Here is a 105,034-nt window from a genome sequence, read left to right on the forward strand (position 1 = left end):
TCATAATATAAGGAGTTTGAGAATGTTATACAAAACAATTAATACAAGGGTTGGATGCCTGACCATTGGTACTCAAAACATTCCTAATTTAAGGGTTGGATGCCTGACCATTGGTACTCCCCTGGTACTCCGGTGTATCCCCACAGTAAGACCATTTGCGCCCTCCTAGCCAGGCCAACAAGTACAATTAATGTGAGTTGCAAAAACTTGCTTGGCAATTGTAAAGCAAATAAAGTTTAATTCAATTTTGCTGTACAAAACCATCATAATACAAGGGATCTTGACTTATTCAAAACAACCATAATACAAAGGGTTCGAGAGTGTACGAAATCAACTCAATAATACATGAGGGAGGGAGTGTTGTACTTTGGGGGAATCCAAACCTGAGTTATATGACAAATGAATCACCTTTAGATTTGTTCTTTTCTTTTTGTTTGTTTTTTTTTACGGAAGAATAAAAAGATTCATGACTTTATAGAGGCCATATATCTCACTTACTTTCGAAAGAGATAACAAAACACATTTGCAAAAGATATACGTGTAGCGTAGGGAAACCCCATCAAATACATCTGTGACATGTGATTTTGAAATATCGAACATTTTATGCAGATACTGGTTTGTACTGTCTACCGGAAGATATTATCTTATGTTCAATCCATTTGATATTGGTGTTCTGCATGGTTCATAACTTAGGGATGCTGTTTCTGTTTACTATAGTACCTCACATACTATATACATCATGATTCTGTATTCATTTGTGATGACGATGCATCTCAGTATGTGAAAGATAAAACACAAAGATTGTTGTAAACGACAAGTGATTGACACATTTTAACTAAGATTTAGAGTTAGATTCACTAAAGCCAAAGTAAGACTTAAACTGTGTCATACAGCACAGCTGTTTTGGCATTCTGGGGCTCGTCAGTGATGCTAAGGCCTAGATGTTGAAGCTCAGGAAACGACTGAGGAAAATCAAGTGATCAAAAGAAAAGTTTAAATCTGGACAGGGAAGTGCACTAGCCCCATCATTTAAACTAAGTGTAAATATAAGTAAATTACATGGTAAGATATGTATTTTTCTTTTAATTTTTGAAATGCCAATGCTATACTGAAACGGTTTGTTAAACTCATAGACAAAACTTTATTCTTGAAAGAATATATTGAAAGCATGTGTAAAAAAAATATCAAAATGAAATATTCTTGGCCATCTATTTCAGTGTTGTAGGCAGAGTGACGTTATATCGCGGTCACCTAGCCGCTTTTCTCAGGTTGGCGTAACGTGTGCAGACAACAAGGTGATTGCCGACGTCACTACGTTACGATTCCCTTAAAGATTTTGAACGCCACAGAAAGATAAATTTCATTCCAACACATACTTGTTTTATACGCCTTGTTCATTAGATCGTGCCTTGGAGGTTATAGTTATGATAGTGTAGGTTCTTTTGTTTGTAGATGTGTTACCAGTGGTATGTCATATGTAATTAAATCTATTTTATTTCTCTACTTCTATCATGTTGGTTGGGAAAAGTTCCCCTATAAATTTAAACAGTCTTCTCGTTAGTTATTGTAGATCAACGGACATGTAGAAGGTCGCTAAGGCCCATATAAATCTTAGGGTCCTGAAAGTTTCTATAGACAAATAAATAATATCTAGTCACATCAGGACGTAACGTACCTTTTCTGATGTACTCGTTAGTGGTCCGTGTCCACTTAGTCTCGGGTGCAAACAACAGAAACGTGTTTATTCACGGCGATCGGCATTGTTTAAAGTCCTGATAACATCCATCCACATATGTGTGTGTGTGTGGTTTATGTATGTAAATTAGAATCAACAATAATTACAACAGTATACTCAAATCATAGGTCTATATTACACTCAATATTATGACGAGAACAATGGCTCAGACAAAGTCTGACACTTCATTATTCCATGAATGACAGAAGGTCAATTCTTACACACATTGGTCACCGCTGAACAATATATATATTTAATCTGTTGGGCGCAATATTTCCAGTACATATCAAAGTTCCAAGTTAACCAGGGTAGAACAGCTTACATGTAGATTGGTAATGACCTAAATTACACACGGAACGTTGCAGCTTGTCAACTCACTGAAGAGTGAAAGAAGGACGAAATAGTTGATTGGTGAAATTTCTTTCATTATTTATGTATGAAACCATGGTTAAATACTAGCCGCAATATACCACTCGGTTAGAGAGAACTTCTCTTTAGCTCGATTGGTTGGACGTCAGACTAGTAAGCCAGGGGTCCCGGGTTCTGTTACATGTATATAGTGTATCAATCTAAATTTCCAATGAAAGGAGATATTCATTTGTATCCATTTTGTACACGAGAGGCTGATACCGGTATGCGTTGTCCAAATCTTAGTCAGATCCAATGTTTATTGGGAGTCTGAGCGAACGTATTTAGATAAAAACCGGTAAGTGGTATGTAGGGGTATCCTAATGGACGCTTAGAGGTCAATTCTGTGTCTCTGGTCCGCCTTTTCCGTACCAATTCCTTGCTCACTGCCATGGTGTGAAGACTTAAACTTAAAACTTATTAGTGTTTTTGGTTATGGTTTACATCTGTTGTTACCAAAAAATCTGTCCCTCGATCAATATGTCGATAGACAGAGCGAGGAACGAGAACGTTCCCTCGCCGTCTCGATTTTGCCTATACGTCGAGGGAGGAATATTGCAAGTGGGCCTTAACCGGGGCTTTTTTTAAATCCCCAAGAGCAATCTAGTCATCATCTGCATTCACAATTGACCAAAACTAGTCACTCGTTGTTGAACATTTATCCCATGCTCGGACGTGGGCGCTCTAAAACTTCTCCAAATGGACCTCAAATCCGAGAATGAAGACAATAACAACCCATAAAGCGCAGTTAGATCGCATGAATATTTACAGGTAAAGGCAAGATTTGATAGATGGCAAAAAATCTATTATTTATTTTGTATGTGTCTTCCTTGTTTCATTGCTTTTGTTTAGTTTGTCTTTCTGGGAAGAGTGTACCAATTTACAGACTACTTATAAAAATCATGAATGAGCAAAATTTCGGCAATTTATTTCATTACTTACACTACCTACTTACTCGTTGTAACATTAAGTAGAAATAGTATCTGTGATTCCGTGAACCGTTTCCTTTATTACTTGTTACTTAGCTTTGGGTATGTTTGGAAAAATACAACTAAACGGGTTGGGGTAGCCCTCTCTAACCCATTTTATAATAAATATCGTCTTTTATTTTATCCGGTTCTGCCACTTAAAAAAAGTTCTGCACAAGTAGGTGACCTTTCCAGTAATTGTCTCTCTCTCTCTCTCTCTCTCTCTCTCTCTCTCTCTCTCTCTCTCTCTCTCTCTCTCTCTCTCATCTCTTATAAACTTTATTTTGTGGAAAAAATATGCCATATAAATTTCATTAGCATATGTGACCTCTATTATTCATATAAAAATATTCATTTATATAGCAAAACAAAAATGTTCATTTTTTATTAACACGTAAGCTATGTATCATATCATCGTTGAAATAGTCCTTATCTATTTCCGGCTGAAAGTGACATCTGTGTACAATTCAGCTCCCGCCATGCTATATATGTCATGTGATGTTGTCATGTGACTATAAGTCAGACAAAATGGTGGATGTTTACTATTTGATTTCGTTCCTACTTTCAGTTTATTCGATACAGATCATAATTGCAGATTACCCATTTCGAAACACGTCTCTGTCTTACAATGAACGAGTCGAAGATTTGGTCAATAGACTTAATGTATCTGAGCTCATACTGCAAATGTCGAAAGGCGGAGGAGGGAAGATTGGTGGACCAGCACCTCCGATCTCCCGTCTGGGTATTGGTCCTTTCCAGTGGGATAGCGAGTGTCTGAGAGGTGATGTGGACGCAGGAAATGCAACGTCTTTCCCACAGTCAATCGGGCTGGCGGCTTCTTTTAAGTAAGTAAGCGTGGACAGATAATACACATATAGAATTGTTATTTTGGAGCGTTTCGTTTATACCATATGATGATAGACTAACGAAGGAAGCATTGCTATTTTTTCATTATTATTATTATTACTGAAGGAAATATCTCAAAATATCATTTCACTCTCACCATTTTTTCCTAGGGATTTGGGTGCTTTACGAGATCAATTTACAATTATTCCTTATAAAGTGTTAAGGATATATCTAGTAAAAGCCAACACAGAATTGAGAAAAGCGAGAAAAACTTATGGACAGGAAGTAAAAGAAAACACCAAGCAGGATTCTAAGCCATTTTGGAGCTTCATTTAGTCCAAAACAAAACTAATGGGAAAAATGCAAGGTAACTGCCTCAGCTAGAGAAATATTAAGCAATTGTCAAGTAAGAATAGAGGAATATAAGAATAGCATCCCAGAATTCCATGGAAAGGGAAGTTAAGGAAGATCTTGACATAATAATCGTTAGTGAGGAAATGGTCAATAGGTCTCTGAAAGATGTTAAACCTGTGAAATCTCAAGGGCCAGATAACATCCAGCCTAGACTTACAAATGAAGCAGCAGAGATTTTGGCTAAATCTTTGGCAAAAATTTGGTTCAAAGATCAATCGATGAAGCTTATGGAAAGAGGCTAATGTAACAGCTATACACAAAAAATCCTAAATGTAATGCTGACAACTGATGCCTGAGTAGTCTTACTTCTGTAATTTCAAAATTCTGGAGAAAATTGTGAAATATTAGCAACCAATATCGAAATGGATCAGAGATATCACATGCATAGTTAAACACCTCTATGACAAGTAACAGGTCATTAGTAACTGTAGAAGTTGAGAGTGCAGGTTGCCTTACTAGCCAGAGACAGAAGGGTCGCTATTTCAAACCTCGCTGGGTGCAAGGTATTTTTCATTTCTCCTTCCTATTATATATCTTTACGTACCCCAATTTTCACTGTTTCCTTAACAGGGGTTAGTACATATATCTTTTGTGTGCCGTATAAAGACAATTTCCTTAAAAGTGATTTGGGATATGTATTCTTGTATACATTGTACCTTATTTAAACCATTCTCTATTAAGACAAGCATAGCCTTTCACATTCAACCCCATAACTGCCACAAAAGACACATACTAAAACTAATATTACCTACGCAAAATGCATTAAAAACTGAATGACCCCCATATCAACTATATGAAAGTACTACCACCCTTCTACCCATCCCTTATGTACTAATTTTACAATTCCTAAATCCCTAAAACATTACCTGGATGACAGGTTTCAGGAAATAAGTCCATTGTTTTGTGCTACACTAAACCTAGCTCTCTAACATATAGTATAAAACTAAGGACCAAACACAAACAGAGGATTCATATGTATAGAAACATCAGACTCTGACAAAAAGGTATGAAGCACATGACAGGTATGCTCTGCATTAGAAAACATCGACCACAGACAAATTATGTTCACAGAACAGGACAATAAAGGTCAGATGATGCCAGAGTATTCAGTACAGACACAACATATATAAACAGACATTGAAATTAATGCTTCTCTTCATAGTTAGCTTTCAATTAAAGCCTTATTCATTTTGATTTAAGATACCATGGCTGGTTTGCTACACTTCAGCCTTAACTTGTGCTGGATCTACAATCAACTGATTAAATTTCAAAACTACCAGAGATGTTCTATAAATGAACACAATTAATAATGAATATATTTATTTTGCTTGTAGTCCAGATCTAGTGTATGAAGTTGCTGAAGCTACTGCCATAGAGGTACGAGCCAAGTACAATAACTTTCGCAAAAACAATGATTACACCGACCATACTGGTCTCAGCTGCTTCAGTCCCGTCATCAATATCATGAGACACCCTTTGTGGGGACGCAATCAAGTAAGTAGTACAGTCTCTATATATACTGAACATGGATAAGATCTGCTCACTCACTGACTTCTGTTTAGAGATTTTGACACTGCAAACATATATATTTTAGTGGTAGTCTTAATCTAGAGTTTTTCATGCTGGAAGTATTGTGCAAAATATAATTGTGTTAACTGCATTTTCTTTATGCTGATTATGTAGTAATTAGTGTGGATGGACAAATAGATTGTCTTTATTTCCCTAAAGTGATAATGCACTAAAACTAGATGGTGCCAAATTACTCATTAAACATACATGTTTTAGCCGTAATCATATTTAAGTGCATTTTGCGCAGAAAATATTTTGCTAAAATATCATTCCACTAACTGGAGTTTCTTTTTTGCCCTTTTTTTTGTCAATATTGCATCATTTCATCATTACACTAATTTGGCAAAAAGTGATAATTCACTAAACTTTGATTGCGGAAAATGGTGTATGTTTCTAGTAAGTATGATAATACTTTTCCAATCAGGCAGCTCTCTTGGATTTCAAAGTAGAATATTGTTATCACTATTTCTCATAAATAATTGGCAGAGCAAATGATAATCAATTTGTCAGTTGTAATACTTTCTGCTTGGTTGGTCTCTTATAGTCCCAGTTGTGCATAATTACTTTGTATATATGTAGAAGGAGTGAATTCAGGTTGCCTTACTATCCTCAGCTACTTAACTAGCCTCAGCTAGTGTGAAATTCCCTTTAGTCAAGTGGTTGTAGAGACTGTAGGGTGGCTAGTTGAAAACCCACGAAGGGCAGGGTGTTTTCCATTAATGTTTCCTTACATCTGGTGCTTTTGTATGGAGGTGAATACTTGACAAGGGGATACAAAACCTGGGTTTTTAGATAATTGTGTCTTTGGGACAAAGACTTTGAAAACAGATTGAGGAAATATGGCAGATTTGGATTGGGTTTATCAATGGCAACCAGGAAGTCCAATCGGTAGAGTGTCCATCTAGATTTCAGACGGTCCTGGTCTGACTGTGCATTTTTCCTGCTCCTGTATATAGTCAGGTGCAAAGTTATAAATCCCTTGTCATGAGTTTTTTCCAAAGGTCATGGCCTGTAGGTCACAGATCAAACTTCATTATAAGATTTGAATTCTTGTTTTATCAAATATTCATATTTTGCCTTTATCATGAAGCAATTATCTAAATTACTATCTCTGACATTTATGAGATGAAATGTCAAGGTCGTTGTTTTTTTGTTTTACCAGTAGATGTTTGTCATTTTATACAGACCGTGTTTATATAAACAGGAAACGTATGGTGAAGACCCCTACCTATCTGGCTTGCTTGCCCAGGCTTTTGTTTATGGTCTTCAGGGCCAACATTCCAAGTACCGTCGTGCTAACGTTGTGTGTAAACACTTTGCAGCCTACAGTGGTCCAGAGAATCGTCCAATCTCACGACTCAGCTTCAATGCTCAGGTATTTTTCATTTTTCAGATTCAGATCAATTTGATTCTTGTTGGGTCAGCATCACTGTCATCAAGCAATTTTAGAAACGGACTTATTTCTTCAGAGGTTGTATAAATGAATACATAAATACATATTTAGCTGTTATATTTGCATTTGAAAAATGTCAAATCGGTCAAAGGTCAGGATTGGTTTATTTCCAAAAAGAAGACTACAACCTACTACTATTTCTGATCACTCTAACAGGATGTGAAAAAACACAATAAATTTTGCTAAAATTTTAATAGTTCACCCAGGCATTGCATCTCTAAATATCTCAAATATGTTCCAGTATGGTCTGCATTACCAGACAAAGGTCAAGGTCATTGATGCAAAAAAGGAAATTCACTAAGGTTCTTTGTCATCACTTTGACAAATAGTCTTACTTACTGAAAGATTTTGATGAAAATTCCAAAAAAGTTTGCCAGAACAGAAAATGCCTTGGTCAAGAATATCATTATGATCAGTCAAATTCAAGGTCACTGTTGATCTATAATTTCATTTTGCAATCTACTTTTACAAAAACATCTCACCGTAAAGCTCTTTCTCTAGCATTTGTAAATTTATGCACTTCTAATTTATTTTTTGCATTTACCTTCGACAAAGTAAAATTGCCCCAACAGGAATTAAATGGGTGTACTTTGCCTGATGATGTTTGATTCTACCAACTGTGTTCCACCAGAAAAGTGAGACTGAAGTTAAAACTATGGATTAGAAAGATTGGCCCATATACAAAAAGTTGAACCGTTACTAAAAATGATTTAAATGATTTTAATTATAAGTCACCATTGTTGCTAGAAGTCCCACCTCAGCTAGATATGGCACTTTTATTTTCCTTGTATTCATCAGTTTAATGGATTGCTAACTCCTGGGTTAATTGTCTTCATTTGATAGGTAAAGGAACGTGACCTTCGGATGACGTTTCTCCCCCAGTTTGAGGCCTGTGTGAGAGCTGGAGCTGGTGGAATCATGTGTAGTTACAACAGGTAATTAGAAATACTGTCATTTTCAAAGGATAATGGACTGTTATCTTGGTTTTTTTCTTTTTCTTTATGCTAATTAATATGCACTCAATAAAAATGTCAAATTTTACGTAAATAAATTGGATTTATAATTTGTACTTTGTTACAAATTATGGAGAATATTCTGCCTGTAATATTATCATGTATTAACTTTTTCTTGTGAACACAATAATTGGAGTAAAAAGGGACAGATTTTTATGAAACCTTGTATGCAGCTATATATCAATAAGATCTCGAATACATTCATGGGATCAATTCAATCATAATTTGCAGAGTTATTGCCCTTCGCAGATTTATAACTATTGGACCTTGTGAACACAATGATTTGAGTAAATTTGAAGAGAATTTGATAAAACTTGGTCTAATATCAATAAGATAACTAATGAACATAATAATGGGACAGATTTGATTGTAATCTACAGAATTATAGCCTTTTCTTTTTTATCATGGACATTGTGAATAGGATAAATTGAATAAATATGAACAAATTTAATTAATTTTGGTATGTAGCTGTATATCAATGAGATCTGAATTGAATATAAGAATGGCACTTTGCAGTTTAAGTTTGAGATTAGCCAGGTGACTGTTTAGGCCCATGAACCTCACATAGTTTTAGAGGTCATCTTACATAGGTCATTTAGTACTGTCTGTTTGTTGCCAGTGTTAATGGTATACCAGCCTGCACCAATAAGAAGCTGTTGACAGACATTTTAAGGAAAGAGTGGGGATTCGATGGGTTTGTAGTTAGTGATGCTGGAGCAATGGAGTTTATTGTGATAGACCACATGTATTATCCTGATGCCCTGACAACTGCTGTAGGATGTGCTAAGGCTGGTCTTAACCTCGAACTATCTCCAGGTACCTGGATCTACAGGACACAGATGTTCAGTTATCTACTCAAGGCTGTGGAGATGGGCTTGGTCTCCAAGCAACTGCTCATTGACAGGGTTAAGCCGTTATTCCTCACCAGGATGAGACTTGGAGAGTTTGATCCACCTGCACTGAACCCTGACAATAAACTTAATCTGTCTGTCATTCAGAGTCCAGATCACAGAAAGCTGGCCATAAAGGCAGCCACCCAGTCTTTTGTTCTGTTGAAAAACTCCAAGGAATTCCTTCCAGTCAGAAGACAATTAACAACAGTGGCTGTAAGTTATCAATTCGAAGAAATTTTGCAAAAGTATCGAAAACTTTACGATCAGAAGACAGGTAACAAATGTAGGTAGAGAATTGGACAACTTTTTCAGAAGATCTTTGCAGGTTTTAATGGTGTTATAAATGTTACCATTCAGAAAATAATAAATAATAGTATTATGGTTTTTTTTTTCAAGTTTGGATATCTTACATTTCTTAAACCATGACATATTTAAATAGAAATTTATATTGTCAAGAAAAGAAAATGTATTCGATGATAAACATTAATTTTTTTTTTCGTGATCTAAACACCAAAAATGGAACATATTCTTGGCATAAACCACAAAATTAATTCCTATCATTTAATCACCGTTTACAACGTTTTTAACATTTTAACTCTTCTCTTTGATGATTTCTTACACCATGGTATCTTTTTATGTCATGGTGATGATAACATTAAAATATTGGTCAATGAAAACCCTTATTGTATAGAGGATTGAATTATTTGAACTTTAATTTCTCATTACCAAAAGCTTTTGTATTCTTACAATTACATTTAATGAAGTAGTTATTCCTGAGAAATCTCTAGGTTGTAGGTTCTATGTATTTATATAGGTAGGTAATTATTCCTGAGAAATCTCTAGGTTGTATGTATTTATATAGGTAGTTAATTATTCCTGAGAAATTTCTAGGTTGTAGGGTCTATGTATTTATATAGGTAGGTAATTATTCCTGAGAAATCTCTAGGTTGTAGGTTCTATGTATATAGGTAGGTAATTATTCCTGAGAAATCTCTAGGTTGTAGGGTCTATGTATTTATATAGGTAGGTAATTATTCCTGAGAAATTTCTAGGTTGTAGGGTCTATGTATTTATATAGGTAGGTAATTATTCCTGAGAAATTTCTAGGTTGTAGGGTCTATGTATTTATATAGGTAGGTAATTATTCCTGAGAAATTTCTAGGTTGTAGGGTCTATGTATTTATATAGGTAGGTAATTATTCCTGAGAAATTTCTAGGTTGTAGGGTCTATGTATTTATATAGGTAGGTAATTATTCCTGAGAAATCTCTAGGTTGTAGGTTCTATGTATTTATATAGGTAGGTAATTATTCCTGAGAAATCTCTAGGTTGTAGGGTCTATGTATTTATATAGGTAGTTAATTATTCCTGAGAAATTTCTAGGTTGTAGGGTCTATGTATTTATATAGGTAGGTAATTATTCCTGAGAAATTTCTAGGTTGTAGGGTCTATGTATTTATATAGGTAGGTAATTATTCCTGAGAAATTTCTAGGTTGTAGGGTCTATGTATTTATATAGGTAGGTAATTATTCCTGAGAAATTTCTAGGTTGTAGGGTCTATGTATTTATATAGGTAGGTAATTATTCCTGAGAAATCTCTAGGTTGTAGGGTCTATGTATTTATATAGGTAGGTAATTATTCCTGAGAAATCTCTAGGTTGTAGGGTCTATGTATTTATATAGGTAGGTAGTTATTCCTGAGAAATTTCTAGGTTGTAGGGTCTATGTATTTATATAGGTAGGTAATTATTCCTGAGAAATTTCTAGGTTGTAGGGTCTATGTATTTATATAGGTAGGTAATTATTCCTGAGAAATCTCTAGGTTGTAGGTTCTATGTATTTATATAGGTAGGTAATTATTCCTGAGAAATCTGTAGGTTGTATGTATTTATATAGGTAGTTAATTATTCCTGAGAAATTTCTAGGTTGTAGGGTCTATGTATTTATATAGGTAGTTAATTATTCCTGAGAAATTTCTAGGTTGTAGGGTCTATGTATTTATATAGGTAGGTAATTATTCCTGAGAAATTTCTAGGTTGTAGGGTCTATGTATTTATATAGGTAGGTAATTATTCCTGAGAAATCTCTAGGTTGTAGGTTCTATGTATTTATATAGGTAGGTAATTATTCCTGAGAAATCTCTAGGTTGTAGGGTCTATGTATTTATATAGGTAGGTAATTATTCCTGAGAAATTTCTAGGTTGTAGGGTCTATGTATTTATATAGGTAGGTAATTATTCCTGAGAAATTTCTAGGTTGTAGGGTCTATGTATTTATATAGGTAGGTAATTATTCCTGAGAAATCTCTAGGTTGTAGGGTCTATGTATTTATATAGGTAGGTAATTATTCCTGAGAAATCTCTAGGTTGTAGGGTCTATGTATTTATATAGGTAGGTAATTATTCCTGAGAAATCTCTAGGTTGTAGGTTCTATGTATTTATATAGGTAGGTAGTTATTCCTGAGAAATTTCTAGGTTGTAGGGTCTATGTATTTATATAGGTAGGTAATTATTCCTGAGAAATTTCTCTAGGTTGTAGGGTCTATGTATTTATATAGGTAGGTAATTATTCCTGAGAAATCTCTAGGTTGTAGGTTCTATGTATTTATATAGGTAGGTAATTATTCCTGAGAAATCTGTAGGTTGTATGTATTTATATAGGTAGTTAATTATTCCTGAGAAATTTCTAGGTTGTAGGGTCTATGTATTTATATAGGTAGGTAATTATTCCTGAGAAATCTCTAGGTTGTAGGGTCTATGTATTTATATAAGTAGTTAATTATTCCTGAGAAATCTCTAGGTTGTAGGTTCTATGTATTTATATAGGTAGGTAATTATTCCTGAGAAATCTCTAGGTTGTAGGGTCTATGTATTTATATAGGTAGTTAATTATTCCTGAGAAATTTCTAGGTTGTAGGGTCTATGTATTTATATAGGTAGGTAATTATTCCTGAGAAATCTCTAGGTTGTAGGTTCTATGTATGTATATAGGTATGTTATTATTCCTGAGAAACCTTTAGGTTGTAGGTGATGTGTATGTATGTAGATAGGTAGTTATTCCTGAGAAACCTCTAGATTGTAGGTCCTTTGTATGTAGATAGGTAGTTATTTCTGAGAAACCTCTAGATTGTAGGGCCTCTTTACGTAGGTAGGTTATCATACATTAGAAACCTCTAGATTCTGGGCCTTTTTATGTAGTCAGGTAATTACTCCTCAAAAACCTCTGAATTGAAGTTGTTATGTATGTTTGTAGATAGATAATTATTCCTAAAAAAAACTCTAGATTGTAGGTCCTATGGCAGACAACCCATCACAGTTAATGGGCGACTATTTCCCTGATGTTGACCCAAGCTTTATGACAACACCAAGGAAAGGCTTATCTCCTCTTGGTGAAAAGGCTTTATATACAGCAGGCTGTAACGACATGGCTTGTGACCAATATGACCAGTCAGGAATTCAGTCTGTGGTTTCTGAAGCAGAGATTACATTTGTATGTCTTGGAACAGGTAATATTGAAATCATTATTTGTCATCTCACACGACACATGAAGCTGTGTATCATATTTTGTTTATGCTTTTGTTTTTATTTGTCATCATTATCGATACAATTTATCTGTTCTCAGCTTTGTTAACCCATCATAATTATTTAATTTGATTTCAAAATTTATATCAACATTTTATTGATTACTTCAGGCAACGCTTTGGAGACAGAGACGATGGATCGCCCTGACATGTCTCTTCCTATTGGCCAGATTCAGCTCCTCAAGGATGCTGTGCGCTTTGGTAGGCATGATGCACAAGAACCTAACAATTTTGAGTCTCCCCTTTTCTAAACCAAGTTGTAATTAGGTGAAAGTGTGTGTTTTCTTTCCTTCTCCTTGTCATGCTCTGACTAGATTATAGTGTATGATTTCTCCATTTCTTTAAGTCAATCTTTGCCAAAGTGACAAAATTTGTTGTCTTCTCTCTAAGTCAAGCTGTAACCAGTTGACTGTGTGTTGTTTCCCTATCTCTTAATCAAAATCTATAAATGTTATTAGATAACACTGGGTTTTCCCCTCCTCTATGTAAAGCTGAGACTAGATAATAGTTTAAATTGTCCCTTCTCACTTCTATAAGGAATTTGGTTGACATTTGGTTACTTTATGAATATCACTCAATGCTATGTCTGTATCATGACTTATATGAAAAGTAAATTTGTTCTGTGTTTTTATATTCACATTACATATCTTCTTCATTATCTGCAGGAAAAGGAAATGTGGTATTACTGATGTTTAGTGCAGGGCCGGTTGACCTTCGATTTGCCCAGACATCTGCAAAAGTAATGGCCATCATACAATGTTTCTTCCCAGCCCAGGCAACAGGAATTGCTCTTTTCAATATCGTTACCTTTGCTACACCAGACAGTAATCCATCGGGAAGGCTTCCATATACTTGGTACTCAGATATGAGTCAGGTAATTTATTAATACCCTATTGACTGACCCGAGATACTGCATCAGTGTCACAAACTGGGACTAAACTCATTGTCACAAAATGGGACACTATATTAATATCACAAACTGGGACACTGTATTAATATCACAAAATAGGACGCTGTATTAATATCACAAAATTGGACTCTGTATTAATATCACAAAATGGGACACTGTATTAATATCACAAAATGGGACACTGTATTAATATCACAAAATGGGACACTGTATTAATGTCTCAAAATGGGACACTGTATTAATATCTCAAAATGGGACACTGTATTAATGTCTCAAAATGGGACACTGTATTAATATCTCAAAATGGGACACTGCATTAATGTTTCAAAATGGGACACTGTATTAATATCTCAAAATGGGACACTGCATTGATGTCTCAAAATGAACACTGTATTAATATCTCAAAATGGGACACTGTATTAATGTCAAGCAGGAACAGTGTATCAATGTCACATATTGAGATGATGTAGTGATGTTACCAAACTATAACACTTCATGGTCATATTTTTATCAGGTGGCAGCAATGACAGACTACAGCATGACCAATATGACCTACAGGTATTTCACTGGGGACCCTCTGTATCCCTTTGGTTATGGCCTGTCCTACACATTCTTCAAATACAGTCACTTGACCATCACACCAAACCAGGTCAAGATTGGAAGAAATGTCACAGTGATATTCCAGGTCAACAACTATGGGAAATATGAAGGTGATGAGGTAAGATCATGTTGCTACTCAATCCAATGTGTCATATTCTAGTGATAAGTGTAATGTTCTGGTGGTAAGTATTATAGTCTAGTGATAGGGTGTAATACTCTAGTGATAGGGTGTAATACTCTAGTGATAAGGTGTAATACTCTAGTGATAGGGTGTAATACTCTAGTGATAGGGTGTAATACTCTAGTGATAGGGTTTAATACTCTAGTGATAAGTGTAATGTTCTGGTGGTAAGTATTATAGTCTAGTGATAGGGTGTAATACTCTAGTGATAGGGTGTAATACTCTAGTGATAGGGTGTAATACTCTAGTGATAAGTGTAATGTTCTGGTGGTAAGTATTATAGTCTAGTGATAGGGTGTAATACTCTAGTGATAGGGTGTAATACTCTAGTGAGAGGTTGTAATACTCTAGTGATAAGTGTAATGTTCTGGTGGTAAGTATTATAGTCTAGTGATAGGGTGTAATACTCTAGTGATAGGGTGTAATACTCTAGTGATAAGTGTAATGTTCTGGTGGTAAGTATTATAGTCTAGTGATAGGGTGTAATACTCTAGTGATAGGGTGTAATACTCTAGTGATAAGTGTAATGTTCTGGATAAGTGTAATGTTCTGGTGGTAAGTATTATAGTCTAGTGATAGGGTGTAATACTCTAGTGATAGGGTGTAATACTCTAGTGATAGGGTGTAATACTCTAGTGATAAGTGTAATGTTCTGGTGGTAAGTATTATAGTCTAGTGATAGGGTGTAATACTCTAGTGATAAGGTGTAATACTCTAGTGATAAGTGTGATACTTTGGTGATAAGTATTATAGTCTAGTGATATATGTAATAGTGCAGTTACTCTCTTGTGATAATAATATAACTTCAATGAAAGGTACAAACCTCCTGTTTACTGGTATATGTGTTTTAGCATTTCATCATCATTTCACATTGAATTGTCATGTTTTTTTATTGTGTCCTCAAATCCTCTCTTACTAGATGTATGATTAGATAGAGAAAATTTGACGCTCTACATATGAGTAGGACAGTGATGAAAATATCTTAATTATGTGTACAGGTATCTCAGGTGTACATATCATGGCAAGGTGTGACTGACATGCCACGGTACCAGCTAGTGGGGGCAAGACGATCTCATCTTATCCCAGGCCAGACTGCTTCCTGTAATGTTACTGTGACTGCACATCAGACAGCAGTGTGGGAGGGGTCTGGTCTACAAAATAAACCAGGTAAACAACACCTAGACATGTGACATCACTGTCAACACAGGTAAACAGCAACACTGAAACATGTCACATTACTGTCAACACAGGTAAACAGCAACACTGAAACATGTCACATCACTGTCAACACAGGTAAACATTAACTATGAAACATGTCACATCACTGTCAACACAGGTAAACAGCAACACTGAAACATGTCACATCACTGTCAACACAGGTAAACAGCAACACTGAAACATGTGACATCAGTATCAACACAGGTAAACAGCAACACTGAAACATGTTATATCAAGGTCAACACAGGTAAACAGCAACACTGAAACATGTTATATCAAGGTCAACACAGGTAAACAGCAACACTGAAACATGTGACATCAGTATCAACACAGGTAAACAGCAACACTGAAACATGTTATATCAAGGTCAACACAGGTAAACAGCAACACTGAAACATGTCACATCACTGTCAACACAGGTAAACAGCAACACTGAAACATGTTATATCAAGGTCAACACAGGTAAACAGCAACACTGAAACATGTTATATCAAGGTCAACACAGGTAAACAGCAACACTGAAACATGTTATATCAAGGTCAACACAGGTAAACAGCAACACTGAAAAACATGTCACATCACTGTCAACACAGGTAAACAGCAACACTGAAACATGTCACATCACTGTCAACACAGGTAAACAGCAACACTGAAACATGTGACATCAGTATCAACACAGGTAAACAGCAACACTGAAACAGGTGACATCAGTGTCAACACAGGTAAACAGCAACACTGAAACATGTTATATCTAGGTCAACACAGGTAAACAGCAACACTGAAACATGTGATATGTGTCAACACAGGTAAACAGCAACACCTGATCTCACCCAATAGGAGTTAAAAATTCTAGTAATTCCATATTGGAATTCCATATGGTATACACATGCAGATTTGGGAGAAAGGTATATCTATATTAAGGGCAAGCAGAGTGAGATGGTGATGTATTGAAAAGAAGGAGGGCAATGATTTTATATTATGAGTGTCAATTACAAATTCTGATTTTTATCAATAAGTATATGACTTCTTTCTATTATACAGGTATAATAACAGTACATGTGGGAGGTCAGTCACCAGGACAGAAGACAACATCTAACTTCTTAACAGGAACATTCACTATATACAGCTGAAGACATGCTGGGTGACATTGACACCGTTTACAACTCAGGATGTCATGTTTGGGTATATTGACACTGTATACAGCTGAGGATGTCATTCTGTGTTATATTGACACTGTATACAGCTGAGGATGTCATGCTGTGTTATACTGACACTGTTTACAACTCAGGATGTCATGCTGTGTTAAATTGAGACTGTATACAGACGAGGATGTCATGGTGGGTTATATTGACACTGTATACAGATGAGGATGTCATGCTGTGTTATATTGACACTGTCTACAGCTGAGGATGTCATGCTGGGTTTTATATTGATACTGTATACAGCTGAGGATGTCATGCTGGGTTATATTAACAGTGTTTACAGCTGAGGATGTCATGCCATGTTAAATTGACACTGTATACAGCTGTGGATGTCATGTTGGGTTATATTGATACTGTATACAGCTGAGGATGTCATGCTGGGTTATATTAACAGTGTTTACAGCTGAGGATGTCATGCCATGTTAAATTGACACTGTATACAGACGAGGATGTCATGGTGGGTTATATTGACACTGTATACAGCTGAGGATGTCATGCTGTGTTACATTGACACTGTATACAGCTGAGGATGTCATGCTGTGTTATATTGACACTGTTTACAACTCAGGATGTCATGCTGTGTTAAATTGACACTGTATACAGCTGAGGATGTCATGGTGTGTTATATTGACACTGTATACAGCTGAGGATGTCATGCTGTGTTATATTGAAACCGTTTACAACTCAGGATGTCATGCTGTGTTAAATTGACACTGTATACAGACGAGGATGTCATGGTGGGTTATATTGACACTGTATACAGATGAGGATGTCATGCTGTGTTATATTGACACTGTCTACAGCTGAGGATGTCATGCTGGGTTTTATATTGATACTGTATACAGCTGAGGATGTCATGCTGGGTTATATTAACAGTGTTTACAGCTGAGGATGTCATGCCATGTTAAATTGACACTGTATACAGCTGTGGATGTCATGTTGGGTTATATTGATACTGTATACAGCTGAGGATGTCATGCTGGGTTATATTAACAGTGTTTACAGCTGAGGATGTCATGCCATGTTAAATTGACACTGTATACAGCTGTGGATGTCATGTTGGGTTATATTGATACTGTATACAGCTGAGGATGTCATGTTATGGTATATTGACATTATAAACAGCTGAAGATGTCATGTTATGGTATATTGACATTATAAACACCTGGGGATGTCATGTTGTTGTATATTGACATTATAAACAGCTGGGGATGTCATGTTGTTGTATATTGACATTATAAACACCTGGGGATGTCATGTTATGGTATATTGACATTATAAACAGCTGGGGATGTCATGTTGTTGTATATTGACATTATAAACACCTGGGGATGTCATGTTGTGTTATATTGACATTATAAACAGCCGAAGATGTCATGTTGTGGTATATTGACATTATAAACAGCTTGGGATGTCATGTTGTTGTATATTGACATTATAAACAGCTGGGGATGTCATGTTGTTGTATATTGACATTATAAACAGCTGGGGATGTCATGTTGTTGTATATTGACATTATAAACAGCTGGGGATGTCATGTTGTTGTATATTGACATTATAAACAGCTGAAGATGTCATGTTGTAGTATATTGACATTATAAACAGCTGGGGATGTCATGTTGTTGTATATTGACATTATAAACACCTGGGGATGTCATGTTGTGTTATATTGACATTATAAACACCTGGGGATGTCATGTTGTGTTATATTGACATTATAAACAGCCGAAGATGTCATGTTGTGGTATATTGACATTATAAACAGCTTGGGATGTCATGTTGTTGTATATTGACATTATAAACAGCTGGGGATGTCATGTTGTTGTATATTGACATTATAAACAGCCGAAGATGTCATGTTGTGATATATTGACATTACAGACATTATGACACTGTAGAATTCAAAGGAACCAAGGATTCAGTTTGCAGTTTTTCATTGAATGTGTGTACTGAGATTCAGTCTTATATTGTCATATACTGAGGTGACTCATCAGTGACTCATGATTATTTTGTTGGGGGTATATTGACACTTTATACAGCTGATGATCCATTAGTAGCTCATAATAACTTTATCTAACCCAGCAGTCCACTAATGACTTTTTGTTAACTCCATCCAAGCTAAAATATCTCTTAACTTAATACTTGTATCATATAACCCAAAGCAATAGTTATTATATATCAGTATTATCAGTTGAGTCTCAAATTTCTTAAGAAATCTCCCATGCTTTTTGATGTACCATTAATTTATTACCATGTAGATGTACATGTTGAGTACCATTGATGTATGACTGTTGTGTGTACATGTTGAGTACAATTAATGTACTACCTTTGTGTGTACATGTTGAGTACAATTAATGTACTACCTTTGTGTGTACATGTTGAGTATTACCTTTGTGTGTACATGTTGAGTACAATTAATGTACTACCTTTGTGTGTGTGTACATGTGACTGTTGTGTGTACATGTTGAGTACAATTAATGTACTACCTTTGTGTGTACATGTACAATTAATGTACTACCTTTGTGAGTACAATTAATGTACTACCTTTGTGTGTACATGTTGAGTACAATTAATGTACTACCTTTGTGTGTACATGTTGAGTACAATTAATGTACTACCTTTGTGTGTACATGTTGAGTACAATTAATGTACTACCTTTGTGTGTACATGTTGAGTACCATTGATGTATGACTGTTGTGTGTACATGTTGAGTACCAGTCTAACATGAAGGTCTAGTGGAATGACATCAGGTTACTGATGGAAGGCATATGTCGACTTCTGGCACTGTCACCGACTTGTGTTCTTGAACAAGATATTTTTCTCTGCTTGTTTCAGTTAATTTAGCTGTAAATGAATCTCTGGTAGGGCACATGCCATCACTGTTTGCTCCACATGGACTCCAAGAAATATTGTGGCTAGCAGCAAATGGTCCAATAACCATGATAACCATGGATATTAATTTGTATATAATTATCTCAAATTATTGATAGTTATATTGTAGTTAATAGATGTATTACCCAAACACAGCTCAAGTCACTTTATTTTATGATAAAGTTTCATTCCAACAGTGTAAGTAACATGTAATAAAATACCAATTGTAAATATAGTCTGTTATTTCTATAACTACAACTTCGATACAGGGTTATACAAGTAGACTATGTTATACAACCCACAGTTAAACAAATGTTAAAATCACTCAAAACTTACAACACATATATCACTAAACAGGTAGATCTCTAATGTTAGTAAAGAAATAGGAACATATCATTAAAAAAATAAATGATCTTCATTGAAATTGAGGCATTAACAAAGAAGTTTTTTTTTGACATTTCAAAAGTTAACAAACTTCTAGGTTGTTCATAATCTGTTAAAAAAATTGTCAGTATTGGTAAAACTTAAGCTCAAAGTTTTAATATTGTAAAAATGTTCATGATGAAATGTTTGCATTGATTTGTTGTTAATCTGATCAGTTTTGAAAATCTGGGCTTTGGTTTTATTTCTTTCTTGGCCTTTTCCAATATATTTGATAACAAAACAAGTAATATACCCAAACAATCCAATTTCTGCATGCCTGCTTCAAAACCCATGGTTAGAGTTAGTCCTCAATATCAATGAACACTGTAAAGGCACTGCAGCTATGGGTGTCACTAGAATGATATGAACACATGATAAATGATGTTAGCTGCCAGCTTTAAACCAACTTGTCCTCTCATTTCAGGTCGCATATATTCAGTTCTAACTTCAGGTCACATGATTCAGTTCCGACTTAGGTCACATGATTTAGTTTTGAATTTAGGTTGCATGATTCAGTTCTGACTTAGGTCACATGATTCGGTTCTGACTTAGGTCACATGATTAAGTTTTGAATTTAGGTTGCATGATTCAGTTCTGACTTAGGTCACATGATTCAGTTCTGACTTAGGTCACATGATTTAGTTTTGAATTCAGGTCACATGATCATGGTATGACAGAAATATTCTCAATCATGAATACAATGAAATACTAATGTTAGCCAAAATATTATTTGCTGTAAAGTTATCTGTGTATTAGCATATAGCACAATAAAAAACATTAAATAGATGACTGACATTCCGTCGTAGGAGAGGACAATGGTAAGTTGTAAAACAATGGGTGCCTCATTCATTGAACAAGAAGGTTGTTGCAATTATTACACTACAAATACAATGTAACAGTTGGCAAAAACAAACAAAACTTGTCTATTACAAATGCTATACACTACTTCTACAAGATTATACGTACAAAAATGTATATTATTTCAGTTAGAAATTGTTATGAATTATTTGGAAAAAAAAAAAATTATCAAACTTTTTCAGTATTCACAGATACCTACAGAATTACAGGACGATTTCACATGAATTGTTCATATTAATAAAATTGTTTTGCTGTAATCCTCAAGATGTTTCTTTCTCAATCAAATGAAATCACTAGATTTAACAACACAGAGAAAACAGTTTAAATTAAAAAAACAGAAACACTTGCTGTAGTTAACAACATGTCTGAGTCACTAAAACAAAAACATAGGTTGGCACCAATAACAAACAACTTATAAATAGTCTGACACAATCTACAAAAATAATATAAAATTTGATCTGTGGCAATATTAAGTATTTAAAAATGAAATGTTTTTGTGGTCGGTAATATTTTGAACTTATTTGCTTTTGCCCTTGAATAAAAAATCGACGAGAGGCATATAAGGCTTGTCATTCACTTGTTTTAGTTTGCTGAAATTGCTTCATTCAAACTAAAGGAGATGCATTTAAAAGACATATATATATTTTCCTCTAGAAGGCCCTGCCCCACTGCCCCAAAGGGGGAGGGGGTAGGATGAACCATTTATACATAACAAAAGTTTTCTTCACCCAAGGTTGCTTCAGATTGAATTCCTGAAAAATTAAACTACTCCAACAGAAGAATGATTTTAAAGAATTTGCTCCATTTCATTTAATGGCCCCTGACCCTCCTTCCCCTGAAAGCAGAGACCTACTGTTTTTACAAAGTTGATCCCCTTCACCCAAGCATGCCTCAGACCAAAATTGGACAGAATCCAGGCATTCCTATTAAGAAAATAGATTTAAAAGAAATTTCTCTATTTCTCTTATTGGGCCATATCCCTACCACCCCAGGGAGGCTGAGAACCATAGTTTATACAAAATTGATTCTCCTTCACCCAAGACTACTTCAGACTAAATTTGGTCAACATCCAATCATTCCTACAGAAGGAGTAGAATTTTGTAGAATATGCTCTATTTTTCCTATGGGGTCCCACCTCTTCCACCCCAGAAGGACTGAGACCCAGACTCAATGGTTATACAAAATTGATATTCTCCTTCACCAAATATTGCTTCAAACCAAATTTCGTCAAAAACTGCTCAGTCATTTCAGACTAATAGTGCTTTTTAGGAAAAGCTGACAACCAACACTGCGGTATGGCTTAGGCCTCGGGTCTTTCGAACCTGTTGAGCCGAAAACTAGTAAAGTACCTGTTTCATCACGCATGTGTTAAATCAAACCAGAAATTACATCTGAAAAAGCGCAGACACGAATAAATAGTTAGATATATCACAGTAAACATAAATATGTAAAGTTGGGAGTGTTCATCATCAAACATCATCCCTTAACAACATCTGCAGAAACAAAAACAAGAGAAAACTACATGTGTATATATCAAGACAAACATAAGTAAATAATTTGATTTTAGAAGAACTGTTTTCTCTTTAATACGATGATTGGTTGTTAATGAGATCATAATATTGATGTGTCTGTCAAATTTCTCTACATATCTACATACATACAAACAATAACATACAACAACAAAAAATAGTTATTCAAACATTGGTCGTTACCATTACTACCCATACAAAGTTGTCAAGTTTTACACCTAAACAGAGGTTTATAACAGGCCATTGTGAATTGTTCTCTACTTAAGATTTTGAAGTTGCAAATTATTCCCTGATTCAGATTTCAAAGTTATAGTTTGATCCCTGGTGAATTAAAAAAAAAATAGATGAGAAATAATTGAACACTGTATCTATAAACTCATACATTTAAAATTTTGTTCAATGGTATAACATTATAAACAGGCACAAGATCTGTATACAATGTGTGAGCAAAATATAAACTTGATGACAAAAGTCCTACATAAATACCGAGTATACTTGTAGAAGTAGATAGCTGTATTTATCACAGAATAACACTGACATTTATTTTGCAGAAATGTATATTTATATTTTAAAATAAAGAATCTAGTAAGTAATATCGACAATATGGTCCAATATTGGTACTGGATCCTAACGAACAAATGTTCGTTGGATGTGTATTACTTCAGTGATCATATCTTTTCATATATATATATATATACATTGTATAACAGAGACACAATTAAAATTCAAAGTCCCACAATCACAGTCAATATTAAGGTAATAATATTTATATCAGGACATGTAAGAAGCTAGATATAAGCAGCAGTTTTTTCCACTTTTAATGGACACCATGTCTTTGGTATGGGTTCAGCTAATTAAGGCCTATGATATAGATATACCGACTCACTAATATTTATAACATTAAAACGGTAACAAAAATGTCCATCAAATACCTCACCTTATCTTACTTTCTTCCCTCAGTATCTGACCAATAGAACATGACTGATCTGAACACATTCCTTTTGCTGATGTTACACAAAAATAAAATCTGACGGTCAAACAACCATTTTTTGTAAATCCAGGTAATTTAACAAGATGTTATTAACCAGTGTCTTTGTCAAAAATACTACAACTAATCTCAAGTGTTATAGCTCCAGCCATTCCACTTTTCCCGGTTGTGTTTTTACAGATACAATAGATAATTGGTACATTCTCTTCCTCACTGTTCACAAACTTAATGTGTTTTTGTTGAATTCATAGAACACCTTCAGATAAGAGACAATTTGGGTGTGGGGTTCAGATCAAATCTACTTTTTGTAATTAAGTCGCGATTTGGACTTGTTATGTCAGTTTTATTAATCATCTAAATATTATACTGTGAACATTAATTCCACTGACAAGTTCTTTAAAATTTCATAATACCTCATGATCATCATATTGAATTTTTAGAGACAGTATTTTTACATCTAACTCTATACAAAGATAAAACTTGGAATATGTATATGTTAAATTTGAAAGATAAAAAGATCAATGTATGTTTTATAAAAATGACATAGTCATGGTCATCTCACCTACTTTACTGTATCTAAATTAAAAGCTAAAGGTAAGCAAGGAGTCACATGACCCACTTTACCCAATCAGAAGTAAATTGTATAATACCATTGTAACTATACATTTTTCATGCTATCATCTGAACAATGGTAGGATCTCTCCTTGCTCCCTCTATAAATTCTTCTTGTGACAGCTGTCCATCTGCATTCTTATCCATCATACTGAAGATCTTGTCTGTCCGTTCTTCTGCTGCAGACTCATCACCATTTCCCGTCATCTTATGTATAGTCTGAACAGAAAAAAAATACATGCAAGACCATAGATTGTGTTAGGCTTTAGTACAACTGAACATCAAGGTTTCATCTCAACAATGCCAAAAATCTATACAGGTTTTGTATACATGGTTGGAAAGATTATAAAAGATTTTGAATTAAGATTGAGACAAGGTGTAGATTTTGTAAACAAAGATTTAGAATGTGGATTTTGTATTAACAATAGAATATATTTGTATTTAGAAATGAAAAATGTAGGTGTTGTATTCAGGAATGAAGAATAGAGATTTTGTACTAAGAAATGTATAACAGAGATTTTGTACTAAGAAATGTATAACAGAGATTTTGTATGTAGAGATGTATAACAGAGATTTTGTATGTAGAGATTTTGTATGTAGAGATGTATAACAGAGATTTTGTATGGAGAGATGTATAACAGAGATTTTGTATGTAGAGATGTATAACAGAGATTTTGTATGGAGAGATGTATAACAGAGATTTTGTAACAGAGATGTAGAGATGTATAACAGAGATTTTGTATGGAGAGAGAGATTTTGTACAGAGATTTTGTATGTAGAGATGTATAACAGAGATTTTGTATGTAGAGATGTATAACAGAGATTTTGTATGGAGAGATGTATAACAGAGATTTTGTATGGAGAGATGTATAACAGAGATTTTGTATGGAGAGATGTATAACAGAGATTTTGTAGATGTATAACAGAGATTTTGTATGTAGAGATGTATAACAGAGATTTTGTATGTAGAGATGTATAACAGAGATTTTGTATGTAGAGATGTATAACAGAGATTTTGTATGGAGAGATGTATAACAGAGATTTTGTATAATAGACAAAGAATGTTGGTTTCTGTCAGGTTTTGTATCCATGTATCTAAAACGCAGATTGTATATGGTAGTATTACAGAGTTTCTCGGTGTGGCCATGGGTGATATTTTTGTTCATTAGATTACCCCATTATAAAGGTTTTAATGAGAATTTAAAAAATAAATCCTGGTTAAAATTGGTCTTGTCATGTTGAAGTGAACAATGTGAGGTTTCTTTTTTTTCAGAATAATATTTTAGCTTTGTGTTGGCAATCACTATTTGGGTAGTCTCAAAACTGTGTCTACGCACCAAAAACTAGCTTTACAGGAAGTGAAATTTTCATAGTGTTTACACCTGGTCATGTTGTAAGGATTTCTGAGTTGGAATTAGCTAAAATGTAAGTAGTTTGTTACCATGATAGTGTTGTTGATTTTAAGGCAGGTGTTCAGATATAATTTTCTTCTACAGAATTATAGTATTAGGTTGCAATTGGCAGTATTTTTTCAGCTGGTAACCATGGCTATCACATGTCAGAAATCAGAGGACAATTTTGATTTACACAATTCTTATTTCTTTCATTAATGTAATTGTTATGTAGTTTAAATATATATATACATGTAATGATGTATTTTTCATAACCAATCTGCTATACCTGTATATCTCAAACCTGACCATTAATTTCAAGAAAAATGCAAATTAACGGTTTCCTGCTACCTTTTCAGTGACATAAGATTGCTGTTTTTGTATACATGCACAAAATGTAGATTTTGGTTTTAGAGAAGAAAAACATAAGCTTTTTATCTATAGACAAAGAATGTTGAATTTGTATTCAGAGACAAGGAATGTACCGGTAGATTTTGTACACAAAGACACTGCATGAACATTTTGTACTCAGTGACACAGAATGCTCGTTTCAAAGAAACATGATCTAGGTTTTCTGTTGAAACACATAATCCAGGTTTTGTATTGATATAAACAGAATTAAATTTTTTCTTATTCTGAAAACAAAAGATTGGCACCATTTCATTTTCAAAGACAAAAAATTACAGTTTAGAAGATAAACACTGTTTATCAACAGAGAAAAAGACCTAGTATTCTTGCATGAAAAAAAAATGTAAATGAATTCTGAAGTATGAAACAAAACTGTGGACTTAGCATAGTATTTGATCTATGATTGCTAGGTATTGATCATTCAACCATTATATAATTAGTTCTATAAGTGAAGAGATTAGTACATGTAGGAAGTGACCATATGCTTATGTATAATTTTTTAATAGGGTAATGACCACATATCAGATCCCTTTTTGTATCTTGACCTTGGCTCTTGTCTTTGTTAAATAAATTTTCATCTTATTTGTGCTAGGGGTATCTATCCTACAATAAGCCTATCCCATGTAATAAGCCCACCTATAATTATCAATATTTTATGCATTACCCACTGATACTTATTCAATGTTATGTGTGTATAAGCCCAGCTCTGTACAATGAGCCAGAGGTAATGTGCCCCCCTTGCCTACCAGCCCCCACACTTATTGCAGGATAAATACAACAGTTCTGTAGTCAGGTGAATTAAACCCTATGTGACTTACTTGTATAATTTCTATCATCTCATCACGGGAGACATAACCATTATTGTCCATGTCATACATCCGGAATGCCCACCTCAACTTTTGCTCAGTGCTACCCCGACTTTTCACACTCAATGCACACATAAATTCTCTGAAGTTGATGACACCGTCACCATTGATATCAAATGTCCTGAAAGCCTGTTGAGCAAATCCTTCAGCATCGCCCTCTGGGAAGCAGTTGGTGTATATGGTAATGAAGTTGTCAACAGTGAGATAGCCATCAGGATAGTCCTGTCGAAAGTTATGGTACCAGTCTTGCAGCTCTTTCTCGGAGAAGTGTGTGTTTATCTGTAGATCTCTGATGTCTTTAGGACGAAGTTTACTACTTCTATGACCCATACCAAAGCCTCACAGATCAAAGTAGGATGTTGTCTTTATTTACGGTGTGAATCTGAAGAACATAATCAATGATACTGATATTCTTTACAGCAATGGAGATACCTGTACAATATTGATTTATTGTGGTGTGCTGGTACTCTAAAGTCATTTGCTGTAACAAAGGTATAAAGATCAACACTACTCTGTGAAAACACTAAATTATTAATTTTCCATTCACACTCCAATTGTAATTATTCTGATGCAATAATTACATAATCAAATATTTCACTCTGGTTAATACCAGGGAAAAACATGTTACAGTATCAATGTACATGTAATATCTCAGTAGAACATGTATGTGAGCTATTAAATGTAGAAGTACAAATACTAGAGAATGAAAGCCATTATACACCCAACATATGCAAATCCTGAAATTAATTAAACTTTTGAGAACACCATGTAATATGTTTTTAGAACCTGGCCAATTTCTATTTTGTTTTTAAACTTTTAATCTCCACTGGTATCCAGCCAAAAATAAAATCAAATTGATCTGTAACCATGACTTTATTCAACTCTATACAACTTCGCTTCAGCATATCATAACAATACAAATTATACATGAATCTCTATAACCTTTACATTTACCCATGTGACCATGACATATGATTAACTCTGAACAATGTTACCACAACATGTCAGAGGGAAATATCTACTAGTGAGGAAAAACAACATATCAACCTTTAACACTGACATTTGATGTTCACCATTGGTCACATTTTAAAGTAAATTTTATCTTGGAATAACAAATCAAATTCCATTTTACATTATTGTGACCGCAACCTTAGGGTCATATTGGATGTTTCAAAACAGGAATTTACCTGGAATATTTTAGTTCTTATATTTACTGGTAACAATTGCACAAGATGAACAGATGTTTTTACGTCACAACTAGTAAGAACATTTATGTGACATTTTGAAGACTACACTGTCAATTCATCAGAAAAATTTGCAGTGAAAGCATGCAATGTATGAGACAATAATGGAATCACAGGACTTTTTGGCTGCAGGATAATCCTTGGTATACTAAAGTTGAAACCATCGTGAAGGGATGGCATGACATACATATGGAGATCACTAATCTATCTTGTTTTCACTATAATCTTATTGCTGTGCATCTCAATACACTATATCATCATTGGCTTTTTGCTTATTTTAGATCCTTAAAAGTTGGTAAAGGTCACTGATTTGAAAAAAAAAGAAAGAAAAACATCTTGCAAGCTCCAAGTATGCTACTTATCAATATATCATAACCCTGGACAACTTGGGAACTGAAAAGATGATTAAAAGATTTTATATCATAATTGACTCTGTAACCTTGAGAGTGGATAAATGTCAATAACCTTAAGTTAATTGATTGCCCTTACTCGCAGCATGCTGCTAGTCAATATCATGACACTAGGCATTTTTGTTATTGAGGAGATGATTACAAAGTGTATCAAGGTCATTCCGATGAACAAACTTACCAGTTTTATCCCAGTATGCTACTGGTTACCATATATATTTTGACCTCACATCTCATCAAGAATCTACAAAATGTATTAAGGGAAAAGCTGACGCTAGATGAACAAATGCCAGGTGCTGTACCATGGCATAATTAATCTATTAGAATTCTCGTAAGTCGGCTAAATATCCAATTACAACTAGGTAGATGAGGTTCCCTTCATGCACAAACAGCCATACTTGAGTAGCTAGATACTTCCCTTTGACCTTTCCATGAGCTTATATTTATCTTCTTCAAAGACCTCTGAGAGGATGACGGATTCCACTGTTGATAACTTTAATATGTTTGTTTTTGTATATTTCCCTTTTCCTAACAACCATTCTGTTGCTGAAAAGCAACTTTTTATCGCTATCCACGCTGAAAGTTCTATCAGTAATACATTGTAACGCAAGATGATTATTATAAATTACCATTTATAATTAATTACATTTTACTGACTCAAGACCGCCATCTATACAGTTCTAAACAATTTTATATCACTGCTTACTGAAATAACGTTATACTCTATGTTACAATGAAGCTGGTTACAAACAAAACATGAATTTCCTAAAGGACAGTGACCACTGACTTGTCTTACTAATGAATCTGATTTACCTGTTATACAATATCCTATTAATAAATTATCTCACCTGTAGAATTTTATATTTCCGGGGAACGTACAGGCATATGATAGGATACGCACCTTTTTTGTCCAGGTTACAATCGCCTGTACGTCGCAGATTCTGTAATCTCTGATGTTTAAAATCTTCTGTTGCGTAGGCTTAAGGAAAATCCACTACACTGTTTTGACTATATTTATAACTGAAGCGGATATAAAATCGGTGTCAGTACGCAGGTAAAACTTGTATACTGATCCAAACCCGTGTCACCTTGTTCAAACTCGCGTTCTCGAGCTGACTTGACTATGATTATGGTATATAGATCTGTCTCTGCTGATACATAGTATAACGGTGCAGTAAATCGCACAAAAGCAAACGTTATGATAGTTCTTGTATAATATCATAAAATATATATCCACTGCTCAAGTGCTTGAAATTAAATTAAGAAATTAAACTTTAAATATGTACTCGTCCGTAGCAGAGTGTGGATTTTATTATCTGTATTTATACGTTATATATTTCCAGCAGTACTAAGATATATACAACTACACTAAAATATTTGTATTCACATTCGTCATTTCTTAATACCAGCTTTCTAGAGATAAGCAAATGCCTATTAACGTGTATTTTTTTACAAGGCTCTCTTGCATTCTTCCAATGGCTCAGAAGAAATAGATATGAATACATTTCAAATTGTCTCGAAACTTGTCAGTCATAATACCATAGGTAGATATGCAGTTTCTGCATACTTTGTCCTATCTATAACTATTCGAGGTGACAGCGATACCAGCAAAACATATTAAAAAGAATAGTTTTTTTTTATTCATTATTTGTTTCGTAATGAATTCCTCCTTAGGGAACCTCTGTATTAACGGGGAGATTACTCTGTTACTATTTCCGGAAGTGAGCCGAACACATGTGCTGATCTTTGATTATTATGATTTCTTCTGCAGTGGCAGCTCTTCGGGAGTAGGAAACAAGTTTCAGCACTTCATCAACTTCAGCACGATTATGAGTATAATACCATGTCTAACGTGGGTAAAGCGAGGCGTCGCTAAAAATACGCCAGAGAAAGTAAGTTTAACTTGGGTATTGCACAAACACGTGCACTTTTCCGGTTGGGATTCTTCCTCAGCTTTGGACTCATATATACCGAACGTATGACAAAATCCGACGAGAGACATTGTTAAATGTCCGATATAAATGAGTTTCAAGGAGGATTCCCAAAAGAGATTACACGTGCACTTGATCAGTTGATTGACAGATTGAGTATGTCAGATTATCAGTTACCATTGAGCTACCTTGTGACAGTAGCACATCATAAATCAGAAGTAAAACAGATAGCATATTTTGCATAGGGATCTATGATCAGGAATTCATACCAACAAAGGGATATTGACAATTTGAAAGAATCCAAAACACAGCAATCTAATTCATAAAAAAACTGCAGAAGCAGAAATCCAAGGCAAAGCAAAAACGGAGAAAAGTCCAATGATAAAAACACTGAAGGAAGAAACCTCAGTCTGCTTCTGATGTTCATTTACAAACTTAATAAAATGTTCCAGGCAAAAATGTCTCACACAACATCCCATATAGCAGAATAGAGGGTATGCAATAACCTCAAAGGTAATATCAGAAATATCAGACAGGAGACTACCTCTGCCATTACAAACATTCATTCTTTGTTGACACTGTGATACATTAGCATCATCTACCTGACGGTGTTGTGTTTGCTGTCTCTTTTGAGACTTTATTACCGTCACCTACAGAATCATTATTTAAAAAACATTATGGCGTTTTCTCTCCCAGTTGTATAAAAGTCATCATTGTGTTCCACAACATCTAATACTGACACTGTAGTTCTTTCTCTAAAGTTCAGTTTCTATCCCAAATGCAGTTATAAACTTTCACAGCCCATTTATTATGTACACATATTCATTTTCTATAGTTATAAATTTTTCACTTGTGAATCTGAAGAAAAAAACGAATTCCTCCGATTTTAGATGATGTTCCTGAGCATCTCCATGTATAATGTGAAGTTAATGACATTGAGTTATGCTCTCTTGCTAAGTCATCAGTAGAGAAGATATTCCCAACTTGCACAATCAGGCTGTATTATATGATTATTATATGAACAGAAATGACTTTTTTTATGATTTTGTTTTTGCTAAATTTGCATTTGAATGATGTGATTATCACTATGTTTCTCATATCATCATGAGAAAATAGTTTCATCTAATTGAAAGATGGATACATGTAGAGTCTCTGTTTACAGGTAAAACTGGACAAGGAGGACCTGAAGAGAATCATAGAAGAAACTAGAGAGTGAGTAATGTTTCTGGTTAGCAGATTGTGAAGTTAACAGTGTAAACTTCAAATAACACTCTCAAGAAACTTTTCAGCTTTTCTGATGTAATAACTCTATGACCATTCTTAAAATATCAGTTAAATATGATAATAATCCCTTTTTCACGAGTAAATGAAAAGTTAAAACTGCAGTGCATTGACTGTAACCAAACAGGTATTAGAGAAGATTCAACTAAATCTTACTGCTGACCACTAACCTACGTGATAAGCTCTAACCCTGACTTGTGACCACTAACATACATGATAAGCTCTAACCCCTACTTGTGACCACTAACATACGTGATAAGCTCTAACTCCTACTTCTGACCACTAACATACGTGATAAGCTCTAACCCCTACTTGTGACTACTAACATACGTGATAAGCTCTAACCCCTACTTTTGACTACTAACATACGTGATAAGCTCTAACCCCTACTTGTGACCACTAACATACGTGATAAGCTCTAACCCCTACTTGTGACTACTAACATACGTGATAAGCTCTAACCCCTACTTGTGACTACTAACATACGTGATAAGCTCTAACCCCTACTTGTGACCACTAACATACGTGATAAGCTCTAACCCCTACTTGTGACTACTAACATACGTGATAAGCTCTAACCCCTACTTGTGACTACTAACATACGTGATAAGCTCTAACCCCTACTTGTGACTACCAACATACGTGATAAGCTCTAACCCCTACTTTTGACTACTAACATACGTGATAAGCTCTAACCCCTACTTGTGACTACTAACATACGTGATAAGCTCTAACCCCTACTTGTGACTACTAACATACGTGATAAGTTCTAACCCCTACTTGTGACTACTAACATACGTGATAAGCTCTAACCCCTACTTGTGACTACTAACATACATGATAAGCTCTAACCCCTACTTGTGACCACTAACATACATGGTAAGCTCTAACCCCTACTTGTGACCACTAACATATGTGATAAGCTCTAACCCCTACTTGTGACTACTAACATACGTGATAAGCTCTAACCCCTACTTGTGACCACTAACATATGTGATAAGCTCTAACCCCTACTTGTGACCACTAACATACGTGATAAGCTCTAACCCCTACTTGTGACTACTAACATATGTGATAAGCTCTAACCCCTACTTGTGACTACTAACATACGTGATAAGCTCTAACCTCTACTTGTGACTACTAACATACGTGATAAGCTCTAACCCCTACTTGTGACTACTAACATACGTGATAAGCTCTAACCCCTACTTGTGACCACTAACATACGTGATAAGCTCTAACCCCTACTTGTGACTACTAACATATGTGATAAGCTCTAACCTCTACTTGTGACTACTAACATACGTGATAAGCTCTAACCTCTACTTGTGACTACTAACATACGTGATAAGCTCTAACCTCTACTTGTGACTACTAACATACGTGATAAGCTCTAATCCCTACTTGTGACCACTAACATACGTGATAAGCTCTAACCCCTACTTGTGACCACTAACATACGTGATAAGCTCTAACCCCTACTTGTGACCACTAACATACGTGATAAGCTCTAACCCCTACTTGTGACCACTAACATACGTGATAAGCTCTAACCCCTACTTGTGACTACTAACATACGTGATAAGCTCTAACCCCTACTTGTGACCACTAACATACGTGATAAGCTCTAACCTCTACTTGTGACTACTAACATACGTGATAAGCTCTAACCCCTACTTTTGACTACTAACATACGTGATAAGCTCTAACCCCTACTTGTGACTACTAACATACGTGATAAGCTCTAACCCCTACTTGTGACCACTAACATACGTGATAAGCTCTAACCCCTACTTGTGACTACTAACATACATGGTAAGCTCTAACCCCTACTTGTGACCACTAACATACATGGTAAGCTCTAACCCCTACTTGTGACTACTAACATACGTGATAAGCTCTAACGCCTACTTGTGACCACTAAAATACATGGTAAGTTTTAATTAACAATGATGTGTGATTACTTAGAGACATGATAAAACTAAATCTAACATGTACTGAAGGAAATAGCACTTGTTTTATATTTCTAATCAAATAGAGAATTAGACGAAGATGAACCAGCTGACACATCAGAAGAGGAGGAAGAGGAGAATGAAGGAGCTACAGGAGGGAAGATGATGAAGGCCCAAAAACTAGAAAAAGGGAAGAGGATGCATGAAGATGATGGAGGCATGGAGGTTGATGATATAGTAGACAGATATGGATTAGACGATTATGATGATGATGACAATGAAGATGGTAATTCATTTTCTAAAAAGATGTAGAGTAGATGATTATAACGACAATGATAATGAAGATGGTTGGTAATTCATTGATTAAACAGATATAAGATGAAGATGATGATGATGATGATGATGATGATGATGATGATGATGATGATGATGATTACTTACTTACTTACTTTCTTTCTTTCTTTCTTTCTTTCTTTCTTTCTTTCTTTCTTTCTTTCTTTTTTCTTTCTTTCTTTCTTTCTTTCTTTCTTTCTTTCTTTCTTTCTTTCTTTCTTTCTTTCTTTCTTTCTTTCTTTACAAAGCAATATGCATACATACAGATGAAATGATATAGAAATCAGTTATTGCTTAATAGCTGGCAAGCTGTGAAACTTTATATTACAGGAAGTTCAGCAATGTCATCTTAATAGAGATAAGTCAATATTGTATAAGATGTAAATAGTGCAAGTTTGGCATGTTTTCCTTTCTCGATTTGTTTCAAGGAATGCTGAAGAAATGGGGATGAAAATAGTTAATACCTTATGAAATAGTTTACATGATTAATTTTCCTCGTAAAATAGTGATAGTGATATCGTATGCCTTCAGAATGTTGGACTATATATCTGTTTACCATTCAGAATAGATGTTGTATGATGTTACCATGATTTATGTCTGTTGTGTTGATAGCTCCGAATCCCCTGAAAGGACTTGGTAACTTGGTGTACTATACAAGCAATGATGATGATCCCTTCATCACACTTAAAGATGAGGTAAGTCATCACCACTGAAAACATGGAGTATATTTGACCTCAGTGAAACCATATTGTCTCTTACTGGTGAAAAATTACCTTTCACATAAAAAAGAAAACACTATGGAATCTCTACGGCTATATGAATATATCCTTTACATAATATATGTCTTTGTAGAAATTGTTATCAATCTAAAATACTCTAAGTGTATCCTGCAAACAAACATTCTTATTATTTTGATATTCTACTTTCTCAAGTACATAAAGACTTTTCATCTTAACTTGGAACTCTCCAGTCAACCAAACAGAATTGTATGTGATGTGATATCATTTGATTCTATCAAATCCAAAACACTATAACTGTAAAGCAAAAGGAATTATTAGTGATTTTGCTTGGTGTACAATTTGTATATTTGTGTAGAAGGACAGTGATGATGAAGAGTATGAGGTGAAGAACACAGACAATATGGTGGTGGTGGGTAAGGTGTCAGAAGAAAGCTGTAATCTAGATATCTATGGTAAGTACATTTTATTGTCTCTGTATCTTTCTCATTTGTAACAATTCTTGTCAATATTTCTGTTAATAATGAGGAGTATGGTAACCTATCTATATTACGACCTTTAGTATCTGACTTTTGTTTACAGTTTATAACGAGAAGTATGGTAACCTATCTATATTACATACCATCTCTAGTATCTGACTTTCGTTTACAGTTTATAACAAGGAGTATGGTAACATATCTATATTACATACTACCTCTAGTATCTGACTTTCGTTTACAGTTTATAACAAGGAGTATGGTAACATATCTATATTACATACTACCTCTAGTATCTGACTTTCGTTTACAGTTTATAACAAGGAGTATGGTAACATATCTATATTACATACTACCTCTAGTATCTGACTTTTGTTTATAGTTTATAACGAGAAGTATGGTAACATATCTATATTACATACTACCTCTAGTATCTGACTTTTGTTTATAGTTTATAATGAGAAGTATGGTAACCTATTTATATTACATACCATCTCTAGTATCTGACTTTTGTTTATAGTTTACAACGGGGAGTATGGTAACATATCTATATTACTACCTCTAGTATCAGACTTTTGTTTACAGTTTATAACGAGGAGTATGGTAACTTATATATCCATCACGATGTCATCCTATCTACATTTCCCCTGTGTGTGGAATGGCTCAACTATGATGTTTGTGATCAAGACACAGGTAATTATTGTCCAGATGTGGTATTAAAATGTGGAGCTAAATCATATAATATTTGAAAGCAGTATTTCTTTTTTTTTTTGATTCAACTCGGGCTTTTCCTTTCAAAATTTGTTTCTTCTTGACGCTATCAGCATGTACCTAAAATGTTTGTTTAATTTTCAATATTAACAAAAAAATTATCAAAACTGTTTAGAAAATGATATGACAAAATCTAATAGAAAGAAAATAAACTTGTACATACAGGTAATTTTGTTGCTGTGGGAACCATGGACCCAGTGATAGAGATCTGGGACCTAGACATTGTTGACTCCCTGGAGCCAGTTGCTATGCTGGGAAGCAAACCTTCAAAGAAAAAGAAGAAAAAAATGGTACAAAATGAATTATCCATTTGCAAACAGAATATATTACTTATGATCCATTTGTATACAGAATGGGTCTGCAGGCTGAGTAGCAATATAGAACTGAATGGATGATTAATTGTCTGCATTTAGTTAGAAATGTTCTGTTATAGCAATGAAATGTATCTAATGAGATACCAATCAGTTTTCTATTCATCACATTTTCAAATTAAAGAAGAGAATTAATGTTTTTTGTGTCAAAAAACAGATGTGTTCTTTTCAGAAATCATACCACAGTGTTCCCCATTTTGTATTGTTTTCAGGGTTTCTAACTTTTCATGGTTTCATTCCATCAGTGAAAATTTCAGCCTGTTCTGTATTTCACTTCTTTAATTGAAATAGAATTGAATGTTATCTGCAGGTGTAAATGTAATGTCACATTTTATACTTTTCCCCACAGAAAGGAGTGATGGGCCACACAGACTCAGTTCTTGATTTGTCCTGGAATTCTAACATAAGGTAAGTGTTCAATATGTTACTTCAATATACTAATCAGTATTATATATAAAGATACTCCTATGTATAGTAAGTGTTCAATGTATGACTTTGTATGATATGTAAACATACAACTCCTATGTAAGGTAGGTGTCCATTATATTACACTGTATTATATATAATGATACAACTCCTATGTAAGGTAGGTGTTCATTATATTACACTGTATTATATATAATGATACAACTCCTATGTAAGGTAGGTGTTCATTATATTACACTGTATTATATATAAAGATACACCTCCTATGTAAGGTAAGTGTCCATTATATTACACTGTATTATATATAATGATACAACTCCTATGTAAGGTAAGTGTCCATTATATTACACTGTATTATATATAAAGATACACCTCCTATGTAAGGTAAGTGTCCATTATATTACACTGTATTATATAAAATGATACACCTCCTATGTAAGGTAAGTGTCCATTATATTACACTGTATTATATATAATGATACAACTCCTATGTAAGGTAGGTGTAATTTATTTTTAAAAAAGTTGCTAAATGTCAGTTATAATAATCACTTACTAGAGATTAAATTGGTTTTATACTGTATAGAAAGTGATGTATTTACATGTTTAACATCAAACATCTTCTCTATTGTTTTTATATTTTTGGCTTTCAATTTTTTGGAGGTGGGTGGGGAAATGGCCATGTCTCAAAATATGTGATCATTTCCTTTATTTTTTCACAGAAATGTACTGGCTAGTGCATCAGCAGACTTCACTGTGGGACTGTGGGACTTAAATGAAGGCAAAATTGTCACATCAATCACACAACATAAAGAAAAGGTAAACAACAGATGTTTCCTGCTCTGTTCAAGGGCATTAACTCTCTGAAGATCTATTTAGCATTATGATTTAACAAAAAAGTGTCTTGGTGTGACATTTATAGTCTTCAATAAATGACATAACCTTACAGGCATGAATAAAATATTGTTCAAGTGATTTATTGCTCTAGTCTACTAATATAGAGAGCTAGCACAGCTACAGTTCCTGGACTTTGTGATCAGCTTTGAAATGACCAGGGAGGGGTACCTTAACGAGGTCAAGAGGAGTATCTGAATGGGATCAGGAGGGAAACCTGGACGGGGTCACGAGGGGTACCTGGACTGGGTCAGGAGGGGTACCTGGACAGGATCAGCAGGGGTACCTGGATGGGGTCAGAAGGGGTACATGAATCATTGGTGCCATCAGTTAAATGATTGAACACTATGTGCTGATATGTATTATAGCTTTTATCAATCCTGGATCATTGGTGCCATCAATTAAGAAAAAAAACTTAAATGATATATTTTTCAACATTATTGTATGTAACATTTAACACCATTCCTTGCTCAGTTAAAATACTTTCATGTATTCTCTATACTAATACATAGATAGATGATAGATAATTTTAGTGTATCCACTATAGCAATAAATAGGATAGATCATTGGTAGATGGTTGATAATTCCAGTAAAATCAATTGCCATTCATGATTCTGAACCAGTTCCCCGCACTTAGATGAAAAGGATGGAAAGCTGCTGTCACCCAATATATACAACTCCTGTGCATGAAAAACAATACATTTGCAACCAGGATTTTCCTGTGCTTCTCCCCCTACTAATGAATTCTTGTTCTCATTTTTAAAACAAAGGAACACTTCATTTCTGTACCTTATACTTGTACTTTATAATACAAATTCTAAGTGTGACATACGTGTATACATACCTCCAGCCAGAACTGGTCCTGCCTTGTCCAAGAGGGTGAAGCTCAAGGGTAGCTGGTCATAACTTGGAAATTATTGAGATCCTTTCTGACCATATCTGGTTTTATATTCCCTAGATTAGACCTTGGTCCAGTCTCCCCCTGAAGACCTTTGGTTCAATGCAGAGCAGTTTAAATCAATTCCAACAATCCTATATGTTGTAAACACCTGTTTTCACGATGCAAGGTTTTCCACTCTTGTTACAAGCATATTTTAGCCTTAACGTTCAGGAGAGTGATAACTGCCCTCTAGGAGTCTGGATAAATTGTGTGATGTTGTTATGGGGACAAATGGGTCAAAACGTTTTCAAGCCTGTTGCTTAGGAACATTTATTTAAACACCTTAATTATATAATAACACAGTTGAGAATTGGGATGATGTTGTGACTTCTAAGTGAAGATGCACTTTCAAATGTAACACAGTCTTGTCTACCTTGTCATAAATTCACTTTAATATTTCTTGTACTTGGTAAAATATTCAACTCCACGTCAAAATCATTAAAATGTTACTTTTGATTTCCAGGTTCAGAGTATAAAATGGCATCCAGTTGAATCCCAATCTCTGCTCTCTGGGTCATTTGACAAGTAAGTCAAACCTATTTCTAGTTAATTAATTGGAAGGCACACAAGTGCACCCTTTTAACAGGTGGTCTCTTTACAGCTGGTCTCTTGTTACAGGTAGTCCTTTATCTTATAACAAAGTGGTGTCTATGATTACAGGTGACAGGTAAGTGTTACAGAACTGAGGGTAGGATGAGTGGGTACTATACTATTGTGTTGTGTCATGCTGTCGTTCCACTCTTTATTTTGTCTGGGCTGTTTCCTACAACTTGTTAAGTGATCATACAGGATAGGTTGACATAGCTGAGACAGTGTGTCATATACTAAAGTTGAGCTCTATGATCTCTATTTTGACCTTCGACCTTAACTAGGCATTGGTGATACCAGTGATTGAGATTAGCAATGTTGCCAGGCCTCTTCTATGTTGTTCAGCTACTACAAGGAAACCTTGACTTAAAATGACCCTGGCTGTTCCTGAGGAGATGAACCCATAACCATACAACAAACAGCTTCTTGGCATCAGTGATATTTCTTTTTCCTTTGTGAACATCTAATATCACCTACTTGAAATTACATGTGTCACCAAATGTTATATAATGAAAAACCCTAGAATAGATGGCATCAGCAGATGTGATTTAATACTAGAGTGGTTCATCTTACCACATCCTCGATACTCGAGGGGTTACAATCACTTTCGCTCTCTGCACCCCTTGAACATGTCATGGCAAATTGAAGGTACTGTGTGTATACATCCACTCAATTAACCTAATCCTTATTGAATAAGACGAGACATTCATGGTCTTGAATCTCCTTGGCATATGATTTCATATTCAGTGGGGAACTATAATTCACCAAATTGTCAGGTAATTTTTTTTTTATTTCTTGTCAAGTTAAAATGTCTGTTACTATGAATAGAAAATTCGTTCTGACTCAGTAACTCAAGTTCCACTCAATAACTTGTGTTCTCTGATCTTATCTTTCTCAATGTTCCTGTACAATTAACCACTCATCTCATAAATCAATGGACAGATTTGATTGATTGCCTATCATAGCATCACCCCACCAAGGTCTACATCTGATATATTTTGGTGGTCATTGGTCAAGGTTTAAGGTCAAAGCCATCCTTAACCACTTTTGGAATAAAAAAGCTTGTGGACAAGATATCTTGAAAAACATTCAGTAGATTAACCCTTCAGTGGATTAGATCAAAAGAAAAAGATGAGGGGGTGAGGGTGAACCCTGCTTACTTTGTTTTTATTCACACGAATATATCTTTACCCTCAGTGAACCCCTTGTGGTGTAAGGCTCTATATGTATTCATAAAACAAAGAATTGTCTTTCATGCTTCAGACTGAAGCATGTCAGTGATTTGATCATCATTAGCAGTGGTCTTTTTTGGTTATATGATCTCTTAATTTTTTATTTCTGTTTTTTTATTCTTTAAAGAGACACCTTGTATTTGAGAATTACATGATAATAATCAAGGGTAATTTTTTTCAAAATGTTCAAACAAGGAACAAAATTTGAATACAAGTTTATGTATTGTTCTCTTTGTCCTCAGCACGGTGAAGGTGTATGATTGTCGGAGTCCTAATGACACGTTCAAAAGCTGGAATCTGGATGGAGAGATAGAGAGGGTCATCTGGGACTCGTACTCTCCTCTCAACTTCTTTGTATGTATCCTAATCTGTCACTGCTTGGTGAAACAATACCTAAATTTCTATATCTATATACGTATAATTCCTAATAAGTTAGACTTCATATGATGTTTTTTGATGGAAGAATCACAAAAGGATCTACTTCTGTTCTTATAGAAATTGTATAAACAAACATACAACATTTGATTTGTGGAAATTTTATATATATCTAGCTAGATTGATTTACAAACATCAGCTCGACCATGATTGAGCAACATCAGCTTTGCTTTTTATTAGCCAAATAGTGTAATATATGTATTGTTTGTATATGACATGAAACAGTCCAAACAAAGCAATGAAATCCTGATCCCAGCAGAAATTATAGGTGAACAGTGTACTTATTAACCCGCTACTTCGCATAAAAGCATTGATCCAGTCAGTGACTGAGGTCAAGATTATGTGAATTCAACAGGAGACAAATGATTTTAAACATTAGCACTTTGGGTACCTAAATGTGTACAAATAAGAACCTGGCCTAATCTATTTTAAAAGGCAAAAGAGTGAAAATATGGAGGGACTAAACTTAAGGTTCCAAATAAACAACTGTACATTTCTATCAACTCTAACTTGTATCCAAAAGACTTTTTATTCCTTTACAAAGTTTTACAATTTAAATAAGTTTAAGGAAATTAAATTTTACAAAAATCTTTCATCTCATATTTATATTCGAAAATTTTTAGGTGAGCATATAGTCCCCACTTTGTTTATCCGTCTTTCTGTCTGTGCTTTTGTGAACAGAGCATAACTTTTCCCGGAGTTAAGCAAGTATAATGAAACTTGGTGTATACATTGGTCATGCTAAGGTGATGTGAAGAGTACAATATTCTGGGACTGCAACCACTTAAGTACAAAGTTATTGCCTTTTTTATTCAGAGCAGAACTTTTCTTTCATTTCTTGCCCTTTGTGTCTGAAGAATAAATCTGCCTCTATTTAAACTAGAATAATGAAACATGTTTGTTAAAATTTCATGTCCATAGCATAACTTTGCTTTTATTAAAATTGGGATAATGAAACTTTGTGGTTACATTGGTCATTCAGTGCCTGAATCCCTTAATTTCAAAATTATTGCCCTATGTTAAAATTAAGTCATTTTCTGAAAACATTCTTCAGTTTTACTGACACTCTTGTTTTAATTTATTGCTATTTATGAGGTTCTCTTGAAATGGTCATGAATCCAACTTTTGATTGTAGGCAAGTACTGACTCGGGGCGAGTGTACTACCTAGACTCGCGCACAGATAAACCACTATACACTCTCTCTGCACACAACAAGGCTGTAACAGGTAGGGTATCTCTCAGACATGTAAACCTCTATACACTCTCTACCCACATGGCTGTAACAGGTAGGGCATATCTCACAGATAGATAAACCTCTATGTACACTGTCTCTACCCACAAGGCTGTAACAGGTAGGGTATCTCTCAGACATGTAAACCTCTATACACTCTCTACCCACAAGGCTGTAACAGGTAGGGTATCTCTCACAGACAGATAAACCTATGTACATTCTGCCCACACTGATGCTGTAACAGGTAAGGTATTTCTCACAGACAGATAAAACTCTGTACACTGTCTCAAGCCACAAGGCTGTCACAGGTATGGAATCTCTCAGACGTGTAAATTTCTGTACACTGTCTCCACCCACAAGGCTGTAACAGGTAGGGTATCTCTCAGACATGTAAATTTCTGTACACTGTCTCCACCCACAAGGCTGTAACAGGTAGGGTATCTCTCACAGACATGTAAATCTCTGTACAATTATTCCTCTCATGTAATTCATCTCTCTCAGACAGTTAAATCTCTGTACACTCTCCACCTCCATCATGTTTGTCACATGTAATGTATCTCTCACAGATAGATAAAGCTATATGCACACTCTGCCCACCCACAACAAGGCTATCACAGGTAAGGTGTCTTCTGATTGTAAATTTCAGCTCATATGAAGACAATCAGTTACAATATGAGGTAGATCCCTAAATGGAGAATGTCCGCTGATCCTTCAGCTAGTGTTCTATTCCAAACAGTAATGCATGACCTCAATGTTTTCAAACTAGACAGGGTAACACTGCTCTATATACTAAGTGTCTACAAATAGACAATGAATTTGTAAACTACTATTTAATCCTGATAACACTTCCTATCTGCTTTATACAAAGCTTGAATTCTGTTGATATTACATCCCTTTAGGACTGGCACTGAGCAGCAGTGTTAAGGGCCTTCTGACCACGGCCTCTGCAGATCAGTCACTCAAGGTGTGGGATGTCCTTGACAACAAGCCCTCACTGATCCTGGAAAAAGATCTTAAATTGGTAAGACCACCAGAAATAAAAATAAAATGTCTTTCCCATTGGGGTATACTTTGTTGTGAGCAAAGATAATATTTTATCACTTCTGGGATATTTGTTGGCAGATATATTACTACTTAAGGCACCAGATTTTATATAGTTCATTAGAGAATGTCCCTAGCAAGGCATCACAGGATTTCTACATTTGACGATGCCAGCCTTGCCAGCCTCCTCCGATTTGTGTGTTATTAATTTTGTTGTGTAACTGGTTTCTTCCTTGATAGTTTCCTCTGGTTAGTCTTTTTCTTTTTATTGTGTTTCCCTGGATAGACACACCAGACATGTTCATTAAGAAAATTCTGGTTCGTTTACATCTAATTGTAACAAATTACTGATGGACCTGGTTAATTTCGACCTTGAAAGACTGTCAAGTTTATTCTGAAAGCAAAATAATACCAGGTTTCATATCAAACTATTTGGATGGCAATAAACACATGTGACCCTTTTGAGCTTTTCATCTGCTCGAAACACTCATTTTATTATGTCACCACCATTCAAGTGATCATATACTCTTTATTTTTGGTGGTTGGTTAGCTTTCCATGCACTCTTTCATTTGCTTTGCTAGTCAGTTTTTTATCTTCTCTTTTGTGTGGATGGATAGCTATTTACTGTTTGGTGGTTGGTATTCTCCTTATCTACTCTTGTTAGGTTGGTTGGTAATATCTATATCTACTCCTCTTTAGTTGATAATCTCTAACTAATTTGTTTGGTTGATTTGGTCATTATCCGATCTCCTATCTGGCGGTGTCCCCATGGTCTAAAACATACTTTGTCAAACATTGATAATTCTGAAGAAACACACGATTTAAGGTAAACCATATATATAAGATATGTTTTCTTTCTTTCCAGAATGATCTACATTGCTTGTGTGCCTGTCCAGAAGCTCCATTTGTATTTGCTGTTGGAGGAGAAAAGGAATTAAGGGTTTGGGACATAAGAAGCAGTGCTGCAGGTTCTTTTCTTTCCTGATAATATTTAGCTTAGCAACTTTATTATGGCAGAAAGCTGGAGACATTTTAATTATCAATTGTTAAATAAGAGTCAAGTAATAGTAAATAACACCAGTTTTAACTTTGATCCCTTGTATATGAAATCTAATGTGATTATGTCACTACAATGACAAGCAGCCAGAATACATGATTTTGAAATAGTTCAGGATGTATTAGAACCAGAAAATGTTTTCTCTTTTCAGTCCGTAAGCACTTTTTCAATCGTGCTCCCTCTGGTGTCACAATGGAGGATCTTGATGAAGGGGAAACAACAGCTGCTTTTGAAAGCTTGGATCTTGATAAAGATTCTGATGCAGAAGAAATGGAAGAACTCATTGCAGGATTTTCTGGAGCCCCCCAAACTACAGTAGCAGCATCTGCCACTAATTCAACGAAAAAGAAAAAGAAGAAGAAAAAGAAGCCTAAACATAAACCGTCTTGAAAATTCTTGTTGCATAACTTTCACCAAAAATAAATTTTATTATTTAATACATTATGTATTTTGTCTTTAATATTTGTATTTTATAAATACATGACAGGTCACCATTTCCTCTTGGTCATCAGTAATCTCATTGATGAAAGTTTTTACCACAGGCAGTGATTAGCATTAGTTATTGTAAGTATATCAACATTTTGAACCAAAATATTTCATATCCTTTCACACCAAGGTATAACAAATCCTACAGAAAAACCAAAGGTGTTATTACTGAATTGAATTGAAATCTCTTCAGCGATCATTCAGTTTTTAAAATTACTGATTGAAGGTGTGAAGGAGGCATGTCCATTGCCTGTTGATATTGTGTAGACAACCTTGGCAGATGTTTTTGAAAACAGGTGTAAAACAATTACAGACTATTAGAAATCTATTAAAAACTAACATTACAGAATGTATCGGGATAATAATTCTCTATCACATTTTACTTCTATTTTCCTATTTTCATTTCAAAAAAACAAAAAAACAAACACAATGCTTTAAAGATGTGTAATCAAAATTGGAACTTTATACATACACAATACTTAATTGTTTACAAAGTAGTACAATTCTGATTTCACCTACATTTACATCATAACTTTTCTCCCCTGGTGTCTTTTCCTTTACATAATGAGATGTCTCCCTATGGTGCTGCATATCTCCAGTGGTTTGACATTAGATAAAAGCAAGACCATAGCTTCACACTAGCAGTAGAAATCCTGATATTAAGCATGGGAACTACAGAACATATATTCCATACAAACATAAATGGTTGCAAAGAAATCACACATCAGTGTGAAGTCTAGATCTACATAAATAGTCTCAAATTGTTGTCTTTGTTAAAACCATGTATCGTTTGTGACATCAATGTTTCAGCTAAATTCACTGACATGTTGGAACAAATCTGATATGATTGTTTAAATAGTAACATTAAACGTCATTATCATTTTCCTCACAGTATATCATACGCATTGTTCTCAGTGTATATGACAATTTTTTTTGTCTTTGAAATAATATTCTTCAGTCTACATCATCGATACTTTTCTTTTCCGTCGTTGAAGAGGCTGTATTCTGTGATGTATCACTGACCTCTGCATATTCACCCTCTTCCTCCTCCTCACCTTCCTCCCCTGCTCCATCTGGTTGTTTGTTTGCCTCCGGCACCCACAGACCAGAATCTATGCAGCGCTTAAGATGATAGCTTGCTTCCTCATGGTCCATCTCTGATATCACCTTCTGTAGCATTGGGATGTCCTTGGCTTCAAAGCACTCCTTCATGGCCTATGAACAACAACAATATATCACAGGTGACATTTATTTCTCAAATGATTCTCAGTGATGCAAGACTTAAAACAACATTCTTCACAGCCTTTTCTACTTCAGGCGATAATCAGGAAGTGGAAGAATTAAATTTGCCATCGTTCATATTCACAGATTAAAACGGTCTATTTTTTCAAATCAACAAATATAGATCATTTCTGTCACACTCTATCCTATGAAAGGGATTAAATGTCTTACTTTAAGGATAAAACAACACTGGCAGGAGGATCTAAGTAATGCACAGTCCTCTAGTGCTTTATATACTTTAGTTTGGACCCAGTTTGCAGACAAAACTGACACTTTTTAAGATTAAAATAAATTTTAAAGATATCTTGAATCCTATTATTACTTTTTCACCAAGAGTAAAGTAGGAGACGAATAACAAAATGAACATGTTTCTCAGTAGAAATTACCTCTGGCAGACTTTCAAAAACCTCCACAGGATCCTCTCCTCCTGGACCTAAGCGTTTCTTTCTCTCCTCCTGTTATAATCAAGCAAATATTACATGTTTGACAAAGATATGACTGGCACATCAGATGTGATCCATTGTTTCACAATATTGCAGATAATTATTCATTTTCATGTTATTTTTGAGGGAATTTTAGCTTTAATTCTACTGACTCCGTTGCAAAGTCATAAAACTCTTCAACATCATTTTCAACAATGTATCTGTAACTTCATCATTATTGTTAGCAAAAATATGCCAGTAACATGCCAATTTTCTGATGAATTAAATGAAAAATGTTTTCTGTACAAGTCCAAGAGCTGAGTTTAAAACATTAAGCACACTTCTATATCTCAAGTGAAGCACCAAGTGGGAGTTTGGACTACAATAAATATTTGTGATATGAATAGTGTCACAAACACCTCATCAGGACAAGATTAAAACATAATGATCATACCTCTTCATATTCTTTAATGGCAGTGTCAATGCGGGCCTTTGCCCTTCCTCGTACTCTCTCTTTGAATGCCTCTAACTCATCTTTGAATGCTTCCATATACTGTGGTTCCTCAAGTTTGATCCTATGATAGGTGCAAGTATATAAATAATCTTTATTTATTTTACAACAATTGCAAAGCAAGTTTTTCCAACTTATATTAATCACTCTTGTTGGCTCGGATGGAAGTGACGAGGGGTCTTAGTGTAGAAGGAAACCGAAGTACGTGGGGAAAACCCACATGGTCGGGTAGGTGACCCCATACCTTTTCTCATCCATTCTGGGAATCGAATCCCCGACGACTAGGTGAAAGGCGAGAGCGTTACCACTGCACCACCCCACCACCCAAGTGGTGCAAGTAATTAACATTACAGTACACAACAATACTTTCATTCTCATACTTAATCTATCAGTTTTCTTTTTGCCATGTTGGAAGACATTAACTAATTGGGGAATAATATCATGGATATCAGGGATAACTCACTTTGAGAAGAAGGGTCGAACACAAGCTCTCGGGTCAATATCCATGTTCTTAGACAGCTCCATGATAAAATTCATCACTATTGTCTGGTGAGCCACATGATGCATTAGGTTGTGTTTCTGTAAAAATATCAGCAATGGTCTCTTTACTTTTATCATATAATGCCACTTACAAATACAGGAATTAATATACAATAAATCTAAAAAAATTTAACATCCATGTAAAACATGAATATCCTGGCAAAACATTGAACAGTTGTATTGCAGCACATTTTCTTCAGGTTAGTAGTGTCAATAAAAAAAAGTTTTGATGATATAATCAGTAAAAAGTGTGATGTTTTGACACCTTCATTAAACAAATCTGGTGAAGGTGACTGTAGTAATCGAAACATCACACTCATATCTTTTACTGATTGTGTTATAAGTGCTTATATTCATTCTGTTGAAATTATAGATAATATACAATAATGAACACGTATTTAATATCAATTAAGAAATGAAATACACTGCAAGTTATATATCAACACATTTCTAAAATATTTATTGGAAATAACTAAGTCATTTACATCCACAAGAAAAATCTACAGTTGGAGAAATTTCCAGAGAACCAATGTCCGCTAAGCGGAAAACCAACGTTTGCTAAGTATACAAGTGTTTTGAGGTTCATCTTCTAGGCTTAAGGAGGATACCTAATAGTATATACAGAGGTCTCTTAAGAAGTAGTTAGTATTGAGTCACATAAAATTTCAGACCATCAACATGAAATTTACATTCATCACTGGAATCTGAGATAATATCTGAATAACACCAGGAAAACATATGCCCCAACATTATGATAATGATACAGACCTCCTCAACCTCCAGGTCTATACACCAGATCACCAAGTAGTTGGCTGTTTCCTCACACACCAAGTGGGGTTTTTCTGTCAGGAACTGTTGACTATCCTCGTACCTTTTCAACATTCCAAACTTCTTGACGTCATCTTTATACTTCTTTTGGAAATCTTCCTGTAAAAAAATCCACTCCAATATAATAACCACAGATTCAAGTCTGTTTAATATGAAGTCTGTTTAATATGTATCATTACACCTGATATTTTGCTATTAATAGATGTATTGTAAATATAGGTGTCTAACAAGATCTGACTGTACTAAATACCCATTTTATTTTCTGTTGTTAGTCTGAAGAGATTTTCATAATCTGGTGTTCAAATATGAACCTCTAGTGTAAATGGTATCAATATGTTAATTATAAATAAAGACTGGGTGGCTTGTATTGATTCGAGGAAACATACATATCAAACAGACTTTTTAAAACAGTTATACAGGTACAAATAGGTTACCTTCATATATAACCCCAAGCTTCAAACTTAACGAATGTAACAAAAAGGCATTCATACAATCATGAACCATAAAAATAGCTAGTTTCAAAAGTTTTTTTCCCTGTAAAAGGCTTACACAATCTCATTACCTGTCTCTCTGCTTTTTCTTCATCAGTGAGATCTTTCTTCCTCTCCGGCAGTTTGTTGATAACCTAAAATTTACATCTAAATTAAAATACTTCAAGATACTTCTTATATCATTTCAGATTTGATCAATATCTGTCTGCTAAGAGGTAAATGAATATTGGTAAGATTTTGAAATTCCTGCTTCAATTTAACGTCTTCATTTATCATAAAATATGCAATGTCAAAACACACTATTTTACTGAGATTAAATAAAGCATGAAAACTTTGTTACTTTTTTGCATTTTATATTTCAGCATTAAATAAAACACCTCATATTGAATTAACATTTACTCACTGTTTTTGACTTCCCATCATGACAAATTGTGTCAATATTTAAGGGAGTAAGCTAAAAAAAAAAAAAAAAACAAAAACACACAAGTTACACAGTTTATAAATGCAAGTTATAAATTGGGCTGTGCAAATTTCTATTCAGTGTGTACTTGCCTGTTTGTAGATTTTGAATTAATCCTTTTTCTTTTCATAAAGATTCACATACAAATCAGAGCAGTGGCATTTCGAAAATATGCCAACAAAGTATAATGCATGTACCTATCAAATCTTTATTTATTCTGAATAAGCGAAATTTCTTAACATCTACCAAAAGTCTGGTACCCAACATACACATACCTCCCTGTATAACTGTATACTGGGTAATACAATTTTCCCATAAGCATGCATTATGCACATAGTCTATTCTAACAAATTAAAAAGGATTTACAAGAGTTGTTTGATATCTAATCTCAACATGAAAAAGGACATGTTAAATAACTTAACAAACCTTTTCCTTTTTCTTCAATTCCTCTTCTTTTTCTCTAAATTTCTTTTCTTGTTCTTCAAGTTGTTTCAAGTCAATTTTCAGTTTGGATATTTGATCTGTTGCATCCTGTTTCAAATTAAAAAAAAGTAATAAGAGTGTAAAAAGCATGGTATGAAAATAAAGGAAAGTACTTCGTTTTCATGATCAAATTCTAAGGTCAATGCGAAAGTCAGAGTTGATTAATACAATGTGGGAGATCTCCATCACATAGGAGAGGTAGCAAGAAAATTCTTTTATTTTTATAATTTTTTTATTTTGAAATCATTTTGAACATACACATTCATAGACAATAATATATACTGTATTCTCACATACAGATACGCCCCCTCATACACAGATGTACAAACAGTTATTGACACCCTTATTGAAGCAAGATTAATTCTTTTTAGTTTTGTTTACACCCGTGCTACTCACACAGACACATTTGCATGATATTTTATCAATGTAAACCTAAGGTATCATTAAACTGTACGATGGGCCAGGTAAAGCTACCACCAAAGAGGCAAGAAGCAAATCATAATAGAAATGACCACCCATAGTCTGTCATACTACCAACACAATCCTTTATATATTCTGTCTTTTCGAAATGCACTATTATCTGCACTATTGTGCAGGTTGACGTCAGTTTGTTTGAGAAAATTATATCAATTTCTCTCAAATTTATGACATTATTATCTCACACACAATGATTTAACAATCAACACCTGCTCAGAAAAGCAGATAGCTGTATCTCATAAAGAATGAGTACATCAAGTGAAGAATGTTCCTCCAGTGGACAAAAATAGCAATGACATCCCTCATGATTACAAGTACTAGAGTCATGTTTTGTGGTAAAGTCACTATCAAGAAAGCTTATATCTAGAGACTTGGTACATGCATTTTAATGACAGCTCTTTGTAAAGTAATCACAGGAATTTACGTAGCATGTATTGCTGTTATATTTGCTTCTTGCTGCTTTGGCAGAAGCTATATCCTGTCAGCTGTTTAGTGATAATAATACATTGGTAAAATTGCTTTAATCTGTTTATTTTGATTATTGTTGTAATTACTCAATTGACTTTTTACAGTATAGTTGGTAATATTCACATGGGATTTAATTTTGCTATATTAATGGTTAGTAAATATTGAGTAAATAATTTTACTGTACATGAAAATCTCAAAAATTATCTGTAATGCCTGTTTACATGGACACCAGTTAATAGTAATATTTAATACCCATGAACTAGCTGAAACTGGGACAACCCGAAAATATTAGCCCCATAAAATTTAACAAATTAGTTAATCATTTTTAAAGTAATGAAATGTTATGGTGGTACTTTACGTGGAAATAAACACAACCATTAATATTGACCACTTTACCTTTGTCTCTTCAGCTGCCTTTATTTTGTCTTTAAGCTCTATTACCTTCTTCTGTTGCCTGTAAGTGTAACAAAAGCAAAGTGGCTTAATAAACATAAATTTCTGGATGAGGAATATGTGACAAATTTTAATTCAAACAGTTTGTCCTTAAATGTATGCACAGTGTTTATTTCAAATGAATGCCTGTTATACCATTGCTTTACCTGTTATATATACCATAGTCAGTTGTAAAAATCAACTAAAGACTTGTGTTTGGTTTTTCATGGATTTAAATGAAATCTAAATGACTACAGACTTGACACTTTAGAGACTAAAACTGTAAAATATTAAACAAATGTGCACACAGATTACAAGTTATGCATTAAATGAAAATTCAGAACAACCAGACAATCCTGGACCTGCTCTTAAAAACCGGTACATAATTGATGAATTTCTGATAATTTATTTACTCAGACAATCCTTTTTCTACAGCATCTTTTTCTTTCTTTTGTTCCTCCATTCGTTCAACTCTGGCTTGGTGTCTCCACCTGAAAAGGCTTCCAGTGTCAATGTTAGGGTGTGTGTCATCTTCATCATCTGATATCTGAAGAGAAGACAAGTTCATGTAACCATAAAGCAATGCTATAATCCTAAAAGTAATTCACTTTTCATCAAGGATGTGAACTGTTAGAACAAAATTTTGTTTAATCAAGAGTCTTATCAATTTAAAAACATGCACAATGGAGAGAATACACTTACAATCCATCACATCATCTAGATCCTCAAGCACATTTGTCATAAGTACTTTTTCAATAACCAATCAAAATGGCATTTTCTCTTTCATTGCTAACGGGTGAGATATGTAGACCATTTGGTGTTTATTACATTTGCTAACTAAAGTTTCAAAAAATATTTGAACAATACCACTATTCAGTCACAATGGAATAATAAATAGGTGAGGAAAAATGTACAGTCAGATCAGTTTGAATCTGGAACCCTAACAACTCTAGACAGATTCTCTCTGCCTATTTAGCTATCTGGTCACTGACGATCAACCAAGTCATGTCCTGCTATATTCCTCTTTCCTTTTTCCCCCTAAGTTTTCACCCCCCAAACATACAGCTATTGCTTAACACAGGTCTGTGTAACCCATTATCAAATTTTAATCTCTTTATATAAGGTTCAGCCACAAGCACCAAAAGATACATGCTTAGAGTGGACAAAATGCATGGGAAGAATGGAGTTTAAACCAAAAACTCTCTTAACTCTAGACTGATGCATTGCAAATTTAACTACCTGGTCACCCATGATTGACACAGTCCATTTCTTTTCTGTCAAAAGTAGATTTACATACCAGAAAATGATTAAATAATACCAGCACATGACTTCACAGTAACTGTCGATTGACTTATATCTGTCAAGTACATGATTTATCGAACTGTAATCAAATGAGACAACCTTCATGTCCTAGTCACTTATTGTGAACGGGTCGTTTTAAATTGTACTTAATTTTGGCTAAGTGGAAAGGATTTGAAATTGTGATGACGCATTATAGTTCAAGCGCATCCTCTTTTGTCCAATGTGCCTGAGTTCTGGAGAGTTTTATCCTCCGTATTGAAAGGATTCATTGGAGTTTCAGTGCATCCTCGCAAATCCATGGACGTTCCTAACCCGTTATTGTGGATAACATTCATTATTGGTCAGCAATGCTCCTCGAATTAACAGACCAATATTCCAGATCTAATCGTTTTAAAATCCTAAATAAAACAGTTAATGATGTGAATAAAAAACGCATGATATTCAGAATCAGGACAATGAAAAAATGATGAGAATCAGATTCTCGAAAATTCTTCAACAACAGACATATTTTCAAAAAGGCAGTCACTTATTTAAACTATCTAGAGAATGAGTTCAAAATCTATCTAAGCTGTGAATTATATTCAAATTTATTTCGGCATTACCTCAATGTGATCCCATTTACTGTAATTTACACAAGACATCGTCCTTTTTTACGCTTGATGTACAAACGCAGATGCAGCTCAAGAACAGGAAGTGATAAATACAAATAAGGGAGGTTACTCTTATGCTACATGTATCGGAACTTGGTAAATCGAAGTACTTAAAGTACTAAAATGTACCTACTTTTATGAATTGACCATTTGTCCTATTAGAATGAAGAAATTTAAGATGCTATATAACGATGCTTGTGCTTGTTGTTTGATATCCCGACGTTTTAAATTGCCAAATAAATCACTGAATATGTCGGCGTAGTACATTAAGGTCGCCATAGACGTATGTAACACCTGTTATGTATTTAGGCCTAATAGAGAACATGATCCTAGTATTTGTATTTGTTTTATAAGCATAGAATTTACATCACCGCCGTATATAGTAGAAATATATGTGACAAGTGTCAGTTCTGACAATGGCAGCACCAGTTGCATATGATTTAACTAAGCTAGTCAACTTACGTACAGCAGACTGACCATTGTCAAATTGTCTTCCATCGAACTCGGAAAGTATAAGGCCTTAATTCGTCCTGTCACCTTCTGAATCAATTTCACATCTCCGTGACTTCGTTTAATATGATTTTTTAAATTGAAAATCAACTTTGACAAAGTGTATATAGGGCAAGAGTTAAGAAACCTTCTTGAGTTACTATGTTGTGTATTGTGTGCGTATAGTCACGTGATGTTGATGTGATGGCTATTGAAATGTTTAAACAGAAGAGTATTTAGTATCTATTTAAGATATTATTATTATTTAATGTGTCAGTCCAGCGGCTTGACATGAAATTCCGTTTCTGTAACAGCAGATTATAGTTTATGAAACCCGAACACATATCAAGATAGAATTTTGATCTGTCTGGAAAACGAAAAAGTAAGATGCGTAACCCTAACCAAAGTAATCCTTGAACCGAATCAACTGCGACAAACACTATTTGTTGAGAAAGCACGTCGGTTAACACATGGAAATCGATCAATCGATATAGTCTTCGTATAAATCTGTATTGGTTGCGTTGTAAGTAAAGACCCGGTTTATTGACTTAAAAGAATATACTGTGTACCTGTACGTATAAAATGCAACAAAAAAGCATTACTCCGTTCTTGTCCACATATAGTCTATCTGCTGTCTGTCCATTTCCGCCAAACACGGTAGGCTTTATAACTGTGACATGACATTTCGTTTTCAAGTCGATCATTTTCATACAATCATTTTACCCCCATTTTTATGTTCGTTTTTTCCAAGCATGTCAGTTCGTTCGGAGATCTCTTCTCTAGGTTTTCAATTAATTTCCTTGAAACTTGATAGGCTTTACTGTCAAGATATTGAATTGGTCTTTCCTGGACAGTCGGTATTTAGATTCAATACTTTTTGGAAGAGTTATTGTTCTTTGTTATTTTTAGAATTTCCCATGCTTCGACCGATTTCTATACACTTTATCCTTTGTCATCAAACATAAAACTATTATCTCTAGTTTCACCTTGACTCTCCAAATTTTAAAAGAGTTAATGACCTTTTCATTTCACTTTGAATATTTTACCGATTTATTTCCACGAAACTTGATGCATTTTTTTATAGTGATACGAGGTTGTGCCTTTTCGATAGCATTTTGGTGGTAATGGTTTCATTTCTCTTTCGTATGGGTTCCGACATAAGATACTCTGGTGACACAATACAAGAGATTCTACAGGTTTATAGGTGCTCATCTTTGCTTGACCTTAATCTGGTCTTTAAAATTTGGCCCTTTTCTGTTCATTTCTCTTTTCTTCTTTGTGTTTGCTCTTTATTATAAGAAATGTGAAATTCCCTTTTGAGAATTAATGAGAATAATCTTTAACCGGAAAATCAAAGCCGACCAAGATGGTCGACATTCGGCTATTTTGTATTTCCCAGAATCCAAAGGGCTCAACAAGGGATCAAAGTTAACGTACATGTGAAAGCTGGGAAATATCTATGCAACACTTCCAGAAAAAAATACGATAACAAATTATGACCGTCAAAACCAAGATGGCATACGGCGTATCACGGATGTAGGACAATTTGATCAGCTCACCACTGGTGATAGTCTGGTAAATAGAAGTTGATATTGCTTACCTCTCAATTGTTGTAAACATAGTGTATAGCTGATTATATAGTTGGAACCATTAGGACCATAGCAAATGTTTGGCTTCTACTATTGATTAATGTTATATATCCGTTTGGCAGTCAGTTATTTCGACGGAGAAACCGCTCATATGACAGCTACATATGAATCTTTATGGACAAGACAAGGAAAAGTTTTATTTTTTCATAATCTTCATATTGCAGAACATTCGCACTTGTATTTAATTCAATCTTCCACGCGTCTTTCACACATCAGCATGGTTAAGTGCTAAATTCAAATGTATATATTATATGTAGGTATGTTTTTGATGAAGAAACTTTATCCAATGACTTATACTACATGTTATCACGTGACCATTTTTTGAATGAGTGTGTGATCTTGTTCTCGTATTTATGTGTACTGCTATTGTGTGTGCATGTGTGCGAATACTGTATTTTTTCCGATACGGTATGTAATATTGGTGTTCATATGATTTTAAATCTTTCTGTCTTGAGAGAAGAAAGATCAACGATAGAAAGGATAAACGCAGTAGCCTTTTTCCGTGTGATGGAATCGTCATAGGTGAGGGTCGTTTAAAAATCAAATGTTCCGAAAAATTGAATCGAGAAAACATAATTACAAATTTAATATGTAATGCATCTAAATGACCTTACTTGAAGTGGTATATGACTTGTTAGTGACCTCATGTAAAATACTATGTGACGTGTAAGTGACCTCGTGTAAAGTGGTTTGTGACGTGTAAGTCACTTTTTGTAAAGTGATTTATGTAACGTAAAGTGACCTTGTGTAAAGTGGTTTGTGACGTATTAGTGACTTAGCATAAAGTGGTTTGTGACGTATTAGTGTCCTTGTGTAGAGTGGTTTGTGACGTATTAGTGTCCTTGTGTAGAGTGGTTTGTGACGTATAAGTGACCTTGTGTAAAGTGGTTTGTGACGTATTAGTGACTTAGCGTTTAGTGGTATGTGACGTATTAGTGACTTAGCGTTTAGTTGTTTGTGACGTATTAGTGTCCTTGTGTAGAGTGGTTTGTGACGTATAAGTGACCTTGTGTAAAGTGGTTTGTGACGTATTAGTGACTTAGCGTTTAGTGGTATGTGACGTATTAGTAACTTAGCGTTTAGTGGTTTGTAACGTATTAGTAACCTTGTGTAAAGTGGTCTGTGACGTATAAGTGGCATTGTGTAAAGTGGCCTGTGACGTATTAGTTTGGTTGTGAAAAGTGGTCTGTGACGTATAACTGATTGTGAAAAGTGGTATGTGACGTATCAGTGACTTAGCGTAAAGTGGTCTGTGACGTAGTAGTGTCCTTGTTTAGAGTAGTTTGTGGACGTATAAGTGTGATTGTGTAAAGTGGTTTGTGACGTATTAGTGACGTAGCGTAAGGTGGTTTGTGACGTATTCGTGTGATTGTGTAAAGTGGTCTATGACGTATTACTGTGATTGTGTAAAGTGGTATGTGACGTATTAGTGACTGAGCGTTAAGTGGTTTGTGACGTATTAGTTTCCTTGTGTAAAGTGGCATGTGACGTATTAGTGACTGAGCGTTAAGTGTTTGTGACGTATTAATGTCCTTGTGTAAAGTGGTATGTGACGTATTATGGACTTAGCGTTTAGTGGTTTGTGACGTATGAGTGTCCTTGTGTAAAGTGGTTTGTGACGTATTAGTGTCCGTGTATGAAGTGGTCTGTGACGTATCAGTGACTTAGCGTTTAGTGGTCCCTGACGTATTAGTGTCCTTGTGTTAAGTGGTTTGTGAAGTATCAGTGACTTAGCGTTTAGTGGTATGTGACGTATCGGTCACTAAGCGTTTAGTGGTATGTGACGTATCGGTCACTAAGCGTTTAGTGGTATGTGACGTATCGGTGACTGAGCGTTAAGTGGTATGTGGCGTATAAGTGACCTTGTGTAAAGTGGTATGTGACGTATCGATGACTAAGCGTTTAGTGGTATGTGGCGTATTAGTGACTGAGCGTTTAGTGGTATGTGACGTAGCGGTCACTAAGCGTTTAGTGGTATGTGACGTATCGGTCACTAAGCGTTTAGTGGTATGTGACGTATCGGTGACTGAGCGTTAAGTGGTATGTGGCGTATAAGTGACCTTGTGTAAAGTGGTATGTGACGTATCGATGACTAAGCGTTTAGTGGTATGTGACGTATTGGTCACTAAGCGTTTAGTGGTATGTGACGTATTAGTAACTCAGCGTAAAATGGTTTGTGATATATTAGTGACCTTGTGTAAAGTACTTTGTGACGTATTAGTGACTTAGCGTAAAGTGGTTTGTGACGTATTAATGTCCTTGTGTAATGTGGTTTGTGACGTATTAGTGTCCATGTGTAAAGTGGTTTTTGACGTATTAGTGACTAAGCGTTTAGTGGTATGTGACGTATCGGTGACTAAGCGTTTAGTGGTATGTGACGTATCGGTGACTAAGCGTTTAGTGGTATGTGACGTATCAGTGACTAAGCGTTTAGAGGTATGTGGCGTATTAGTGACTTGGCGTAAAGTGGTATGTGACGTATCGGTGACTAAGCGTTTAGTGGTTTGTGACGTATTAGTGACTTGGCGTAAAGTGGTATGTGACGTATTAGTGTCCTTGTGTAAAGTGGTTTGTGACGTATTAGTGTCCTTGTATAAAGTGGTATGTGACGTATTAGTTTCCTTGTATAAAGTGGTCTGTGACGTATTAGTTTCCTTGTGTAAAGTGGTTTGTGACGTATTATAGACCTTGTGTAAAGTGGTTTGTGACGTGTAAGTGACCTTATGTAAAGTGATTTCTGTAACGTGTCAGTGACCTTGCGTTATGTGGTATGTACTTTCCATATAATATTTCGTTTACACTCAATATATTTATTATATTTTGATGTCCTTTCCCAGTCGCAGTAGCATTTACTATCAAAGAGATGTTCTAGTTACATTAGTAGTTCATTCTGATCATCTATCTTCGTGTATTTTACATGATTTTATCAGACTACAAAGCATTACTTAAAGACCACGACTCAATCAAGAAAATAAGTATTTTTTAACCGATATTGTATATTAAACATTTACGGAGTGTATGTTTGTTTGGCGATCTTGAACACGTCTCTGTAAAATTCATGTATTGTGTCACTGTATTTATATCATGTTGTGCTCATCAATTTGTAAGAAATGAAGATAATCATATGTAACGCGTTAGAATGAGATTCTTAACTGGACTCCGTCTGTCCATGCACGAGCTGGCCCGTCCGTCCGTCCATGCATGTTGCTGCTCCACAGTTCCAGAATCGTTCAAGAAAACTAACCAAAACTTTGTGCGCATATTAAGCTGCCTTTGGGTGCATTTTTCAAGAACAAATTACCTCAAACCCTCCTTTCAGTTTATATGAAAACAAATGATAAATTTCGTATATGAACGCATATTCAGCTGCCTTTGGGTGCATTTTTCAAGAACAAATTACCTCAACCTCTCCTTTCAGTTTACATGAAAACAAATGATGAATTAAGTATATGAATGCATATTAAGCTAATGGCCTGTGCCATTTATTGTAAGGGAGGTTTAATTTCTTATGTTTTTTCTTGTTACTTTGGAAACGAAGAGTCACGTTTAACAGTTCTACAGCTTTCCTTGGCCACAACTTCAAAAACATGTATAGTATACTGCTACGCAACACTGTAAACATAACAGGCTCGTGTTTATTCTTGAAATTTCTTTTATATCTCCTTTAACATGGAACAGATCTTCAGACTGCAAAAGTCCTAGCTACAACATAAATATCATTGAACATATTGCTAAAAACTCTCATATATCGAGGTTAATTGTTGTCCGTCGTTGAGCCGTTGGCCGATAGGTAATTGATAATGGTGTAATATTTTGGTGCGTTATCATGGAAACATATCGCCAAAACGCAAAAGTCGCTGATTTCGAGATTTTCCGCGCGGGCGCTCGAGAACTATCAACTTAACTTTGTACAACAGTGTCCTTTATTAAATACATTTTTTTCGTCACGGAAACAATAGCCGTTGACATCCGCAGTAGGATATATATAACAAGAGTGGTGAAATTCAGTGACGTTTGTTAAGCTATCTTCCAATCTGCAGATCAAAGGGGATCTTTAGATTCCTTCATTTGTCCCTCTTGTCTTTCATTTGTCAATATATGGATGTCCAAACAACCACACCAAAACTACACAGTTAGGGTCCCTGTGTGTAAGTTTATACACCGTAAATAACTTGTCATGTAACGAATGGTGAGCCGTTTAAGAAAAAGTTTTGTCAAAAATGCACAGAAATGTCTACAGAACACACTCAACGAGGCTATATGAGCAAGCGAGAGCTGGGACAGCTAATGCCTTCTCGTCTTAACACGGGGGACCCAAGGTGTACTTCAGTGTGGCTCTGTCAATGGCCACACAGTGACTGACTCCGTGCGTTCGCACCAGGGACTTTTCCCGTCAGCGGAATCAATGAAAACCCAGAAAGCCATGATACTGACGGTGGGCGTTTTCAAGTGTGCAATACAAAAATATACGGCCACGTGGAAAAGTTGATACACCGCTATCGAACCACGTGGATCGAATGTTTAGCTCCTGTGCTGGCAAACAGAAAGTAGGGTTTGTCGTCGCCGCTGAGGTATCGGCAATGCGCGGCCTCGGAGTTCACTGTTGGTCCAATGGTTGGACTAACGTCGTCGTTTTGCAGAGGCTTATACAACTCCTTTGCATAAAGGAACAGTTGGCAATATTGGAAGCTGGTGGAGCTGCCTGGACGCCACGGATGCAGGAGTATGTGAACTGTTCTGGGTGATATTTCAGGTTTACGGTCTGTTACGGGTGGTATTTAGTAGTTCAACAATGCGTTACCGGTCACCTGGGACATGTATAAATGTTACCGGAGAGTATCTTCACGTGCGGATTCCTAAATGGAACTTTGTAATATGTGTGGTAAGGACCTCGGTGTTTCAATTCAAAACCAAATTTTGGAGGAACAATAATAGACGTTTGATACTTTGGTAAGTCATATTTTCAATTAATTCGGTTTCTACGGTTTGTGATTTATCGGGCATCAATTCAATGTACTATATGATGTAAAAATCGCTTGAAAATAGAGAGAACAGAAAAAGTGAACACTTAAGACAGTATACAGTGTAGAATAAGTAAGTTTCGAAACAATTTGTCTTACAACAGGGTATTTATGGGAGTGTTAGAAAGCCTGCTGATGTTTGAAGGAACTAACTTTTTTCGGGGCTTACTTTCTATGTTCTTTTTATATATAACTACTAGTAATATGTATATGATTTCTTTTGCAAAATGTCAGTTCACGTTGTCAAAGAAATAATGGTCGGGCAAATATTTTTTTCATAACTTGCTAACCGTAACCAATATTGTCACAACGTAACCTGATGCAATTTGTCCCCATGATCCAGTTAACTCGTCTTTCGTTATCGTTAATTGCAATTATATCAATATCTTAAGACCGATTCAATCAATAAATTTCAGGCTTTGTGTACTAGTTCTTTGTGTTCTCTTTTTGATAAAGCCCCCTTGCACCTGTACCGTGTGACGCAGGTAGTCATACAGGTAAATTGGTCAGAGTTGTCGTTCGTGGCTACAGAGTGAACAAAGACGACCGGCAAACATCCTTTCGGCGTACATTGCACGCTACAATTTCATTATCAATTCATTTTATGGCTACGAACAACCACGCTCCATTATTTTCTACCAGCGATGCGCTTTAGTTCCTGCAATGTGGCTGAATTAAGATAGTACTATTTTTCCTATTGTGCGAGTTGAAGGACAACAATGGCGATGCGGCAAGATCAAATGAAATGCAAATAAATACTGGCAAATAACCTTTTTATTTCACTCATACAAACAGGAAAACTTAATACTTTTAATAACAAATCAAATGGCATCAACAATATCTGCATCTAAGTCATAAACGAATCAATAATTTCAATCAAAACCACGTCATCCGCGTGCCCTCGTTGTGTACCAGTGGCCGCCATATTGAATAACTATACCGAGGCAATGCTTCATTATGCAGACCCCTCTAGAGAGCAATGTTGGTTAGGCATGATCATTATGTTTTTTGTTACGATTTTCCTAGATTTTATGCACGTATGGTCAACTATGAAGCCTCAAGGTTGAGCCACGGACTGCATTTAAGGGAGTAATACTCCTTAACTATCATCGGGAGTCATTACAAGACCTCGATCTTCGATCTAAAGACTATTTTGAGTGTATTTTAATGTTGTGGTAGCAGTGTCATTGCAGCCGACTCGGATGTGGAATCCCCAAATTATCGAGGATTTTCCGTACGTCTGACCACCCTTGTGTTGTGTTTCCGTGTACGCTGTGGTCACAGAACGATTGTTATCGTTTATTTAGAACGCATGGGGTTTGTTTAGTTTCTGTGTAGTTCGCGTTTCATGATATTATGGCTGGGATTTTGAACAAAGACCCGTTCACTTACCAGCAAGAACAAAATGACTTTCTGAAGGAACTCAAACAATTCCACTGCAATCGAGGGTACGTATTTTCATCTGGTTTTCGCATTTGTTCTATTGTTTTGATGTTATTGTATTGATAATTCTTACGATGTGTCATTTGTTGTCTTTTCCAGAACCCCAATAACAAGAATTCCTCGAATAGGTGGGAAAGAAGTCGACCTGTATTTGCTCTACCGACGAGTGATCGGCTTCGGTGGATGGCGAAAGGTAAACTCACCAGTGTGTTTGAATTTACCTCCGTTCCGAGTCGTTTATATATCAATTGCAGCCACGCGCGTCTCTTGTTGTTGTTGTACTATCTGCATGATAATATTCTCGATAGAATTACGTTTGACAGGGTCAGTTTTGGTCGCGTTTACTGATCTCGCTTTTTATCAAAGATGGCTTCCATTGCTTCGAAGGGGAGGGGCTGTTGTTTTCATCATAAATGGCAGATTTTTATTTCTGTTATATTTTGTCTCATCCATTGTTTATGTTGTCATGTCGTATCGTGTGATAATTTTGAATTGATCATTTGCGATTGATGGGATATACTTGGCAAAAGTATTTTTAACTTGCATACATGTGTTTGACCTGATTTTTGAATTTATTTAATTGACTAAAAAGATTAGATGGGGATTCATAAATTTTGAACAAGTAAGTCCTGGTCTTTCCCTTTGTTCAGTTACCTTGGAGTGTAAACACTTAACTTTGTTTAGAAAGATGTGACTAAAACCATTTATTACATACTTATTCAATTAGTAAGTTTCTAACTTGTAATGTATTTCTACTTTTAGTACTTGTCCTCAGCCTCATCTCTGAACTGATTTCTAACCTGTTCAGTATGAAGCTTCATGATAGATGTATATAATTATTCTTTTGGACAAAAAGAAAATATTAGATAGTTGTTATATCAATGTTCTTTCATGCATGTTCTCCATTACCTCATGTTATTTACTTGTCTACCAGCAATATAGTATAATTATGAATACAAATTCAAAACTGCAGAAATTGCATTTGAAACGATAGTTTTGTAATGGATGTACTGCACAAATGAAAACATATATTTGTTTTGTACTTTAATGCATCTTCTTCATTGTATCAAATTTCAGTTGAAAATGTTGAATGGACATTTTCTTCTTGAAAAGTTAAAGAAGACTATCAAAGTCACCTGTATTCCATCAAGCTTTTCTTTCAGTTTAGTTCAAAATAAGTCATTCCAACTCAGGTAACAGTCTTTCTGCATTGATGTATTTCTTCATTATTTATTGAATATCAGTAATCTTGTGGTACATATATTGGCAAGATTTCAGTACTTTTTACTCCAGCACACAAGTTTCAAGAAAGGAAAATAACTCATCCACACAGGCGTTATTGCAAAAATTGGATAAATTAATTTCAGGAGGTCATTCACTTGGCCAGTGGAAGGTTCATTAGTCTGAATGAATAAGTAATCATCATCTGATTTTAAAAAGATAACATTGTCACAAGTACCTAGATATGGTAAGCTCGTGGCTAGTGTGGGGAATCAATTGCAATTTTATGATTGATTATCAGATCATCAGAACTGATTTATGATCAACTGATAATCGATTGTGGGATGGACATACATCTCCATTTTTGCAATGATAAATTGATGACAGAATACATAGATAAAGGAGAATTAAAAGTACATCTGGCATTCTTGCCAAGAAAGTTGTGAAGAATTGAGTCCTCCATTTTGATTAGATTTGTCTGTATGCATCAGAAAATAATAATTTTCAATGCTTTAATGGCAATACTAACTTGTGTGCAATTTAATACACAAAATGGTAGAAGGAAGCAGCATTTTAAAAATCATTATCAATAAAGGTGCAAAAGCAGCAGTATAGTCACAATTTGGGTGCGTTGAAATTCAATGACAAAATGTTTCAAAACTTATCACAAGGACAACTCCCATTTTTGAAAACAGACATTTTCATTTAGTAGATAACTATGTTATCCTACTTTTACGAGGCATATACATTCAAACTTTGTGAATCAAACTATAATGATTCAAATTTCTTAATGGATAAAAGTTTTTGTCAGGTCCTGAACTTTATTCTTTTATATCACTACTAACCTACCCCTTTATGAATCAAAGTTTTATAAATAAAACTTCTTGATGTGTCAAAGTTTTTTCATGGATGGTTAGCTATGATGACATAGACAATGGAATTTTGGAAGCACACTGTTATTGGCTCTTTGGTACAAGGTTGATTAATGACTGGACAAATTATATTCTAATTGCTTACTTACAAGCAATGACATTTAAGAAAAGATAATGGAATATCATGTAATATTTGCTTCTGTCATTGCAGTAATAGCATATAGTCAGGTCTAATTTATGTAATTGTGTAAACATTCATAAGAAAACCTGAACACTTGTATAATGATTTCTCTCATTCACAAAGGGTCACTTTTCCATTTTAAGCAGAAAAGTATGAGAATCATGATGATGTATATTTCAATCATGTGTTTTATTGATTAGACTAGGGGCAAACATCCTTGTAATTTATTACGACCCAAGATGTTTGATGTAAGTGCTGTCATTAACAGTTCGAATACATTATGATATTAATTTGCTTTCCTTTAAATTCATCAGTGCCTATAATGTTTATGTATCAGTCTTGAAAATTGATATGTAAAATATATACACTGTAACAAGAAGGCACATATGTAAACATGAGCGTGCATTACCGATTTCAATTTAAATTAAAAAAAAACTAATGCCAATGTTTTCTTTTGATATAAAAAATGCCATGGTATTTGTTGTGTTTGTTGAGTAGAAATATTGCGTCATCAACTATTGCTATGAACATGAAAATGTCGACATCAGCCACCACAAATGGTTTGAAGTCTTGCTGTATCAAAGATTTTTTCCTAGTCCCTCGCCCTTGAACTTGGAAACATCAAAGTTTGACTATATATATATTTGACACATCTCTGTCAACATTGTATGTCAAAACCAGATAATTAAGTTATTGAATTAATTATTCACCTTTTAAAGGGTTTTGGCCACAATTTTTCACAAAGCCGTGTTTCAGTCTCAAATGATGCGATAATGTATATAATCTGCAATATCTCGCAGCACACAGACAGTGAAAACTGGTTCCATCCCCATTAGTATATTTGGTGAATATGCATTTTTTTAATGTGAAACAAAATTGTGTGACATCAAAGTGTTACTTCGACATGGTGATACTCTATTTATCTAATTAGACACTACTACACAGGTCATGCCTATATTCATCTGCTGATGATCAAAATCTTTCAAAAGTGAGATTTATCTTTGTATATAGTATTGTTTACATAATAATATATGACAGCGAAAAATTAATTGTTTTTTTTCTTTCAATTTTTACTTATTTTGAAAGGAAACTACATTTCTTTGTTACTTAAAAACTTCATTTCTTCATGGTGTGAAGTTCGATGATATATCATAACAATGCCAAGATAGATTGTTACATCTCGGTAACAATAAAAAGGGTACATTTCAAGACCAAATAATACTTGAATTGGTAGGAAAAGGGATAACAAGAGAACTCTCTGTCCAAACAAACCCCTCCAGACAGATGACTGCGAAACTGAATCTTCATGTGTGTAATTAGCTACACCTGTTTAATGGTTGTTTGATTTTTTAATGAACTTGTTATAATCACAATGTTCACAAAACAGTACATTTTGGGTCCTCTGTACAAACAGCTTACTCCACTTGTGCGCAAACACACACACACACACACACACACATTCTATAAGCATATACCACAGATACTGTAGATATATGGCCATCTTGCTCTGCCTCAGAGATAATTTCTTAATTGATAATTATGTATTTAAAAATTATTTCTCCTACTCTGAAAATTTTATGCACATGTAAATATGCAAATTCTATCATAGATTTTCCATACTGCCAGTCACAGCAAGTACATGATATAGAAATTCATATTTAAAAAAAATGTATAGGAATTTCAATGTTCAAAAGCCTTTGAGTCATATAGTTTATATGCTCTTACTGCTGAATTATTGCTGGGATTCATATATTTATTCTCCCCCATAGTTGCTGCTTTGTCCATCCATCCGTCCGTCATAATTTTGTTCAGAACATAACACAAAAACTATAAGAGATATCAACTTAAAACTTCATAGGCAAATAGATCACATCAGGAGAAGTGCACTGCACAAGAACCATCACTCTCTTTTGCATAATTTAGGAGTTATTGCCCTTTGTTATTTTTCATACTTAAATTTTGTCCCAGTCGCAGAGCATAACCTGTTTGTGACCGCCCTTGTTTTTATGAATTAGTCATGAATATCTGTCTAATTTGCTTGTTCACAATACAATTGTTTACACTCGTACACATGTATAGAGCTAATGTTCATGTGTCATGTGTAAATACCTTTGTCTCAGAACAATTTTATTCTTGTAAAACTCCTAAGCCAATTTAATTTTTTAAAATCTTAAACACCTGTATAATCATATTCGATGTTATATATAAAAAAAGTTATTTTGTAACAGTAACAGCTGTTCTTACCATGATAATTTATACAGAGATGTTATGATATACAGGTATAATTAAATTCTGCTGATTCATGATCCTTTTAAATGGATTTCCTGCTAATTTGGTGTTATTTAAACAGTTTTGTTTGCTCTGTTTTTTTGTAGATATGCAGATATGCAGAGTTAAGTTTAAAGTAGAATATTTCACTTTCAGCCAAAAAAACCCAGAATTATATGAGAAGAATCTACCTCCTACACTACTGTTTACATATTAAACATGATAAGTGGAACTAACACTTTGACGTCACATGCACCACGTAACTGATCAAATCATTAGATTTCTCTCTCATGCATAATGAGTACTTTTGACTGTCTGAAAACAGGTATTGGTACATATTTGAGCGGCGCCATATCAGCAGTACTGTTATTAAGATTATGATGTAACAGAACTTAACGAAAACTAAAATCGTGGCCAAAACCATTTGAAATATAATCAAAAGTTTAAAATGAAGAGGAAGTTAATCAGGAATTTATTGTAAAAATGAAGACTTTGTTTGGTGACCTTGCTTTATTTCTTGGTTAGAAAAGCATTTTTTTAAGGTAAAAAGAAACCGATCATAACACTATCGTAAGAGTCACTGGACTATCGCAGTGATATCAAATGGTAATTTGACTATCCCATTACTATCGTGATAGCTTTTTTTTACCTCAATAGTCACCAGTAATGAAATGTGCTGGTATAACAATCATCTTATGCATCAGCTGGCAGTATATCTATGTAATCATAGCATCGTTAATCCTATTATTATCTTCTCTCCTGTCAGACACATGTATAACACTTAGTACTAGTAGACTTTTAAGTTAGATGTATAGATGCAGTTGTGTGTGATAGCTAAATTTTGGCAAGTGTGACATTCGACAAAAGGAGGGGAGGGGAGAATTCTATATAACATTAATTAGTACCATGGATAAAAAATAAGTTTGAGGAATAAAGGGTATTTTGAAAATAACAGTTTGATGGATCCGAGGCTCAATAATATGTATGTAAGAACATGAGACCAAGTGAATCAGTGAAATGGTGTATTGTCATGTTAAGGTGTTTAAAGACATGCTGCTCTTGATTAGTAAAGACAACAGCAGAATATTGAGAAGTGTGTGGATTGTAATCTGATTGTTTTGAAAAAACAGTATGTTGATCAAATGGAAATCACGTGTCATTTTGTTGTTCTTTACGTTTGATATTGTGATGAAGAAGCCATGAAAGTTAAAAAATGGACGTCTTCTTGTATTTAGATGGAAGTTAGTATGGACATATAAATTTGAGGAGTATGGATGGACACTATTGCTAGAGATTTTTGTTTATTAAAATAGTCTCATTGGTGCAAAGTTTATCTTATAAGTCGTGCAATTATCTGTTTGATATAATAAATAGGGATTATTGCATCAAAATGTATAGTGCAACACTGTTGCTCTTTGATATTACGCATGTAAACATTTTGTTTTCCGTATACTGATTGCTTGTGTATACAAAGTTGAGTCCTCAAGTATTGTCAGCTGGTGCATGCACGACGTGGCAGCGAAAAGAGATGAAAGAATCACACTGAATCAGTGTGAATTCAGTAACATATATGTGTTATTGGCAGTATCAGATGCTTACAATAGTCCTGTACAACTTGCTACTAGTATTGTTTACCATTGATGTGGATAGTGACCACATAGAACAATTACTACGATGCCAATATTCCAATCTCTAAGACTTGTCCTTGTAATCTTACCATTTCCATCAGTCTCGTGAGACTACTTGTTAGTTATACAAAGATAGCTATAGAGAGAATCTACATAGTGGTGACCCTTGTAAATATTCATGAAAGTTGAAATTGTTGGGAGAAATAAGTGTAAATACTTAGGGTACAACATTTTATTGCTTTGACACATATGAAAGTTACCATAGTAGTAAAAAATGTTTCATCTTTTCATCAATGTATGATTCATAACTATTGCTCTTGTAAACAAACTACAGTCAAACTTCTACAAAATTGAACTTTGATGATTCAAAACTTGCTGTATTGAATTTTCTGCCATGTCTTGAATTTTAGCCCTATAAATCACTGCTAACCTACCCCTTCTTCAATCAAAGTTTCATAAATTGAACTTTTTGATGTATCAAAGTATTTTCACAGGCTGTTAGCTATGATAACAGTCATTGACAATTTATGATGCGAACAAAACATTTACCTGTACTCTGTTCATTGAGATAATATCATCGAGTGAGGTCAAATTTATGGAATTGTTAAGACAAACAAGAAGAAATCCTGTACACATTTATGATGATTTCAGTCATTCTCAAAACGCTGTCACAGTTTTAAGTATAAAAGAATGAGAAACACTGGTTTATTTGTCAACCAGACTAGCTGTCATCAGAACATTGGCAAACACCCTTGTGATTTTTTACCTATGACGTGTGATGTAAGTGCTGTCGTATGTGGACAGAACATTACAAAATATTAGAGTTATGATATAAATTTACAAAATATTAGAGCTATGATATAAATTAGGTTTCATTAGTGATTATGTATCACTTTTTGAATAATAACTCTCACACGTTAAAACCACTCTAATGCTTCACATCTTTTTGTTTGACTGTATATAAAACATTACCTGAATACCAAAGTCACTAAAATTTCATGTTTTCATATAAGGAGGAATTCTATCAACTGCAACCAAGTACAATTGTGAAAAAAGATAGAAAGCTTTTGACTATTCTACACTTTGACTTTCAGAGTAGAAAGTAAGTGTTACACACCTGGATTTATTGCAAGATAAGCATTATCAACCTTGAGAATTTCTTTATAATTGTGGTAGTTTTTTTAGGGGAAAGCATTTGTCTATCATTGTATTGTTTTCCAAATTGGTCTTGCAAAGAGAAAGTTGTATGTTATTGATGGCAAAAGTTTACAACTCCTATAATCAGGGAGAAGACAGCTTACCTTTTGTCTGTTACATTGCATGGATTGTATAAGGCAACTAAATTTGGATATTAACACAAATTTTCTCTTTTTAACTTTACAATATCCTAACTCCTCATTTGGCAGTAGTGTTGAGTGTCTACCTGAACAAGGCATCTTAAAGGATCATATTTAGCAATGAAACGTGCCTCTTTACTGATCATGACATTTGTCTTTAATGATTGCCAAGGACTGGTAAGCCTTTAGTGGGAGATGTCATTCTATCATGTGATGGTCAGTTGCCCATGCAACACTAAATTAATGGATTGCCTGTGAATATACTGTCTTCTCATTACCACAACTTGCTGCTTACAACTTTACAGTATCTTGGATATTCTGTTTCTGGCTGACATTCATTGGACTTCACTTTCTATAGCATTAGGTGCTTGCTGTAAAAGAATATCAGATTCTAAATATTTGGTCCATTGGTGGACAGTTTAAGTTGAATAGTTGTTGATGATCAGTTCAGTGTTTGTTAGAATGTGGTTTTCCAGTATCTTAGCGAGTACTGTTGCAGTCCTTGGATGATCCACAATTCACTAATTTAGCCTCACTGAGATAGTCCAACCACTTAGTACTACTGGCCAAAAAAAGCATGTTTGAACTACACAACAGGTTCTGTATCTTAAGTCCTTCACAGGGAGTATCTTCTTTTTGGCAAGCCTTGTCTTTTTGTGATGTTAACTGGCATTATCATCTCTGTTGTTTTCTGCTCTGTTGAATTATAATGGCTGGCATGCTGAAATATTTGGTGACGTCATCTTTCTTACAGGGCTGTCACAATTAAGAACCTGTTTGAGATAAGCCCCTATGAATTGGTTGCAACTTCTGTAGCGCTAACTGAAGACAAAGGAAATTATGGAAAGATCACAGCCTGGACAGACTTAACTTCCCGTTTACCTTCCATATTTTCCAGGTTATAAGTTGCAGGGCCAGTTTTTGGCGATTTTTTCGATTTGATTCACATATAAATTACACTGGAATATAAGCAGTACCTTTTCTTATGAAGTGGTAACCATTACATTGACCAAAGTTTGTTGATATAACAGAAAAAATTTGCAAAAGAATTATACAGAGGTAATCCTTTATTTTATTGATGTATTTCAAAAAAAGTAAAACTCGTTTGGCTTGGGTGCCTTCACAGATTGTCTACGTACAGATATAGGGGCTGACATTACTTAACAATCTCTCCATCGATGTTTGTACTGTGAAATATTAACGAATGCTCTTGCAGACTGACCAAACTCTTAAAGTCCCATATTATTTCTTGTAAGTTACACAAAGCCATTCAAATCATTAACAAGCATGGCAGTCATTCAAGAATTTTACCTGTAACCTGATGACCTATCGATCCCAGGATGCAAAAGGCTATTGCAAACTTCCACTAAGGCTTTGAGGTAACCTTGAAGGTTCAAAAGATATTGTGGTTCATATTAAAAGGTGTGATTAATTAAATCAGTGAGAACGTTATTTTTATTCCAATCTTCAAATCATCCTGTATACAATTGTTGATGACTGTTCTAGACGATCTGTTTCAATGACAAACATGCGAGGGATGTTAAAAAATCATCACCATGTGGTACTGAATGTACTAGTATGCTTCTTTTTTTTTCTTTTTTTTTTTTTTACTGCTAAATTGTTTTTGTCTACATATAAGCCACACCAGTATATAAGCAGCACACCTGGCTCACAAGGACAAAGGTGTGGCTTATAATCTTGAAAATATGGTATTTGTTTTTGTTATACATATGGTTTCATCACTTGCAGCAGTATGAACAGTTGACACATTCATGCAGTACAGTAGTCTTGATCAAGACCTTAGTTTCATTCACTTTGCTATCTACATGGCAAAATACTTAGATAATAGATAATGGATGTACCTCAATTTCAGTTATTTTAACATTGTGGTAAGTAACTTTGGTCTTCAGTTGCATGCCCAAAATGTGGCTTTAGAACATTGCAAAGTAAAAATGCTTGAAAATTGTATCATGATGTTGATGGAAAATTTAGGGCAAAATCTATAAGAAATAAATGTCCATACCATTGCTACAAAAAGCATTGTGCAAAGTCAAAAGTCTGTTACCTGAATAGGGATTGAAATTGCTGAATCAGCATAAAATACCTGTAAGCTATCACTATATTCAGAAAGATTATATGAATATAACAGATTGAAAAAAAATATATTACACACAACTTCACTAAATTTTTGAAATTGTTTTGTAGCATATAGGCAACTTAACAATCTTACCAACTTAATTGACACATTATGGTGCAGAATACCATGCAACATAAGTTCACTATAGGGTTTGTTGGTAAACAAGTACACACTGAGGGCTTGGAAGGAAGTTGTTATCACTTCAAAGTTTAATTGATAAGCATTTTACTGGTGACACTTTTGTGCATGTGTGTGCAGTAGAAAATGAAGAGGGGGCGGGGGATTTCTGGGAAAGTTATCAGTATGAAACAAAATTTACCTTTCTGCTCGTACCACTGAATTTTATAATCAAACTTCATTTTTATCAAATTATCACTGTTGAATATCAATATTTTTGACATGTTCTCACTTAGCAAATGGCATTGTGAACTTGACTTGCCCTGCTGCAAAAACCATTCGTCTAGATGAGCAGATGAGTGTTTCCCTGCCCATGCAATTGTTTTGCACATGTAGAGAATTAGTACTGTACAAAAGTTTACTAGGTAATATTGATGTCCATGCTGTTCTAAATGCATTTAAATTCACACAAAGTAGGTGTTCTTAGTGTGCAGGCAACAAATGGATACATACAATGAGAAAATTGCACTTGCAAAACTTTACTACAAATGAAGTTATTTGATTGCCAGCTATGAGCAATATTCCACTAAAAGATTAATTTTGTTATTGAAAAAATATTTTGTTTGATATAAAAAGAATGCCAGCTATATGATGATAATATGTAATATGTTAATGGCATAGGCCTAAACCAAGTAACATATACATCAGCATGAATACAGATACATGAGATAATTTTATTAAATACATAAGCATCAATCTGCAGCATATTAACTTCCATCACATTGTCAAACAATATTTTTTTGCATTGATTAAAAGATATTGCATTTGAATATCATACCATGAAAATCCCCCTATAGTTATCTATGACATTCGTATAAAGCTGTACATGTGTGTTTCAATATTGAAGTGATCAGGATGTAAAATCAGTACAAATGGGAATTTTTTTTATATGTAAGGATTTTTGTTTTTGCAAAACTAGATATTAAAATTGGTTGTGAACTCCGTGACATATTCATCATATTGTGTTAGATCTACAGTAGCCCTAATCCTCCATAGGAATTCAAGGAGAAATGATTTGCAGTGGTAATAATAGATGTATTGCTAAATACGATAGTGTTGCAGGTGTTACACAATGCCAAACCAGAACATGAGACAGGCAAGCATGGTCCATGGTAGTAGACTACTTTCCAGAATTTGTCCATTTTTTTCTTACAATACAAGTATCCTTTGCCAAGAGTCCATATAGACATAACAAAAATCTCTATAGTAATTCTCAGATTATTTATTGTACCTATTGCAACTTCACATGTATATATATATTTTGTGACAACATTTATTTTGGAATCATCTCCATGGGCCTGAAGAAATACATTACCTGGCACAGCAATTATAAAATAAAAAGTTTGTTGTTTACAACCAGGTTTCTGGTACCGATGTATATGAATGTGTTCAGAAGAAAATATCCTGACTATATCATTTAGCATACGAAGTAAAAAAAAAAACCAATTTGTTACCCATAGTTCCTGGCTAGCATAACGGAACCATCCTCACTACTTGGTAAAAGGATGTAAACATCAAGTGTATGTGGCAAGAGAAAAAATGGCACATCTGCCAAAATCAATTGAATGTGCCTGGCATGGAATCAATTTGCTTAGATCCACATATGTTTCAGCTCGGTGTAGTTATCAAAGCATGTTCATATCTGATACATGCTTTATAGCAGTAAATCTGAGAAGATGTGCACAGAATTGATGTTTTATTAACACTATATCTGTAGAGGGGTTTAGCTGTTATCATGACAAAGTCTGTTATGATGGCTTTTGTTTTGGTTCAAGGAGAGCATTCTACTGTAAACACTCCAATTAGGCCCTGTCTTTTGTTTCCAGTAGCTACATTGATTTACAGTGAAATGGAAACATTAGCCTCAAGTTCATAATATATAGAATATATCGCCTTGGATGAAAATTGCCCTTCGCTGTACAGATGGTAAAGCTCATTTCAGTCTTGATAGAATCAATTGGATTTATATGCAAGATGATGAAAACAAAAAGCTTAGCCATGTAGACAATATCTGCTTCTTTGACAATGTAATACTCGATGGCATACTGCCATAAAGATCTGCCAGTAGCCATATATAGTTAATCGGTAAAATTTACTAAGGGATCATCATTGCATGAGAATATTGTCAAGTAGCGACATACATAATTTGAGAAATTATCTTGGTATTTCTATAGAATTTGACCCTGGAGTGATGAAACTTTGACAAAAGATATTCTAAGAATTAAAATTATTAAGATCAATAGATGTTGAATGCAGTAGGATGATTTGAAATTCAATATTGCAGTCATAAAGGATGAACTTACTAGGAAAAGTGTAAATTTGATCATGAGACTTGGGCAAGGCTTGAAAATGAATCATAAAATTGTAAATAATGTGTTTCTTTATCAATCATTTTGTATTTTCATTTTGGCCCCAATCAACATTTGGAATAGTCGGAGGCATACCAAGTCTTACTTTAGAACACCATTATTGTTGCAGCCAGTTAGTTACATATGCCAGCAAAACAAGCATGAAATGATAAGGGTAAATGCCAAGATAAAATGCCATAGTATCATGATATGCTAATGTTGAATTGCTAGTTACATGATAAAATAATAGTGATAAAATGAAGTGCTAATGATAAAACGATGATTATATGATAAAGTGCTAATGATAAAATGATAATTATATGATAAAATGTCAACGAAAAAAAAGGAGTTACTATGATTAAGTGCTAATGATAAAATGAGAGATATGATGAAAAGCTTAAGTTATATATAACAAAATACTAACAGTTAAATTATAGAGTTATATAAAACTAGTATACAATAACTCAAAACCCAGTATTACCTGTTTATATTTGATGCACAGTACTTGTATTTGAGATTAATTATCAACTGTAATAAAATGCCAGAGAAGAGCTGGAACACAGTTTGTGTGTTTCAGTTATAACACATTCTTGGCAGTGTGTAGTAATGTATGTGGAATTAGTCAGCTGTAGTAGTAATCCACACTATCTCCTTAATTGCCGTTAATTGCATGTACAACTAACATAGTTCACAAGAACAACTGGCAGCTTACCTGTCAATATGCAAGTGTAATTATCAATTTTTTGCACATATATTTCTTTAAGGACATTTTCAATGAGGCTTGGATCAGTGATATCTCAAGCTGTATTTGAAAGTATACAAGAAATTAATGAATGCTTGATAAATGCAAACTTATTTCTTGGCTTATTGCCAGGGTATACTTCTCTCCTTGAATAGTTCAAAAGAACAGGGTTTAGGTTTGCCATCTTTCTGAAATAACTCTATAGGAGACAAGGCAGACTTTCTCTCCTGGAGTGACTTTAATTTGTATTCTTATACTAGGATGGTTTCAGAGGACTGGGTAGCACATACATTAGCAATGTACAGGTTTTCTACCCCCTGTGGTGGCTCCAACAGGACTTTTTGCCAAAGAAAAAGATTAAAGCAGAACATACCAGTATATTATTATCGGAGATTAACTTTGATGTGTTTGCATGATATTTTGAAAACTATTTTGTTAGTATTTACGAAGTAATTTAAAATTATGTATTCTGTGAAGAAATCTCTTAACATGGATCTTTATTGCAGCAAATACATTAGTTACAAGAGACATTGATAGAATATATGAACATTTACATGTACGTGTTGTGATGTATATAAAAAATTAATAAATCCATGGTTGTCATAGTAACTGTGACGTGATATTGGTTAAGTGATCTCTGCCAGTGTATTAAATTGAAGCGTCTTATTCCGAAAGCATGCATGTTTGTATCCAAGAACCATTTGTCTGAGCTTAGAATGATAAAGATGATAATGGATGGGATTCCATTCAATTCCATATATGATTAAAGCTTTCATATTTATATGACTAAGACACAGGGGGAAAAAGAAATAAAATAAAGAGCAATTATAATCATTCCCCCTTTCCACCTTCTTATCACCTTCTTGCCATATTCATATTATTATTGGGCCCATCATTGTTACTTCCATGTCAAGTTCATCCTAGTTTTCAGTACCAGTGTTCATTACTGATGACTTGGATGTTCTGTCTAACAGTCTTTCTTTAACATTTTAGGGGGGAAATATATATTAAAATGCTGTTAAGTCCTTAAATTTCCTCATTGTCTTGTTATCATGAAAAGTTTGTAGATCAATGTCAAGGACAAGTTTTTGTGCAAGGAAACATTGTGGACTATATGAGTCTGGTTGCCACTATCCAGGTTAGGTGGTGGTCACAGAGTGCAGTGTAGTAAGGCTGTAGTATGTAGTGTGGTGTGGTAGATTGGTGGTGTGTATGTGTGTGTGTACTGTATGAATGGTCCACAGCTCAGGTACCACAGCACTGAAGCACTCAATATAAATAGATTTCTGGGATTTCCCAGATCAATGATCATGACCTATATTTGCAGCATACCAGAGTCTTATAGTATTTATATTGAGGTCACCACTGTGTCAATGTATTGTGTACAACATACATGTATAGTGTAGGTGTGTATTGGAATACTTGACCTGGCAGGGATATATATATATAATACCAAATGTTTCTTTCTGTGTACAAGCGTTACAACTTGGAATTTTGGTAAAGTGTTTGTTCTGGTATTCTGAGAAAGTGACCTGATCTCAGCAGTACAAAAGAACAGTCAAATGTAATAGATGATGTATAGAAATTTATTAACAGAAAAGCTCTCCAAAGAGTGTAAGAAATGTTCATCTATATACAAGTAGTTTCTGTATGATATCATAGTAACGTTATGGAAATAGATCTGTAATTCACAAAAAAATGCAAGATAATGAAAAATAGCCATACCATATATTTTGCAGTGCTAGCACTCTTTAAATGCTGATTCACAGATGTTTCAATGGTTCCTGCTGAAACTGAAAGAAAGATGTTTCAGTGTCTTCATCATTATGATAATGCAATGTAGGTTACATTCCTATTCTGTGGATGGACTATTACTTTTTATATCCTATTTTAGTTTGGTAATTTTTTTAGGTAAAAAAAATTGTATACTCATTGTGTACAGTTGGTTAAGAAAGCTGCCTATTGGTTTGTGTTTAATTAAAAAAATATGCTTTTTTGCTGTAGCAAATTTTTGTTTATCTAGGCTTTATTCCTTTATGTATCACAGAACTTGCATGAGAACATTGCTACATGAATAATAGCTGCATCAATTTTTCTACATGTGCAAGAGTAACCAAGGTCTGCCATATAAACTGCACTGCAAGAGTAATTGAATCATTGTAAAAATTTGCATTTTTGTGTACATCATGATGATTCAAAGACACTGGTACATCCTGTGCATCGCAAGCAGCTAGGCCAGGCTAGTTATGTATTCAGTTGAAAATAAAGGATGAACTGGTTGTAAGGTTGTATCTGATAAACCTTCTATCGACTGTGGATCTCAAGTCATGTGATATTGCTGTCTTGTAATAACTTTAATGTGACTTCAATGGATTACATAAAATTTCCATTGTTGCTCTGCAGTTTTTCGTGCTCGAACAATCTCATCAAGTATTTTGTTGACAAGCTGGAGAGGAGTTCCAGGCTGATAATCATTCCTTGCCTCAGTTTTCGATCTCCTTACTTCCAGATATCTGAAACCAGAGAAAAATGTCATCAACTTACAGCATAACCTCTAGCGGGATATAGTTGGAAATAAGAATAGAATTCATTTCATTGTTTTTGTCTGATCTGGTACCACTGTTTGCAGCAGTGCTGTTATTGTAGTGCCTTCTATAATAATGCTAGCTGGTATGAAAATATTCATATCTCATATCACTGCTGTACTGTCCTTTGCTCAATAATAGATTGAGAGATGCAGCAATTTGAGGAACAAGATATAGATTTTTTTTGACATTTCGTTGAAATCTTTATAAATATTTAATGGAAGGCTGTTGAAGTGGCAGCTGCAATATAATATGCCTGGAAGCAAAAGGTAAATAACATGTTTCCATCAAAGACATTGAAGCGAAGATATTTTCAAAGCTGGAATGAAATATTGATCAGTAAATGCTTTTGTACACTAGAGTTTATTCTGTTCCACAGCGGTAAAGTTGAAAGGTCCATATCAATGTTTTATGGTTTGTATATCATATACTACCAACAATATTTGGAGATGAAAGGAAAATCAATTCAAAAAGGATATTGTCAGTTTACAGGTTTTCTCTCTGATTGGATAGGATGTGATTATTTATTGTGATCATGTAAGATGGAAAGTTACAGGAGAAAAGATGATGATAAAATTGGTAATGTGAAACCAGATCTAGATGGGGTAAAGATATAAAAAACAAAATATTAACATGGCAACTGAAATTCCAAATCACAATCACTAACGTTTCAAGCTTTGCGGCCATTTCAGGAGGTTGCATTGATGTCATAGGTATGTTACATAGTAACCTACATTATGATGTAATGAAGGCGTGTTAATATTTTGTTTTTATATTTATATGTATGCTATGCAAAGCATTTCTCTTTCTTGAAGTTTATATGTAATATATATATATACACAGTATAAAGCTAAAAGCCTGAGAGCAGGTTAGTGTAGATATTTTCACAGCTCATGGTGGAGATGTTAAAACCAATAGCTTTAGAGCTGGTTTTGTTAGGTTTACTGCTGTCACAAACTTTATTTGCATTTTCATTACAAGCTAGATTGAGAGGATGTATCAAAGGTATTAAAAATCTCGGATTTGTCACATTGCTCCATAGTATGACACCTTTCCATGGTGTCCCGTTAATATTAACATGTCATTAATACTTGAAAAATTCTGTTGATGATAGAGGTGCATGGATGCACAATTGTACCAATAAAATTTTTTTCTCTTAACAATATTGCAATACAAGATCTGATATATAGGTATCTAGGGAATCCATATATTGCAATAGAGAAACATATATTACTTTACCTTTAACTCAACAAACATCTATTTTGTGATACAATAGACTGGTTACACAACCTGTAAAATTTATAGTTTTTAGAGTATTGAAAAATCAGGGTCATGGAAACACACTTTAAGCAACTGAGCATCAGGAAATCTGATTCATTATAACTCTTCTGACTCAAATTGAAATTAAATTGCAGGTAAAGATGTCATTGAAAAGGAGTAAAAAAACCAAGACTGTTTGGCTTCTAGTTTTCTAAATTTTACAACTCATTCTCGTGCTTACTCCTACCCAGTATAAATTCTGCTTTTTTGATAAAAGATGAGCTGGAGGTAAAAGCTTCGCTGATAACCCAGCTGTGATAAATTCCAGTATCTGAAAAATTAACTCACAACAAAAAAGTGTCCATGTTAAGGTGATGTAACAAGATGTAATAAAGTCAGTTATATAATGTAGAAGATTATAACTCAAGTTTTTTTTAGATATAAGAACATATTTTGCATAATTTTAAGATATATGATTATCACTTGTAAGGCTATAGATATTTGCTGAAGTGCTACATGCTGTAACTTTGCAGGTGTTGTCAGCAGACAGTCTACTGAATAATTAGTATTTATATCATTTATGTATATTGAAATTATGTATGCATTGGGAAAAAACCATTTAGGTAAATGTAATGTTTTTTAAGGGCAAGGTAAATTTATTTGAAGGATATGCATTCAGACAAAGAAAAACAAATCCTATATATTTTTGTACCTCTGAAATCACCTGTGGTCTGTTATGTTGGCTGGTTTTTAAGGATGATTGATGTGGCATTACCTGCTGTATTGTATGTAATAAGAAGCCCTAGTTTACAAGGTGTGCGTACTGCACTGACTATACAGACAGACAAGATTGAATCTCTCCGACAACATCAGGGCTACTTTACTGTATGACTGTAGGCTGTACAAATGATTGTTGATGGAATCTAGATGTCACTATTGATGTTTGTAACCCCACAAGGTTAGCATTTTATGTTGTTATTCAGGATGGAGTCTAAATTCTCTACTCATTCCCACATCTGACTCTACAGCTCTCTGCTGCCAGAGGAAATGCTGCTTTTCCAATAATTGCCCTCAAGCTATATTTGATACACCGAGGAATTATTGTGGAAGGTCTGTTGTCTTTTGATACAGTAGGTCGAGCCCAAAATGACAGTAATGAATTGTTTTTATAGCACAGGATATATCTGTTTATAGCACACTGAGATTACAATGTATAGATGTAGAAAAATAATGAACTTGTAATTACTTTCAGTTTTAATTGGAGACATTTATTTTGGTTGCTACAGGAGGATTATCATTAGTTATCTTTTATTTGGCTTTCATCCAAATTCTTAATCTGATGTAGGCTGTAAGTTACAGTATGTGAAAGAGAATTACTGTACTGCCATTATTGCTTACAGGAAACTTTTCCACATGCAGCCAATTTTGTGACGTGTACATGTAAGTTAAGTAAAACTTTGGTAAATTAAGAGTTTAAACTTAAAACATAGAAACGGTAAACCCACATTTGTTTGATTATCAAAACAATTACAAGTGAAAAAGAAAAGATCATTGTTGATTTAGCTTGAATTAATTTATAATTAAATTATAAAACCATATAAGCCAAGAATGTTCATAGTAATAGATCAGTCATCCCTGACTTTAACATATTCAATCATTTCTTGTAACAGCTGATTTTAGGAGAGCATGGTCAAAATCAATTTCCTTGTAGAACCTGGATATTAAGGACAGAAAAACTAGAATTGGTTTTCAGCCTAATTGTCACATTAAACTAGATATCTAATATGGCCACCATCTATATCAGATATGAAGTAGGAGTAATACAGGTCTTGCTGGCCTCAAATTCATTTTCACATATTTAAAGGGTCGTATACCTGTGTCCTTGTGATTGAAACAAGAATTTTCCTTAAAAAATATACGAAAAAATGCCAGTCAAAACTTTCAAAAGACTTGCTACGAGTTGCTATCTGTGTTAATGTTACATACCTGGTAGTAGTAATTGAGGACAGGCAAATCCATTTTATTAGTCTGGGTTAAAACTCTGCTGGAATGAAACTAATAACATGTTCACTGAAGTGTTTCTCTGATCAACACCTGTCCATGCTGTGTACTGAAGTCTTGATCAATAGTAATCTATAGCTACAGAAACTAGCTGGTCATTTTCTGTAGTTTGGAGATCTTGATGATCAGGAGGTATTGATCATCTATAGTACATCTCATCTCTTCTACTTTCTGCTGGGAATTCTTCTCATGATTTGTGAGAGTGTAAAAACTATATAAATAACTCCTTGAACAAATTCAAGGTACTGCTTTGAACATGAGATAGAGTCCTGAATACATGGCAATTTCATTCAGTTATCTCCTTTGTTAGTGTCTAATACAGGGTTTATACGTAGGAATGTATACACTTGTGGTTTTTTTATTTTGGGAATATAAATGAGTGGCAGGGCATTTAAATGTGTGATTTGTTTTGTGATTAAAATCTACAGGAACCATTGGAGAGGGCAATCTGAGAGAAAACCCAATACTGGTACAAGGCATCCTGAGTAAATCTGAATTGAAGGAGATTAAAATCTTTCCAATATTCATGTATGCAAAATTGATTAAAGTGTCATTGGTTGTAGCATCTTGTAGGAAAATTGTTTTAGTTTGTAATTCCATTCGTCAATGTCAGATGTTTTATGTTTCTTTACATGGAGGAAGTTGAGATGGAATTGGCTTGTCGCCATAGCAAAATGGAGCCCATGGGTGGGTTTCTGTCGGGCATGATCAGTCATCAAATCATGAAATGTTTGCACTTTTTGTTCGTGAAAAGGATGTATTTTTATTTATTGAAAACTGAAATGGTGAAATCAAATCGTGCTTCCTTTTTAAAATAATTTGAAAATTGGTTATTTTGCTTTACTCGGAACATATTACAGTTTTGAAATGTCTGGTGAAAGTTATTGGGAGTTTTCAATAAGATATCAAATTTGCATTTGATTGAATAGGAGAAAATTGAGTATACTTGTATGGCCAGATTGAATCTCAGCAGAAAAGAGAGATATCCTTTTTCTGCATTGTATACTTTTACATTATAATTTAATCATGAAGTGAGAGAAAAACAGTAGTTCTGAACTACTGTCATGACCAATTAAGTTGATCATAGACTGGTGTCTTTTGTAGGATTTCTTGCTACACCAGATATAGGTGTATTACATATTTCATTTCCATGAACCAGATCTAATCAGGATATAATACTCCTACTATGAAGTACAGACTTACTTTTAGGTCATCTGACCCGAAGGATCATATTTTGTCCATTATTGTGTGCTGTCTGCAATCTTCTCCATAACCATAAGGCCCAAGATACTGATATTGGGCCTGTAGCGTAATGGGATGAATGGCTACCAATTTTGTTGAAATGAATGACCTTGACTTACTTTCAAGGTAACAGGTGTCAAATATATCAAAATCTTTACATGACTTCTTTTCAATAACCATGAGGCCTTCTGTGCTGAAATTGGGCCTGTGGGATGAAGGGTTACCAATTTTGTTCATGTGATTGACCTTTTCTCATTTTAAAGGTCACATGGGTCAAATGTGTTAAAATCTTCAAACAACTTCTCAATAACAAAAAGGTCCAGGTTGTTGATATTTGTTCTTTAATATAAGTGGATGAAGGACTACTGATTTGTTAAAATAATTTACCTTGACCTATATTCAAGATCTGTTGGGTTAAGTGAGTCGAGATCTTAAAATTTCTTTTCAATGAGCAAGAGGTTCAAAGTAATGACATTTGTGTAGTAGCAGGTATAAAGAAGTTAGCAGAAAATTTTTTTATGAACCAACAATGTCTTTGTAAGCTTGAAAGTAGTTGAGCAATTTATTTAAAGCCTATGTGACCTCTTTCATATATAGGACTTTATAGTCAGGTGACCGTTAAGACCTGTGTGTCTCTTGTTCCATTGTCTATTCTATTTTTGTGTGGTATTTTAAACAAATTTCGTTTGTTATCAAATCAAGAAAGGATGTTGAATAGGAATACTTTACTCTTGAACTTTAAAAAAACATTTTGCAAATCACAAAACTATAATAATTTGATATGAGGGAAGAGTTACTAATTATATCCTAGCTAAGTGATTATGCTGACAGAGATCGAAGTGTGACAGCTAATGTATTCTGCATGGTTGTGTCATCTTTTCCGTCTCTATATAATGAAATATCTCCCTAGCTCAGATTACCCAGTGACATCCTACTTCAGTATGGCAAAGCACCAACACTGATCAGGTGTACACATGTACACACAAAAAAATCTGGTTCGGAATTTATTTACATTAAATTATGGAAAGCCTTTTAACTTAAACTGTGTATGGGGTTGATATATCACTTTTATATAAATAATATATATAGACACACCTTTTTTCATATATATATATATATATAAAAGTAACTTTTTTCACAGTTTGGAATTAGATAATGCTAAATACTCCTTTGTAAAGCTATATATATTCTAGATAAGAAAGGATGTGGAATGTGTAATTAGCCAGTAAAATGAGTTGATTATAAAATAACGAACAGGTGTAAACAAGACAGTACTGATCACAAATACATGTCATATAGTCATCTTTAGTTTATAGTGAGATGTGCATGATATTAAAACACATGTGATGCAGATTATAAATAAACAGTTTTTTCACATGGTAAATTCATATTTTACATGTGTGATAGTATGGTTGTATAGTGTTTGATGATCATGTTTGATGAAAACTGAAACTAGTTTGTTCACATCCTATTATACACACACACATGCCAGGATTTAAACATTTCAGCTACACAGAAACCTAGGATTTTACATCAGTGTTAATCTTGTTGTGGCATTTGTGAATTATTGATTAAGTACAAATGATGTGGTTATGCGTGCTCCTAAAGCTTACAATCTGCTAACAGCATTTGTGTTACTGGTTCAGTTACAAGTGCATGATCAATCCACTTTACAGACTGAGTACAAGTAGTAGATACAAAATCATTGAATTTATTTAGTGTAAGATATTACCTGTTACCAAATGTTGTTCCAACATTAAATATTATTACCGATGTCTACATAAATGTATATCATGTATGCAGATAGTGGTCTGATAAACCCGCAGTGTGGCTAGCTACATTTGCATATGAACAGACAGGAATACTTTTTTTACCAACTAAAATTGTTATATGTATAATAAAGAATAGTAAAGCGATCAATAACTTGGCTTTCTTCAGAGATGAACATGTCTTCATGGCTGTATAAGATGATATGTCTGTGTTAGCGGTAATGACAAAGAAAGGCTGTCAGGGTGGGAGAGCTTGTATTGTAGCTGTGTATTTATCTTGTAGGTTAATGATGAAGATTTGTGGGAACAGATCCAGGGAGACTTCCACATACCCAAATGCTGCAGTAATGGAACCCAAGCCATTAAACAAATCTACATCAGGTTAGTGAGGTTTTATTATCAACTATTTATACATACAATAATGTACTTGTTAGAAATTTTTTAAATCTCTAGATCTGATAATGTGTTTAAAGAAATTTGATATTGCAAGAGCATTGTATGTGGGTACCAGAGTATCTATCAGAATTTCATTTTACGTAATCATCTGAAAGACAAGAAATTGAAGGTGTAGCTAGATTAGATAAATCCCAGGTTGTCTCTTATAAATTTTCCCAATGTCTGGCTATGTCCCAATACAGCTGCAAAATCTTTTTATGTGAGTATGCGTGAAATGAGTAGGTGTGGTGGTATTTTTTTTATATTTATTTTCTCCATGTTTATCTGGTTTTCTGGGTAAAGCAAGTAAGAAATAATAATATTGCTTATAAGTCTTCTTATGACAAGAAATGGCTTTATGTTTATAAATTTATCATTATGTGAACAAAAAGAATGTTTTTGCTATATACATAATGCATTATTCTTAATCATCCGTACTACAAGATTATAAATTGTCTTCAGGATTTTAATTATCTGTGTTTAAAGGTACAGGCAGTCAGCTGTTGGTAGAAAATATATGTATATGTTGTAAGATTTAAACACATGCCTCTCTAATAAAAGTTGAGTCTAGGATGGAAGTAAACCTACAGGGATATCGTATGTGCTGAAGCATGTTGATTGATTAAGTGGCGAGGCCTTATAGCAGGGCACGTTTTGTGTGGAGGAAGTGCCCAACTCTTCAGACTTCACAAAACCTTTTAACATTGATTTTACTATCATCAAAGCAGTACATGGTGGCAGGTCCAGTTAACTTTATTTATATATTTAGTTTACATGTACATGCAAGAATTTCTATCAGGCAAGGCCTAGCCAGTGTGTTTAATGGCTCTTTCTCACATTTCTCTGCCTATCAGCAAATTGTCTGAAATTTAATGTTATCATGGAAATCGCACTAACTGCAGATGAAAGAGTAGTCTTGTCTAGATCTATCAAAATTTCCTGTGACTAATTAAACTACACATGTACTAAAGTATGTTAATGATGGTGTATATATGAATACAGGAATATAAATAAGAGTGACTAAAATTGATCAAATATAAAGATAAATAAAAGAAGCAAAGTTTAATAGATATTTGTGATATTGATTATGAAATTGGATACATTCCTTATTAAAGACTAACAGTCAGATATTGAGAAAAGAAAGACTTTATTAGTGTTTTAAATCTGAAAATAACAAAATCCATCAGTGCATAGTTGTAAATGTTTGTATGTTTGGCCTATAGTCTACATGTGTAAATACAGTGGTATATACAGGTGTATATGCCTGTTTTCATATTCTTTTCTACTGTTGTGTTATTTAAGTACAGCTGTATTAATTGCCAGCATTCACTGAGATAAAACAGACCACACAGTTGTCTTTCACACCTTTCTTGACTTTTATCACATGTGCTCACTTTCTTGTATACTTTTGATTACTGTTATAGATATTTGTCCGCAATGTGGTCCTGAACTAAATATCTATCTTTGATGAAGTAAATTTTAGTACATAACTTTGTAAGGAAGAGTTTTTAAAGAGGAAAACATTTGTTACATAGACATCTGGACAAATATGAGAAGGTACATTTCCATGGACAAGACCCAGACAGCAAGTATGTGGAGGATGAAGGCGATACTCCAGCCCGTAAAAAGATCTGCCTGCCTATTTATGGTATCCCTAGCTCGTACAACTACAGCCAACACAGGGTACCAGGTAGGTGGACCGGGGTCGCAGGTCAAAGAAAACCATTAGTATTTTGTGTTATATATGTAAAATGTATTCTTTCGTTATAGTAATAAATTATATCAATTTTTTTTCTTCAGAAAACGAAATTGTCATCAGAAAAAAGTCAGAACTAATTGTACTCTTCATAGCTCTTACAGCTAAAGGAAGCTGGAAAATTAAGTATCAAACAGTGTTACTGCTTTATGAATAAGTTATTATAGAAGTCAGATTGAGTAAAATACTGAAGATAAAAAAGTATTACATTATTTTGTTTTTATTCATTTTTTTTTTTTCATTTAAATTACAGAAACTCTTCGCCAATCACATGGGTTTTCAACAGATTACGTCAAAATTAGTGATTATGAAAAATTGGAAAAAGCACTTATGTCGGGCCTTCCAAACGAGGTTGACTTTGTCATCAATGTGTGTACTCTATTATCCAATGAGGGCAAACATGTGTTACGATTGAAAAAATCCCGCCATCTTCTCAACCTTCTAATGGCTCATATAGGCATATTTGTACCAGGTGAGTACAGCCATACAGGATACGGCAAGTTTACTGTTTATTGACAAGGATAAATTATCTAATATGTCTAGTATTGTAATGCATATGCAAGCTTCAAGAACTTTCTTGTGATTGAATGATATTTAGTTATGTTTGCCCTTGGCTTACACTAAAAATTGCTCATTAATTTGTGAAATAAGACTCAAATCTTGTGCTGTTTATAAAGTTCTTTGTTATAGCCATTATTTCTCTTTTATTCAGGGAGCGAAACTTTAGAAGATGTGTATGAATCCAACTGGACAAAATATTTGCATAGAGATTTTATACATGTGAGTTTTATTTAAAGAAAATTTACAGTTAGGTCTGTCATGTCTGTCAGGTCTGTGATCTTGGATCGTCTATGGAGGAATAATATTAGCTCTGTACTAAATGTCAAATATGTAAGGTTCAGATCTTGCTTGTCAGTTGGAAGTTTAAAGTTTTGTATATTGAAGAAACATGTTTTCCTAGGCTGTCAATTTACAAATGGCATCTGTTGAAAGCTAAAAGATATGATTGCTGCAGTTTAATTTCCTTTTTTACAAAAAAAAAAAATAATAAAATCTTTTACAAAGAATTTCTGTGTTAAAGTTAAGATACTGAAGATGCAAGTGTAGCTACTAAAGATGGAAGTTTAGATACTGAAGAATTATCTGTGATCTCATATTGAAACTTGATTTAGGTGAAAATATTATGTGTTGATATGATTTTCATTAAAAAGTTTTTAGATCTTACTCATCTTTCATGGTTTTCTTATTGATGTATTTCACATTTTCCTTTTTTTTCAGTTTTGGTATGATACAGTCAAAGATTCAGAAGCTAAGAAATTGATTATAACCTCACGGAATTATAATAGAAGTAAGTTACCATAGCAACCTTGCTGTGAGTGATGTTAATGGTTGTCTCGCAAGGAGTTGACATTTACTGTTATAATGGGAAGTACATTAACTTGCTTTATACATCAAACTTTCTGTGTGCAGAAAAAGACTTGCTCATATAAATAGAATATTAGATTATGATTCTCTAATGATTATTGCAGTGGATCCTCATTAGTTTGGATAATGGTGATTAGTAAATAAGAATACACTGTAACCAGTTTTACTGAGTTTATGTTCTCATCTACTTGAATTTTTAACTCATTTGTTAGGGACTACTAACTGTTTGTCGTTCATCATGGTTGGAGAAATACTTTATTGAATTGCCAAATGTTGTGTGCATATGCATTAAGTATGGTGGAGTGTCACAGGCTTATTTTGGATCTTGAGTCCCAAGACCCATCAGACTTCATATGTGCACATGCCCGTACCTGCTATGCTACTAGTATATGGTGTACTGGTATCTGAGGCCAATATTGTGGGCTAGACTTAGGTTTAGCACTATTGGATTTCTTGCTGGACTTTGCATCTAATTTAATTCCATCAAAATGGGAGAAAGCGTTTTCCAGACATAATAAAGCGCATTTCATGTAGCTGTTTCTAAGTAGATAATGAATTCTGTCAAGTTTGGACACTTTGCTTACCTGATGAACTCTCTTGGCATAGATAATATAATGGTCAAATAGCATGGTGGTTTCTATCATAACCAGTTCTTTTATAGCTTCTTTTGCATAAGCAGATTGTGATATATTGATATGCCTCAATTGTGTTTAATTTTTTACTTTTATTTCATTTTAGAATCCTTAATAGGTGAAGAGATACTAAATCTGGGTCGTGACATGGGCAGACATGACTTGGAGGGACAAAGAGTGCTACAGGTACAAAAACAGTGTGACATGAATCTTTCAATGTCTCCTATCATTTATTAGAAGACAAAGGGATGCTCTTTCATTATGCATTAAGTTGTACAGGATATTGATGTTATATTTTACTTGTAAGGGAGACATAGTGTTATCCTAGTCAAAGTCACTGTGACTATTACCATTAGGTTGTACAGGATATTGATGTTATATTTTACTTGTAAGGGAGACATAGTGTTATCCTTGTCAAAGTCACTGTGACTATTACCATTAGGTTGTACGGGATATTGATGTTATATTTTACTTGTAAGGGAGACATAGTATTATCCTTGTCAAAGTCACTGTGACTATTACCATTAGGTTGTACAGGATATTGATGTTACATTTTACTTGTAAGGGAGACATAGTATTATCCTTGTCAAAGTCACTGTGACTATTACCATTAGGTTGTACAGGATATTGATGTTATATTTTACTTGTAAGGGAGACATAGTATTATCCTTGTCAAAGTCACTGTGACTATTACCATTAGGTTGTACAGGATATTGATGTTATATTTTACTTGTAAGGGAGACATAGTATTATCCTTGTCAAAGTCACTGTGACTATTACCATTAGGTTGTACAGGATATTGATGTTATATTTTACTTGTAAGGGAGACATAGTATTATCCTTGTCAAAGTCACTGTGACTATTACCATTAGGTTGTACAGGATATTGATTTTATATTTCATTTTAACAAAGGTAGTTTACTATTTTGACCTGGCTGATTTGCTAATATTCTTTGAATACTGTGAGTGTGCTATTAAAGTGCTCCATTCTTAATTCCCTCATTTCTCCTCCTCATTTTCCAAGGTCATATGTTGCATCTGTCTTTCATTTGTCTTTCAGCTGGCTGTCATTCTGAGAAATTTATCTTTTGAGGAAGAAAATGCCACTTTTATGTCTTCAAATGATCTAGTCTTCAGGTGAATATGATCATGATTATTTGCTTTCAAGTTAAAAGCTGACTGTAGATATAAGTATGATCTAAACCTTTGTGGTATATTTAACAGAAGTTTATATTTACACTAATAGAAAATCTGTATCTTTGAATTTAAAATTACTTGAAATTTTTCTGTCATAGAATTGAAAAAAATGAAAATGTTGTATATTTTCTTTAAATAGTAATTATGAAATAAAATGATCAATTGTTACTTGTAAGTAAGAATATAAAAAAATATATAACAAAAAACACTACTTTTAGATATTGTTTGAAGAATTGAGTGATCTTTTAACATTCTATTAGTACATATTTTTAGACACCATTCACTTTCTGCTTGAGATAAACACTGTAGGTTTTGTAGAAATGTAATTGTTTGTTTCAACCTTTTGTTGACTTTGTTCCAGATTTCTGATGTTATGTATACACAGTAGCTATGGATGTTTGCGACCGTTGGCACTGGATACTCTCGGGAATCTGGCAGAAAAGGTAACTCGACAACAAAGTGTGATTCACTGGGTTTTTTGTCTTGAATAAATAACTAATGCACCTGGCACCATATCCCACCTCAAAACTATAATGAATTGAATAATGATTTGAACAATTAGTATTTTCACATTTGTCAAATCTATTAGTATCAAAGCAATCAAACTTTGTAATTTTTATCTGCTAAATCTGTTCACGTAAAACGGTAAAAATTACATTTGTATATTTTAAAGCAAAGTTGTTACTGAAGATAAAAGTTTCCAGTTCAGATGCCTTGGTCAGAGGGGTTACATTGGCCTTAAACATTTTGTCGAAGAAGAATCTAAATCCATTATCTATCACGGAATAGATTTATTGTTTTGGTAGCCGTTTCATTACTGTTGCTAATTAGGATTTGTGTACCTTACAGATGGTGCTGATCCCAGACAAGGAACAAACAGACATGGTGCTAAATCTGATCTGTAGATGTTTGTCTGCTGAGGATAAGCTGGATGTTGTCAGAGGTTATTATAAGATTATTACCACAGTCCCATTGTACATTAAATAGAGGCTTTATGGCCAGTCTCAAGACACTAAATATGTTTAACCAACCTTAAAGGAAATCTGGAAATCACATAAGTCTGCTTGAATGGCACTCACTTGGCACCAACTAGTTGACCTGCTAGGAGAGATTGATCTTTCAGAATAATCCTTAAGAAATTAATATTGACTGGCTTCTGACATATGCTGAGGCATCTCATTTTGATAGGATGGGTGTTGTCTTTTTAAGTATGGTTAAAGATGGCAGTTTATTGTTCTCAAAATAAACATTGATCATTTATTGCATTTTTAATTATTGGGTGATATTCTAGGAAAGTTGATTTTCAGAAATTTTAGGTAACATACAAATACACCAGTTACTAAAAGGCTGTCAAATTAGTCAGTTAATGTTTTGTTGCCACACCACCTAGCATCAACCAACTAGGATGACCAAGATGGACAGTGGCTATAAAAAGCTCTCTGCAAGCTAGTTAGAAAAGTTATAAGAGTTTATATCTATCCCCTATTACTCCTTCAGTAGTTCATCATTAACAAACAACATGTATCCCTATACAGGTCTGGAGATCTTGAGTAAATTGTGTATGAAAGATGAAAACGATGTGATACTGGAAGAGCGCCTGGATGATCGTATCTATGAGGATGTGATTCGCCTTCTGGGAGTGTATGACATCCAGATCATTGTTCATAGTCTGGAAGCTCTATACCAATTATCTGAGATCGGTGAACACTCCGCTACCAAGATTGCTGCTGTCAAAAGAGCTGTTGGTATGTACACATGGCTAAGTGTTAAAGTGACATTGTCATATTGATATCTTTAGCAGGGACACAAAGATGTGTTGAAAGTGGAAACTGTTAACTTGTAAATTTAATTATTTTTAGTTGAGTTCTATTATAGTATAAAAGTTCTTTCTTTATGTTTCTTCTGAAATAACTTGTTAAGTTTAGTATGGTTTTATTTGCTGTAGATTTCTTGGTGACGCTGCTGACAATAGAAGCACAAGCATATGGACCCAATTCCTTAGTGGGAATCAAGGTTGTGGAATACTGTCCCCCTCCCCAACCTTCGGGGGATCAGCCTGCCCCAGCCAATTCACAACCCATGCTTCCTTCACAAAGTAAGTTCTATTCATTTGAAGCTTTTGGTAGAATATTCTTAATAATTACTTGAAAGAGCTATATCTTAATATTCGAGTATACAAAGTATAAACATTTACTATAAAGTGATGGAGGCATTTGCCTTGTTCTTGTTGTTATATTTGCAGTGTTCTGTACATGAGTATCAAGGTAATGACAATTAATTTTGATCAGGGTCTCTCGTTAATGAATTAAATTTGTCATAAAGTCATGAGCCAAAAAAATGTTAATTTGCATTTTCACACTTTTTTAATGTTGTACTTGTAGAAAATGCTCCTCAAGGTGCAGCATTGAAACAAAATGTACCAGCTACCTGTGATGTCGAGTCGACAACATGCAATTGGTGAGTAGATTTTAGTAGACGTCTATAGTTTGATAATGATCTAAAGACTTTCCTGATTCTTAATAATTTCATGAAGATAATACTTTTTAATGTGGGAAAGAAGTCTGATTTTTACTACAAAAGTAAGTGCTTTGTAGCAGATAACTTAATTACAACAGTGTAACCTTTAACTGATACTTTAATGTTTTCACATAAAATTCAATCTCTTTCAGGTTACAAAGTGCATTTGAAGTAAAAGACAGCGGTGATTCCCTGTCACAACTTCATCTCTACGCAGAATATATCACCTTCTCCAAGAAGTACACTCTGCCACAGCTCTTACCAGCCCAGGCTTTCCTCAACTGTGTTAAGTATGTTCACTTCCAAGGGCCTGGCAAAAACTTTCAAAAGCAATCCTGTGACTAGTGGGCGGGTTAAGAGTACTTGTCTTGAGAAAGAATTCACTTATCTGCAAAATTTGCATCAGAAATTTACGAAACCATGCATAGAGTGCTCACATATTGTGTATCAGGCTTTAATTAAATCAAGTCCAGTTATGAATCAGTTGTTATCTAATGAATGTTTTACTAAAACTATTACCAACATTAAGTTCACACAACTGGACATGATTTGGTGTTAACATTGCTGAGTAGGTTATCTTTTGGGACAAATGGTGGTATGTTTTTCTAAGAATCTATAGAAAATATAACTTTAACATATGGTAATATTTGCTCAAGATAAATTTGTTTACTGTTTTGTTGGGTTTATCATGGTATAAGGTTAAAACTTTCTTTCAGTTTCAAAATAGTTTGGTTTTAGTTAACTTTTCAGGTGGAAGTAGATATCAAGATTCAGTATTCAAAATATGCTTATTAGACAAAACTGATGTTAAAAGATTGTGATATTGTAAAATTGTGTTCCTAAAGATTCAGATAGTATATTGTGATTTTGTTTTGTAGAATTGTGTTCCCAAAGATTGAGATGGTAACAGTTGGTAAGGAGGATGGATCACAGGAGATTGTGTACAAAGGTCTTGTCAAGAAACTCAATCCTCCACCATTTGCTGTTCACTGTTCAGGTATGTATCTGAAATAATGGTTTCTTAAGTTTCAATACTATCAAATGATTAAATGAATTATCTCAATATTATCAATTAATTAAAGCTTTATTGGAATTTTGTGAATACAGAAAATTTACATTAGTATTGATTTCACACTTTTTTCTCTTCAATTTATTTGAAAATTTTTCTCTGTAAACTGCTTTATTCTACAAATCCAGTGACTTTTGACTTGTATCTTTTGCCTATTGATAACTCCCCTGACATTTGACAGAATGTGATTTTTACATGCGACTATCTTGGAAAGGCAATTTTGACTGTACACAGTGCACATTCAGTGTTTGCATGGCATTTTGGTTATTAAAATTAACACATAGTGTTGTGACTAGATGTTCTAGAGTGTATACATTATTTTCCTGAATTTTTTCAAGATTTGAGTAGATATACATTGATTCGGATAAAAAATGTTCAATTTTCTGACCGAGATACTTTGAGAGTTTTATATAAATTATCCTTAAAAACTCAGCGTAGACAACAAATAGGGGCAATATCAATGTTCCATTTTTTACTGAGTTAGTATATGATAAACACCATCATGAAATACCTAGATATTTGGTTGAAAGTTAAATAATATACTTTTTTAATATTTGCTTAGTTTGATCACATCTGGGATGTTGTTATTTCCTATAAGGTGATGATATTTATGAACTTCAGAATTTCAATTCGTTTAATCAAAATATTGTGCATCAATATATTTTGTTGATGCTGTTATTTCAAAATGATGTTTTGTAATCATTGTTCTTGATAATTTCTCAAAATTTGAAAATTTGTCATACTTAGGCTATTATCCTTACTAACAGGATTGGGAATCATTACTGTAAACCTTTTTCTGTACACATTAAACATAGCAGAAATATATTTCTCATTATAGAATTCTTCAGTGCCACGTAGAAAGTGTTTGTGTCACATTCCCTTACTAGAGTATAACACGCAACCTATTACTAACATCATTGATTGTTCTTGCTATTACTTTCATAGGAAGGCTATCATACAAAAAACTTAACACCCTCTATCATCTTTACTTGTAATACACTTTATCTGGTTTAAGCAGCACAAGAAAAATGTCAGTTTTCATGCATGATGACTATCATTATTCTTTAAAATGTTTGTATTGCCTCCCTTGACCTGAGTGCACTGCATCAGTTTAACCTGAGCTATTAGATTGATGAGATATAAAATTATCAAAGTTTTCTTCCTATAGTGCTGAATGGCAGGACCAAGTGAAGTGGGAGGGGTGGGGAGGGGGTTGGTTATTATGATGTTTTAATAGTTTAAAGATCAATAATCTATTGATAAAGATCAATTATCTATTGATGAAGATTTGACTAAAACATGGTCCAGTAGAGTTAAGAAACATAGGTACGATGGTATAACACGTAACATTGATAACAGATATTTGTATTTTATGTTGCATGCTGAGCACTTTGGTTGCTTTAAATACTGAAATATCATCGGCATGATCAACAGATAAATACATTGAGCTTGCTAATATTACTCTACCAGAGCTTGCATATTCGGCCAAATTTGTTGAAAAGTAGATTTTGCAGGTTAAATAAAAGTTTCAAAATTCTAAAAAAAAATAATATGCTTTCAATATCTGATGAAACTATGAACTAAAATAGTCTGTGGTGGCATTATACTGGTATGATTTGTATGAATATCACCAACATCACCTTCACTGGCAGCTGTGAACATATATCTTTGATGACCTCTCTTTGCTTGATGTTGTGCTGTACAGCTAACTTTCTTCCCTGGTGTACTTTTATTGTGACTCGTAAAGTTTCACATACAGATTGTGCAAGTGTTTAAAGTTAACACATTTAGATTACATTAGTTATTGAAACAAAGTAGACCAAAGTCTGCTGTCATAGACAGAAATTGTTAAATGATTGAAATTAAGCCTAATTATCTGACATAATATATCAGAAGATATTTCAAATTCAGATTTATACAGACAATCAGGATTTACTGCTAATTTCACTTGAGCAATTACTATTTCACAATTTTCTCCAGCTTGTACTTTGCCATAGGAAGAAAGCTAACTCTGATGAGGTGATCATAGAGCAGAAGTAGGACCTTAAAGGTGTCTGCTGCAACATATAGCCATGTTTGATGTTGTATTCGTTGTATTACGGAAGCTTTGCATGCATTTTCATCTTGTGGTTTTGCTAATTATTGGAGTATTATTTAGTTCTGTGTTGTATCTATTTTGCTTTCAGTTAAACCTCGTAGTAGTGTTGTGCACCCATCAGCCTTTCCTTCGACAGCATCTAATCCATACGCAACTGTTGACCTAACTCAAACTCCGACTCTCAGACAGCGTCTCATGGAACCTCCCAGGTTATCTCCCTTACAAGCCTCTCCATCCCTTCTTCCTGTAGGTGGTGCACCAACAGCGGGGAAGAACAGTGCAATATCATCGTCCACATCTATGTTGTTGTCATCCAAAATACAAGCTAATCAACAAGCCACACCACCTGTACAGCAGAGAACGCCTACCAGGCCTTCTCAACAATTGAAACAGATCCAACCAGCTCCTTCTCCTCATCAGTCACCATCAATAACAGTTACTAGTAATCACTCATCCACCCCAGTTATCTCATCTTCATCCACCCTGCCATCGTTGGGCAATGCCCAGGTCATTCAGTCTCGCAATGTGTCAGCACCACAACAGCAAATTCAACCACAGCAGGTAATGGCTACTGGAGGACAGAATCTTCCTGTATTTGTTATACAACAGGTCTGTCAGTCAGATCCTACACAACAAGGCAACTTCCCTGTATTTGTACAAGAGCCGCAACAAAAGTCTACAGAAACTCGCATGATAAAAACTCTTTTGGCTAAAAAGCTACGACACAACCAGTCGGGGCCAGTGCCCATATGTCCAAAGATGGACCCCAGTAACCCGATGCAGCTGCTGACCTTCACAACCCAGCAGAGCAATGTTATTCAGGAGCAGCTGCAGCATCCCTACATGATGAGCAGTCAAGGAACCACTACTGTTCTGCCACAGTTTGACCAGCTTGGTCAGCTACAAGGCCAGGTACAGGTCAGCGTGGACAGTCCGCAGTCCAACCAGTCTCAGTCATCACCCTCCTCTGGAAGCATGTGTATTGTCCAGTCTAGTCAGATGGGAATCAGTAACCCTACCTCCCAACAACAGGTGGTCACTTCCCATCAATCACGGCCAGTGAAATCAGATCGTACAGCAAAGAAGAATGGCAATAGCCCAAGTTGCACACAATCACCTAGTACAAATTCATCTCGATCATCCTCACCAAAGAATTTCTCCCCCAAACCGCAAGTCACACCATCCCTTGGCCAGGCTCTGCCCTCCTCCAACCCAGAGTCTCCTCATCCCATGGATGGGGACCTGGAGGTGTGTGGGGAAGTTGAACGCGCCAAGGATGTGGTCACTGTTGGACAGGAGGCCATGATAGAACGTATTGAAAACAAGTGTCTCGACCGCATCAAGAGCATGCATAAAACAGTAACCACAACCCCTCAACCGTCCATCCAACATGCCCACATGGAATCTGGCCCCATGATAGTCCCTAATACTGCTGTCAACACTAATTCAGTGTCCAGTAGCAATGACCAGGTACTGGATACAGGTCAAAGAAGGAATAATATGCTTAGTGACACAGGTCAAATCATTTCCAGTGTCCAAAGTCAGGACCAAGTTGTGAACCCACCTACATTGAATGCCAGTGAATGTAGTGGTAACCCGATCTCGGCCATGGTTTTGCCTGCTGGGCCAGAATCTACCATGGCTTCTGCTACAGTAGAAAATCAAATTCGTGAACAAACTTTATTTCATCAGAACCACAATGTGCTGCAAGAACCACAGAACAATTTCTCGGGCATTTTACAGAGTGAGAAACTGAATGGTGATATTGGAGATTCAGAGGATAGTATGTCATCTGACATTAACAATACTAACAACAACCACACAACAGAGGGAAACCTAGACAGAACTACTGCAATCTCATCTATTGCCAAAGACTGCACTAGTGAAGATGATAATGTGTCACAGCTGGAGAGTGTGTCAGACATGTCAGAAACAGCTAGGGCAGCTTTAAACCTAGAGGCAAGCTACAATGACATGGAGGTGAACAGCATTGATGATTGTGTAGGAGAAGGAGTGGAGGACAACTTCCTCTGTGATGAGGAGGCAATAGAGAAATACAATAATATGGATGACCATTCAGAACAGATCTTGGAGAATGGAGGTAGAGAATCTCTTCTGGAGAGAGAGGATGGTATCCTCACTCACCCTCCTCAAAATGAGGACAGTAATCTGAAAGACCTTCCTTCGAAGGAGGAAAGTGTGGTAAAGGACAAAGTTGTGGAGGAAGTGTCAGCTGTGAATGGTATCCCAGAATATCAGGAGGAAATCATCCCTTCTCCAACTCCTGAACCTGTTCTTACTAATGGTCTGGATTCTGAAGACAGTTGCTCTGGCATCAAAGAGGACATTCAGAGCTCTGTAGAGCTAAAGGAATGCATGAACAAACTTAGTGAAAAAGTCATGCCAAAAATGAATGGCATTATGGTGAATCATGTTACCAATGGTGAGGTGGACCCGTATGAAGGCCACAGTAATGGCATTGATTATGAGCTGAGCAATGATGGGTTAATGGGTATCGGACAAGAGAACGGACAAATGGAAGAGTCAGCGGACAATGAGGATGTGAAGCATGTTGTCATTCATACAGGTGAAGGTGACCATGTGGTCATCAACTCACAAGGTTGTTTAGAAATCAATGGTAAAGTAACCAATGTAGAAAATCTACCAACGACAACTGTAACAAACTCAACGGAAGATGAGGACTCGGAGCAAGTCCTGGCTATAAAGAGCATCCTTGAAGAGGCTAGTGAAGAGGAAGAGGATGAGTACAACAACATTGGTGAACAGACTGCTTGTTTCAATCTGACAGGGGAAGGGGAGACAATGGAGACTGGAGAAAATAGTGCTTCTCGTGAACCAGCAGGGGATCCTGATGAAGTTATCATAGAAAATGAAATGTGTTTGAAACCATTAGGTCAGTCAGGCCAGTCACAGACCCCTGATGAAGTTACGGAAGTTCCAATGGAAGAGACTGCAAATGACCAATGTCCGGACCAGAATCAGGGTACTAATCCAGTTTTGATTCTAGAGCAGGACAGCTGTTCCCAGCCAGAAATTCCCATGAATGAGGACTCAACTGACAGTTTACCTGTGTTACCACAGACTAGTGAGGATAACAAAATAGACATTGTGGAGGCTGCTGTGGCCTCATGTGATCTGAAGCCCCAGGATGGTATGGACGATATTCCTTGTGCTAATACCATGACTGTGGGTAGTATTGTACAGGTGATGCCTATCAGTATAGGGGACATGCCATTAGGACAGCCACTGTTGGGCCAGCCCATTATGGGCCAACCCCTGTTAGGGCAGCCTCTTGTAGGCCAGCCAGCGTTGGCCAGACTGCCCTTTCCTACTATCATGGATATTAATGTTGGAAGTATTTCCAATGACAATACATTTAAGATCAGCACAAGTGGTGTAAAAGTGGAAACAAGTGGTAACAACATCATCTACAGTCGTCCCAGTGGTCAGTTAGACTTGACTGGTGGGCAGTTTGTAGTGTACGAGGATGACAAGTCTCGAACATCTTCAGTACAGGTGACAGATGTGTGCAACTCGCGGCATGTTCCTACTCCAGAGGCTTCCCGTGACAGTGAACTCAGCTGTGATAGTGTTGCATCATCCCTAACAGACTCCTCCACAGACAAACATTCCATGATCACTGCCGTTCAGGGCATACATATGGCAGTGGCTGCCACCACCAACTCCATCAAAAGTGCTACCACCCCCATCCTCGCCTCCACCTCATCTACACCAACCACAGGCGCCAAAAAATCCAGTCATACCTCCCGCTCAAAGTCAGGTGAAAAACGACCTAAGAAACGCAACAGAAATGCATCAGGTAGTGCTGATTCACGGGGGTCATCTGCTTCATCCACCACCAACACCAGCCCACCCAGTCCAGAGTTCGTTTGTGAATGGGCCAACTGTAAACGGTAAGTCATTGATTTTTCTTTTCTTTCTTTTTAACAATTATTTATCAATAAGTATCATAGAAAGTTGAAGTCAAAGAAAAAGATTACATCTTGAAAAGACTTCAGATAAAAAATTCACATTTTATCCATCTACATGGTACAACAGCACTGATAGATATTTGCTGGAGTATGATAAACATATACCAGATATGAATGCTGATGAAAGTAAAATAGTTTGATGGTAGTTTTACAATGCAGATTGACATTAAGATACAAAAATATCACGACATGATGAGTGATTGGACAAACACCTTGATATGTTGTAGATGTTTTGAGAACTCCCGGAGTGTGTTTGCTCATGTTTGCTCCACACATCTAGTGAGAGATGTAGATGGAGTGTGTCTATGGGAAGGTTGTGAAAGGCTCCAAAGGAAGAGATGGTCACTGTACACACACATACAGGTAATTATATCAGGGTTTGGCCTATAAAGGAGTTCTTTTGATGGTTATCTACTACTGAGTAATGATATTCTACCATTGATTAATGAGATGAAGAAATTTGGTTGTTGAACATTGCGCTCAAAAAGACCATTTTTGAAATAAGTAACTTGTGCATTTTATCTAGCAATGATAAAGGAGGGGCAGTGAGACTGAGATGTTATGTGGTTTTGGTTAGCATAGCATTCACAAGGTCAAGAAGTTGCCTTAAAGGGTATCAATGCTACATTCGTACACATCTGGCTTATTTGGATGATTAATCTAGTATATGACACATAAAAAGGGATTTGGAGAAGTGGCAATAAGTCTTTCAAAAATGCTTTCTGTCTTGGTGAATGCCCTAGGCTGCCAAAACAGAAATGTGAATTTTTATGCATTCAAACAAACTGTTATATATTAAGGTGGTAAAATGGGATATTATACAGAGAGTACATTTAATATAAGTGGGAAAATCTGATTAAAAAAATGTTTTGAAAAATTTATTTATAGTATCAAAAAAACTTTTCTTATAACTGTGAGAAATTCCTATTTCAATAAGTGTGGGAAAAATCAATTAAATGAATAAATTGGAAAATCAATTCTATGCAAGTGAGGTTAAATATTTTTACTGATAAACAAGTGTGGTTATACCTATACTGATAGTGTGGGTATACCTGTACTGATAGTGTGGGTATACCTATACTGATAGTGTGGGTATACCTGTACTGATAGTGTGGGTATACCTATACTGATAGTGTGGGTATACCTGTACTGATAGTGTGGGTATACCTGTACTGATAGGGATGAGTTCAAAAGGGGTCAGATTGGAAGATTGTTACATTTCGAAACAAGTTCCAGTGTTGGATGTGTTTGTCAATGCAGAGATGTTTAATCATTGATAAATCAGTATTTGCTCCTTGTATTAAAGTGACCTTGACTTGACAGAACAATAAACCCAACAAACAGTGAAAGTTAAACAGTGCATGAAAGTAAGACTCTGCAGCAGGTTAAAGCAATGAGTAGATTAGAATATGTTCACTGAACAAGGAGTAGATTAGAATATGTTCACTGAACAAGGAGTAGATTAGAATATGTTCACTGAACAAGGAGTAGATTAGAATTTGTTCACTGAACAAGGAGTAGATTAGAATTTGTTCAATGTTGATTGAATTATCGCTGTGTTGCAGGATCATCACTGTTCTGACCTTGCATTAAAGGCAGCTAAGTTGCGGCGACATCAGGCCCAAAATGCAGGCACCACCAGCACAAAACCTCACACTGTACCAGCTCTGGTCTACCCGGGGGATGCCGCTTGGCAAGCCATACGCCGCTTCACACCTAAACCGCCCTATCCCGAATTTGTGGTGAGTCAAAAATCCAATCATGTTTTAGACTTCTCACATACTGCTCACCTGAAGAAAATGTTATGTGATAATTGTTTGTTAAAGGGGCTACTTTTCAGTCAATCATAATTTATTAGAAATAACCTTGCATAGTTAAACAAGATAATATGGGAAATTAAATGTTAGTGATTATGATGAATTTACACTTGTGACAATGAATTGAAAGGTACGTTATGAGTTTTACTTTGTTGGTGGTTCCAACACCGCAATGATATGAAGAAATACATCGCAATTTTTTTACTGGGTCGACAAACAAAATCTTTATTAATTTGATTTTGGAAAATCGAGGTCTTGCAAATTATGGGTAGTTGTACACCTGTTAGAACTAACTTAGGAAAAATGAATCGTTCAGTTTTAATATTAAGATATCATACCATGAGACATTCTGTTATCTTGAGATGAGTGTTTGATTGTATTTGCAGGAACAAAGAGAAGGTCCAGTCACCAAACATATAAGACTTACCGCAGCTTTAGTACTCAGGAATCTAGCCCGATACTCTTCCCTAGGAAGGAGGTCAGTAAGCAGCGCTGATAGCACACATTTTTGTCTCCCACCTTTACAATTTTTTATCACTTCCCATATTGAATTGTATCTTCTGAATGTAGGAACTCCTATAATTTAAATTTCTCTTTTCACAACTGGCCCTAAATGGATGGTCAAGCGGTGAAGTGGTAAAGCTTTGCCTTTCACCTAAGTGTCCAGGGTTCGATTCTCAAACAAACCAGAAAAGGTACGGGGTCACAAGCTTGACCATGCTGGTTTTCCTCGGGTCAGATTTCTCCCATAGTAAGATCCCTCGCATGATTCAGACCAACAGGAGTTATATATATATAGTAGGAATAACTTGATTTTCAATGGTTGTAAGATATATAAAATTTGATTTTGAAAACTGGTCCTATGCACTTCTATGTATGATTATAAACCAGTTTCAATAGAATCAAAATGACACCTGATTAATTCATGAAAATATTTTATTTTGTACATGCCACAAAATTACTGAATTTTCTTAAGACCACAAGACAAATGCACATATCAATTAATAAATTATCTTACACAATATTATCAATTGCAATGAATGAATGACTGCACTATAAGATTTAAAGTTTTCATCATGAAAGAATGAATTTATATAATGACGCCTGACATTTGCATGAGAATATAATTTTAGTATCAAAAATGCAATAAATAAAGTAGTGCCAAGTGAAATTATCAAAATTATTCTGTCATGTGTTTATTGTAAACTAACAAATGCTGTTCTGATTACAGTTTAATCAAGAAGCATGAGCGCCACATCAACTACACGGCAATGAGTGCCCTGGAATCCTCCAATGCTCTAGCCAACTGCCTTTGGGAGACCATCCAACAGCACTGACACATGTCTTGTTGTTCACATCATTTTCATCACAGAACAAACATCCCACAAACTTGCAGCTTAATGTGTGTTCACCCACACAGTCGTTAGTTGTGTTAGGATGATCAGCAGCCATCCTTCAGTTGTCATCAGCCATCCTTATCTCGCTGTCCAATGTATCAAAGCTACCCACTCGCTGCTCACACATTGCCAGTGATAATTTGTTGTGTATTTGTGTCGTAACTGGCACAACAGACTTCTCATTGTTCATAATGGCTGTATACAATGTGTTCATTTATGTATGTCTGTGAGATACCAGGTGATCCAGTTATTAATTATTGTATAAATGTTTCCATATGTTGTCCATGTGCTGAGAGGATTATATGTTACAGAAATGAAAGTCCAACAGAGATAAATGTATTTAATATATTGTTAAAACTGGGGAGTATGATGAATCTATTTTTCTTACGTGTGGCTAGCTTGTATTAATTCATTTTCTTTTTTTTCCGCATATTTAATTAACTTTGTCGTTTAAAGAAAAGAAAATATATGATTACTATACTGGAGGGTTCATTCCTTTGAGCTGTAAAGTTTAATTTATGTTTAGATATAGTTTCAATGAAATATTTGTTTTGTAGATGAAACATTTAAAATCTCACTTGGTATCAAATCTTTATTTATGAAGCAATTACATTTACATTTTTTCTCACAAAGTTCATGTCATTAAACATGTAGTACGTTTTTTCAATTTCACAACCAAAAGAATGTGTCATTGTTTCAAATATAAGTTTTAAATAAAAATCTTTCTGTATCTGTTGCTTTCCGTCACTATTTTGTTCCTTGCTCAGATCTTAAAGAAATCAGTTACATCAGAATTCTTACAGGTTCCAAAGCTACAAATCAAAGTTTCAAATTAAAATGTTTCTCAAACCTGATGATTACTGTTTGTGTCTCTGTTGAATTATCAGCAAGTATGGTCTGTTGTTTTTCATTTCTAACAACGTAAACAAAAAACTAGGGTAAAATTTCTGAATTGTTACAAGGATATGAAAAAAAAATCAAACTACCCGGTATACATGGACAAGATTGAATTTGATTTGGGGTTGGCAGATAAATGAACCTGCCATCATCACTCATGAATGACCAGGTAGTTATCGGCCATGAAAGTGTCCATTAAAACTGTTTAAGAATGAGAATAGGTAATTGGGCTCATGTTTCAGTATATGCTGTAAATTTCTAGGTCAATTATTTGTTGTGCATTACTGAATTTTGTTCCTAAATCTTTACACCTATAAGCTGTTTTTGTGACCCAAGATCTCTGAATACACTGAGTTTTTTTTTTTTTTTCAAATTAAAGAGAAATGTGTCTTTGCTATAAATCAGCAATCCAATGTCTTCATACCTAAAGTACAAGTTAAATTCTTCTCTTGGATGTAATTTCTCATCAATGTAGTATTTCTTTTAAAATTTACACTGATGAATTTATTGTAAAAGGTTGATGTGTGTCATTTATGTTGTCAAATCCATTCCCAAAGGGCAGCTTATTGCAAGTAGTCAAAGATGAATACTATAAAAGTTCTGTGATAGTTTTTGACCTTTGTGCACAACAAAATATTTCTGTCTTTAAATTCAGCCCAAACTTGGTACATGATTGCAACATCCTTACATGCTGTTCTACCACAGTTACTTGAATACATGGGTGAGTGATTCAGCTTTCTTATTCCATTGTTAGGGATTCATTCAATAAAACATCTTTTATGAAAAGAAAGTATGAATATCAAATAAAGGAAAGGTATATATTTGTGATCAGAGACATATGTTGTCATATTTAGGAATCTGGTCTTATACAGGGGATATTTATAGGTGTTCAATGAATATGATATAAGAGGAAGACAGGATTTTCTTTGTTTTTAAATATTTATTATAAAATGGGTCAAAACAGACAAGAATTGATGTATTACTTTGACTGGTTGGTGTCTTAACAATACACCAGTATCTACAGTAACTAGAAGATAAGTAATTTTCACTAGAACCAGAATGTAACATGGATATATCACTTACATTATGAGATGCAGATAAAACATGTAGCACATTATTTAACACTGGCATTAAATATTTCTGTAACAAAACCAAGTAAGTAAATCCTATCATTAAGTGCACTGTAGACCAATTAGTAGGAAAAGCCAAAATAGACAAAAGTAATTGCGACTGGCAGAACTGGGGAGGGGGGAAAACATCAGTAGGGTATAGGTAGTCTCTAATCAACTGCTAGCAAGTGTAAGGAACGACAACTCTGGATAGGGGGCAAGGGCTGGGTGCTATTAAAAAAATAAAAACAATCCAGACCTGGATTGTATATTGATAGTTTCAGCTTTCATTCATAACCAATATAAACTTCACTCTTTCGATACTACCTTTCTGAGAACGAGAATTATTATACATGTACAAAACAAAATGGGGGCTTAATGGAACAAGGCAAAGAAGCAAGAGCTACTGGTCAGATCTGTTCGCCAAACACGTTAATCTGTCTTATCAAGGGAAAAATTGTAGAAAGCTGGGGTCAAATACAGCATTATATCGTCTGCTGATACAATACTTCACCACGGCACCTCTTTCTGGTACTCAAAATAACAAGGGAGAATAGAGAAGGCAGGACTTGCCGTGGAGACCCATGTAACCCAGCAACAATGATAGTGTAGCCTTTCTTCTATGTATCAGTATAGCATTTTAGACACTGGAAACCTTAATGAATCTGACGGATGTTACTTGATGAAAATTGAAGTACCAAACCGAGACCACCAGATAGTATTGTATTTTGTTCATAGCAACCTTTAAACATCTTAATGTGTAGTTCTAAATGAACGAAATCAGAGATAAACTAGAAACCGTTCCATAAAATCACCACGTAGTATACAATGGAGATAATAGGACTGAGTTAATCATGGGAAATCACATGTAGAAATTGATAATTTTTTACAAAGTCCAATTCCTTAATGACACGTCTTTTTGGAACTGTAGACATTGTAAGTTTGCTTCGAGTCCAATACTTGATGTTCAAGTCTGATGCAGCATATACGCCAGTCATCTGAACAAAAACTGAAAGCAACATGAAGTTCCTCTTACTAAGCATCATATACCATGTGAGAGAAAAGGCCATTGACGTGTTTGAAAATATACTGTGCGCTTGACTTTTTTCAAAATTTACATCTTGTTTTAC

At 34.7% G+C, this 105,034-nt stretch overlaps 5 protein-coding genes across 6 annotated transcripts; 3 read left to right on the forward strand and 2 right to left on the reverse strand.

Moving 5' to 3' along the window:
* The first annotated feature begins 3,639 nt into the window (after positions 1–3,639).
* Positions 3,640–17,447, forward strand: LOC132555888 (uncharacterized). Its single transcript, XM_060220270.1, has 11 exons — positions 3,640–3,956; positions 5,706–5,865; positions 7,145–7,315; positions 8,237–8,328; positions 9,026–9,512; positions 12,583–12,805; positions 12,992–13,081; positions 13,546–13,754; positions 14,305–14,508; positions 15,570–15,738; positions 16,831–17,447. The coding sequence occupies exons 1-11, from the start codon at positions 3,640–3,642 to the stop codon at positions 16,917–16,919; spliced, it is 2,211 nt and encodes a 736-aa protein (XP_060076253.1). The 3' UTR covers positions 16,920–17,447.
* Positions 17,448–24,217: 6,770 nt separating this feature from the next.
* Positions 24,218–29,567, reverse strand: LOC132555885 (neurocalcin homolog). Its single transcript, XM_060220264.1, has 3 exons — positions 29,490–29,567; positions 26,890–27,319; positions 24,218–24,491 (listed from the first exon to the last, which is right to left on the reverse strand). The coding sequence occupies exons 2-3, from the start codon at positions 27,265–27,267 to the stop codon at positions 24,330–24,332; spliced, it is 540 nt and encodes a 179-aa protein (XP_060076247.1). The 5' UTR covers positions 27,268–27,319; positions 29,490–29,567; the 3' UTR covers positions 24,218–24,329.
* A 752-nt stretch (positions 29,568–30,319) lies between these two features.
* On the forward strand, positions 30,320–44,721 carry LOC132555880 (periodic tryptophan protein 1 homolog). Its single transcript, XM_060220247.1, has 15 exons — positions 30,320–30,480; positions 31,682–31,731; positions 33,839–34,038; positions 34,698–34,780; positions 35,181–35,277; positions 35,884–35,991; positions 36,235–36,359; positions 36,790–36,848; positions 37,586–37,682; positions 39,161–39,222; positions 40,760–40,871; positions 42,088–42,178; positions 43,083–43,204; positions 44,091–44,193; positions 44,434–44,721. Exons 1-15 carry the CDS (start codon positions 30,418–30,420, stop codon positions 44,670–44,672), a joined length of 1,611 nt encoding a protein of 536 aa, XP_060076230.1. The 5' UTR covers positions 30,320–30,417; the 3' UTR covers positions 44,673–44,721.
* Positions 44,722–45,197: 476 nt separating this feature from the next.
* Positions 45,198–53,148, reverse strand: LOC132555874 (hsp90 co-chaperone Cdc37-like). Its single transcript, XM_060220238.1, has 11 exons — positions 53,066–53,148; positions 51,575–51,708; positions 51,126–51,183; positions 49,728–49,832; positions 49,245–49,295; positions 48,913–48,975; positions 48,291–48,449; positions 47,446–47,561; positions 46,926–47,046; positions 46,436–46,504; positions 45,198–45,983 (listed from the first exon to the last, which is right to left on the reverse strand). The coding sequence occupies exons 1-11, from the start codon at positions 53,102–53,104 to the stop codon at positions 45,723–45,725; spliced, it is 1,176 nt and encodes a 391-aa protein (XP_060076221.1). The 5' UTR covers positions 53,105–53,148; the 3' UTR covers positions 45,198–45,722.
* An 8,179-nt stretch (positions 53,149–61,327) lies between these two features.
* On the forward strand, positions 61,328–102,581 carry LOC132555875 (AT-rich interactive domain-containing protein 2-like). Of its 2 annotated transcripts, none has more exons than XM_060220239.1 (21): positions 61,328–61,720; positions 61,815–61,908; positions 83,827–83,924; positions 85,514–85,668; positions 85,988–86,206; positions 86,447–86,514; positions 87,013–87,082; positions 87,898–87,977; positions 88,851–88,927; positions 89,349–89,430; positions 89,837–89,930; positions 90,523–90,732; positions 90,933–91,082; positions 91,369–91,444; positions 91,657–91,794; positions 92,383–92,501; positions 94,760–98,606; positions 98,912–99,047; positions 100,250–100,426; positions 100,888–100,979; positions 101,733–102,581. In XM_060220239.1, the coding sequence occupies exons 1-21, from the start codon at positions 61,629–61,631 to the stop codon at positions 101,836–101,838; spliced, it is 6,180 nt and encodes a 2,059-aa protein (XP_060076222.1). In that variant the 5' UTR covers positions 61,328–61,628; the 3' UTR covers positions 101,839–102,581. The 2 variants fall into 2 exon arrangements, with proteins under 2 accessions (XP_060076222.1, XP_060076223.1); XM_060220240.1 differs by having other exon boundaries at positions 94,922–98,606.
* Positions 102,582–105,034: the final 2,453 nt, after the last annotated feature.

Source organism: Ylistrum balloti, unplaced genomic scaffold (genome assembly GCF_031769215.1).
Source record: "Ylistrum balloti isolate Yb309-2 unplaced genomic scaffold, AGI_CSIRO_Ybal_v1 Utg370522, whole genome shotgun sequence".
NCBI classification, from domain to species: Eukaryota; Metazoa; Mollusca; class Bivalvia; order Pectinida; family Pectinidae; genus Ylistrum; species Ylistrum balloti.

What these genes read in the sequence shown, in the direction of transcription:
- LOC132555885 (XM_060220264.1), bottom strand. Translation starts at nt 27,267, where the DNA reads ATGGGTCATAGAAGTAGTAAACTTCGTCCTAAAGACATCAGAGATCTA. An exon ending in AGATGATAGAAATTATACAA is followed by an intron (nt 24,492 to 26,889) that starts GTAAGTCACATA and finishes TTTTCTGTTCAG; the next exon opens with ACTATACATAAGATGACGGG.
- LOC132555880 (XM_060220247.1), top strand. Translation starts at nt 30,418, where the DNA reads ATGAGTATAATACCATGTCTAACGTGGGTAAAGCGAGGCGTCGCTAAA. An exon ending in CTAAAAATACGCCAGAGAAA is followed by an intron (nt 30,481 to 31,681) that starts GTAAGTTTAACT and finishes CTCTGTTTACAG; the next exon opens with GTAAAACTGGACAAGGAGGA. An exon ending in TGATGATGACAATGAAGATG is followed by an intron (nt 34,039 to 34,697) that starts GTAATTCATTTT and finishes TTGTGTTGATAG; the next exon opens with CTCCGAATCCCCTGAAAGGA.
- LOC132555875 (XM_060220239.1), top strand. Translation starts at nt 61,629, where the DNA reads ATGGCTGGGATTTTGAACAAAGACCCGTTCACTTACCAGCAAGAACAA. An exon ending in ATTAAACAAATCTACATCAG is followed by an intron (nt 83,925 to 85,513) that starts GTTAGTGAGGTT and finishes TTTGTTACATAG; the next exon opens with ACATCTGGACAAATATGAGA. An exon ending in TCGGGAATCTGGCAGAAAAG is followed by an intron (nt 89,431 to 89,836) that starts GTAACTCGACAA and finishes TGTACCTTACAG; the next exon opens with ATGGTGCTGATCCCAGACAA.
- LOC132555888 (XM_060220270.1), top strand. Translation starts at nt 3,640, where the DNA reads ATGGTGGATGTTTACTATTTGATTTCGTTCCTACTTTCAGTTTATTCG. An exon ending in CTTTGTGGGGACGCAATCAA is followed by an intron (nt 5,866 to 7,144) that starts GTAAGTAGTACA and finishes TTATATAAACAG; the next exon opens with GAAACGTATGGTGAAGACCC. An exon ending in GGTACTCAGATATGAGTCAG is followed by an intron (nt 13,755 to 14,304) that starts GTAATTTATTAA and finishes TATTTTTATCAG; the next exon opens with GTGGCAGCAATGACAGACTA.
- LOC132555874 (XM_060220238.1), bottom strand. Translation starts at nt 53,104, where the DNA reads ATGTCTTGTGTAAATTACAGTAAATGGGATCACATTGAG. An exon ending in ATGATGGGAAGTCAAAAACA is followed by an intron (nt 48,976 to 49,244) that starts GTGAGTAAATGT and finishes TGTAAATTTTAG; the next exon opens with GTTATCAACAAACTGCCGGA. An exon ending in CCATTAAAGAATATGAAGAG is followed by an intron (nt 46,505 to 46,925) that starts GTATGATCATTA and finishes TGATTATAACAG; the next exon opens with GAGGAGAGAAAGAAACGCTT.